Below are 125,501 nucleotides of genomic sequence, written 5' to 3'. Positions count from 1 at the left end.
ATTAAAAAATTGTGAATTTTGTGGGAAAAAATTGGGATTTTTTGGGTTAAAAATGTGAATTTTGGGGGTAAAAACCGGCCAATTTTGGGGTAAAAAAAGCGAATTTTGGGTACAAAAAATTCGAATTTTGGTGTCAAAAATTGGGATTTTTTGGGGTTAAAAAAATGTGAATTTTGGGGGGAAAAATTCCAATTTTGGGGGAAAAAAATTGGGAATTTTGGGGGAAAAAATTGGGATTTTTTTGGGTTAAAAAATGTGAATTTTGGGGACAAAAAAGGGAATTTTTAGGTGAAAAAAAAGCGAATTTTGGGGGCAAAAAAGGGGAATTTTTGGGGCAAAAAAAGCGAATTTTGGGTAAAAAAATTTCGAATTTTGGGTAAAAAAAATCGAATTTTGGTGTCAAAAATTGGGATTTTTTGGGTTAAAAAATGTGAATTTTGAGTTTAAAAATGTGAATTTTGGGGCAAAAACAGTGAATTTTGGGGGTAAAAAATTCGAATTTTTGGGTGAAAAAAATGGGATTTTTTGGGTTAAAAAATGGGAATTTTGGGGGAAAAAATTGGGATTTTTTGGGGTTAAAAAAAATGTGAATTTTGGGGGGGAAAATTCCAATTTTGGGGGAAAAAAATTGGGAATTTTGGGGGAAAAAATTGGGATTTTTTGGGTTAAAAAATGTGAATTTTGGGGACAAAAAAGGGAATTTTTAGGTGAAAAAAAAGCGAATTTTGGGGGCAAAAAAAGGGAATTTTTTGGGGCAAAAAAAGCGAATTTTGGGTAAAACAATTTCGAATTTTGGGTGAAAAAAATCGAATTTTGGTGTCAAAAATTGGGATTTTTTTGGTTAAAAAAATGTGAATTTTGGGGGAAAAAAAGGAATTTTTTGGGGCAAAAAAAGGAGATTTTTGGGTGAAAAAAAAGCGAATTTTGGGGCCAAAAAAAAGGGAATTTTGGGGTAAAAAAATTTCGAATTTTGGTGCAAAAATTGGGATTTTTTGGGTTAAAAAAATGTGAATTTTGGGGCAAAAAAAGGGGAATTTTTTGGGGCAAAAAAGGGAGATTTTTGGGTAAAAAAAGAGGGATTTTTTGGGCTAAAAATTGTGAATTTTGGGGCAAAAATTTGGGATTTTTTGGGTTAAAAATGTGAATTTTGGGGTAAAAAAATCGCGAATTTTGGGGACCAAAAAAAGGGAATTTTGGGGTAAAAAAAATGTGAATTTTGGGGACAAAAAAAAGGGAATTTTGGGTGAAAAAAAGGAGATTTTTGGGTGAAAAAAATGGGAATTTTTGGGTTAAAAAATGAGAATTTTGGTGTCAAAAAATCCGATTTTTTTTGGGATAAATTCAGCAAATTTTTTCTATAAAAATTGAGGTTTTTTCTATAAATTTTTAATAATTTTTTGATTTTTTTTCAGCCCAAAGGGGGAATTTCTTTCATCAGGAGTTTCCAAAGGCAGGAGGAAGATCAGGCCATAAATTTACCCCAAAATTTGGATCAACTCGTTCACAATTTGACTTTTCCTCAATCTCCCGATGGCCAAAAGTGGAAATTCTTTTATGATTTGCCAGGTAAGAAAATTCAAATTATTTATCTTTTTTTTCCTGATTTTTTTCTGATTTTTTCCCCCATTTTTTCCCAATTTTTTGTGATTTTTTTCCCAATTTTTTCCCCATTTTTTCCCTTTTTTTTCCCCATTTTTTCTCATTTTTTTCTGATTTTTTTCTGATTTTTTTTTATTTTTTTCTGATTTTTTTCCCATTTTTCCCCGACTTTTCCCAATTTTTTCCCAATTTTTTTTCCCTTTTTTTTTCCATTTTTTTCTGGGTTTTTTTCCTGATTTTTTTCTAATTTTTTTTCATTTTTTCCCAAATTTTCCCCATTTTTTTCTGATTTTTTGGGGATTTTTCCCAATTTTTTCTGATTTTTTTCTGATTTTTTTTCCCAATTTTTTCTCATTTTTTTCTCTTTTTTTTTCCCAATTTTTTCTGATTTTTTCCCATTTTTTTTCTCAATTTTTTCTCTATTTTTTCCCAATTTTTTTCCCAATTTTTTTCCCAATTTTTTCTGATTTTTTCCCATTTTTTTTCTCAATTTTTTCTCCAATTTTTTCTAATTTTTTTCCAATTTTTTCTCCAATTTTTTCCCAATTTTTTCCCAATTTTCCCCCAATTTTTCCCCATTTTTTTCCATTTTTTCCCATTTTTTCCCCCCATTTTTTCCCCATTTTTCCCCAATTTTTCTCATTTTTTCCCCAATTTTTTCCCAATTTTTTTTTCAAAAATTTCTGATTTTTTTTCTCAATTTTTTCTCAATTTTTTCTGATTTTTTTCGGATTTTTTTTCTAATTTTTTTTTTCATTTTTTCCCAATTTTTTCCCCATTTTTTTCTGGTTTTTTCCCCATTTTTTCCCCATTTTTTTTCAATTTTCTCCCAATTTTTCCCCAATTTTTCTGATTTTTTTCCCAATTTTTTCCCAAATTTTCCCAAATTTTTCCCAATTTTTTCTAATTTTTTCCCAAATTTTCCCAAATTTTTCCCAATTTTTTCTAATTTTTTCCCAAATTTTCCCAAATTTTTCCCAATTTTTTCTAATTTTTTCCCAAATTTTTCCCAAATTTTTCTCCCATTTTTCCCCCATTTTTTTCCCAATTTTTCCCCAATTTTTTCCCAATTTTTCCCAAAAATTTGGATCAACTCGTTCACAATTTGAGTTTTCCTCAATCTCCCGATGGCCAAAAGTGGAAATTCTTTTATGATTTACCAGGTAAGAAAATTCAAATTATTTATCTTTTTTTTCCTGATTTTTTTCTGATTTTTTTCTGATTTTTTTCAGATTTTTTTCTGATTTTTTTCTGATTTTTTTTCTGATTTTTTAGTGATTTTTTTTCAATTTTTTCCCAATTTTTTTTCAAAAATTTCTGATTTTTTTCCAAATTTTTTCTCAATTTTTTCTGATTTTTTTTTCGGATTTTTTTTTCTGATTTTTTTTTCTGATTTTTTTCTGATTTTTTCAGATTTTTTTCCAGATTTTTTTTCTGATTTTTTTCTTGTTTTTTTCTGATTTTTCTCCAATTTTTTCTTTTTTTTTTCAGATTTTTTTCTGATTTTTTTCCGATTTTTTCCCTTTTTTTTCTGATTTTTTCTCAATTTTTTCCCCATTTTTTCCCAATTTTTTTCCCTTTTTTTCCCAATTTTTTCTGATTTTTTCCCATTTTTTTTCTCAATTTTTTCTCTATTTTTTTCCCAATTTTTCCCATTTTTTCCCCATTTTTTCCCAATTTTTTTCCCAATTTTTTACCATTTTTTCCCCATTTTTTTCCCCATTTTTCTCCCATTTTTTCTCATTATTCCTCCAATTTTTCCCAATTTTTCCCCATTTTTTCCCCAATTTTTTCCCAATTTTTTCCCAATTTTTCCCCAATTTTTTCTGATTTTTTTCCCATTTTTTTTTCAGTTTTTTTTCCATTTTTTCTGATTTTTTCTCAATTTTTTCCCCATTTTTTCTCAATTTTTTTCCCTTTTTTCCCCATTTTTTCCCCATTTTTTTCCCATTTTTCTCCAATTTTTTTCCCAATTTTTTCCCATTTTTTCCCCAATTTTTTCTATTTTTTTCCAATTTTTTCTCCTTTTTTTTCTCCAATTTTTTCCCAATTTTTCCCCATTTTTTCTCTCAATTTTTCCCCCATTTTTTCCCAATTTTTTTCCCATTTTTCTCCCATTTTTTCTCATTTTTTTTCTCCCGTTTTTTATGAAAATAATCGAGGAAAAAAAAGGGGGAAAAGACTGGGAAAAAAATTGAGAAAAAAATCAGAAAAAATGGAGAAAATTCGGGGGAAAAAAATCAGAAAAAAATCAGAAAAAAATCCAAAAAAAAAAATCCACCAAAAATCTCCAAAAAAATCCGAAAAAAATGGAAAAAAAAATGGGAAAAAAATCAGAAAAAAAAATCAGAAAAAATCAGAAAAAAAATTGGGAAAAAAATGGGAAAAATTTGGGAAAAAAATCAGAAAAAAATCAGAAAAAAATCAGAAAAAAATCAGAAAAAAATGAGAAAAAATTGGGAAAAAAATCAGAAAAAAATCAGAAAAAAATCAGAAAAAAAATCAGAAAAAAATCAGAAAAAAAATCAGAAAAAAATTGGGAAAAAAATCAGAAAAAAATCAGAAAAAAATCAGAAAAAAATCAGAAAAAAATCAGAAAAAATGGGGAAAAAAATCGGGAAAAAATCAGAAAAAAATTGGGAAAAAATCAGAAAAAAATCAGAAAAAAAATGGGAAAAAATGGGAAAAATTTGGAAAAAAAAATCAGAAAAAAATCAGAAAAAAATCAGAAAAAAATGGGGAAAAAATTGGGGAAAATTGGGGAAAAAGTGGGAAAATTTGGGAAAAAATCAGAAAAAAATCAGAAAAAAATCAGAAAAAACCAGAAAAAAATTGGGAAAAAAATCAGAAAAAAATCAGAAAAAATCAGAAAAAAATGGGGAAAAAATGGGAAAATTTGGGAAAAAAAATCAGAAAAAAATCAGAAAAAAAATCAGAAAAAATGGGGGAAAAATGGGGAAAAAATCAGAAAAAAATGGGGAAAAATTGGGAAAAAAATCAGAAAAAATAAGAAAAAAATCAGAAAAAAAAATCAGAAAAAATCAGAAAAAAAATCAGAAAAAAATCAGAAAAAAATTGGGGAAAAAATTGGGGAAAAAGTGGGGAAAATTTGGGAAAAAATCAGAAAAAAATCAGAAAAAAATCAGAAAAAAATCAGAAAAAATGGGGAAAAAATGGGGAAAAAATCAGAAAAAAATCTGAAAAAATCAGAAAAAAATTGGGAAAAAATGGGAAAAAAATCAGAAAAAAATCAGGAAAAAAATCAGAAAAAAAATCAGAAAAAAATGGGAAAAAATGAAAAAAAAAAAGAGAAAAAAATGAGAAAAAATCAGAAAAAAATGGGGAAAAAATGGGAATTTTTTATTTTGAAAATTTAAATTTAAATTTAAATTTTAATTTTATTTTTATTTTATTTTTCAGCTTCAGCCAAATTCCCTTTTCCAGGGGGGGTTTTTCAATGGGCGAGATTCAGGAAAAACGGGACGGGATTGACGGAAAATCAACAGATTTACAGTAAATCCATCAATGAGGTGAGAAAATTGAATTAAAAATGGGGAAAAATGGGGAAAAATGGGGAAAAAATGGGGAAAAAATGGGGAAAAAATTGGGGAAAAATTGGGAAAAAATTGGGGAGAAATTGGGAAAAAATTGGGGAAAAATTGGGGAAAAATTGGGGAAAAATGGGGAAAAATTGGGGAAAAAATTGGGGAAAAATTGGGGAAAAATTGGGGAAAAATTGGGGAAAAAATGGAGAAAAATTGGGAAAAATTGGGGAAAAAATTGAGAAAATAATGGGGAAAAAATTGGGAAAAAAAAAAGAGAAAAACTTTGAGGAAAAATTGGGGAAAAATTGGGAAAAAATCAGAAAAAAATCAGAAAAAAAATCTAAAAAATCAGAAAAAAATATCGAAAAAATCAGAAAAAAAATGAGGGAAAAATTGGGAAAAAATTGGGGAAAAAATCAGAAAAAAATCAGAAAAAATCAGAAAAAATGGAGAAAAAATGGGAAAAAATGGGGAAAAAAATCCGAAAAAAATCAGAAAAAAAACAGAAAAAAAATCAGAAAAAAAATCCGAAAAAAATCAGAAAAAATCCGAAAAAAATCTGGAAAAAATCTGAAAAAAAAGAGAAAAAAATTAGAAAAAAATCTGGAAAAAATCTGAAAAAATGGGAAAAAAACGGGAAAAATATCAGAAAAAAGAGAAAAAATAGGAAAAAATTGGAGAAAAAATCAGAAAAAAATCTGAAAAAAATCTGGAAAAAATCAGAAAAAAATCAGAAAAAATGGAGAAAAAATGGGAAAAAATTGGAGAAAAAATTGGGAAAAAATGGGGAAAAAATGGGGAAAAAATCAGAAAAAATCAGAAAAAAAAAAATGAGAAAAAAATCAGAAAAAAATCCCCAAAAAATCAGAAAAAAATCAGAAAAAAATCCGAAAAAATGGAGAAAAAATTGGGAAAAAATGGAGAAAAAATGGGGAAAAAAACAGAAAAAAATCAGAAAATAATCAGAAAAAAAATCAGAAAAAATGGAGAAAAAATGGGAAAAAATTGGAGAAAAAATTGGGAAAAAATGGGGAAAAAATCAGAAAAAAAATCAGAAAAAATCAGAAAAAAATCAGAAAAAATCCCCAAAAAATCAGAAAAAAATCAGAAAAAATCAGAAAAAAAAAAGGGAAAATTTGGAAAAAATCAGAAAAAAAATCAGAAAAAATTTGGAAAAATTGGGGAAAAAAATGGAGAAAAATTGGGGAAAAAACCAGAAAAAAATCCGAAAAAAATCCAAAAAAATCAGAAAAAAATCCGAAAAAAATCAGAAAAAAATCCCCAAAATTCCCCAATTTTTTTTCCTTTTCTAATTTAACTTTTCCTCCATTTAAATTTCATTTATTTTTATTTTTTTTAGCACGAAAACACCTTGACTTTGGCCACCCTGAGGATCTTCAAGAACCAACTTGGGCTTCCCCCATTTCCACTTCAACGCCCACGAGATGGGGGTGGTGATCGAAGGCTGTGGATTGGTAAAAAAATAATTAAAATTAATTAAAAATTTATTAAAAATTAATTAGAATTAATTAAAAAGCGATTTGGGGTTTTTTACCCCAAAAAAATCCGATTTTTTTACGATTTTTTAGAATTTTTTGAGGATTTTTTGAGGATTTTTTTCCCATTTTTTCCCATTTTTTTCCAAATTTTTTCCCCATTTTTTCCCCCATTTTTTCTCAATTTTTCCCAATTTTTTTTCCATTTTTTTTTCTGATTTTTTTTCATAATTTTTTCTGATTTTTTCCTGATTTTTTTCATAATTTTTTCTGATTTTTTTCCCCAATTTTTTCCCATTTTTTCCCCATTTTATTCTGATTTTTTCCCCCAATTTTTTCCCAATTTTTCCCAAATTTTCCCCAATTTTTTTCCCATTTTTTTCCCCAATTTTTCCCAATTTTCCTCCAATTTTTCCCTTTTTTTCCCAATTTTTTCCCCAATTTTTTCCCCATTTTTCCCATTTTTTCTCCAATTTTCCTCATTTTTCCCCCATTTTTTCTGACTTTTTTCATAATTTTTTCTGATTTTTTCCTGATTTTTTCCCCCATTTTTTCCCCCATTTTTTCTCAATTTTTTCCCAAATTTCCCCCATTTTTTCTGATTTTTTTTCTTAATTTTTTCCCAATTTTTCCCCATTTCTTCCCCATTTTTTTCTGAATTTTTTTGATTTTTTTTTCTGATTTTTTCCTGATTTTTCATCATTTTTTCCCCAAATTTTTCCCCATTTTTTCCCAATTTTTCCCCAATTTTTTCCCAATTTTTCCCAATTTTTTTCTGTTTTTTCCCCATTTTTCCAATTTTTTCTCCATTTTTTCCCCATTTTTCCCCCAATTTTCCCCAATTTTTCCTCAATTTTTCCCCAATTTTTCCCCATTTTCCCCCCATTTTTTCCGCAATTTTTCCCTTTTTTTCCCCAATTTTCCCCCAATTTTTTCCCAATTTTCCCCAATTTTTTCCCCATTTTTTCCCCATTTTTCCCCAATTTTTCCCCAATTTTTTTCCCAATTTTCCCCCAATTTTTTTCCCAATTTTCCCCCGTTTTTCTCCCAATTTTTCCCAATTTTTTCCCAATTTTTTCTCTAATTTTTCACAATTTTTTCCTGATTTTTTCTGATTTTTTTTCCCAAATTTTTCCCAATTTTTCCCAATTTTCCCCCAATTTTTTCCCAATTTTCCCCCATTTTTCCCCCAATTTTTCCCCAATTTTTCCCCAATTTTTCTCAATTTTCCCCCATTTTTTCCCTCATTTTTTCCCAATTTTTCCACAATTTTTTTCCCCAATTTTCCCCAATTTTTTCCAATTTTTCCCCAATTTTTTCCCAATTTTCCCCCGTTTTTCTCCCAATTTTTCCCAATTTTTTTTCCAATTTTTTCTCTAATTTTTCACAATTTTTTCCTGATTTTTTCTGATTTTTTTTCCCCAATTTTTCCCCAATTTTTCCCCAATTTTTCTCCAATTTTTCCCCAATTTTTCCCCAATTTTTCCCCAATTTTTCCCCATTTTTTCCCCATTTTTTCCTCTCTAAATCCCATTTTTTTCCCCATTTTTTCCCCAGGTCGGAGTCATCACCTCCGGAGGAAAATCCGAATTTCTGGTTCACGTCGGGGACGTTGTTTTTTTCCCTGTGGGTTCCCAGCATTTTATTCAGAGTTTCTGTCAAGAGGATTTATTGCTTGTTCTCGCCTACAGCACCGGAAATGAGGTAAAAAATAATTCAAATTTAATTAAAATTATTAATTAAAAAAATTCCCAATTTTTTTTTATTTTTTCCCGATTTTTTCCCGATTTTTTCCTGATTTTTTTGGATTTTTTCCTGATTTTTTTCTGATTTTTTTCTGATTTTTTTCCTGATTTTTTGGGGATTTTTTTGGATTTTTTTTCGATTTTTTTCTGATTTTTTTCTGATTTCTTTCTGATTTTTTTCTGATTTCTTTCTGATTTTTTTCTGATTTTTTTCTGATTTTTTCTGATTTTTTGGGGGATTTTTTTCCGATTTAATTCTTGTTCTCGCCTACAGCACCGGAAATGAGGTAAAAAATAATTCAAATTTAATTAAAAATTTTATCTAAAAAAATTCCCATTTTTTTCCTATTTTTTCCCGATTTTTTCCTGATTTTTTTCTGAATTTTTTCGGATTTTTTTCTGATTTTTTTCCGATTTTTTTCTGATTTTTTTCTGATTTTTTTCGGATTTTTTTCTGATTTTTTTTGGATTTTTTTTCTGATTTTTTCTGATTTTTTTTCTGATTTTTTTCTGATTTTTTTCCGATTTTTTCTGATTTTTCCAGATTTTTTCCCGATTTTTTTTCTGATTTTTTTGGATTTTTTTCTGATTTTTTTTCTGATTTTTCTCCAATTTTTTTCTGATTTTTTTCTGATTTTTTCTGATTTTTTTTCTGATTTTTTCCTGATTTTTTTCTGATTTTTTTTCTGATTTTTTTCCCAAATTTTTCCCAATTTTTTTCCCTTTTTTTTCCATTTTTTCTGATTTTTTTCTGTTTTTTTTTCCAACTTTTCTCCAATTTTTTCTGATTTTTTTTCAGATTTTTTTCCGATTTTTTTCTGATTTTTTCTCCATTTTTTCTGATTTTTTTTACAAATTTTTTTCCATTTTTTTCTAATTTTTTGTGATTTTTTTCCCACATTTTCCCCCCATTTTTTCTAATTTTTAGCGGATTTTTTTGAGTAAAAAATGGGAAAATTTTGGGTTAAAAATTGGGAAAAAATGGGGGAAAAATTGGGGAAAAAATGGGAAAAATGGGGGGAAAATTGGGGAAAAAAATATGGGATTTTTGGGATAAAAAATCGGGAATTTTTTAGGTAAAAACTGGGATTTTTTGGGTAAAAAAATGGGGAAAATTTGGGAAAAAAATTGGGGAATTTTGGGGGTAAAAAAGGGAAAAAATTGGGAAAAAATGGGGAAAAATTGGGAATTTTTTGGGTAAAAAAATCAGGATTTTTTCATAAAAATGGGGAATTTTGGGGAAAAAATTGGGATTTTTTGGGGTGAAAAAATGGGATTTTTTGGGATAAAAAATTGGGATTTTTTTTGGGGAAAAATTGGGAAAATAGGGAAAATGTGGGGAATTTTTTGGTAAAAAAATGGGATTTTTTTGGTTAAAAACTGGGATTTTTTGGGTAAAAAATTGGGATTTTTTTGGAGAACATTTGGGATTTTTTGGGGATTTTTTGGGATTTTTTTGGGGATTTTTTGGGGATTTTTTTTGGGATTTTTTTGGGATTTTTTGGGGGATTTTTTTTGGGATTTTTTTGGGATTTTTTGGGGATTTTTTTTGGGATTTTTTTGGGGATTTTTTGGGGGATTTTTTTGCTTTAATTTTAATTTTTTTTGTGGTTTTTTCCCTGTTTTTTCAGCTGGAGACCCTGAGGATGCCTCAATATTTCCGGGGAACGGCCGATCATATCCTGGCTCAGCTTTTCCACAAGGAGCAGGAGGAATTCCAGAAAATTCCCTAAAAAATTCCAAAAAAAATCCCCAAAAAATCAGAAAAAAATTCCCAAAAAATCCCCCCAAAATTCCCAAAAAATCCCCAAAAATATCAGAAAAAAATCCCCCCAAAATTCCCAAAAAATTCCCCAAAAAATCAGAAAAAAATCCCAAAAAATTCCCAAAAAATTCCCAAAAAATTCTCAAAAAAAAAAAAATCAGAAAAAAATCCCCCAAAAAATCCCAAAAAATCAGAAAAAATCCCCCCCAAAATTTCAATTTTTTCCCCAAAAAAGTTCCCAAAAAATTCCCAAAAAAGCTCCCAAAAAATTCCAAGAAAATTCCCCAAAAAAATCAAAAAAAAAAATCCCCAAAAAATCAGAAAAAAATCCCAAAAAAATCAGAAAAAAATTCCCCAAAAATCCCAAAAAAATTCCCAAAAAATTCCAAAAAATTCCCAAAAAAATCCCTAAAAATTTCAAGAAATTCTCAAAAAAATCCCCCAAAAATTCCCATTAAAATTCCCTAAAAAATCCAAAAAAAATCCCAGAATAAATAAAAAAAAAAATCCCTCAAAATTGAAATAAAAAATTCTCAAAAAAATCCCTAAAAAAATTCCCCCAAAATTTCCCAAAAAAATTCCCGAAAAAAAATTTAAAAAAATTCCAAAAAAAAAAATCCCAAAAAATGCCCCAAAAATTCCCATTAAAAATTCAAAAAAATTCCCCAAAAAATCCCAAAAAATCCCCAAAAAATTCTCAAAAAACCCCCCCCAAAAATCCCAAAAAATTCCCAAAAAATCAGAAAAAATCCCCCCAAAAATCTCAATTTTTTCCCCAAAAAAATTCCAAAAAAATTCCCAAAAAATCCCAAAAAAATCACCCAAAAATCCCCAAAAACCCAAAAAAAAATCCAAAAAAATTCCCCAAAAAATCCCCAAAAAATCAGAAAAAAAATTCCCAAAAAATCCCCAAAAATTCCACAAAAAATCCCATAAATTCGCAAAAATCCCCAAAAAAATCAGAAAAAAATTCCCAAAAAAATCCCCCCAAAATCCCCCAAAAATTCCCAAAAAATCCCAAAAAATTCCACAAAAAATCCCATTAAAATTCCCCAAAAATCCCCAAAAACCCCCAAAAATTCCAAAAAAAATCCCAGAAATTCGCAAAAATCCCCAAAAAAATCAGAAAAAAATTCCCAAAAAATCCCAAAAAAAATTCCCAAAAAAATCCCCCAAAAATCCCCCAAAATTCCCAAAAAATTCCCCAAAAAATCCCAAAAAATTCTCAAAAAAATCCCGAAAAAATCCCCCCAAAAATCTCAATTTTTTCCCCAAAAAAGTTCCCAAAAAATCCCAAAAAAATCCCCAAAAAATCAGAAAAAAATCCCAAAAAATCCCCCAAAAATTCCCCAAAAAATCCCCAAAAAATCCCCAAAAAATCCCAAAAAATCCCCCAAAAAATTCCCCAAAAATTCCTCAAAAATCCCAAAAAATTCCCCCCAAAAATTCCCCAAAAATTCCCAAAAAATCTTTAAAAAAAAATTCCAAAAAAATCCCCAAAATAAAGAAAAAATTTTCCCCCAAATTCCAAAAAAATTCCCTGACAAAATCCCCAAATTTTCCCTCAAAATTAAAAAAAAAAAAAAATCCCAAAAAAAATCTTCCAAAATGACAAAAAAATTCTCAAAAAAATCCCTTAAAAATTAAAAAAAAAAAAATCTAAAAAAATTCCCTCAAAAAATCCCCAAAAAATTCCCAAAAAATTCTCCAAAAGTCCCAAAAAATTCCCCCAAAATTTCCTCAAAAAGTTCCAAAAGAGTTTTTTTTTTTAATACCTTGAAATAAATAAATAATAATCAAAATAAAAATTAAAAACCTGGAAAAAATACTTTCTGTAAAGAGAAAAAAACGATTTTATTCCGACACCTTTTAGAGCTTTTTTTTTTTTTCATGTGGGGAGGAAACAGCAAAAAATCCGGAGAAAACCGCGCTTTATTAATTAATTATTGATTAATTATTAATTATTTATAATTATTAATTAATGGATTTCCCCGAGACCGAAATTCCCGCGGCGCCGCCATTGGGATCTGAGGGGGCGTTTTCCGCCCTTTTTCTCTGAGGGGCAGCGCGTCTTGTCCAATCAGCGCTCAGCAAACGCCGCTTTTTCCCGCCTCTCCTGTGATTGACGGCACCTTATCCAATCAGCGCTCAGCTCGCCGCCTCCTCAGCCAATAGCGAGCTGGCAAAGGGTTTCATTGAGACTTGAAGGGGAGAGACGTGAGGCAGCGTTTTCCCGCCCTTCTACTTTGATTGACAGCGCGTTTTGTCCAATCAGCGCTCAGCTCACCGCCCCCTCAGCCAATAACGAGCCGGTCGCGGTTTCCATTGAGATCTGAGGGAAGGGGGGGAGACGCCGCGTTTTCCCGCCCTTTTTCTCTGAGGGGCAGCGCGTTTTGTCCAATCAGCGCTCAGCAAACTCCGCGGTTTCCCGCCCTTTTCTCTGAGGGGCAGCGCCTTATCCAATCAACGCTCAGCTCGCGTCGCCTCAGCCAATAAGGAGCCGGCAGAGGTTTTAAAAAGGGCGGGCGCTGAGGGGAAGCGGCTCATTCGCTCCGAGCGGCGCCGGAGCCGCTTCGGGGGGGGGGATTTTTATGAGGTAAAAACGGCGTTAAATTGATTTATTTCGATTTATTTTTAATATAAAATAATAAAGATGTGATGAAGTGAAAGCGGAGTCGGATTTTTTCCTGATTTTTCCCCATTTTTCCCCATTTTCCCCCAATTTTTCCCCATTTCCCCCCAATTTTCCCCCATTTTTCTCAATTTTTTTTCCCCAATTTTTTTCCCATTTTTCCCCAATTTCTCCCCAATTTTTCCCCTGATTTTTTTCCTGATTTCCCCCCCTTTTTTTCCCCCAATTTTCCTCATTTTTCCTCATTTTTTCCCTGATTTTTTTTTCCAATTTTATCCCAATTTTTTCCCATTTTTTCCTCATTTTTTCCCCCATTTTTTTTCCATTTTCCCCCATTTTTTCCCAAAATTTTCCCAATTTTTTCTGATTTTTTTTTTTCTGATTTTTTTCCCAATTTTTTCCCAATTTTTTCCCCCATTTTCCTCATCTTTTCTCCATTTTAAAATGATTTTTTTTTCTGATTTTTAAAATTTTTTTTCCCGTTTTTTAAAATTTTTTTTTTCGGATTTTTTGTTGATTTTTTTTCCATATTTTTCTCAATTTTCCCCAATTTTTCCCAATTTTTCCCAATTTTGGGGAGTTTCCAATTTTTCCTCAATTTTCCCCAATTTTTCCCAATTTTTTCCCAATTTTTTTCTCAATTTTTTCCCAATTTTTTCCCAATTTTTTCTTCATTTTTCCCCAATTTTTCTCAATTTTTTCCCAATTTTTTTCCCAATTTTTTCTTCATTTTTCCCCAATTTTTTCTCAATTTTTCCCAAATTTTTCCAAATTTTTCCCCAAATTTTTCGGTATTTTTTCTCAATTTTTTTCCAAATTTTTTCCAATTTTTTCCCCATTTTTTTCCCCAATTTTTCCTCAATTTTTCCCCAATTTTTTCTCAAAATTTTTCTCAATTTTTCCCCAATTTTTTCCCAATTTTTTCCTCAATTTTTCCCCAATTTTTTCCCAATTTTTTCCTCAATTTTTTTCCCAATTTTTTCCCTTTTTTTCCCCAATTTTTTCCCAATTTTTTTCTCAATTTTTTCCAAATTTTTTCCAAATTTTTTCCCAATTTTTTCTCAATTTTTTTCCTAAATTTTTCCCCAATTTTTCCTCAATTTTTTCCCAATTTTTTCCCAATTTTTCCCAATTTTTTCCCAATTTTTTCCCATTTTTTTTCCTAAATTTTTCCCCAATTTTTTCTCAATTTTTCCCAATTTTTTCCAAATTTTTCCCCAAATTTTTCCGTATTTTTTCTCAATTTTTTTCCAAATTTTTTTCCAATTTTTTCCAAATTTTTTCTCATCAAATTTTTTCCAAATTTTTTCCCAATTTTTTCTCAATTTTTTCCTCAATTTTTCCCAATTTTTTTCCTTTTTTTCCCAATTTTTTTCCAATTTTCCCCCAATTTTTCCCCAATTTTTCCCAAATTTTTCCTCAATTTTTCCCCAATTTTTCCTCAATTTTTTCCCAATTTTTCCCAATTTTTTCCCAATTTTTTCTCAATTTTTTCCCAATTTTTTCTCCATTTTTTCCCCATTTTTTCCCAATTTTTCCTCAATTTTTCCCCATTTTTTTCTCCATTTTTTCTCAATTTTTCCCCAATTTTTTCCCAATTTTTCTCAATTTTTTCACAATTTTTTCTCCATTTTTCCCCAATTTTTCTCAATTTTTCCCAATTTTTTCCAAATTTTTCCCCAAATTTTTCCGTATTTTTTCTCAATTTTTTTCCAAATTTTTTTCCAATTTTTTCCAATTTTTTCCCCCATTTTTTTCCCCCCAATTTTTCCTCAATTTTTTCCAAATTTTTTTCCAATTTTTCCCCAATTTTCCTCATTTTTTTCCCTGATTTTTTTCCCAATTTTTCCCCAATTTTTTCTCAATTTTTTCCCAATTTTTTCCCATTTTTTCCCAATTTTTTCCTGATTTTTTTAACACTAAAAATGTGAATTTTTGGGGGGATTTTTTGCGGGAATTTTAATCTAAAAATATGAAAAAAAAATCAGATTTTTGACCTAAAAAATGGGAAAAAATTCAAATTTTTTTTAATTTTTTCCCTCCCTTTTTTTCCTTCCCCAAAATTTCCCAAAAAAACCACAAAATTTACACAAATTTTTTTATAAAATCACATTTATTGCTACAAGAAATTCAGTTTTTTTATCATTTACATCAAAAGGAGGAAAAAATAATAAAGAGGAAAAAAATTGGGGAAAAAAAAGGGGAAAAATTCAAAAAAATCAAATTAAAAAATTGGAAAAAAATTGGAAAAAATTGGAAAAAAAAAGAGAAAAAAATTGGGAAAAAATTGGGAAAAAATTGGAAAAAAATGGAAAAAAAATTAGAAAAAAATTGGAAAAAAATTGGGAAAAAAATTGGAAAAAAATTGGGAAAAAATTGGGAAAAAATTGGAAAAAAATGGAAAAAAAATTAGAAAAAAATTGGAAAAAAAAGGAAAAAAATTGAGAAAAAATTGAGAAAAATTGGGAAAAAATTGGAAAAAAATTCGAAAAAATTGAGAAAAAATTGATAAAAAAATTGGAAAAAATTGGAAAAAATAGGAAAAAAATTGAGAAAAAATTGAGAAAAAATTGGAAAAAATTGGAAAAAAATTGGGAAAAAATTGAGAAAAAATTGAGAAAAAAATTGGAAAAAATTGAGAAAAAAATTGGAAAAAATTGAGAAAAAATTGAAAAAAATCGGAAAAAAATTGGGAAAAATTGAGAAAAAATTGGAAAAAAAATTGAGAAAAAAATTGGGAAAAAACCGGAAAAAAAAATCGAAAAAAAATGGAAAAAAAAAATTTTAAAAAATCAGAAAAAAATCAGAAAAAAATCGTAAAAAATTCAAATTTTTTTTTTACATTTTTAATTTATTTTTTCTTGACAATTGAGGGGAAAAAAGGGATTAAAAATGAATTAAAAAATAGAAAATAAAATGAAATTTTAAAGGGATTTTGAGGCACGTCAAGGAAAGACCAAGTTGAGCTTTTTGTCAAAAATCCTTTTTTTTTAATTTTTATTTTTAAATAATTTTTAAACTTTATTTTTAATTTTTTTTGAAATTTATTTTTGAAATTTTTAATTTTTTTTGTTATTTTTATTTTTTAAATTTTTTTTCCCCTTTTTAAAATTTTTTTTTTTAATTAGTTTTTCTTCTTTTTTCTCCTTTTTAAATTTTTAAATTTATTTAAAATTTATTTTTTACTTTTAAATTTTTTTTCGTTTCTTTTTTTTTTTTGTATTTTTATTCTTTTTATTCCTTTTATTCTCTTTAAATTCTTTTTATTCTTTTTAAATTTTTATTCTTTTTAATTTTATTTTTTTATTTTTTTATCCCTTTTAACTTTTTATTATTTTTTAAATTTTTATTACTTTTTACACTTTTAAAATTATTTTAAAATTTTTGTCATTTTTATAAATTTTTAAATTTTTTTTACATTTTTCTCGCTGTTTTTTCTCTTTTTTTAATCTTTTTTTTCCCCATTTTTTCCCCAATTTTTCCTCAATTTTCCCCCATTTTTTCCTCATTTTTTTTCCCTTTTTTCCCAAATTTTTTCCCAAATTTCCCCCAATTTTCTCAATTTTTTCCTAAATTTTTTCTCCATTTTTTCTCCCAATTTTCCCCTTATTTTTCCTGATTTTTTTTCCCCAATTTTTCCTCATTTTTTCCCAATTTTTCTCATTTTTTCCCCATTTTTTCCTTTTTTATTTCCCCCTATTTTTCCTCAATTTTTTTCCCCATTTTTTACCCAATTTCCCCCCTAATTTTTCCCAAATTTTCCACAAATTTTCCTGAATTTTTTCCCAAATTTTTTTGCATTTTTTTCCCCAATTTTTTTTCAAATTTTTCCCGAATTTTTCCTCATTTTTTTCCCGAATTTTTCCCATTTTTTCCCAATTTTTTCTTGAATTTTCCCCCAAATTTTTCCCCATTTTTTCCCAAATTTTCCCCATTTTTCCCCAATTTTTTTTTCCAGTTCTCTCCCAATTTTTCCCCAACTTTTTCCCGAATTTTCCCCATTTTTTCCCCAATTTTCCTCCAATTTTTCCCCATTTTTTCCCCATTTTTTTTCCCAATTTTTTCCCAATTTTCTTGGATTTTTTTTCTAATTTTTTTTCCCAATTTTTTCTGATTTTTTGGGGAATTTTTTCGAATTTTTCCCCAATTTTTTCCCAATTTTTTTGTATTTTTTTCCCCAATTTTCCTCCAATTTTTCCCCAATTTTCCCCCATTTTTTCCCCCTTTTTTCCCAAATTTTCCTCCAATTTTTCCCAATTTTTTCCCCATTTTTCCCCCAATTTTTCCCATTTTTTTCCCAATTTTTCCCCAATTTTCCCCCATTTTTTCCCCCATTTTTTCCCCATTTCCCCCCATTAAAATCCACCTTTATTTAAAAATTATTTCTCATTTATTTTTCTTTTATTTCATCATAAAAATTCCACCGGGACGGACAAAAACCAGGCACTGAAAACATGGAAAAAATTCCCATTTTTTAATCATTTTTTTTCCCTTTTTTTTTTCCCATTTTTTATTTTTTTTTTCGATTTTTTTGTCATTTTTTTATTTTTTTAATTTGATTTTTATTTATTTTTATTTATTTTATTTTTATTTATTTTATTTTTATTTATTTTATTTTATTTTTTATTTTATTTTTTATTCACAAGGAACGAGAAGGAAAAAAAGGCCACAAAGTTTTTATTTTTTATTTTTATTTTATTTTCTATTTTTATTTTTATTTTCATTTATTTTTTATTATTTTATTTATTTTATTTTTTTTTAATTTTCTATTTTTATTTTCTATTTTTATTTTATTTTTATTTTTATTATTTTTTATTATTTTTATTTTTATTATTTTTAATTTTTATTTTATTTTTATTTTATTTTCATTTTTTATTTTCATTTTTTGTTTTCTATTTTTATTTTATTTTTATTTTAATTGTTTTTTTATTTTTATTTTATTTTTATTTTTATCTTTTCACCCCCTGGGACAGAAAAAAAGTGAATTTTATTTTTTATTTTTATTTTTATTTTATTTAATTTCGTTTTATTTTAATTTAATTTTCCTTTTATTTTATTTTATTTAATTTTATTTTATTTTGTTTCATTTTATTTTATTTTATTTTAATTCTAATTTTCCTTTTATTATTTTATTTTCTTTCATTTTATTTTAATTTAATTTTGTTTAATTTCAATTTATTTTATTTTAATTTAATTTTATTTAATTTTACACAATTTTATTTTATTTTCATTTTATTTTGTTTCATTTTATTTTATTTTATTCAATTTTATTTCATTTTAATTTAATTTTATTTCCTTTTATTTAAATTTAATTTCTTTTAATTCAATTTTAATTTCTTTAATTTAATTTAATTTTAATTTAATTCAATTTATTTTAATTTTAATTTCCTTTCGTTTTATTTTATTTTAATTTAATTTAATTTATTTTCATTTTATTTTATTTTATTTCACTTTAATTTCCTTTTATTTAATTTCTTTTATTGTATTTCAATTTATTTTAATTTAATTTTAATTTCATTTTAATTTTAATTCATTTCATTTCAATTTTAATTAAATTCCTTTAATTTAAATTTATTAAATTTATTTTAATTTATTTTTATTTCATTTTTATTTTAATTTTTTACACCCAAAAATACCCAAAACATTAAAAAAAATCACCAAAATTGCCCCAAAAAATCCCCAAATTTTTTAAAAAAATCCCCCAAAAAATTCCCAAAATTGACCCAAAAATCCCAAAAAATTTCCAAAAAATTCCAAAAAAATTTTCGAAAAATCCCCCAAAATTCTCAAAAAAAAAATCCCCCAAAAATCCACAAAAAATCCCAAAAAATCCCAAAAAATTCCCCAAAAATTCCCAAAAAATCACCTGAAAATCCCAATTTTTTCCCCCCAAAAATTTCCCAAAAATCCCCAAAAAATCCTCCAAAAAATATCCAAAAAATCCCAAAAAATCCCCAAAAAATCCCCCCAAAAAATCCCAAAAAATTCCCAAAAAATTTCGCAAAAAATCCCAAAAAAATCCCCAAAAAATCCCCAAAAAAATTCCCAAAAAATCCCAAAAAAATCCCAAAAAAATTCCCAAAAAATCCCAAAAAATCCCAAAAAATCCCCAAAAAATCCCCAAAAAATTCCCAAAAAATCCCCAAAAAATTCCCAAAAAATCCCCAAAAAAATCCCAAAAAAATTCCCAAAAAATCCCAAAAAAATCCCAAAAAAATCCCAAAAAATCCTTAAAAAATTCCAAAAAATCCCCAAAAAATTCCCAAAAAATCCCAAAAAAATCCGCAAAAAATCCCAAAAAAATCCCCAAAAAAATCCCAAAAAAATCCCCAAAGAATTCCAAAAAAATCCCAAAAAATCCCAAAAAATCCGCAAAAAAATCCCCAAAAAATCCCAAAAAATCCCAAAAAATCCCCCAAAAATTCCCAAAATTTTTTCAAAAATTCCCTAAAAAATCCCCAAAAAATCCCCAAAAATTTCAATTTTTTTCTTATTTTTTTTGGTAAATTTTTCCTTCTTTTTTATTTTAATTTTTAATTTGATTTATTTTTTTTTGCTTCAAATAGGAATTAAAAAAGAATTAAAATTAAAATTAAAATTAAAATTATTTATTAAAAAAGCCTTTTTGGAGAATTTTTTATTTATTTTTATTTTAATTTATTTAAAATTTTTTTTTAATTTTTTCATTAATTTTTGGGGATTTTTTTTTCAAAATTATTTTTAATTTTTTTTATTTTCAGGAATTTTTTTTCTTTTTAAATTTATTTTTATTTATTTTATTTTAATTTAATTTTTATTAAATTTTTTTTTATTAATTTTTTATTAATTTTTTATTTTTAAAAAATTTTTTATTTGTAATTTTTTTGTTTTAATTTTTTATTTATTTTATTTTAATTTTTTATTTAATTTTAAATTTAATTTAATTGAAATTTTTATTTTTTTATTATTTTTATTATTTTGATTTTTATTCTTTTTAATTCGATTTTTATTATTTTTATTTTTATTTTTTAATTTGATTTTTATTTTTATTTTTATTTTTATTTTTTTAAATTTTAATTATTTTTCCCCAATTTTATTTTTATTCTTTATTTTAATTTTAATTTTAATTTTATTTTATTTTAATTTTAATTTAATTTTAATTTTATTTTAATTTTAATTTAATTTTAATTTAATTTTAATTTAAATTTAATTTAATTTTAATTTAATTCTATTTTATTTCATTTTATTTTAAAATTTTTAAAATTAATTTTTCATTTTTTTTCCTCCCTAAAAATCCAAAAAAAATTAAAATTTAATTTTTATTTTAATTTTTACCAAGAAAAATTTTTAGAAAAATTTTTAATTTAATTTTTAAAGGAAAAAAAATTAAATTTTTCCAGAATTTTTTAACCTTTTTCCACAAAAATTTAAATTATAATTTTTTTTTCCATTTTCAAAGAAAATTTTCAATTTTTAAAGGAAATTTTTCCATTTTTTAAAGGAAAATTTTAATTTTTTTGGGAAAAATTTTAATTTTTTTCACAAAAATCTCAAATTTTTCCCTCAAAAATTCAAATTTTTCACCAAAATTTTTCCTTTTTTTTGTGAAAATTTTAATTTTTTTAATGAAAATTTTTATTTTTTAATAAAAATTCCAATTTTTTTCAGGAAAATTTTATTTTAAATGAAAATTTTAATTTTTTTCACAAAAATTTCAATTTTTTCACCAAAATTTCCCTTTTTTTCCCCCAAAAATTCCCTTTTTTTTCCCCTTTTTTTTCCCCTTTTTTTTTTTCCATCCAAAAAAACCCCAAAAATTTTTCAAATTTTTTTTTTTCCAGGAAAATTTTTATTTATTTTTTATTTTTTATTTTTTTTATTTTTCGAGGCACAAAAGTGGAAAAAGGAAGAAAAAAAAAAAAAAAAAAAATAAAAAATTAAAATAAAAAAAGACACAAAAAAAACCACCAAAAAAACACCAAAAAATAAATTTTTTTTTTTAAATTTTTTTTTTTTTTAAAATTCAAAATTCCCAAAAAAATTTTTTTTTATTTTTTAAATTTTTAAATTTTTTATTTTTTAAATTTTTTATTTTTAAAATTTTTTAATTTTTAAATTTTTTAATTTTTATTTTTTTTATTTTTGGGAATTTTGAATTTTTTTTATTAAAAAAAAAACAAAGAAATTTTTTATTTATTTTTATTTTTCCGGAATTTTTTTTTTTCTCTTTTTTTTTTTTCCGTCGTCGTCGACCTGGAGGAGAAAAAAAATATTAATAATTAATTAATAATTAATTAATAATTAATAATCAATTAATAATTAATAATAAATAAAGTTAAATTAATAATTTTCATTTAATAATTAAACATTGATTATTATTAATAATAAATTCATCACGAATTGTAATGGAATTAAAATTAATCATTAATAAATAATAAATTAATGATTAATAATTATTCAATAAATCAATTATTATTAAATAATAATCATTAATGAACCATTAATCATTAATAATTAATGAACTGGTTGGTCACTAATTTTAATAAAATCGAAAATACAATAATTAATAATAAATTAATGATAAATAATGAATCAATAAATAATAAATGATTAATAATTAATAATCAATTAATAAATAAAAATAAATTAGTAATTTTCAATCAATTAATAATTAACCATTCATCATTAATAATAATAAACTGGTCGATCACTAATTTTAAATTAAAATTTAAATAATTATTAATAAATAATAACTCGATAATTAATTATTTGATAAATGATTAATAAATAATAGTACATTAATTAATAATGAATTGATTGAATCATTAATAATTAATGAACTGGTTGGTCACTAATTTTAATAGAATTAGACAATAGTTAATAATAAATTAATAACAATGAATCAGTAATAATAAATGATTAATAATTAATAATCAATCAATAAAAATAAAGTAATAATTTTTACTCAATTAATAATTAACCATTCATCATTAATAATAAATGAGTTGATTTTTTAGGCTTCTTTTTTTGTAATTTTTTTTGGGATTTTTTTGAGATTTTCTGGGGATTTTTGGGAATTTTTTTAGGAATTTTTTGGATTTTTTTAGGGATTTTTTGGATTTTTTTAGAGATTTTTTGGGATTTTTTTTTTTGATTTTTTAAGGATTTTTTGGGGATTTTTTTTTATTTTTTAGGAATTTCTTGGGGATTTTTTTTGGGATTTTTGGGAATTTTTTTAGATTTTTTTGGATTTTTTTTGGGATTTTTTTGGGGAATTTTTGGGATTTTTTTCTGGATTTTTTAGGAATTTTTTTTTTATTTTTTTGGGATTTTTTTAGCGATTTTTGGAATTTTTTAGGAATATTTTTTGGGATTTTTTAGGGATTTTTCTAGGATTTTTTGGGGGATTTTTTTGGGAATTTTTTTGGGATTTTTTGGAATTTTTCAGGGATTTTTTAGAGATTTTTTGGCATTTTTTTTTTGGAATTTTTTAAGGATTTTTTGGGGATTTTTGTTTTATTTTTTAGGAATTTTTTGGGGATTTTTTTGGGATTTTTGGGAATTTTTTTAGATTTTTTGGGATTTTTTTAGGGATTTTTTGGGGATTTTTTGGATTTTTTTACGGATTTTTTTGGATTTTTTTAGGGATTTTTTGCGGATTTTTACTGAATTTTTGGGGGGATTTTTTAGGGATTTTTTAGGGAATTTTTTAGAGATTTTTTGGGATTTTTTGAGATATTTTTTAGTGATTTTTGGATTTTTTTTTTATTTTTTTAGGGTTTTTTTTTGGATTTTTAGTGAATTTTTTGGGGGATTTTTTGGGGATCTTTTGGGGATTTTTTGGGAATTTTTTAGGGATTTTTTGGGGAATTTTTTAGGGATTTCTTTTGTAATTTTTTAGGGACTTTTTTGGGATTTTTTGGGGATTTTTTGTGGATTTTTAATGGATTTTTTACTGATTTTTTAGGCATTTTTTGGTAATTTTTTTTGGGATTTTTTTGAGATTTTCTGGGGATTTTTGGGGATTTTTTGGATTTTTTTACGGATTTTTTTGAATTTTTTTTTTTTTTTTGGATTTTTTTAGAATTTTTTTAGCGATTTTTTGGAATTTTTTAAGAATATTTTTAGGGATTTTTAATGGATTTTTTTAGGGATTTTGGGGGGATTTTTTAGGATTTTTTGAGGATTTTTTGGGGATTTTTTTAGGGATTTTTGGGGATCTTTAAAGGGATTTTTAAAATTATTTTTTAGCGATTTTTTGGAATTTTTTTAGGGATTTTTAAGGGATTTTTTTGGCGATTTTTTAGAGATTTTTAAAAATTTTTTTAGGGATTTTTTGGAGATTTTTTGGGGGATTTTTTTTTTTGGATTTTTTGGGATTTTTTTGGGATTTTTTGGGGGATTTTTTTGGAATTTTTAAGGATTTTTTGTGGAATTTTTAGGGATTTTTTAGAGATTTTTTAAGGAATTTTTGGGAATTTTTTTAGGGATTTTTGGGGCATTTTTTTTGGATTTTTTTAGGGATTTTTTTGGGATTTTTAAGGGATTTTTTGGAGATTTTTGGGAATTTTTACTGAATTTTTGGGGGGATTTTTTAGGGATTTTTTAGGGAATTTTTTAGAGATTTTTTGGGATTTTTTGGGATATTTTTTAGTGATTTTTGGATATTTTTTGGATTTTTTCAGGATTTTTGGGGGATTTTTTGTGGATTTTTTGGGGGATTTTTTGGGGATCTTTTGGGGATTTTTTAGGGAATTTTTTTGGGATTTTTAGGGATTTTTTGGGAATTTTTAAGGGATTTTTTGGAGATTTTTGGGAATTTTTACTGAATTTTTGGGGGGATTTTTTAGGGAATTTTTTTGGATTTTTTTAGGGATTTTTGGGGGATTTTTTGGGGATTTTTTGAGGGAGTTTTTGGGGATCTTTAAAGGGATTTTTTTTTGAAATTTTTTAGGGATTTTTTTAGAGGTTTTTGTGGGATTTTTTTTGGATTTTTGGGGATTTTTTTGCGATTTTTAAGGATTTTTTGTGGAATTTTTTTGGATTTTTTAGGATTTTTTTTGGGAATTTTTTTGGAATTTTTTTAGGACTTTTTTTCCCCATTTCCTCACCTATTTTTCTTTATTATTCCCCTTTTTTGGGGTCACATCTGGCCCATGTGGTTGGGCCCGTCCCCGATTCCCCCGTGAGCTCCGGCCAAGGCCAACGGGGCGGCTCCGACGGCACCTTCTCCTCCTCCCGACGCTTCAGACACGCCGCCTTCGGGTTCAGATTCCGCTCTGGGGGGAGAAAAAATCAAATATTTGGAATAAGGGGAAGTTGTAGAAAAAATTTGGCGCAAAAACGACGAAATTCCGACGAAAAACGGCGAAATTACGATAAAAAACGGTGGAAAAATCGCGAATTTTCGGTGGAAAAAATGGAGAATTTTGGTGGAGAAATTGGAGAAATTTAATGGAAAATTTAATGATTTTAATGGAAAATTACGGGGGAATTTGGGTGGAGAAAATGGAGAAATTTGGTGGAAAAAATTTGGGGAAAAAACGAAGGATTTTGGTGGAAAAACGAAAAAATTTGGGGGAAAAAATTGGAAAATTTTGGTGGAAAAAACAGGGTTGATTTTGGTGGTGAAATTTCATGGAAAAAATGGAGAATTTTGATTAAAAAAAAAAAAAAAGGAATTTTAATGGAAAAATCGGAGAAATTTAATGGGAAAAACGAAGGATTTTCATGGAAAAAAACGGGAAAGTTTCATGGAAAAAACGGAGAAATTTTGGTGGGAAAAAAAAAAAAAAATTCCAAGAAATTTCATGGAAAAAAAATGGAAAAATTTCATGGAAAAAATTGAGAAAAATTCCAGAAAAAAGAGGAAAAAATTCCACAAAAAAGAGACAAAAATCCAAGAAAAAAAAGGAAAAAAACAGAAAAAAAAGAGACAAAGTTCCAGAAAAAATGAGAAAAAATCCCATTAAAAAAAGAGCAAAAAAATTCCAGAAAAAAAAGAGAAAAAAATTTGGAATAAAGGGATTTTTTGGGAAAAATCCGGAGAAATTTGGCGCAAAAACGACGAAATTACGACGAAAACCGACGAAATTACGGCGAAATTACGACAAAAAATCGTCAATTTTTGTTGGAAAAATGGTGAATTTTGGCGGGAAAAAGGGAAGGATTTGATGGAAAAACTGAGAATTTTTTGGTGGAAAAAATGGAGAAATTTCATGGAAAAAAACGGAGAAGTTTTGGTGGAAAAATCACGGAATTTTTCGGGGAAAAAATGCAGAATTTTCATGGAAAAAAATGGAAAAAACGGAGAAATTTCGTGGGGAAAAAAAGGAGAAATAATCAAGAAAAAAATGAAAAAATTTAATGGAAAAAAATGAAGGAATTTGGTGGAAAACATGGAAAAATTTCATGAAAAAAAAACCCGAAAAAATCCATGATAAAAATAAGGAAAAATTCCATAAATTTTTGGTGGGAAAAAGGAGAAATTTAATAGGAAAAAAGGGTCGATTTTGGTGGAGAAATGGAGAAATTTTAGTGGAAAATAAAGAGAGAATTTGGATGGAGGAAATGGAAAAATTAAATGGAAAAAAACTGGGAAATTTTGGTGAAAAAACGACAAAATTACGACGAAAAACGGGGAAATTACGCGGAAAAAACGAAGGATTTTCGTCAAAAAAATGAGAATTTTTGGTTGGGAAATAAAGGGAGAATTTTGGGGGGAAAAATGGAGAAATTTCATGGAAAAAGGGGAAAATTCGTAGGAAAAAATAAACGGAGAAATTTTGGTGGGAAAATCGTGAATTTTTGGGGGAAAAAATGGAGAAATTTCATGGAAAAATGGAGAAATTTTGGTAGAAAAATCATGGAATTTTTGGGGGGAAAATGGAGAAATTTAATAGAAAAACTGGAGAAATTTTGGTGGAAAATAAAGTGGATTTTTAATGGAGAAAATGAAAAAATTCTATGGAGAAAAGGGAGAAATTTTGGTGTAAAAATCGCCAATTTTTGGTGGATAAAAGGGACAATTTTGGCGGGAAAAATGGAAGAATTTGATGGAAAAAAATGGAGAAATTTAATGGAGAAAATGGAGAAATTTCATGGAAAAAAAATGGAGAATTTTGGTGGAAAAGTCGGGAATTTTGGGGGTGAAAAAGGGAGAAAATTTTGTGGGAAAATCACAAATTTTTGTAGGAGAAAAGGGAGAAATTTCAGTGGAAAAATGAAGGATTTTGGTGGAAAAATGGGACAAATTTTGGTGGAAAAAAAAATGGAAAAAAATGGAGAAATTTGGTGGAAAAAACGAAGAAATTTAATGGAAAAATAAAGGAAAAAATTCCAAGAAAAAAACAGGAAAAATTCAAGAAAAAACCAGGAAAAAATTCCATTAAAAAGAAGCAAAAATTCAACAAAAAATAGGAAAAAAATCCCAGAAAAAAGGAACAAAAATCCCATTAAAAAAAGAGACAAAAATCCAAGAAAAAAAAGAAAAAAATCGCATTAAAAACCCCAAAAAATCCCATTAAAAATCCCAAAAAATCCCATTTAAAAACCCCCAAAGAGGAGAAAAGGCCCTTCGGGTTCGAATTCCTCTCTGAGGAAATAAAAATTCAAAAATTTGGATTAAAGGGAAGTTATAGAAAAAATTTGGTGAAAAAACGACGAAATTTGGCGCAAAAACGACGAAATTACGACGAGAAACGGGGAAATTACGCGGAAAAAACGAAGAAATTACGTGGAAAAAATGGAGAAATCTAATGGAAAAAATCGAGAAATTTTGGTGGAAAATAAAGTGGATTTTTAATGGAAAAAAATGGAGAAATTTGGTGGAAAAAAAATTGGAGAAATTTCGCGAAAAATTTGGTGGAAAAACGAAAGATTTTTGGTGGAAAAATCACGAATTTTTGGTGGAAATTCGAGGGAGAAATTTTGGTGGAAAAAATGGAGAAAATTTGGTGGGAAAATTCAGAAATCTTGGTGGAAAAAATGGAGAAAGTTTGGAGAAATTTTATGGAAATTTTAGGGAAAAAATGGAGAAATTTTGGCGCAAAAAACGGCGAAATTACGACAAAAAAATCGTCAATTTTTGTTGGAAAAAAATGGTGAATTTTGGTGGAGAAATGGAAGAATTTGATGGGAAAACTGAGAATTTTTTGGTGGAAAAAATGGAGAAATTTCATGGAAAAAACGGAGAAGTTTTGGTGGAAAAATCACGGAATTTTTCGGGGAAAAAAATGGAGAATTTTTCATGGAAAAAAATGGAAAAAACGGAGAAATTTCGTGGGGAAAAAAAGGAGAAATAATCAAGAAAAAAATGAAAAAATTAATGGAAAAAATGAAGGAATTTGGTGGAAAACATGGAAAAATTTCATGAAAAAAAACCCGAAAAAAATCCATGATAAAAAAAAGGAAAAATTCCATAAATTTTTGGTGGGAAAAAGGAGAAATTTAATAGGAAAAAAGGGTCGATTTTGGTGGAGAAATGGAGAAATTTTAGTGGAAAATAAAGAGAGAATTTGGATGGAGGAAATGGAAAAACTAAATGGAAAAAAACTGGGAAATTTTGGTGAAAAAACGACGAAATTACGACGAAAAACGGGGAAATTACGCGGAAAAACGAAGATTTTTGTGTCAAAAAACGGAGAATTTTGGCGGGAAAAATGGAAGAATTTGATGGAAAAAAATGGAGAAATTTAATGGAGAAAATGGAGAAATTTCATGGAAAAAAAATGGAGAATTTTGGTGGAAAAGTCGGGAGTTTTGGGGGTGAAAAAGGGAGAAAATTTTGTGGGAAAATCACAAATTTTTGTAGGAGAAAAGGGAGAAATTTCAGTGGAAAAATGAAGGATTTTGGTGGAAAAAATGGGACAAATTTTGGTGGAAAAAAAATGGAAAAAAATGGAGAAATTTGGTGGAAAAAACGAAGAAATTTAATGGAAAAATAAAGGAAAAAATTTCAAGAAAAAACAGGAAAAATTCAAGAAAAAACCAGAAAAAAATTCCATTAAAAAGAAGCAAAAAATTCAACAAAAAATAGGGAAAAAAATCCCAGAAAAAAGGGACAAAAATCCCATTAAAAACCCCAAAAAATCCCATTAAAAATCTCCAAAATTCCCATTAAAAACCCCAAAAATCCCCCAAAAAATTCCCAAAAAATTCTGGAAAAATTCCCAAAAAATTCCCAAAAATCCATGAAAAAATTGGCAGAAAATCATGAGAAACTGACGTGAAATCGACACGAAATTGATGGAAAATTCTGGAAAAAATCACTAAAAAATTCTCAAAAAAATCTCAAAAAATCACTAAAAAATGACTAAAAAATGGCAAAAAATCACTAAAAAATTACCTAAAAATGACTAAAAAATCATTAAAAATTAGGAAAAAAATCGGGAAAAAAAGTCAGAAAAAAGACGTGAAAATGACCAAAAAGTCCCAAAAAATACCAAAAAAATTTGGTAAAAAATGGTAAAAAACACCCAAAAAATCCAAAAAAATTCTCAAAAAATCACTAAAAAATGGCAAAAAAATCCCTAAAAAATGTGAAAAAATTGGGGAAAAAATGGGGAAAAAATGGGGAAAAATTTGCAAAAAATTGGCAAAAAATCACAAAAAAAGTCCGTAAAAAATCCTAAAAAAAACCCATAAAAAATTCCGGAAAAATTCCTAAAAAATTCCTAAAAAACAGCAAAAAAATCACTAAAAAAATCATGAAAAAATCACTAAAAAACAGGAAAAAAACTGGGAAAAAAAGTTGGAAAAAAGACGCGAAACCGACGAAAAATCGCGACGAAGTCGCGACAAAATCGCGCAAAAAATACGTAAAAAATACGTAAAAAATCGTAAAAAATTCCAAAAAATTCTCAAAAAATTCTCAAAAAATCACCAAAAACTACTAAAAAATAATCAAAAAATCCCCAAAAATTCTCTAAAAAATGACAAAAAAATTGGGAAAAAAACGACAAAAAATTACGAAAAAATTCGTGAAAAAGACGCGAAAAATTGCGACGAAATCGCGAAAAATCGGCAAAAAATCGCGACGAAGTCGCGAAAAATTCTCAAAAAATCACCAAAAAATTCTCAAAAAATTCTCAAAAAATCACTAAAAAATCCCTAAAAAATGACAAAAAAAATCCCTAAAAAATGGGAAAAAATTGGGGAAAAAATGGGGAAAAAATGGGGAAAAATTGGCAAAAAATCGCGAAAAATTGGCGAAAAAAATCGTGAAAAATTCCTAAAAAATGGCAAAAGATATGGGGAAAAATGGGGAAAAAATGGGGAAAAATTAGGAAAAAATTGGGAAAAATTGGGAAAAAATGGGGAAAATGGGGAAAAATTGGGGAAAAATTGGGGAAAAATTGGAGAAAAAATGGGGAAAAAATGGGGAAAAGTCGCAAAAAAATTGGCAAAAAATCGCACAAAAAATACGAAAAAAATCCGTAAAAAATGGTAAAAAATCAAAAAAAATTCTCAAAAAAACACCAAAAAATGACTAAAAAATGACTAAAAAAATGACAAAAAAATGACTAAAAAATGACCAAATAAGGCCAAAAAATTGGCAAAAATTGGCAAAAAATTGGGGAAAAGTCGCGACGAAGTCGCGAAAAATCGGCAAAAAATCGCACAAAAAACACGAAAAAAATCCGTAAAAAAAGGTAAAAAATCCCAAAAAATTCTCAAAAAATCAGTAAAAAATGACTAAAAAATGCAAAAAATCACTAAAATATGACTAAAAAATGACCAAATAAGGACAAAAAATTGGCAAAAAATTGGCAAAAAATCGCGAAAAATTGCGACGAAATCGCGAAAAATCGGCAAAAAATCGCGACGAAGTCGCGACAAAATGGCGAAAAATTCTCAAAAAATCACCAAAAAAATCTCAAAAAATTCTCAAAAAATCACTAAAAATTCTCTAAAAAATGACTAAAAAATCACTAAAAAATGGCAAAAAATGCCAAAAAATTACGAAAAAATCACCAAAAATTCACTTAAAAATTTGCAAAAAATCAACAAAAAACGATAGAAAGACGCGGTTTTTTGCCCCAAATTCCCATTTTTCCCCCCGAATCTCCACCCACCTCGGACCTGCTGCTCCAGGCTGAGGATGACGGCCACGGCCTGGTGGAGGATGAGCAGTTTGGTCTGGGCTTGTCGCTCTTGAGGTGCAGCTGCACCATCCGGGACCCCAAAAATTCCCAAAAAATTCCCAAAAAATTTCCCAAAAATTCCCCAAAAAATTCTAGAAAAATTGTGGAAAAATTCCCAAAAAATTCTCAAAAATTCATGAAAAAATTGGTGAAAAATTCGGAAAAATGACAGAAAATCATGAGAAATTGACGTGAAATTGACACAGAATTGACAGAAAATTCTGTTAAAAAAATCCCTAAAAATTCCTAAAAATCGTAAAAAATCCCAGAAAAATTCTCAAAAAATTAGAAAAAAATCACTAAAAAATCCCTAAAAAATGGCAAAAAAATCCCTAAAAAATGTGAAAAAATTGGGGAAAAAATGGGGAAAAATTCGCAAAAAAATTGGCAAAAAATCACGAAAAAAATCCGTAAAAAATCCTAAAAAACCATAAAAAATTCGGGAAAAATTCCTAAAAAATTCCTAAAAAACAGCAAAAAAATCACTAAAAATCATGAAAAAATCACTAAAAAACAGGAAAAAAACTGGGAAAAAAAGTCGGAAAAAAGACGCGAAAACGACCAAAAAGTCGCGACGAAGTCGCGACAAAATCGCACAAAAAATACGTAAAAATTACGTAAAAAATACGTAAAAAATCGTAAAAAATTCTAAAAAATTCTCAAAAAATTCTCAAAAAATCACCAAAAAATTACTAAAAAATGACTAAAAAAATCACGAAAAATTACCAAAAAATCATCAAAAAACCACCAAAAATTGACCAAAAAATACGGAAAAAATACGCGAAAAATCACCAAAAAATTCATAAAAAATCGGTAAAAAGTGATAAAAACTCGCGGTTTTTTACCCAAAATTTCTAATTTTTTCCCCAAAACCCACCTCGGACCTGCTGCTCCAGGCTGAGGATGACGGCCACGGCCTGGTGGAGGATGAGCAGTTTGGTCTGGGGCTTGTCGCTCTTGAGGTGCAGCTGCACCATCCGGGACCCCAAAAATCCCCCAAAAAATTCCCCCCAAAAAATTCCCAAAAATTCCCCAAAAATTCTGGAAAAATTCCCAAAAAATTCTCAAAAATTCATTAAAAAATTGGTGAAAATTTGGCAGAAAATCATGAGAAATTGACGTGAAATTGACACGAAATTGATGGAAAATTCTGGAAAAAATCACTAAAAAATTCTCAAAAAAATCTCAAAAAATTCCTAAAAAATCACTAAAAAATGACTAAAAAATAGCAAAAAACCCACTAAAAAATCACTAAAAAATCACTAAAAAACAGGAAAAAATTTGGAAAAAAAGTCGGAAAAAAGACGCGAAAACGACCAAAAATTGGCAAAAAAATCGTGGAAAAAATACGGAAAAAATCTGTAAAAAATCGTAAAAAATCCAAAAAAATCCTCAAAAAATTCCTAAAAAATCACTAAAAAATGACTAAAAAATGGCAAAAAAATCACTAAAAAATGACTGAAAAATCACTAAAAAATCACCAAAAAATTCATGAAAAAGATGCAAAAAGTCGCGACGAAATTGCGAAAAATCGGCAAAAAATCGCGACGAAGTCGCGACAAAATCGCACAAAAAATACGTAAAAAATGGTAAAAAATCCCAAAAAATTCTCAAAAAATTCTCAAAAAATTCTCAAAAAATCCCTAATTAATGACAAAAAAAACACTAAAAAATCACCAAAAAATCACCAAAAAATCATCAAAAAATCACCAAAAATCGACCAAAAAATACGGAAAAAATACGCGAAAAATCACCAAAAAATTGATAAAAAATCGGTAAAAAGTGATAAAAAGACGCGGTTTTTTGCCCCAAAACCCCCAATTTTCCACCCACCTCGGACCTGCTGCTCCAGGCTGAGGATGACGGCCACGGCCTGGTGGAGGATGAGCAGTTTGGTCTGGGGCTTGTCGCTCTTGAGGTGCAGCTGCACCATCCGGCCCAGCTCCTTGAAGGCCTCGTTGATGTCTCGCACTCTCAACCTCTCGCGGGCGTTGTTGGCCATTCGTCGTTCTTTCTCCCGTTCGGCTTTTTGTTCGGGGGTCAGGTCCTCGTCGTCGTTATTGCTGTGGGGAGGAAAAAATGAAAAAATGGTTTTTGTTGTTATGGAAAAAAATTGGAGTTTTTTAGGGGTTTTTTTGGATTTTTTTTTGGATTTTTTAAGTGATTTTTAGTGATTTTTTTGGATTTTTTTACAATTTTTTTCAATTTTTTTTCGATTTTTTTCCCCCATTTTTCCCCCATTTTCCCCCAAATTTTTCCCATTTTTTCCCCAATTTTTTCCCAATTTTCCTCCAAAATTTTCCCAATTTTTCCCAATTTTTTCTCAATTTTTCCCAAATTTTCCCCAATTTTTTCTCAATTTTTCCCCAATTTTTCCCCAATTTTTTGCCCAATTTTTCCCCATTTTTCTCCCATTTTTCCCCAATTTTCCCCAATTTTTTAATTTTTTCCCCAATTTTTTCCTGATTTTTTCTCAATTTTTCTCCAATTTTTTCACCATTTTTTCCCCAATTTTTTTAAACTTTTCCTCCATTTTTTATCTCATTTTTCTCCCAATTTTTCCCCATTTTTTTCCCGATTTTTTCCCGCATTTTTCCCCAAATTTTTCCCATTTTTTCTCCCAATTTTTTCCCAATTTTTCCCCCATTTTTCCCCAAATTTTCCCCAATTTTTTCTCAATTTTTCCCCAATTTCTTCCCCATTTTTCCCCAATTTTTCCCTCATTTTTCCCCATTTTTTCCCCTTCTTTTCCCAATTTTTTCCCCAATTTTTTCCCAATTTTTCCCCATTTTTTCCCCAATTTTTCCCCCATTTTTCCTCAATTTTTTTCCCATTTTTTCCAATTTTTTCTCTCATTTCCCCCCATTTTTTTCCCAATTTATTTTAATTTTCCCCCAATTTTTTCCCAATTTTTTTCCCCATTTTTTCCCCAATTTTCCCCAATTTTTTCTCAATTTTTCCTCAATTTTTTTCTCAATTTTTCCCCATTTTTTCCCCATTTTTTCGCCCATTTTTTCCCCAATTTTCCCCCATTTTTTTCTCAATTTTTCCTCAAATTTTCCCCAATTTTTTCTCAATTTTCGCCCAATTTTTCCCCATTTTTTCCCCATTTTTCCCCAAATTTTCCTCAATTTTTTTCTCAATTTTTCCCCATTTTTTCCCCAATTTTTCGCCCAATTTTTCCCCAATTTTCCCCCAATTGTTCCCCATTTTTTCCCCATATTTTCCCCATTTTTTTTTCAATTTTCTCCATTTTTTTTTTCACTTTTTCCCCAATTTTTCCCCAATTTTCCCCAATTTTCCTCCAAAATTTTCCCAATTTTCCCCAATTTTTTCTCAAAATTTTCCCAATTTTTTCCCCATTTTTTCCCCATTTTTTTCCTATTTTTTCCCTTTTTTTTCTCAAATTTTTCCCCAATTCCTTCTCCAATTTTTTCCCATTTTTTCCTTCATATTTTCCCAATTTTTTCCCAATTTTTTCCCCAATTTTTCCCAATTTTTCCCCATTTTTTCCCCAATTTTTTCCAATTTTTTCCCAATCTTTTCACCATTTTTCCCCAATTTTTTTCTGCCTTTTTTTGTCCCAATTTTTCCCCAATTTTCCCCCAATTTTTCCCAATTTTTTCTCCATTTTTTCCCCAATTTCCCCCCATTTTTCCTCAATTTTTCTCCATTTTTTCCCCAATTTTTTCCCAATTTTCCCCAATTTTCCTCCAAAATTTTCCCAATTTTCCCCCAATTTTTTCTCAATTTTCCCCATTTTTTCCCCAATTTTTTCCCCAATTTTTTCCCCATTTTCCCCCATATTTTCCCCATTTTTTTTCCAATTTTCTCCATTTTTTTTCCATTTTTTCCCCATTTTTCCCCCCCGTTACCTAGATCTTGACCTAGTTATGGATTTGATCTCCTTCTTCTCCTCTTCCAACTTTTTCTCCTCCAGAATTTTCGGGTCCTGGAGATTCTCGTCGCCCTCGTCGTCGGATTTGATTTCGGAACTCCCCGAGGAGACGCTCTGACCTTGGAGAGTTGAGGGAATTCCTAAAAAAAAAAAATAAAATTTTTAATGGAATTTTGGTGTCCAGGAGTTTTTCCCGATTTTTCCCATTTTTTTCTGATTTTTTTCCGATTTTTTCTGATTTTTTTTGTATTTTTCGAATTTTTTCTGATTTTTTTCCCATTTTTTTCCCATTATTTCTGATTTTTTTCTGATTTTTTTTCCGATTTTTTTTCTGATTTTTTTCTGATTTTTTTCTGATTTTTTTCTGTTTTTTTCTGATTTTTTTCTGATTTTTTTCCGAATTTTTTTCTAATTTTTTTCTGATTTTTTTCTGATTTTTTTCTATTTTTTTCCAGATTTTTTTCTGATTTTTTTCTGATTTTTTCTGATTTTTTTCGAATTTTTTTCTGATTTTTTAAAGATTTTTTTCTGATTTTTTCTGATTCTTTTCTGTTTTTTTCTGATTTTTTTTCCAATTTTTTTCCTATTTTTTTCGAATTTTTTTCTGATTTTTTTCGAATTTTTTTCTAATTTTTTTCTGATATTTTTCTGATTTTTTTCTAATTTTTTTCTGATTTTTTTCCGATTTTTTTCCGATTTTTTTCCGATTTTTTTGATTTTTTTCTGATTTTTTTCTGATTTTTTTCTAATTTTTTCCAGATTTTTTTCTGATTTTTTTCTGATTTTTTTTCTGATTTTTTTCTGAATTTTTTCCGATTTTTTAAAGATTTTTTTCTGATTTTTTTCTGATTTTTTTCCTATTTTTTTCGAATTTTTTTCTGATTTTTTTCCGATTTTTTTCCAATTTTTTTCTGATTTTTTTCTGCTTTTTCTCTGATTCTTCCAGATTTTTTTCTGATTTTTTCTGAATTTTTTCCCATTTTTTTCTGATTTTTTTCCCATTTTTTTCTGATTTTTTCCCCTTTTTTTTTCCATTTTTTTTCCAATTTTTCCACAATTTTTTTTTAGTTTTGTTTCATCATTTTTTACTAATTTTCCCCGTTTTTTCTCATTTTTTCCCATTTTTTTCTTATTTTTTCCCATTTTTTTCTGATTTTTCCTGAGGTTTTTTCCCAAATTTTTTTGAATTTTTTCTGCTTTTTTCCCCGTTTTTTCTGATTTTTTCCCCAATTTTTTTCCCATTTTTTCCCAATTTTTTCCTATTTTTAAGGATCTTTTGGCGATTTTTTTTGGAATTTTTGGAGAATTTTTGGCGATTTTTTAAAGGATTTTTTGGAGAATTTTTTGGGGGATTTTTTGGGGATTTTTGAGAATTTTTTTGAGAATTTTAGGGGATTTTTTGGTGATTTTTTTGGAATTTTTTTGGGATTTTTTGAGGATTTTTTGGGGAATTTTTAGGGATTTTTTGAGAATTTTTCTGTTATTTTTTGGGGATTTTTTTGAGAATTTTTGAGGATTTTTTGGGGATTTTTTTGGGGATTTTTTGAGAATTTTTCGGGATTTTTTGAGGATTTTTTCGGAATTTTTTGGGGATTTTTTGGGGATTTTTTGTGGGATTTTTTTGGGATTTTTTGGGGAACTTTTGGGGATTTTTTGAGAATTTTTTGCAGAATTTTTTGGAATTTTTTTTTGATTTTTTTTTGATTTTTGGGGTATTTTTTGGGAATTTTTTGGGGAATTTTTTAAGGATTTTTTAGGAAATTTTTTGGGAATTTTTTTGAGAATTTTTGCGGGATTTTTTGGGGAATTTTTGGGGATTTTTTGAGGATTTTTTGGAGAATTTTTGAGGATTTTTTGGGGGAATTTTTGGGGGATTTTTTTTGGGAATTTTTTGAGAATTTTTTTCGATTTTTTTTTTTATTTTTTGGGGAATTTCTTTGGATTTTTTTGGGATTTTTTGGGGAATTTTTTGACTATTTTTTGCGATTTTTTTTGGCAATTTTTCTCGCGATATTTTGAGGATATTTTTTTTGGCATTTTTGGGTCTATTTCGGCCATTTTTGGGCCGATTTTTTCGCGGTTTTTTTTGACAACTTCGGAATTTTTCTCTCATTTTAGAAATCCTCACCTCTGTAGTGCTCCTGGGCCGAGCCGACGTCGGGCGAAGTCGCCGAGGGCACCGGCAGCGTCGGCACCGGGATTTGATTTGGGGCCATTGGGGCCTTTTTTGGGGGGACTTTTTGGCGATTTTTAGGGATTTTTTTTGAAGATTTTTTGGGGATTTTTTGGGGATTTTTTGGGGATTTTTTTTGGGATTTTTTTGAGGATTTTTGGGGATTTTTTGAGGATTTTTTGGGGATTTTTGAGGGATTTTTTGAGGATTTTTTTTTGGATTTTTTGGGGAATTTTTTGTGAGATTTTTGGGGATTTTTTGGGGGATTTTTTGAGGATTTTTTGGGGATTTTTTCGGGGATTTTTTGAGGATTTTTTGGGAATTTTTGAGGAATTTTTGAGGATTTTTTCGGAATTTTTTGGGAATTTTTTTGGGATTTTTTGGGGATTTTTTGAGGATTTTTTGGGGATTTTTTTGGGGATTTTTGAGGATTTTTTTGGGGAATTTTTTTTGGATTTTTGGGGGATTTTTTTGAGGATTTTTTCGGAATTTTTGTGGATTTTTTTTTTGATTTTTAGGGATTTTTTGGAGATTTTTTGGAATTATTTTTTGATTTTTCTAGAACTTTTGGGGGATTTTTTGGGAATTTTTTTGGGAATTTTTTGGGGATTTTTTGAGGATTTTTTGGGGATTTTTTTGAGGATTTTTTTGGGGGGATTTTTTTTAGGATTTTTTTGGGAATTTTTAGGGATTTTTTTTGGGAATTTTTAGGGATTTTTTTGGGATTTTTTGAGAATTTTTGGGGATTTTTTGGGGAATTTTTAAGTATTTTTTTGCGATTTTTTTGGCAATTTTTTCGCGGAATTTTAAGGATTTTTTTGCATTTTTGGTGTCTATTTTGGTCATTTTGGGCCGATTTTTTCGCGTTTTTTTTTTGACAAATTCAGAATTTTTCTCTCATTTTAGAAATCCTCACCTCTGTAGTGCTCCTGGGCCGAGCCGACGTCGGGCGAAGTCGCCGAGGGCACCGGCAGCGTCGGCACCGGGATTTGATTTGGCAGCACCGAGTGAGACCCGCGGAGCCCGACCGGCTCCTCCCGGTGACTTCCCACCTGGAAACGGCAAAAAAACACCCCAAAAAAAGTAAATTCTCAGTGATTTTAAAACTTGGGTTGATTAGAATTATTCCACAAAAAAATCCGAAAAAAATCCGAAAAAAATCACCCAAAAAATCGCAAAAAAAAGCCCCAAAAATCCTCAAAAAATCACTAGAAATTCTCTAAAAATCCCCCCCAAAAAAAATCTCTAAAAAAATCCCTAAAAAAAAACCCCCAAAAAATCCCCAAAAAATCCCAAGAAAATCCTCAAAAAATCGCAAAAAAAAATTCACTAAAAAATCCTAAAAAAAATTCATAAAAAATCCCTAAAAATACTCTTTAAAAATCCCCCAAAAAATCAAAAAAAAAAATCCTAAAAAAACCCCTAAAAATGGCCAAAAATTCCCTAAAAAATCCTCAAAAAATCCTAAAAAATTCTCAAAAAATCACCAAAAATTCCCCAAAAAATCCCTAAAAAATCCCCCAAAAAATCCTCAAAAATTCCATAAATTAGAGTCGCCCCCTTGTGGCCAATGGCGAAATTACAACTAAAAAAATCCCCAAAAAATCCCTAAAATCCCTAAAAAATCCCTAAAAAATCCCTAATAATTCCCTTAAACATCCCTAAAAAATCACCAAAAAATTGGGAAAAAATCCCCCAAAAAATCCCCAAAAAATCCCTAAAAAATCCCCAAAAAATCCCTAAAAAAATCCCCAAAAATTCTCCAAAAAATCCGAAAAAAATCCCCAAAAAATTCCTAAAAATTTTCTAAAAAATCCTCTAAAAATCCCCTAAAAAAATCACTAAAAATTCACTAAAAATTCTCTAAAAATCACCAAAAAATCCCTAAAAAATTCCCTAAAAATCCTCAAAAAATCCCTAAAAAATCCCTAAAAAATCCTCAAAAAATCCCTAAAAATTCTCTAAAAAATTCCCTAAAAAATCCCCAAAAAATCCCCTAAAAAATCCCTAAAAAATCCTCAAAAATTCCATAAATTAGAGTCGCCCCCTTGTGGCCAATGGCGAAATTACAAGTAAAAAAATCCCCAAAAAATCCCCAAAAATCCCAAAAAAATCCCTAAAAAATCCCCCAAAAAATCCTCAAAAATTCCATAAATTCGAGTCGCCCCCTTGTGGCCAATGGCGAAATTACAACAAAAAAATCCCCAAAAAATCCCGAAAAAATCCCTAAAAAAATCCCCAAAAATTCCTAAAAAATCCCTAATAATTCCCTTAAACATCCCTAAAAAATCACCAAAAAATTGGGAAAAAATCTCAAAAAAATCCCCAAAAAATCCTTAAAAAATCCTCAAAAAATCCCTAAAAAATCCCTAAAAAATCTCTAAAAAATTCCTCAAAAAATCCCCTAAAAAATCCCTAAAAAATCCTCAAAAATTCCATAAATTCGAGTCGCCCCCTTGTGGCCAATGGCGAAATTACAACTAAAAAAATCCCCGAAAAATCCCTTAAAAATCCCCCAAAAAATCCCTAAAAAAATCCCATTTTTTCCCAATTTTTTCCCCAAAAAATTCCCAATTTTTTTACCATTAAGGAATGTCGATTTGCCAATATTTGGGACCCATAAGAGGCCGCCAAACCCGCCATGGCTCCGTTATGGGCACCCAGAATTCCGTGGATTTCGGCGTTGGCACCCATGGGTGCCGTGCCCACGGCGTGGTTCCGCAGGACGTGGATGGCGTCGTCCAGGCGCTCCACTCTGCTGGGAGAGAAAAAATGACAAATAAATGTGAAAAAAATGGGAAAAAATTGGGGAAAAATTGGGGAAAAATTGGGGAAAAATTGGGAAAAAATTGGGAATTTTTGGGGATTTTTTTTGGATTTTTTTGAAGATTTTTTGGGATTTTTTGGGGATTTTTTAGGGATTTTTTGGGGATTTTTTTAGGATTTTTTTGCAGATTTTTTGGGATTTTTTTGGATTTTTTAGGAATTTTTTGGGGAATTTTTGGGAATTTTTATGGATTTTTTGGGGTTTTTTAAGGAATTTTTAGGGGATTTTTTGGGGATTTTTTATGGATTTTTGGGGATTTTTTTGGGAGTTTTTTGGGGATTTTTTGGAATTTTTTTTGGGAATTTTTAAACGATTTTTTGGGGATTTTTAGGAAATTTTTGAGGATTTTTTAGGAATTTTTCGGGATTTTTTTCGGGATTTTTTGGGATTTTTTTAGAGATTTTTGGGATTTTTTGGGATTTTTTAGGATTTTTTTGAGGATTTTTTAGGGATTTTTTCTGAATTTTTTGGGGATTTTTTAGGATTTTTTTGAGGATTTTTTAGGGATTTTTTCTGAAATTTTTGAGGATTTTTTTAGGGATTTTTTGGGATTTTTTTGGGGATTTCTTCGGGATTTTTTAGGAATTTTTGGGGGGATTTTTGGGAATTTTTTAAGGATTTTTTTAGGGATTTTTTTGGGATTTTTTTGGGGATTTTTTGGTGAATTTTTATGGATTTTTTAGGGATTTTTAAAGGAATTTTTATGGATTTTTTTGGGGATTTTTTTAGGGATTTTTTGGAATTTTTTTGGGAATTTTTAAACGATTTTTTGGGGATTTTTAGGAAATTTTTGAGGATTTTTTAGGGATTTTTTGGGATTTTTTTTGGGATTTCTTTGGGATTTTTTAGGAATTTTTGGGGGGATTTTTGGGAATTTTTAAGGATTTTTTTAGGGATTTTTTTGGGATTTTTTAGGGATTTTTGGGGATTTTTTAGGATTTTTTTGGGGATTTTTTGGGATTTTTTAGGGATTTTTTGGGATTTTTTTGCGGATTTTTTGGGATTTTTTGGGGATTTTTTCTGCATTTTTTTTTGGATTTTTAGGAGTTTTTAAAGGATTTTCAGGGATTTTTTAGGAATTTTTTAGGGATTTTTTGAGAATTTTTTTAGGGGTTTTTTTGGGGATTTTTTGGGATTTTTTGGGGATTTTTTTAGGATTTTTTTGAGATTTTTTTAGGGATATTTTGGGGGGATTTTTTGGGAATTTTTTGGGGATTTTTTAGGAATTTTTAGGAATTTTTCGGGATTTTTTTCGGGATTTTTTGGGGATTTTTTTGGGATTTTTAAGGATTTTTTGGAATTTTTTAAAGGGAAATTTTGGGATATTTTTGGGGATTTCTTAGGGATTTTTTGGAAAAAAATTGGGGATTTTAAAGGGTTTTTTTGGGAATTTTTCGAGGATTTTTAAAGGATTTTTTAGGAATTTTTGGGGGATTTTTTCTGGAATTTTTGGAGATTTTTTGGGATTTTTGGGGGGAATTTTTGGGGATTTTTTGGGATTTTTTAAGGGATTTTAAAGAGTTTTTGGGGGATTTTTTTGGGATTTTTTGGGGATTTTTTTTGCGGATTTTTTGGGGAATTTTTTGGGGATTTTTTGTGATTTTTTGGGGAATTTTTCAGGATTTTTAAAGGATTTTTTTTTTTCAAACTTTATTTTTTTTTTTTCCTGAAAAATCAATGAAAAAATAACAAAAAAAAAAAAAAAAAAAAAAAAAAAAAAAAAAAAAAATCAGGAAAAAAAAATTTCAAAAAAAAAAAATCACAAAAATAAACATTTAATTAATAATTAATAATTAATAATTAATTAATGATTAATGAATCCAATCCCATCATCACAAAAAATAAAATAAAAAAAAATCATTTAAAAAATCCAGAAAAAAACCCTCCAAAATTAACATAAAAAAAATCAACCAAAAAAATAAACAAAAATTATTAATTAACGGGTAATTAATACATTAATCATTAATAAATGATTAATAATTAATTCACACCATCGTGGACTCCAAAAAAAAAAAAAAAAAAAAAAAATTAAAAAAAAAAATCAGAAAAAATTCCAGAAAATTCAGAAAATTCAGAAAAAAAAAATCAACCAAAAATTTTGAATTATTAATAATTATTAATTAATAATTAATGAGCTATTAATGACACCAAATCCCATCATCGACTCCAGTCACAAAAAATAATAAAAAATTCCCAAAAAATTCCAAAAAAAGTGACAAAAATTCACAAAAAATTCACAAAAAACCCCCGAAAATTAAAAACATTAATAATTAATAATTAATTAATAATTAATAATTAATGACTCCAGGCCGTCCAATTTTATCGACTCCCTGATCGAAAAATAATAAATAAAAAAGTCATTTAAAAATCCGGAAAAAAAACCCCCAAATTCACTAAAAAACCCACAAAAATTGAAATTATTAATTACTAATTATTAATTATTAATTAATAAGTAACAAGCAATTAATGACTCCAGACCAATCGATTCCGTGACCAAAAATTAATAATTAAAAAAAAAAATCATTTAAAAATCCGGAAAAAAAAGGGGACAAAAATCACCAAAAAAATTCACCAAAAAATTTGGAATTTATTAATTATTAATTAATGATTAATAATAATTAATTAATAATTAATGACTCCACACCAACCAAATCCCATCATCAACTCCAGTCACAAAAAATCATAAAAAAATCTCAAAAAAACTCCAAAAATTTACAAAAAAAAAATCAAAAATGGAATTTATTAATAATTAATAATTAATTTATTAGTAATTAATTAATAACTAATGAAGGACCTACCAAGGAGTGCAGGGGCCCCTCATAATTGGGCGATGAAGACGCTCCCCCTCCTCCTCCTCCTCCTCCATTTCTAGACCAAGACCCTGCTGGCGATAATTAATAATTAATAATTAATAATTAATAAAAAAATTCTAATTAATTGGAAAAAAATTCGAATAATAAAAAAATATTTAACATTAAAAAATTTGATTTTTTTTTCCCCTTTTTTTGTTTTTCTCGATTTTTTTGGGGGATTTTTATTTCCTAATTAAAAGTTAATTATTAATAAAATAATTAATAAAATCAATTAATAGAAATTAATAATTAAAAAAAAATTTCTAATTTTTTTTCTGATTTTTTTTTTCTTTTTTTTTCCCCAATTTTTTTCCTCAATTTTTGGAGATTTTTCCGAAATTAATTTTCGATATTTTGTCTCTGATAAATAATTAATAAAAACAATTAATAAAATTAATAATTAATTTAAAAAATCGCTTTTTTCCCCTAATTTTTAAAATTTATTTTCTCCACATTTTTTTTTGGATTTTTTTAATAAAAAATTAATTTTGATTTTATTTCTTCTAATTAAAGATTCAATAATTAATAAAATTAATTGATAAATTAATTAATAATTAATAATTAATTAAAATCCGGATTTTTTTCCTAATTTTTTTTTTTTTATTTTTTTTTTTTTTTATTTTTTAAAAATTTTCCTTTTTTTTTTTCTCATTTTTTTGGTAGGTTTTTTTTTATTATTTTAGGAATTTTTATAATTTTTATTTAATTAATTAATGATAATTAATGAAATTAATTGGCAAAACTAAGAATTATTTTTGACCATTTTTAACTCGATTTTTTCCCCATTTTTTCCCATTTTTTCCCCCAATTTTTCCCTTTAAAAAATCAATTTTTTCCCCATTTTTCCCCAATTTTTTCCCCATTTTTTCCCTTTAAAAAATCGAATTTTTTGTCAATTTTTTCCCATTTTTTCCCCATTTTTTCCCTTTAAAAATTCAAAATTTTCCCCATTTTTTTCCCCTTAAAAATCCAATTTTTTTGCCAATTTTTTTCCCATTTTTTCCTCATTTTTTCCCATTTTTTTCCCATTTTAAACTCAATTTTTTCCCTTTAAAAATCCAATTTTTTCCCCATTTTTTCCCCATTTTTTCCCCATTTTTCCCCCATTTTTCCCCCTTTTCCCCTCAAATTTTCTGCCTTTTTTTCCTCCACTTAAATTTTATTATTTTTAATTAAAAAAATCATTAAAAATTCATATTTTTAATTAAAAAACGAATAAAAAATACCTGGGAGAGAAGGGGGAGAAGCGACTGGAGTCGAAGGGTTGGAGGAGAAACTGGTGTTGGTGTGATCTGGAGAATAAATCTTTCAATAAAAATAAAAATAAAATTAATAGAAAAATATGAAATTAAATTAATTAAAAAATTGGGGAAAAAAATTGGGGGAAAAATAAAAAAAATTTGGGGGAAATTTGGGTTTTTTTGGGGAATAAATTGAATTTTTGGGGGATTTTTTGGGGATTTTTAAAGGGTTTTTTTGGAAAAAAATCGGGATTTTTTTGGGATTTTAAAGGAATTTTTTAAGGATTTTTTGGGATTTTTTTGTGGAATTTTTAAAGAATTTTTTAGGGATTTTTTAGGGATTTTTTAGGGATTTTTTGAAGATTTTTAAAGGATTTTTTGGGGATTTTTTTAGGAATTTTTGGGGATTTTTTAGGGATTTTTGGGGGATTTTTTAAGGAAAAATTTGGGATTTTTGAGGGATTTTTTTGGGGATTTTTTGGGGATTTTTTAAGGAATTTTTTGAGGAGTTTTTGAGGATTTTTTAGGAATTTTTTTGGGGATTTTTGGGGATTTTTTAGGAATTTTTGGGGGATTTTTTGGGAATTTTTTGAGGAATTTTTGGGGATTTTTTTGGGATTTTTAAAGAATTTTTGGGGGATTTTTTTGGGGATTTTTTTGGGATCTTTTTGGGATTTTTAAAGGAATTTTTGAGGAATTTTTCAGGATTTTTTGAGGATTTTTAAAGGATTTTTTGGGATTTTTTAAGGAATTTTTTGAGGATTTTTTGAGGATTTTTTGGGGAATTTTTTGAGAATTTTTGAGGATTTTTTGGGGATTTTTTTGGGATCTTTTTGAGATTTTTAAAGGAATTTTTTGAGGAATTTTTCAGGATTTTTTGAGGATTTTTAAAGGATTTTTTGGGATTTTTTAAGGAATTTTTTGAGGATTTTTTGAGGATTTTTTGGGGATTTTTTTGGGGATTTTTTTGGAATTTTCAGGATTTTTTGAGGGTTTTTAAAGGATTTTTTGGGGATTTTTTTGGGATTTTTTAGGGATTTTTTTTAGGAATTTTTTGAGGATTTTTAAAGGATTTTTTGGGGATTTTTTTGGGAATTTTTTTGGGAATTTTTTGGGAATTTTTGAGAATTTTTTTGGGATTTTTTGGGATTTTTTTGGGATTTTTCGGAGATTTTTTTGGGAATTTTTTGGGGAAATTTGAGGAATTTTTTGAGGATTTTTCGGGAATTTTTTGAGAAATTTTTTGGGATTTTTTAGGGAATTTTTGGGGGATTTTTAAAGAATTTTTGGGGGATTTTTTGGGAAATTTTTTGGGATTTTTAAGGGAATTTTTAAGGAATTTTTTGGGGAATTTTGGGGATTTTTTTGGGGATTTTTTGAGGAGTTTTTGAGGATTTTTTAGGGATTTTTTTGGGATTTTTTAGGGAATTTTTGAGAATTTTTTGGGGATTTTTTTGGATTTTTTTCGGATTTTTTGGGGATTTTTTAAGGAATTTTTGAGGAATTTTTAGGGATTTTTTTGGGAATTTTTAAGGGATTTTTTGAGGATTTTTTGGGGATTTTTTTGGAATTTTTCAGGATTTTTTTGAGGATTTTTAAAGGGTTTTTTGGGGATTTTTTTGGGATTTTTAAGGGAATTTTTAAGGAATTTTTTGGGGAATTTTGGGGATTTTTTTGGGGATTTTTTTGGGATTTTTAAGGGAATTTTTAAGGAATTTTTTGAGGAATTTTGGAGATTTTTTGGGGATTTTTTTGGGAATTTTTGAGGATTTTTTAAGGAATTTTTTGAGGACTTTTTAGGGATTTTTTTGGGATTTTTTGGAAAAAAAAATGGGATTTTTTTGGGATTTTTTAGGGAATTTTTAAGGGATTTTTTGAGGATTTTTTGGGAATTTTTTGGGAATTTTTGAGAATTTTTTGGGGATTTTTTGGGATTTTTAAGGAATTTTTTGAGGACTTTTTGGGGATTTTTTGGGAAAAAAATTGGGATTTTTTGGACTTTTTGGGGAATTTTTAAGGAATTTTTTTGAGGAATTTTTGGGGATTTTTTAGGGATTTTTTGGGGGATTTTTCTAAAGAAAAATTTGGGATTTTTGAGGGAATTTTTTAGGGATTTTTTAGGAATTTTTTGAGGATTTTTTGGGGATTTTTTTGGGGATTTTTTTGAAAATTTTCAGGATTTTTTGAGGATTTTTAAAGGATTTTTTTGGGATTTTTTAGGAATTTTTTTTGGATTTTCTGGGATTTTTTAGGGATTTTTTTGGGGATTTTTTGAGAATTTTTAGGGATTTTTTTGGGGATTTTTTTGGGATTTTTTAAGGGATTTTTTGGGATTTTTTTGGGATTTTTTGGGGATTTTTTAAGGAATTTTTTGAGGACTTTTTAGGGATTTTTTGAGGATTTTTGGAAAAAAAATTGGGATTTTTTTGGGATTTTTTAGGGAATTTTTAAGGGATTTTTTGAGAATTTTTTGGGGATTTTTGGAGATTTTTTTTGGGAATTTTTGAGGATTTTTTGGGAATTTTTTGCGATTTTTTTGGAAATTTTTTGATTTTTGGGGGATTTTTTTGGGGAATTTTGAGGATTTTTTTTAGGATTTTTTGGAGAATTTTTTGTGGATTTTTTGAGGATTTTCAGGAATTTTTTGGGGGAATTTTTTGGGCTTTTTTTTTTTTCCCTGATTTTTTTTTTTTAATTTTTCGAGGAATTTTTTTTCAAATTCCGTGAAATTTCGGTTAATTTTTCTTCACATTTTTTAGTACAAAAAAATTTCAAATTTTTTTTCATTTTTGGAACAAAAAAATCGAATTTTTTTTCTATTTTTTCACCAAAAAAACTCCAAAATTTCCCCTCAAACCCCGATTTTTTTACCTCAATTTTTTCCCCATAAAAATTCCAAATAAAAATCGAGATTTTTGATATAAAAAACCAGAAAATAAATGGAATTTTTTGTTCCTTACAGAGGCCAAAGCTTTTCCCAGCGCGTCCCCCGTCTGTGAACTGCCCCCGGCGCCTCCTCGAGTGGCTGAAAAAACAGAGAAAAATCAGATTAAAAATCAAAATATTCGGGGAAAAAATGGGAATTTTGGGGGGAAAATTCTTTGGGAATTTTGGGGATTTTTTGGGAGTTTTTTGGGATTTTTTTGGATTTTTTTTTGGAATTTTTTTGGAATTTTTTTTGGAATTTTTTGGGAATTTTTTGGGGAATTTTTGAGGATTTTTTTGGGGATTTTTTTAGGGTTTTTTTGGGAATTTTTAGGGATTTTTTTGGGATTTTTTGGGGAATTTTTTGGGATTTTTTGGGGAAATTTTGGGGATTTTTTGAGAATTTTTTGCAGAATTTTTTGGAATTTTTTTGGGATTTTTGGGGAATTTTTGGGATTTTTTTTGGGATTTTTTTTGGAATTTTTTTGGATTTTTTTTGGAATTTTTTGGGAATTTTTTGGGATTTTTTTCAGAATTTTTTTGGATTTTTTTGGAATTTTTTCAGATTTTTTTCTGGATTTTTTTCAGATTTTTTTTTGGAATTTTTTCGGGTTTTTTTCAGAATTTTTTTGGTAGTTTTTCAGAATTTTTTCAGCATTTTTTTTTGTTTTTTCCAGAATTCTTTCAGATTTTTTCTGGAATTTTTTTGGAATTTTTTTGGATTTTTTCTGGAATTTTTTCAAGTTTTTTCGGGGAATTTTTCAGAATTTTTTTGGAATTTTTTTAGATTTTTTTCTGGAATTTTTTTGGATTTTTTCTGGAATTTTTTCGGATTTTTGGGGATTTTTTTCAGATTTTTTTGGAATTTTTTGGGATTTTTTTCAGAATTTTTTTGGATTTTTTTGGAATTTTTTCAGATTTTTTCTGGATTTTTTTTCAGATTTTTTTTTTGGAATTTTTTCGGGGTTTTTTCAGATTTTTTTTGGTAATTTTTCCAGAATTTTTTCAGATTTTTTTTTGGAATTTTTTGGGAATTTTTTGGGATTTTTTCTGGAATTTTTTCAGGTTTTTTTGGGCGAATTTTTCAGGATTTTTTTCAGAATTGGTTTTGGATTTTTTTTCTGGAATTTTTTCAGGTTTTTTCGGGGAATTTTTCAGAATTTTTTGGAATTTTTCAGAATTTTTTTGGAATTTTTTTGGATTTTGTTTTTTGGATTTTTTCAGATTTTTTTGGAAATTTTTTGGAATTTTTTGGGAATTTTTCAGAATTTTTTCCAGAATTTTTTTTGGATTTTTTCTGGAATTTTTTTGGATTTTTGGGAATTTTTCAGAATTTTTTCCAGAATTTTTTTTGGATTTTTTTCTGGAATTTTTTTGGAATTTTTTCAGGAATTTTTTCAGAATTTTTTTCAGAATTTTTTTTTATTTTTTCCAGAATTTTTTCAGATTTTTTTAGGAATTTTTTGGAATTTTTTGGGAATTTTTTTGGAATTTTTTCAGAATTTTTTTGAGGATTTTCTTTGGATTTTTTCAGATTTTTTTGGAAATTTTTTGGGAATTTTTTGGGAATTTTTTCAGAATTTTTTCCAGAATTTTTTTGGATTTTTTCTGGAATTTTTTCGGATTTTTTTGGGATTTTTTTTCAGATTTTTTTTGGAATTTTTTTCAGATTTTTTAAAGGAATTTTTTGGGGTTTTTTTTTGATTTTTTAGGAATTTTTTTGGGATTTTTTAGGAATTTTTGGAGAATTTTTGGGGATTTTTTGGGGGATTTTTTGGGGAGTTTTTGGTGAACTGCCCCCGGCGCCTCCTCGAGTGGCTGAAAATAAAGAGAAAAATCAGATTAAAAATCAAAATATTTGGAGAAAAAAAATCCTCAAAAAATCCTCAAAAAAATCCTCCAAAAATCGTCAAAAAATCCCTAAAAATCCGTTAAAAAATCCCCAAAAAATCACAAAAAATTCCCAAAAAATCCCAAAAAACCCTCAGAAATTTCCCAAAAATCCCCCCAAAAAAAATCCCCAAAAATCCCAAAAATTAAAAAAAAAAATAAAAAAAATTCCCAATAAATTCAGATAATATTCTAAAAAAATCCTCAAAAATCGCCAAAAAAAATCTAAAAAAATCCCCAAAAAATCTCAAAAAATTCCCAAAAAAATCCTAAAAATCTCTAAAAATCCTCAAAAAGTCCTCAAAAAATCCCCAAAAAATCTCCAAAAAAACCTTCAAAATTCCCTCAAAAATTCTCTAAAAATCCCAAAAAATTCCTCAAAAAATCCCTAAAAAATTACAATAAAACCCCCAAAAACCCTTTAAAAATTCCCCAAAAAAATTCAAAAAAAATCACAAAAATCCCCAAAAAAATCCCCCAAAAATCCCCCAAAAAATCTCCAAAAAAATCCCAAAAAATCCCCAAAAAATTCCCAATAAATCCCTAAAAAAATCCCAAAAAATCCCAAAAAAAATCCTCAAAACATATGCCAAAATTCCCAAAAAATCCTCCAAAAAATTCCAAAAAATTCCCTAAAAAATCCCCAAAAAATTCCCAAAAAATCCCCAAAAAATTCCTCAAAAATTCCCTAAAAAATCCTCAAAAAAAATCAAAAAAAAAACCCCCCAAAAAATCCCAAAATTCCAAAAAAATCCTTAAAAAAATCCCCAAAAAATCCTCAAAAAATCCCAAAAAATCCTTTAAAAATTCCCAAAAAATCCCCAAAAAATCCTCAAAAAAATCCCCCAAAAAATCCCAAAAAATTCTCAAAAAATTCCTCAAAAAATTCCCTAAAAAATCCTCAAAAAAATCCAAAAAAAATCCCCAAAATTCCTCAAAAAAATCCCAAAAATCCCAAAAAATCCCAAAAAATCCCAATAAATCCCCAAAAATCCCAAAAAATTCCTCAAAAAATTTCCCAAAAAATCCAAAAAATCCTCAAAAAAATCCCAAAAAATCCCCAAAAATCCTCAAAAATCCCCCAAAAAAATCCAAAAAAAAATCCCCAAAAAATCCCCAAAAAATTCCAAAAAAATCCTTAAAAAATCCCAAAAAATCCCCAAAAAATCCCTAAAAATCCTCAAAAAAATCCCAAAAATAATCCCCAAAAAATCCTCCAAAAAATCCAAAAAAAATCAGAAAAAAATCCAAAAAATTCCCCAAAAAATCCCCAAAAATCCCCAAAAAATCCCAAGAAATCCTCAAAAAATCCCCAAAAATCCTCAGAAAATCCCAAAAAAATCCCAAAAAATTCCTCAAAAAATCCCCAAAAAATTATTAAAATCCCAAAAAAATCCCAAAAAAATGCCACAAAAAAATCCCAAAAATTTCTCAAAAAAATCCCCAAAAAACCCACAAAAAATCCCCAAAAAAATCCCAAAAAAATCCTCAAAAAATCCTCAAAAAATCCAAAAATTTCTCAAAAAATCCCCAAAAAACCCACAAAAAATCCCCAAAAAAATCCCAAAAAAATCCCCAAAAAATCACAATAAAACCCCCAAAAATCCTTTAAAAATTCCCAAAAATCCCCAAAAAAATCCCCCAAAAAATCCCCAAAAAATCCTCAAAAAATCCTCAAAAAATCCCCAAAAAATCCCCAAAAAAATCTTCAAAAATCCTTTAAAAATTCTCTAAAAATCCCCAAAAAATTCCCAAAAAATCCCCAAAAATCCCCCAAAAATTCCCAAAAAATCCCCTAAAAAATCCAAAAAAATCCTTAAAAAATCCCCAAAAAATACCCAAAAAATTCCAAAAAAATCCCCAAAAAATCTCAAAAAAATCCTCAAAAAAATCCCCAAAAAATCCCCAAAAAATCCTCAAAAAATTCCCAAAAAATCCCAAAAAATTCCCTAAAAATCTTCAATTATTTTTCCATAAATTTAAATATTTTTTATTCTATTTTGGACTCACCCAGGATGTTTTCAGCTCCGTTTGCCGGGGGGGTGAAATTGGAATTTCTGTGGAACGACGACATCGGGGGGAGGCCCGAGCTCAGCTCGGCCGACGAGTGCGACGGGTAGGGCTGAAAAAAAACACACAAAATTCACTTTTTTTTGGGCTTAAAAAGTGCCTAAAATATAAAAAAAAAATCACCAAAAAATCCCCAAAAAAATCCCCCAAAAAATCCCCAAAAAATAAAAAAAAAATTCAAAAAAAGAGCAGAAAAATAGACTTAAAAATCAAAAAAAAAAAAGGTAAAAAAAATAAATATAAAAATCATCAAAATATTAAAAAAAAAACCCCAAAAAAATCTTCCTTAAAATCATCTAAAAATCATTTAAAAATATTCAAAGATTCCCCAAAAGTGCCACGAAAAGAAAATAAAGCAAAAAAAAACTCACTAAAACTTCGTGAAAAAAAATCGTAAAAAATCAAAAAAGACTTTAAAAACCCCCCCCCAAAAAATTCCTAAAAAATTCCAAAAAATCCCCAAAAAACAACCAAAAAACTTTGCAATTTTTCTTTAAAATTCATCAAAATTGCTTTAAAATTTTCTCTAAAAAATCTCTAATAAATAATTTAAATATCTCAAAAAATTCACCCAAAAAAAATCCGAAAAAAATCCCCCCAAAATTCCCAAAAAATTCCCTAAAAAATTCTAAAAAATTCCTCAAAAATTCCCCCAAAAAATTCCTAAAGTTTCTTTCAATTCCCTTTAAAAATCTCCAAAAAATCATTAAAAAACCTCACAAAAATCCAACAAAATCCTCATAAAAAAACAGCAAAAAAAACTCGAAAAAAACCGTAAAAATTCCTAAAAATTCCAAAAAAATTCCTAAAAAATTCCTAAAAACCCCCTAAAAATTCCTTTAACATCTCCTAAAAGTATCCAAAAAATCATCAAAAAATCCTTAAAAAATAATAAAAAAAAACCGCAAAAAAACCTCAAAAATTTGTAAAAGGTCGTGAAAAACTGCAAAAAAATCTGTAAAAATTCAGTTTAAAAATCGTGAAAAAATCTCAAAAAATCCTTTAAAAAATCGCAAATATTTCCTCTAAAATCCCTTTAAAAAACCCCAAAAACATCCCTAAAAAACTCTCTAAAAATTCCCTAAAAAATCCCCAAAAAAACCCCCAAAAATATCCTGAAAAATTCTCAAAAAAATCCCTAAAAAATCTCTAAAAATTCCCTAAAAAATTCCCTAAAAATTCCCTAAAAAATCCCTAAAAATCCCTAAAAACTTCCCCAAAAAATCCCTAAAAAAATCCTAAAAAAAATCCCCAAAAATCCTTTGAAAATCCCAAAAAAATTCACGAAAAATTGTGAAAAAAATCGCGAAAAAATTCCAAAAAAAATCCTAAAAATTCCCCAAAAATCCCCAAAATTCTCTAAAAAATCCTCTAAAATCCCTCTAAAAATCACCTAAAATCTTTAAAAATTCCCAAAAATTCCCCCAAAAAAATCCTCAAAAAATTCCCAAAAAAATCGCGAAAAAAAATCGCGAAAAAATCCATAAAAAATCCAAAAAAAATCCTAAAAATTCCCAAAAAATCCCTAAAAAGTCACAAAAAAAATCCCTAAAATTCTCCTTTAAAAAACACTAAAAAATCCTATAAAATTGGAAAAAAAAATCAAAAAAATCCTGTAAAAATCCTAAAAAAAAATCGCGAAAAAATTCACAAAAAATACCAAAAAAAATTCATAAAAAATCCAAAAAAAATCGTAAAAACCCCCGAAACCCACCAAATTAATCCTGAAAAAATTCCCGATTTTTTTTAGGAATCAACTCACCAATCTTTCATGAGGCCACCTCAAAAAATCCCCAAAAAACTCCCAAAAAATCCCTAAAAAATCCCTAAAAATTCCAAAAAAATCCCAAAAAATTCTCCAAAAAATCCCTAAAAAATCCCAAAAAATCCCCAAAAAATTCCCTAAAAAATCCCTAAAAAATTCCCAAAAAATTCCTAAGAAATTCCCAAAAAAATTCCTCAAAAATCCCTTAAAAATCCCTTAAAAATCCCTTAAAAATTCCCTAAAAATCACTAAAAACTCCCTAAAAAATCCCTAAAAAAATCCTAAAAATTCCAAAAAAATCCCAAAAAAATTCCTCAAAAATTCCCCAAAAAATCCCTAAAAAATCACAAAAAAATCTTTTAAAATTCCCAAAAAATGCCACAAAAACACAAAAAAAATCACGAAAAATTAGCAAAAAATCGCAAAAAAAATTCATAAAAAATTAAAAAAAAAATCCTAAAAATTCCCAAAAAAATTCCCAAATAATTCCGTAAAATTGTCGAAAAAACTCCTAAAATTCTCCTAAAAAACCACTAAAAAATCCTTTAAAATTGGAAAAAAAAATGGGAAAAAAATCTCAAAAAAATCCGAAAAAAATTCGAAAAAAATCATTAAAAATCCAAAAAAATCCAAAAAATTCCCAAAAAATTCCCAAAAAATTCCCAAAAAATCCTCAAAATTTCCTCTAAAATCCCTCGTAAAAATCTCCTAAAATCATTAAAAAATCTCCAAAAATCCTAAAAAATCCCCCAAAAAATCCCCCAAAAAATCGCGAAAATTCGCCAAAAAAAATCCCGAAAAAATTCCTGAAAAATCCTAAAAATTCCCTAAAAAATTCCCCAAAATTCTCAAAAACTTTATCTAAAATCCCTCTAAAAATAATCTAAAATTCATTGAAAAATCCCCCCAAAATCCTGTAAAAATTCAAAAAATCTTCAAAAATTAGTGAAAAATCACAAAAAAATCGCAAAAAAATTCACAAAAAAAATTCATAAAAAATCCGTAAAAATCCTAAAATTCCCAAAAAATTCCCCAAAATTTATCTAAAATCCCTAAAAAAATCTCCAAAAAATCATTAAAAAATCCCCCCAAAATCCTGTAAAAATTCAAAAAAAAATCTTCAAAAAAATAAGCGAAAAATCACGAAAAAATCGTGAAAAAATTCACAAAAAAATTCATAAAAATCCAAAAAAAATCGTAAAAACCCCCAAAAACCACCAAAATAATCCTGAAAATCTGAATTTTTCACTCACCAATCTTTCATGAGGGTGGAGACTACAATAAGTGGCGGAATTTGAAATGTGAGAAGAATTTCCCAACATTCCCCCGTAGGCGCTTTGGCCGCTCCAGGGGTCCCGTGGTGCCCGTCTGGAAACACAAAAGACACAAAAAACACTTAAAATCGATAAAAAATTAAAATATTTTAATGAAATTTTGGTGGGGGAAGAGGAGGAGAAGGAGTTGAGAAAAAAATTGGAGGAGTTTGGGTGGAAATTTGGGATTTTTAAGTGAAAATTTGGGGAATTTTGGAGCAAAAATTCCGATTTTTTGGGGCAAAATTTGGGATTTTTTGGGGAGTTTTTGGCTCAAAAATTGGGATTTTTTTGGGCCAAAATTTGGGATTTTTTGGGGGTTTTTGGCTCAGAAATTGGGGATTTTTTTGGGCCAAAATTTGGGATTTTTTTGGGAGTTTTTCGACCAAAATTTGGGATTCTTTTTAGGGAGTTTTTGGTCCAAAAATTGGGATTTTTAAAGAGGTTTTTTGGCCCCAGATTTGGGATTTTTTGGGGAGATTTTGGTCCAAAAATTGGGATTTTTTGGACGAAAAATTGGGAATTTTTTGGACGAAAATTTGGGATTTTTTAGGGAGTTTTGGGTCCAAAAATTGGAGTTTTTATGAGCCAAAAATTGCGAATTTTTTTGCCCAAAAATTGGGATTTTCCCACCCAACTTCCCTGAATTTTTCTGGATTTTTTTTCCCAAATTTTCCCGGAATTTTCCCATTTTTTCCCCCAAATTTTCTCCCAAATTAATTTTCTTCCAGAATTTTCTTGGATTTGATCCCAGTTTTTTCCTGAATTTTTCTGGATTTTTTTGGGATTTTTTGGGCAATTTTTAGGATTTTTTTTTGAATTTTTTGGGAATTTTTGGAGGATTTTTTGCGAAATTTTTAAAATTTTTTTCTGAAATTTTTGGAGATTTTTTTGGAATTTTACGGGGAATTTTGGGAGAATTTTTTTGGGAATTTTTTTAGAATATTGTGGGAATTTTTTAGGATTTTTTTTTATTTTTTGGGGAATTTTTTGGAATTTTTTGAGAATTTTTAAAGAATTTTTGGGGATTTTTTTTTTTTGGATTTTTTAGGATTTTTTTTTTAATTTTGGGCGAATTTTTTTAGAATTTTTTGGGAATTTTTGGGGGAATTTTTTAGGGATTTTTTTTGGGAATTTTTTTGGAATTTTTTGGGGAATTTTTTTGGATTTTTTTCAGATTTTTTGGGGGAATTTTTGGGGGATTTTTTTGGGAATTTTTTTGGGAATTTATTTTAATTATTTTTTTATTTTTTGGGATTTTTTTTTTTTAATTTTGGGGGGATTTATTTCAAATTTTTTGGCAAATTTTTTGGGATTTTTTTTTGCCAATTTTTTAGGAATTTTTTGGGAATTTTTTGGGAATTTTTTAGGATTTTTTTTTATTTTTGGGGGAATTTTTGGGGATTTTTTCAGGAATTTTTTTGGAATTTTTTTGGAATTTTTTGGGAATTTTTGGGGGGATTTTTTGCGAAATTTTTTAGAATTCTTTTGGAAAATTTTTTGAAATTTTTGGGGATTTTTGGGGGGATTTTTTTGAGAATTTTTTCTGAATTTTTGGGGAATTTTTGGGGGATTTTTTGAGAATTTTTTAGGAAATTTTTTGGGGAATTTTTTTGGGGAATTTTTTAGGATTTTTTTTGCATTTTGGGCGATTTTTTTCTGATTTTTTTGAGAATTTTTTAGGAATTTTTGGGGGATTTTTTCGGGAATTTTTTTGGAAATTTTTTTTGGGAATTTTTTGGGAAATTTTTTGGGATTTTTTGGGAATTTTTTGGGAACTTTTTGAGAATTTTTTAGGGAATTTTTTTTAGAATTTTTTGAGAATTTTTTAGGAATTTTTGGGGGATTTTTTGGGGATTTTTTCGGGAATTTTTTGGGAATTTTTTTTTAAATTTTTGGGGATTTTTTGGGGGATTTTTTTGGAATTTTTGGGGAATTTTTTTTATTTTTTTGGGACTTTTTTTGTAATTTTTTGGGAGAATTTTTTTAGAATTTTTTTAGAATTTTTTGGTCAATTTTTTGGGGATTTTTTTCTATTTTTTTGGAACTTCTTGGATTCTTTTTTTCGGCATTTTTTGCCTTTTTTTTGCTATTTTTTTCCCAATTTTTTTGGATTTTTTTGGGGAATTTTTTAGGAATTTTTGGGGAATTTTTTAGAAATTTTTTTTATTATTTTTTTGGGAATTTTTGTGGATTTTTTGGGATTTTTTTTTATTTTTTAGGGAATTTTTTAGGATTTTTTTCGGAATTTTTTTTTTTAATTTTTGGGGATTTTTGGAATTTTTTTTTGGAATTTTTTGGGGAATTTTTTAGGATTTTTTTTGAGAATTTTTTAGGAATTTTTGGGGAATTTTTTAGGAATTTTTTTTTTTTGAATTTTGGGCGAATTTTTTTCTGAATTTTTTGGGGAATTTTTTGGAGAATTTTTTTGGAATTTTTTGAGATTTTTTTGGGATTTTTTTGGAATTTTTTTTTAATTTTTGGGGGGATTTTTTTGGGATTTTTTGGGAATTTTTTTTTATTTTTTAGGGAATTTTTTGTGGATTTTTTGTGGATTTTTTCGGGAATTTTTTTTTTTTTAATTTTTGGAATTTTTTTGAAATTTTTTTGGGAATTTTTTGCGAAATTTTTTCGGAATTTTTTTGGAATTTTTTAGGATTTTTTGGGGTTTTTTATTATTTTTGGGGGATTTTTTGGGGGATTTTTTTTGAGAATTTCTTAGGAATTTTTTGGGAATTTTTTGAAAATTTTTTTGGGATTTTTTAGGGAATTTTTGGGGAATTTTTTAGGAATTTTTTGGGGAATTTTTTTGGATTTTTTTGAGAATTTTTTTGGGAATTTTTGGGGGATTTTTTTGGAATTTTTTGGGGTAATTTTTTAAATATTTTTTAAAATTTTTTTAAATATTTTTTTTATTTTTTTGGAGGAATTTTTTAGAATTTTTTTTAAAATTTTTTCATGATTTTTTTTTAATTTTTTCGCCATTTTTTCTCATTTTTTTTCTCAATTTTTTGACAATTTTTTTAAATTTTTTTTTTAATTTTTTGGAGAATATTTTCGGATGTTTTTAGGAATATTTTAGGATGTTTTTCTCTCACTTTGCATGAAGAAGGAGCTGGGAAAGGCCCCTCCAGGATTGGCAGATTTGGAACAATAAAAATTCCACATTTTGGGGATTTTTTGGGGATTTTTTTAGGGGTTTTTTTTTGACAATTTATTTTAATTATTTTTTTATTTTTTGGGATTTTTTTTGGAATTTTGGGGTGATTTTTTTCCAATTTTTGGCAAATTTTTTGGGATTTTTTTGCCAATTTTTTAGGAATTTTTTGGGAATTTTTTGGCAATTTTTTGGGAATTTTTTGGGATTTTTTTTTTATTTTTTGGGGAATTTTTTGGGATTTTTTCGGGAATTTTTTTGGAATTTTTTGGGAATTTTTGAGGGGATTTTTTTGCGAAATTTTTTTGAATTCTTTTGGAAATTTTTTTGAAATTTTTGGGGATTTTTTGGGGGATTTTTTTGAGAATTTTTTCGGAATTTTTTAGGATTTTTTTTGAGAATTTTTTGGGAATTTTTTTAAGAATTTTTTTGGAATTTTTTGAGAATTTTTAGGAATTTTTGGGGAATTTTTGGGGAATTTTTTGAGAATTTTTTGGGGAATTTTTTGGGAATTTTTTGGGATTTTTTTAGTTTTTGGAATTTTTTGGAATTTTTTTTTGGAATTTTTTGGGAAATTTTTTGAGATTTTTTTGGGGACTTTTTTGGGAATTTTCTTGGAATTTTTTGAGAATTTTTGGGAAACGTTTTTAGGAATTTTTTCAGAATTTTTTAGGATTTTTTTTCAATTTTTCGCAATTTTTGGGGGATTTTTTAGGAAATTTTTTGTCAATTTTTTTATCACTATTTTTTGAATTTTTGGGCACTTTTTTGGCAATTTTTTTCTGATTTTTTTGGCAATTTTTTTCTGATTTTTTGGCAATTTCTTCACGATTCTTTTGGAATTTTTTTAAATTCTTGGCAATTTCTTCACCATTTTCTTGGATTTTTTTTTTCTGAATTTTTTTGACAATTTTTTTAAATTTTTTTTTTAAATTTTTATTTATTTTTTGGGAACATTTTTAGCATTTTTTAACAATTTTAAATCTCACCTTGCATGAAGAAGGAGCTGGGAAAGGCCCCTCCAGGATTGGCAGATTTGGAACTGGGAAATCCCGGCGAGTCTCGATTGAAATCGGCTCCACCGGAGGACGGGGCGTAAACCTGGGGCAAAAAATAGAAAATTTTATTCGTTTTTATACATTTTATAAATTATTTAGAGTTTTAAAAGGGTGGGGAAGGGGCTGGGCAAAAAAAACCGGGAGTTTTTAGGGGGTTTGGGAGCGAAATTGGAGCAAAAATTGGATTTTTTTGGGGGGAAAAACAGTGAAAAAATTGGATTTTTTGGCACTAAAATTGTCCCAAAAATTGGATTTTTTTGGCACTAAAATTGTCCAAAAAAAAAAAGGGATTTTTGGTCCTGAAATGACAAAAAAATTTGGGATTTTTAGGAAAAAAAATTGGATTTTTGGGGTGAAAATTGGCAAAAAAATCGAGACAATTCCTCGAAAAATCTCAAAAAAAACCAGAAAAAAAATTGGAAAAAAATTCCCTAAAAATCCCTAAAAAATCCACAAAAATTCCCCCCCAAAAATCAGAAAAAAATTCAGAAAAAAATCCCCAAAAATCCCTAAAAAATCCCTCCTAAAAATCCTTTAAAATCTCCAAAAAAACCACGAAAAATTTCTTAAAAATCTCTAAAAAATCCTCCAAAAATTCCCAAAAAATCCTCAAAAATTCCGCAAAAAAATCCCAAAAAATTCTAAAAAAAATCCCCCAAAAATCTCCAAAAAATTCAGAAAAAATTCCCAAAAAATCCTTAAAAATTCCCTAAAAAATTCCCCCAAAAATCACAAAAAAATCCTCAAAAAATTCCTAAAAAATCCCCCCCCAAAATCCTTTTAAAATCCCTAAAAATTCCCTAAAAATTCACTAAAAATCACCTAAAAAAATCACGAAAAATCACGAAAAAAATCCTAAAAAAATCCTTTAAAAATTCCTAAAAAATCTCCAAAAAATCTCAAAAAAATCCCCAAAAAATCATCAAAAAATCTCCAAAAAATCCCCCCAAAAATCTCCAAAAATCCCCAAAAAATCAGAAAAAAAACCCCAAAAAATCCCCCAAAAAATCATTAAAAATAATTAAAAATCTAAAAAAATTCCCAAAAAATCCCCAAAAAATCCTCAAAAAATCCCAAAAAATCTCAAAAAAATCCCCAAAAAATCCCAAAAATTCCCCAAAAATCCCTAAAAAATCCTCCAAAAATTCCTAAAAAATCCCAAAAAATTTCCAAAAAAAATCCCCAAAAAATCCCAAAAAGTCCCAAAAAATCTCCAAAAAATCCCCCAAAAATTCCCCAAAAAATTCCCTAAAAATTCCAAAAAAAATCCCCAAAAAAATTCCCCAAAAAATCCCCAAAAATCTCAAAAAAATCCAAAAAATCAGAAAAAATCCCCCAAATAATCAGAAAAAATTCGGAAAAAATTCGGAAAAAATTCCCAAAAAATCCTCAAAAAATTCCTAAAAAATCCCCAAAAAATCTCCAAAAATTCCCCAAAAAAGCTCCAAAAATCCCCCAAAAATCAGAAAAAAATCCCAAAAAATCCCCCAAAAATCCCCAAAAAAATCATTAAAAAAATCAAAAAAAAATTCTAAAAAAATTCCCAAAAATTCCCAAAAAAATCCCCAAAAATTCCCAAAAAAATCCCCAAAAAATCAGAAAAAATCCCCCCAAAAATCAGAAAAAATTCGGAAAAAATTCGGGAAAAAAATCCAAAAAAATCCCAAAAAAATTCTCAAAAAATCCCCCCAAAAAACTCAAAAAAATCACCAAAAAATCCCCAAAAAATCCCCAAAAAATCCTCAAAAAATCCCAAAAAATCCCCAAAAATCCAAAAAAAAAATCCTCAAAAAAATCCTCAAAAAAAATCTCAAAAAAATCTCAAAAAAATCCCAAAAAAATCCCAAAAAATCCCTCAAAAATCCCAAAAAATCCCCCAAAAATTCCCCACAAAATTCCCAAAAAATCCCCCCAAAAAAATTCCCCAAAAAATCCCCAAAAATCTCCAAAAAATCCAAAAAATCAGAAAAAATCCCCCAAAAAATCTGAAATAATTCAGAAAAAATGCGGAAAAAATCCCCAAAAAATTCTCAAAAAATCCCCAAAAAAATCCCCCAAAAAATTCCCCAAAAAATCCCTAAATCTCAAAAAAATCCAAAAAATCAGAAAAAATCCCCCAAATAATCAGAAAAAATTCGGAAAAAATTCGGAAAAAATTCCCAAAAAATCCTCAAAAAATTCCTAAAAAATCCCCAAAAAATCCCTAAAAATCCCCCAAAAAATCTCCAAAAATCCCCCAAAAATCAGAAAAAAATCCCAAAAAATCCCCAAAAATCCCCAAAAAAATCATTAAAAATCAAAAAAAAATTCTAAAAAAATTCCCAAAAAATCCTCAAAAAATTCCCAAAAAATCCCCAAAAAAATCCCCAAAAATTCCCCAAAAAATCCCAAAAAATCCCCAAAAATCCAAAAAAAATCCTCAAAAAATCCTCAAAAAAATCTCAAAAAAATCTCAAAAAAATCCCTAAAAAATCCCAAAAAAATCCCTAAAAAATCCCCAAAAAACCCCAAAAAATTGGAATTTTCAGGTACTTACTGAGGAGGGCAAACCCGGAGGGACTTTTCGGACTTTCTTTGTTTGAACTTCTGGAAGAAAAATGAAAATAAAAGACAAAAAAAAAAAAAAAACAGAAAAAATGGATTAAAAAATTGGGAATTTTTTAGGATTTTTTGGGGATTTTTTGGGGATTTTTTTGGGATTTTTTGGGGATTTTTTGGGGATTTTTTTTGATTTTTAATGAATTTTTTGGGGATTTTTTGGGGAATTTTTGGGGAATTTTTGAAGATTTTTAATGAATTTTTTGGGGATTTTTTAGAGATTTTTGGGGGATTTTTTTGTGGAATTTTGGGGGATTTTTTTCGGGATTTTTTGGGGATTTTTTCGGGAATTTTTTAGGATTTTTATGGGAATTTTTGGGGGATTTTTTGGAGATTTTTTGAGGATTTTTTTACTTATTTTTTTCTGATTTTTAGGGGATTTTTTAGGATTTTTAATGGATTTTTTTGGATTTTTTGGTGGGTTTTTGAGGATTTTTTGGAGGATTTTTTGGGGATTTTTTGGAGATTTTTTTGGGTTTTTGGGGATTTTTTTTTTAGGACTTTTTGGGGATTTTTAATTAATTTTTTGGGGATTTTCTGGGGATTTTTTGGGGATTTTTTTGGGGATTTTTTGAGGATTTTTTGGGGATTTTTAATGAAATTTTTTGAAGATTTTTTTGGGAAGTTTTGGAGGATTTTTTGGGATTTTTTATGGATTTTTGGGGAATTTTTTAGGACTTTTTGGGGATTTTTAATTAATTTTTTGAGGATTTTTTGGGGATTTTTTTGGAATTTTTTGGGGATTTTTTATGGATTTTTGGGGAATTTTTGGGAATTTTTTTGGGAATTTTTGGTGATTTTTTGGAGATTTTTTGAGGATTTTTTTACTTCTTTTTTTCTGATTTTTAGGGGATTTTTTTAGGATTTTTAATGGAATTTTTGGGATTTTTCGGTGGGTTTTTTTTGTTTTTGACAGATTTTTTGGAGGATTTTTTGGGGATTTTTAATGAAATTTTTTGAGATTTTTTTGGGATTTTTTGGGAGTTTTTGGGGAATTTTTTGAGGATTTTTTGGGCGATTTTTTGGAGATTTTTGAGGATTTTTTGTAGGACTTTTGGAAATTATTTTTTTAATTTTTGGGGGATTTTTAGGGAATTTTTGGGGATTTTTTTGGGGACTTTTTGGGGATTTTTTTAAAGACTTTTTGGGGATTTTTTTTGAATTTTTTTGGATTTTTTTTTGGATCTTTTGGGGGATTTTTTTGGGGGGATTTTTTAGGGGTTATTTGGCTAATTGGGATTATTGGGATAATTTGGGTTATTGGGATTTTTTGGGGTTATTTGGAGAATTGGGATTATTTGGGTTATTTGGAAAATTGGAATTTTTGGGGTTATTGGAATTATTTGGGTTATTGGGATTTCTTGGATTATTGGAATTATTTGGATAATTGTGATTATTTGGATTATTTGGATTATTGTGATTATTTGGATTATTGGAATTATTTGGGTTATTTGGGCTAATTGGGATCATTGGGATTATTGGGATAATTGGGATAATTGGGATTATTTGGGTTATTGGGATTAATGGGATTATTTGGGTTATTGAGATTTCTTGGATTAATGGAATTCTTTTATTTGGATTATTTGGATTTTTGGGACTATTGGAATAATTTGGATTATTGGGGCTATTGGGATAATTTGGATTATTCGGGTTATTGGGATTTCTTGGATTATTGGGATTTCTTGGATTATTGGGATTATTGGGATAATTTGGATTTTTTGGGTTATTGGGCCTACTTGGATTATTTGTAATATTTGGTTTATTTGGATTATTGGCACCATTGGGATCACTGGGACCATTAGAATCACTGGAATTTTTTGGGATTTTTGGGAATTTCTGGATTATTCTGTCGTTACTCACCCATGGAGGCGGCGTGCAGGGCTCTCCGCCGCGCGCCGGCCCCGAATTGATAAAACTGTGCCCCCCCTTTGGTCGGGGACAGCGCCGAGGCCGCGCCCAGCTCCAGCTCCCCGCCCAGGAGACTCTGCTGTGGGGACACAAAAATTGCACTAAAAACCTCAATCCCCACCCTAAAAACAGCCCCCAAAGGGATTCGGGGCTTTGGGAAAAAAATGGGGGAGATTCGGAATAAATCGGATCAATAAATTGGGGTTTGTATGGGATCGAACCAATGGGGATCAATAATTGGGGTTTGTATGGGATCGAACCAATGGGGATCAATAATTGGGGTTTGTATGGGATCGAACCAATGGGGATCAATAATTGGGGTTTGTATGGGATCGAACCAATGGGGATCAATAATTGGGTTTTGTATGGGATTGGCCTAATTGGGATCAATGGATTGGGATTGGCCCAATAGGGATCAATAATTGGGTTTTGTATGGGATCGAACCAATGGGGATCAATAAATTGAGTTTTATATGGGATCGAACCAATGGGGATCAATAATTGGGTTTTGTATGGGATCGAACCAATGGGGATCAATAATTGGGTTTGATATGGGATTGACCTAATTGGGATCAATGGATTGGGATTGGCCCAATAGAGATCAATAATTGGGTTTTGTATGGGATCGAACCAGTGGGGATCAATAATTGGGTTTGATATGGGATTGACCTAATTGGGATCAATGGATTGGGTTTTATATGGGATTTTCCAATAGGGATCAATAAACTGAGTTTTATATGGGATCGAACCAATGCGGATCAATAATTGGGTTTTGTATGGGATCGAACCAATGGGGATCAATAAAATCGGTTTTATATGGGATTGACACAATGGGGATCAATAGATTGGGATTGGCCCAATGCGGATCAATAATTGGGTTTGATATGGGATTTTCCAATAGAGATCAATGGATTGGGATTGGCCAATAGGGATCAATGGATTGGGTTTGATATGGGATTGACACAATTGGGATCAATAAATTGAGTTTTCTATGGGATTTTCCAATAGGGATCAATAGATTGGGTTTTATATGGGATTTTCCAATAGGGATCAATAGATTGGGTTTTATATGGGATTGAACCAATGGGGATCAATAATTGGGTTTTATATGGGATTGACACAATTGGGATCAATAGATTGAGTTTTCTATGGGATTTTAGATGGGATTTTCCAATAGGGATCAATAGACGGGATTTTCCAATAGGGATTCCAATAGGGATCAATGGGTTGGGTTTGATACGGGATTTTCCAATAGGGATCAATGGATTGGGTTTGATACGGGATTTTCCAATAGGTATCAATGGGTTGGGTTTGATACGGGATTTTCCAATAGGGATCAATGGATTGGGTTTTCTATGGGATTTTCCAATAGGGATCAATAGATTGGGTTTTCTATGGGATTTTCCAATAGGGATCAATAGATTGGGTTTGATATGGGATTTTCCAATAGGGATCAATGGATTGGGTTTTCTATGGGATTTTCCAATAGGGATCAATAGATTGGGTTTGATATGGGATTTTCCAATAGGGATCAATGGATTGGGATTTTCCAATAGGGATCAATGGATTGGGTTTGATATGGGATTTTCCAATAGGGATCAATGGATTGGGATTAGCCAATAAGGATCAATGGATTGGATTTGATATGGGATTGGCCAATAGGGATCAATGGATTGGGATTGGCCAATAGGGATCAATGGATTGGGTTTGATACGGGATTTTCCAATAGGGATCAATGGATTGGGATTAGCCAATAAGGATCAATGGATTGGGTTTGATATGGGATTTTCCAATAGGGATCAATGGATTGGGATTTTCCAATAGGGATCAATAGATTGGGTTTGATATGGGATTGGCCAATAGAGATTCCAATAGGGATCAATATATGGGATTTTATACGGGACTTTCCAATAGAAATTCCAATAGGGATCAATGCATTGAGTTTTATATGGGATTTTCCAATAGGGATCAATAGATTTGGTTTGATATGGGATTTTCCAATAGGGATCAATAGATGGAGTTTTGTATGGGATTGGTCCAATAGGGATCAATAGATTGGGTTTTATATGGGATTGACACAATTGGGATCAATAGATTGAGTTTTCTATGGGATTTTAGATGGGATTTTCCAATAGGGATCAATAGACGGGATTTTCCAATAGGGATTCCAATAGGGATCAATGGGTTGGGTTTGGCCCAATAGGGATCAATGGATTGGGTTTGATACGGGATTTTCCAATAGGGATCAATGGATTGGGTTTTCTATGGGATTTTCCAATAGGGATCAATAGATTGGGTTTGATATGGGATTTTCCAATAGGGATCAATGGATTGGGATTAGCCAATAAGGATCAATGGATTGGGTTTGATATGGGATTTTCCAATAGGGATCAATGGATTGGGTTTGATATGGGATTTTCCCATAGATTCCAATAGGGATCAATGGGTTTGATTTTATATGGGATTGGCCCATTTTTGGGGTCCTTTTTTAGGCTCTTTTTTGGATCCTTTTTTGGATCCTTTTTGGGCTCTTTTTGGGATAATTTTTGGGGTTTTTGGGCTTTTTTTGGCTCTTTTTGGGCTCTTTTTGGCTTTTTTTGGGATCCTTTTTCGCCTCTTTTTGGGCTCTTTTTTGATCTTTTTTGGGCTCCTTTTGGCCTCTTTTTGGGCTCTTTTTGGGATCTTTTTTGGCTCTTTTTGGGGTCCTTTTTGGGATCCTTTTTAGGTCCTTTTTTTGATCCTTGTTTGGGTATTTTTGGGATAATTTTTGGGCTCTTTTTAGGCTCTTTTTGGCCTTTTTTGGGCTCCTTTTGGGATAATTTTTTGGGCTCTTTTTGGGTTTTTTTTGGGCTCTTTTTGGATCCTTTTTGGGATCATTTTTTTGCTCTTTTTGGACTCTTTTTGGGATCATTTTTTGGTCCTTTTTGGGCTCTTTTGGGGGTCCTTTTTAGGATCTTTTTGAACTCTTTTTTGGGCTCTTTTTTGGGGTTTTTTGGGCTCTTTTTAGGCTCTTTTTGGGATCTTTTTAAAGTCCTTTTCTTGATCCTTTTTTGGCTCTTTTTGGGCTCTTTTAGGGATTTTTTTGGCTCTTTTTGGGATAATTTTTGGGCTCTTTTGGGGATCCTTTTTTTGATCATTTTTGGGATTTTTTTTGGCTCTTTTTGGGATTATTTTGGGCCCTTTTTGGGATCCTTTTTGGGCTCTTTTTGAGTCCTTTTGGGATCCTTTTTTGGGCTCTTTTTGGGCTCTTTTTGGGTATTTTTTTCGTCCTTTTTGGGCCCTTTTTGGGTATTTTTTGGGATAATTTTTGGGCTCTTTTTGGGATCCTTTTTGGGCTCATTTTGTGCTCATTTTTTCGTGATTTTTGGGCCCTTTTTGGGCCCTTTTTGGGATCCTTTTTAGGCTCTTTTTGGGATAATTCTTGGGCTCTTTTTGGGATTTTTTTGGGGCTCTTTTTGGGCCCTTTTTGGGATCCTTTTTAGGCTCTTTTTGATCCTTTTTGGGCTCTTTTTGGGCTCTTTTTGGGATCCTTTTTAGGCTCTTTTTGGGATTTTTTTGGGCTCTTTTTGGGATCCTTTTTTCGTCCTTTTTGGGATAATTTTTGGGCTCTTTTGGGGATCCTTTTTGGTCTCTTTTTGGGATGTTTTTGGGATCTTTTTGCGCCCTTTTTGAGCCCTTTTTGGGCTCTTTTTTGGGCTCCTTTTGGGCTCTTTTTGGGATCCTTTTTTGCTCTTTTTGGGCTCACTTTGTGCTCATTTTTTCGTTATTTTTGGGTCCTTTTTGGGCTCTTTTTGGGCTATTTTGGGCTCTTTTTGGGATCCTTTTTGTGTCTTTTTTTTGGTCCTTTTTTGGCTCTTTTTGGGGTCCTTTTTGGGCTCTTTTTTGGCTCTTTTTGAGCTCCTTTTTTGGGCTCTTTTTGGGCTTTTTTGGGGGATTTTTGGGCTCTTTTTGAATCCTTTTTGGGCTCTTTTTGGGCTCCTTTTTAGGTCCTTTTTTGATCCTTTTTTGGCTCTTTTTGGGATCTTTTTGGGCTCATTTTGTGTTCATTTTTTCGTTATTTTTGGGCCCTTTTTGGGCTCTTTTTTGGGATCATTTTTGGGATTTTTTGGGCTCTTTTTGGGATCATTTTTGGGCTCCTTTTGGGCTCTTTTTGGGCTCCTTTTTAGGTCCATTTTTAATCCTTTTTGGGCCCTTTTTGGGCTCCTTTTTAGGTCCTTTTTTTGATCATTTTTTTGCTCTTTTTTGGCTCTTTTTGGGCTCTTCTTTGCCTCTTTTTTTGCCTCTTTTTGCCTCTTTTTCTCCTCTTTTTGTGCCCCTTTTTCAGGATTTTTTTTGGCCTCAAACCCAACCCCGCCCCAATTAACGGCACAAATTGAGATTTTTTTTCCTGCCCTAATTAAAATTCCAATCAGGCTCGGCTCGGGCTCGTTCATATGCAAATGAGGTTCCTTAATGAGACTAATTATGTTCCTGCAGCAGCTGCAGCTCCGGGGGGGGGGGTGGGATGGGGGTGGGTTAACTAACCTGGTTAACGGGGGTTGGTTAAATCCAACTGAGTTAAACCTGGGTGGGTTAAACCTGGGTGGGTTAAACTCAACTGGGTTAAATCCAACTGAGTTAAATTTGGGTGGGTTAAACCTGGGTGGGTTAAATTTGGGTGGGTTAAACTCAACTGGGTTAAAGCCAACTGAGTTAAATTTGGGTGGGTTAAATTTGGGTTAAAGTTAAATTTGGGTGGGTTAAACCTGGGTGGGTTAACCCTTAACTCGGTCACTTTGGGTGGGTTAAACTTGGCTGGTTAAACCTGGGTGGGTTAAACTTGGGTTGGTTAAATTTGGGTGGGTTAAACTCAACTGGGTTAAATCCAACTGAGTTAAATTTGGGTGGGTTAAATTTGGGTTAAAGTTAAATTTGGGTGGGTTAAACCTGGGTGGGTTAAACTCAACTGGGTTAACCCTTAACTCGGTCACTTTGGGTGGGTTAAACTTGGGTTAAAGTTAAATTTGGGTGGGTTAAACCCAACTGGGTTAAATCCAACTGAGTTAAATCTGGGTGGGTTAAACTTGGGTTGGTTAAATTTGGGTGGGTTAAACTTGGGTTAAACTTGGGTGGGTTAAACTCAACTTGGTTAAACCTGGGTGGGTTAAATTTGGGTTAAAGTTAAATTTGGGTGGGTTAAACCCAACTGAGTTAACCCTTAACTCGGTCACTTTGGGTGGGTTAAACTTGGGTTAAAGTTAAAGTTGGGTGGGTTAAACCCAACTGGGTTAAATCCAACTGAGTTAAATCTGGGTGGGTTAAACTTGGGTGGGTTAAATTTGGGTTAAAGTTAAACTTGGGTGGGTTAAATTTGGGTGGGTTAAACTCAACTGGGTTAAATCCAACTGAGTTAAACCTGGGTGGGTTAAACTTGGGTTAAAGTTAAACTTGGGTGGGTTAAACCCAACTTGGTTAAACCTGGGTGGGTTAAATTTGGGTTAAAGTTAAATTTGGGTGGGTTAAACCTGGGTGGGTTAAACCCAACTGGGTTAACCCTTAACTCGGTCACTTTGGGTGGGTTAAACTTGGGTTAAAGTTAAATTTGGGTGGGTTAAACCCAACTGGGTTAAATCCAACTGAGTTAAATCTGGATGGGTTAAACCTGGGGGGGTTAAACCTGGGTAGGTTAAACTTGGGTGGGTTAAACTTGGGTTAAAGTTAAATTTGGGTGGGTTAAACCCAACTGGGTTAACCCTTAACTCGGTCACTCTGGGTGGGTTAAACTTGGCTGGTTAAACCTGGGCTGGTTAAACTTTGGTTGGTCAAACTTGGGTTGGTTAAATTTGGGTTAAAGTTAAACTTGGGTGGGTTAAATTTGGGTGGGTTAAACCTGGGTGGGTTAAACCTGGGCTGGTTAAACCTGGGTGGGTTAAATTTGGGTTAAAGTTAAATTTGGGTGGGTTAAACCCAACTGGGTTAACCCTTAACTCGGTCATTTTGGGTGGGTTAAACTTGGGTTAAAGTTAAATTTGGGTGGGTTAAACTTGGGTTGGTTAAACTTGGGTGGGTTAAACTTGGGTGGGTTAAATTTGGGTGGGTTAAACCTGGGCTGGTTAAACTTGGGCTGGTTAAACCTGGGTGGGTTAAACTCAACTTGGTTAAACCTGGGTGGGTTAAATTTGGGTTAAAGTTAAATTTGGGTGGGTTAAACCCAACTGGGTCATCCCAAACTTGGGATAAAAATTTGGGATAAAAATTCGAGATTTTACGAGTAAAAATTTGGTATTTTAAGGATAAAAAATTTGGGATTTTAGAGAGAAAAATTTGGGGTTTTAAGGATAAAAATTTGGGATTTTAAGGGTAAAAATTTGGAGATTTTATGGATAAAAATTTGTGGTTTTAAGGATAAAAAAATTGGGATTTTACGGGGTAAAAAATTGTGATTTTAGAGATGAAAATTTGGGAGTTTAGGGATGAAAATTCGAGATTTTACGAATAAAAATTTGGGATTTTAAGGAAAAAAACCTTGGGATTTGAGAGGTAAAAATTTGGAAATTTTAGGGATGAAAATTTGGGATTTTATGAGTAAAAATTTGGGATTTTAAGGATGAAAATTTGGGATTTTAGGGATGAAAATTGGGAATTTTAGGGATGAAAATTTGGCGATTTTGGGGTAAAAATTTCCCTTTTTGTGCCTCAGTTTCCCCCCAGTTTGTGCCTCAGTTTCTCCCATTTTTGGGAATAATAAGAATTATTATTATTAATAATAATATTATTAATTAATAACTAATTAATTAATAAGGAAACCCACCTGGGGGCAGCTCAGGTTGGAGGAATCTCGGTAGGATTTACCTGGAGACAGAAAAAATTAAATAAAATTTAATTAAAATTTAATTAAATTCAATTAAAACGAAATTAAATTTAATTAAAATTTAAAAAAATCAAATAAAATTAAAGAAAATCAAATTAAAATGAAAGAAAATCAAATTAAAATGAAAGAAAACGAAATTAAAATGAAAAAAAAAATAAAATTAAATTTTTTTGGGGGATTTTGGAAGAAAAAAATCAAAAAATAAAAGAAAAAATTCAAAATTTCAAAGGAAATTATTGGGAAAAAAAGGCAAAAAAAATTAATTTAAAAAGGGGAATTTTCGAGGTTTTGGCTGAAAAATATTTGGGTTTTTTAAATAATTTTTTTCATTGTAAAGGGAATGGAATAATCAGTAATTGATAATCAATAATCGATAATCGATAATTAATAATTGATAACCAATAATCGATAATCAATATAATGGAAGGGATAATAAATAATGATAATTAATAACTGATGAAGGAGAATTATGTAATAAATGAGAATTAATAAAATCTAATAATCAATAATAATCAATAGTCGATAATTGATAATTGACAATCAATAGAATGGAATTAATAAATAATGAGAAATAATGATTGATAAATGAGAATTAAATAATAAATATGGACTGAAATCCAGCAATGAATAAATCAATAATCAATAATCAATAATCAATACAATGGAATGGATAAATAACCCAAAAATTCCCCCAAAAATCCCAAAATTCCCCCAAAAATCCCAAAAAATCACCAAAAAAATCCCAAAAAAATCCCAAAAATCCCCAAAAAAACCCCAAAAAACTCCCAAAAAATCTCTCAAAAAAATCCCCAAAAAATTCCCAAAATTCCCAAAAAATCCCCCAAAAAACTCCAAAAAATTTTCTCAAAAAAATCCAAAAATATTCCCAAAAATTCTCTCAAAAAAATCCCCAAAAAATTCCCAAAAAAATTCCCAAAAAATCCCGAAAAAATCCCCAAAATTCCCCAAAAATCCCCAAAATTCCTAATTAAACTAATTAATAACTTAATAATTAATAAATAAATTGAATTCAGTATTTTTGGGACCAAAACCTTGATTTTTGGGGTTTGTTAAAAATAAATATTTAATGGATTTTATTGAATTCCCATTTTTCTCCCATTTTCCCCAATATTTTATTTTATTTTATTTTATTTTATTTTATTTTATTTTATTTTTATTTTACTTTATTTTTATTTTATTTTATTTTATATTAAATTTTGGTTAGAAAGGAGTTACCAACATCCCTTTGATTTATATTCTATTTTATTTTAATATTTTATTTTCTTATTTTATTTTTTTATTTTAAATTTTTATTCTATATTATATTCTAATCTTAGTATTTTATTTTATTTTTGTTTTGGATTTTTATTTTAATATTTTGTCTTAATATCATATTTTATTTTAATGTTATAGTTTAATATTTTATTTTATTATATTTTATTTTACTATATTTCATTTTGGTAATTTTAATATTTTATTTTCTTTTATTTTATTATTTTATTTTACTTTAATATTTTATTTTAGTATTTTTTATTTTATTTTATTTTAATATTTTATTTCATCTTAATATTTTATTTTACTATTTCATTATATTGTATTTTATTTTATTTCAGCCAGAAAAGAGTTCAACTCTCTCTCCCTCCTCCCTTTTTATTCCCATTTTTTTTAACTTTAGTTTATTTGAATATTTTATTTGATTGGATTTCATTATTAGATTTGATTTGAATATTTAAATTATTTAAATATTTTATTTCAATATATTATATTATATTATATTATATTATATTATATTATATTATATTATACTGTATTGTATTATATTATATTGTATTATATTGTATTGTATATTATATTACATTGTATTGTATTGTATTATGTTATATTGTATTGTATAATATTGTATTACATTATGTTGTATTATATTATATTGTATTGTATTACATTATATTATATTGTATTATATTATATTCTATTATACGATATGATATGACATTATATTATACTATATTATATCATATTATATTACATTACACTATATTATATTATACTATATTTGATTATATTGTATTATATTACATTATATTATATGGTATTATACTGTATTGTATTATATTATATTGTATTGTATTATATTGTATTATATTATATTATATTGTATTATATATTGTATTATATCGTATTATATTATATATTGTATTATATTATATTATATTATATTATATTATATTATATTGTATAATATATTGTATTATATTGTATTATATTAAATTATATTGTATTGTATTATACTATATTATATTATATTATATTATATTACATTATATTATATATTGTATTATATTGTATTATATTATATTATATTGTATTATATTAAATTATATTGTATTGTATTATATTATATTATATTATATTATATTATATTATATTATATTATATATTGTATTATATTGTATTATATTATATTATATTATATTGTATTATATTATATATTGTATTATATTATATTATATTATATTGTATTATATATTGTATTATATTAAATTATATTGTATTGTATTATACTATATTATATTATATTATATTATATTATATTATATTATATATTGTATTATGTTGTATTATGTTATATTATATAATATTACATTATATTGTATTATATTATATTATACTACATTGTATTGTATTATATTATATTATATTACATTATATTATATTGTATTGTATTATGTTATACTATATTATATTATATTGTATTATATTATATAGTATTATATTATATTATATTATATTACATTACATTATATTATATTATATTGTATTATATTATATTGTATTATATTATATTTTATTATATTATATTGTATTATATCGTATTATATTATAGTATATTGTATTATATTATATTATATTATATTATATTATATTATATTATATTATATTACATTGTATTTTATTATATTACATTGTATTATATTTTGTATTATATTGTATTATATTGTATTATATTAGATTAGATTAGATTAGATTAGATTGTATTATATTGTATTGTATTATATTAGATTAGATTAGGTTAGATTAGATTATATATTGTATTATATTATATTAGATTAGATTATATTACATTGTATTGTATTGTACTGTATTATATTACATTACATTACATTACATTACATTCTATTTCAGGCAGACAAGAGTTAAGTCTCTCCCTGGTCCCTTTTATTCCGATGTTTTTCCCATTTTTTTCCATTCTATTCTATTCTATTCTATTCTATTCTATTCTATTCTATTCTATTCTATTCTATTCTATTCTATTCTATTCTATTTCAGGCAGACAAGAGTTAAAGTCTCTCCCTGGTACATTACATTACATTACATTGTATTGTATTGTATTGTATTGTATTGTATTGTATTGTATTGTATTATATTATACCATATTATGTTATGTTATATTATATTATATTATATTATATTATATTATATTATATTATATTGTATTATACTATATTGTATTATATTGTATATTATGTTGTATTCTATTATATTGTATTATATGATATATTGTATTATATTACATTACATTATATTATATATTGTATTATATTGTATTACATTATATTATATTGTATTGTATTATATTACATTATACTATATTATATTGTATTATACTGTATTGTATATTATATTACATTACATTATATTACATTATATTATATTGTATTATAGTATATTATATTATATTATATTATATTCTATTTTATTCTATTTCAGGCAGACAAGAGTTCAGTCTCCCCCTGGTCCTTTTATTCCCATTTTTCCCGGTTTCACATCTGGCGCTTTTCCCCCCCTTGTTGTGTTTATTTATTTCTGTCTCTCGATGCAAATCCCGCCTCACACTTGACTTTTGCACCAGCAAAAAACACCACAAAAAACCCCCCAAAAATAAAATAAAATAAAAATAATTAAAAATAATAAAAAAATAATTTAAAAACCACAAAAAAATTTATAAAAAACAGTAAAAAATACAAAAAAAAAATAAAAAAATTAAAAAGTAATAATAAAAAAACCCACAAAAAATACAAAAAATAATAAAAAAATAAAAAAATAAAAAATAAAAAAATAAAAAATAAAAATACAAAAAAATCCACAAAAAATAATAATAGAAAATCAATAATTTAAAAATAATTTTAAAATACGAAAAAATCCAAAATCCCCCAAAAAAGACAAAAAAACCCCAAAAAAATAAAAAAATCAAAAAAAACCACCAAAAAATACAAAAAAATAATAAAAATTAAAAAATAATAAACAAAATTTAAAAAATTTAAAATACAAAAAAATACCAAAAAAAACCCCAAACAAATAGAAAATACAAAAAAATACCCCAAAAATAATTTAAAAATACAAACAACGCACAAAAAAATTAATAAAAAAAAGCAAAAAAATACAAAAAAAAAAAATTTTAAAAAAATTTAAAAAATACAAAAAAACCCCCCAAAAAATACAAAAAAAATACAAAAAAAGTAATAAAAATTACAACCCCCCCAAAAAAAACCCCCAAAAAATACAAAAAAAATAATTAAAAAAGCAAAATAAAAAAACGAAGAAAAATACAAAAATCACCTTATTTTTTTTTTAATTTTTAATTAATTAATTTTTATATTTTATTTTATTTTTAGATCTTATTTTTTTCCCCTTCTGAGAATTTAAACTGAAACGGATCCAATCTTTTATTTTTGTTTTTTTTTTCCCCATTAATTCCAAGCTTGAGGTGCAGAAATGCAAATTTGGCTCCTTCATTTGCATCGTTGCCTTTGTGGAAATGTCGTTAATTGTGGCGGTTGATGATGATGAATCGCAGCTGGAACGGCCCAAAAATCCAGCGGAGGGTTTGGAGTTGGTTTAGTTTTTGGGAAGGAAAAAATGATGAAATTCTAAATAATATCCTAAAAAAAAATCCTAAAAAAAATCACAGAAAAATCCCCAAAAAATCCCCCAAAAAATCCCTAAAAACCCCCCCAAAAAATCCCCAAAAGTATCACAAAAAATCCCAAAAAAATCCCCAAAAAATCCCCCCAAAAATCCAAAAAAACCCCGCAAAAATCCCTAAAAAAATCCTAAAAAAATCCCCCCAAAATCCCCAAAAAAATCCCCCCAAAAATAAAATAAAAACTAAAAAAATCCCCCCCAAAAAATCCCCAAAAATCCCCAAAAAAAATCCCCAAAAAATCGCAAAAAAATCCCCCAAAAAATCCCCCAAAAATCTCAAAAAAAAACTCCGAAAAAATACCAAAAAATCCCAAAAAATCCCCCTCAAAATCCCCCCCAAAAAATCCCCCAAAAATCGCCAAAAAAATCTCCCAAAAAAAATCCCAAAAAATCCCCCCAAAAAATCCCTAAAAAATCCCAAAAAAATTTAAAAAATCCCCCCAAAAATCCCCCAAAAAATCACAAAAAAATCCCAAAAAATAATCCCAAAAAAATACCAAAAAAATCCCAAAAAAATCCACAAAAAATCCCCCAAAAATCCCAAAAAAAAATCCCAAAAAATCCCCAAAAAAATCCTAAAAAACCCCAAAAATCCCAAAAAATCTCCCCAAAAAATCCCAAAAAATCCCCAAAAAAATCCCTAAAAATCCCCCCAAAAAATCCCGAAAAAATCCCCAAAAAAATACCAAAAAAAATCCCCAAAAAATTCCCCAAAAATTTCCAAAAATCCTCAAAAAAACCCTTATTTTTTCTCGCTGTTTTTTCCTTATTCCCCATAATAAAAATCTTTATTTTTCTATTCACGACTCGTCTTAAATGATATTTTTTTTTTCTCTTTTTAGTGACAAATAATTTGGTTTTTCTGGGGTTTTAATTAATGCCACGGTTAATTAGAATGGAATGACGGCGGCGGCTTTAATTAAGCTTTGGCTCCGGGACAGGAAAGGGAATTGCTGGCCAAAAATGGGAAAAAAATGGGGGAAAAATGAGAATAAAATGGGAAAAAATGGGGGGAAAAAAGGGGGGAAAATGGGGAAAAAATGGGGGGAAAAAAGGGGAAAAAAAGGGGGGAAAATGGGGAATAAAAGGAGGGAAAAAAGGGGAAAAAAAGGGGGGAAAATGGGGAATAAAAGGAGGGAAAAAAGGGAAAAGTGGGGGGAAAAGGAGAAGGAAAAGGGAAAAGAGAAAAGGGAAAAAAGGGAAAAGGGAAAAAGGGGGAAAAAAGGGAAAAAAAGGGGAAAAAAGGGGGGAAAATGGGAAAAGGGAAAAGGGAAAAGGGGAAAAAAGGGATAAAGGGGGAAAAAAGGGTAGAAGGGAAAAAAGGGGGAAAAGGGAGAAAAGGGGAAAAAGGGAAAAAAAGCAGAAAAGGGAAAAAGGAAAAAGGGGGAGAAAAGGGGGGAAAAGGGAAAAAGGGGAAAAAAGGGAAAAAGGAAAAGGGGAAAAGGGAAAAGGGAGGAAAAAAGGGGAAAATGAGAAAAGGGAAAATGGGGAAAAAGGGGAGAAGGGGAAAAAAAGGAGGGGAAAAAAGGGGGAAAGGGAAAAAGGAGAAAAGGGAAAAAAAGGGAAAAAAAGGAAAAGGGGAAAAGGGGAAAAAAGGGAGAAGGGAGAAGGGAAAAAGGGAAAAGGGAAAAGGGAAAAAGAAAAAGGGGAAAAGGGGAAAAAAAGGGGAAAAGGAAAAAAGGGAAAATGGGAAAAAAAGGGGAGAAGGAAAAAAAGGAGGGAAAAAAGGGGGAAGGGGAGAAAAGGAGGGAAAAAAGGGGGAAAGGGAAAAAAGGAAAAGGGGAAAAGGGAAAAAAAAGGGAAAAAAGTGAGAAGGGAGACGGGAAAAAGGGGAAAAAAGGGATAAAGGGAAAAGGGAAAAGGGGAAAAGGGAGAAGGGGAAAAGGGAGAAGGGAGAAGGGAAAGTGGAAAAGGGAACAGGGAAAAGGGAACAGGGAAAAGGGAACTGGGGAGGGAGAAGGGAATGAGGGAAAGGGAAAGAAGGGAAAGGAGAAGGGAAAAGGGAAAAGGGGAAAAGGACAAGGAAAAGGGAACCAAGGAGGGAAAAGGGAACTGAGAAGGGAACAGGAAAAAGGGAAAAGGGAAAAGGGAAAGAAGGGGAAGGGGAAAGGAGAAAAGGGGAAAGGGAAGGGAAGAGGGAATAGGGAAGGGAAAGGGCAAGAGGGAAAGGGGAACAAGGAAAAGGGAACAGTGAAGGGAGAAGGGAACAGGGAAAAGGGAAAAGGGAACAGGGAAAAGGGAGAAGGGAATAGGGGAGGAAAAAAGGAACAGGGAGAAAAGAACTGGGGAGGGGGAAGGGAAAAGGGAACAAGGAAAAGGGAACAGGGAAAGGGAAGAGAGGAGGGAGAAGGGAAGGGAACAGAGAGAAGGGAACAGGGAACAAGAAGAAGGGAACAGGGGAGGGAGAAGGGAACTGGGAACGGAGAAGGAACAAGGAAAAGGGAAAAGGGAACAAGGAAAAAGGAAGAGAAAAGGGAACAGGGAGAAGGGAAACGGGAAGAAGGGAAAAGGGAAAAAGGAGAAGGGAGAACGGAAGGGAAAAGGGAACAAGGGAGGGAAAGGGAGAAGGGAGAAGGGAAAAGGGAACAAGAAAAAGGGAACAGGGAAAAGGGAACAGCAAAGGGAGAAGGGAGGAGGGGAGGGAGAAGAGAACAGAGAGAAGGGGAGGGAGAAAAGGGAACAGAGAAGGGAGAAGGGGAGGGAGAGGGAGCAGGGGAGGGAGCCCGGAGCAGGGAAATGAGCAGGAACAGCAGTGGCAGCACCAGATGGGCCCATTCCACACGAGCAGCTCCATCAATCACAGCTGAAGGGCCCAGGTGCGGCGCAGCCGCGCGGCAACGCCCAGATCTCTGCTGGCACACACGGCACGGCTCGGCACGGCACGGCACGGGAATCCAGGGGTGGACACGGGGAATGGGCACTCAGGGGTGGACACAGGGAATGGGCACTCAGGGGTGGACACGGGGAATGGGCACTCAGGGGTGGACACGGGGAATGGTCACTCAGGGGTGGACACGGGGAATGGGCACTCAGGGATGGACACAGGGAATGGGCACTCAGGGGTGGACACGGGGAATGGTCACTCAGGGGTGATCCCAAATCTCTGCTGGCACACACGGCATGGCTCGGCACGGGAATCCAGGGATGGACATGGGGAATGGTCACTCAGGGATGGACACGGGGATTGGGCTGGCAGGGAATGGTCAGTCAGTGTTGACCCATCACTGTTGACCCCATCACTGTTGGCGTGGATTGGTCTGGCATGGATTGGAATGGTCAGTGTTGACCCCATAGATTGGTCTGGCACGGCATGGCACAGCACGGCACGGCACGGCAGGGATGGCCACAGGGATTGGCCTGGCATGGATTGGATTGGTCAGTCACTGTTGACCCCATGGCTGTTGGCATTAATTGGTCTGGCATGGATTGGAATGGTCAGTGTTGACCCAATGGCTCTTGACATTAATTGGTCTGGCTTGGCATGGTCAGTCAGGGATGACCCATCACTGTTGACATGGGTTGGTCAGTCAGTGGTGACCCCATGGATGTTGACATGGATTGGTCTGGCATGGCACGACACGGCAGGGATGACCACAGGACTTGGGCTGGCAGGGAATGGTCAGTCAGGGATGACCCGTAAGTGTTGGCATGGATTGGTCACTCAGCGTTGATCCCATAGCTGTTGGCATTAATTGGCCTGGCATGGATTGGTCTGGCAGGGAATGGCCAGTCAGTGCTGACCCATCACTGTTGACCCCATGGGTTGGTCTGGCATGGATTGGCCTGGATTGGTCAGTCAGGGATGACCCATCACTTATGGCATGGGTTGGTCAGTGTTGACCCCATCACTGTTGGCATTAATTGGTCTGGCATGGGTTGGTCAGTCAGTGGTGACCCCATTGGTCTGGCATGGGTTGGTCAGTCAGTGGTGACCCCATTGGTCTGGCATGGGTTGGTCAGTCAGTGGTGACCCCATTGGTCTGGCATGGGTTGGTCAGTCAGTGGTGACCCCATTGGTCTGGCATGGGTTGGTCAGTCAGTGTTGACCCCATTGGTCTGGCATGGCATGGACAGCCAGGAGTGGCCACAGGGATTGGGCTGGCAGGGAATGGTCAGTCAGGGATGACCCCATGGATGTTGACATGGATTGGTCAGTCAGTGTTGACCCCATGGCTGTTGGAATGGATTGGTCAGGCATGGATTGGTCTGGCCTGGCTTGGCCTGGATTGGTCAGTGGTGACGCCATCACTGCTGGCCTGGATTGGTCAGGCATGGATTGGTCTGGCATGGATTGGTCAGGCATGGATTGGTCAGTCAGAGATGACCCATCACTGTTGACCCCATGGCTGTTGACATGGATTGGTCTGGCCTGGATTGGTCAGGCATGGATTGTCCACCATGGATTGGTCAGTCAGGGATGACCCATCACTGTTGACCCCATGGCTGTTGACATGGATTGGCCTGGCCTGGCTTGGCCTGGATTGGTCAGTGGTGACCCCATGGATTGGTCTGGCATGGATTGGTCAGTCAGTGTTGACCCCATGGCTGTTGGAATGGATTGGTCTGGCATGGATTGGCATGGATTGGTCACTCACAGATGACCCATCACTGCTGGTGTGGATTGGTCAGTCAGGGATGACCCCATGGATTGGTCTGGCCTGGCTTGGCCTGGATTGGTCAGTGTTGACCCCATGGATTAGTCAGTCATGGATTGGTCAGGCCTGGATTGGTCAGTGGTGACCCCATGGATTGGTCAGTGGTGACCCCATGGATTTGTCAGTGGTGACCCCATGGATTGGTCTGGCATGGATTGGTCTGGCCTGGATTGGTCAGTGGTGACCCCATGGATTGGTCAGTCATGGATTGGTCTGGCCTGGATTGGTCAGTGGTGACCCCATGGATTTGTCAGTGTTGACCCCATGGATTGGTCAGTCATGGATTGGTCTGGCCTGGATTGGTCAGTGGTGACCCCATGGATTGGTCAGTGGTGACCCCATGGATTTGTCAGTGGTGACCCCATGGATTGGTCTGGCATGGATTGGTCTGGCCTGGATTGGTCAGTGGTGACCCCATGGATTGGTCAGTCATGGATTGGTCTGGCCTGGATTGGTCAGTGGTGACCCCATGGATTGGTCAGTGGTGACCCCATGGATTGGTCTGGCATGGATTGGTCTGGCCTGGATTGGTCAGTGGTGACCCCATGGATTGGTCTGGCATGGATTGGTCTGGCCTGGATTGGTCAGTGGTGACCCCATGGATTGGTCAGTCATGGATTGGTCTGGCCTGGATTGGTCAGTGGTGACCCCATGGATTGGTCAGTCATGGATTGGTCTGGCCTGGATTGGTCAGTGGTGACCCCATGGATTGGTCAGGCCTGGATTGGTCAGTGGTGACCCCATGGATTGGTCTGGCCTGGCTTGGCCTGGATTGGTCAGTGGTGACCCCATGGATTGGTCAGGCATGGATTGGTCTGGCCTGGCTTGGCCTGGATTGGTCAGTGGTGACCCCATGGATTGGTCAGGCATGGATTGGTCTGGCCTGGATTGGTCAGTGGTGACCCCATGGATTGGTCAGTCATGGATTGGTCTGGCCTGGATTGGCCTGGATTGGTCAGTGGTGACCCCATGGATTGGTCAGGCATGGATTGGTCTGGCCTGGCTTGGCCTGGATTGGTCAGTGGTGACCCCATGGATTGGTCTGGCATGGATTGGTCTGGCCTGGATTGGTCAGTGGTGACCCCATGGATTGGTCAGTCATGGATTGGTCAGGCCTGGATTGGCCTGGATTGGTCAGTGGTGACCCCATGGATTGGTCAGTCATGGATTGGTCAGGCCTGGCTTGGCCTGGATTGGTCAGTGGTGACCCCATGGATTGGTCAGGCCTGGATTGGTCAGGCCTGGATTGGTCAGTGGTGACCCCATGGATTGGTCTGGCATGGATTGGTCTGGCCTGGATTGGTCAGTGGTGACCCCATGGATTGGTCAGGCATGGATTGGTCAGGCCTGGATTGGCCTGGATTGGTCAGTGGTGACCCCATGGATTGGTCAGTCATGGATTGGTCAGGCCTGGATTGGTCAGTGGTGACCCCATGGATTGGTCAGGCCTGGATTGGTCAGGCCTGGATTGGTCAGTGGTGACCCCATGGATTGGTCTGGCATGGATTGGTCAGGCCTGGATTGGTCAGTGGTGACCCCATCACTTCACTTCTCCTTAAAGGAGTTTTTGCTTTTTTCCTAAAGGATTTTTTGCTTCTTTCCTTAAAAATTTTCTTCTTTTCCCTAAAAAAAAAATCTGATCTTTCCTAAAAGATTTTCTGCTTTTTCCTAAAAAATTTTCTCTCATTTCCTAAAAGATTTTTTGCTTCTTTCTAAAAGATTTTTTGCTTTTTCCTAAAAGATTTTTCCCTAAAAAAAAAATCAAAACCTCCCTTTTCTCCTGCCTTTTGCACAGAGAAAAAAAACCTGCAAAAAATCCACTTTCTCCACCCCAAACTCTTTTTCTTTCTATTTCCCCCATTGAATTGATAAAAAATTGGGATTTTTAAGGGGCATTTTCCCCCATTGAATTGATAAAAAATTGGGATTTTTAAGGGGGATTTCATCCCAATTTTTTTTTTTTAAACTTCACTAATTTGTTAAAAAATCCTGGTTTTTCTCTGAAGGAAAATTTCATTAAAAATCTTATTAATGATGGGCACAAGTGAAAATCACTGGAAATAAAAATTGAAATATTCCTGCTGGATAAAGTCAAGGAGGGATGGGAAGAATTTGGGAAAACAATTTGTTGTTCCGATGTTCCTGGAGGTTTTTTCTGGCAGGAAAATGTTTTACAGAAAAAATTCTACAAGGGTTTTAAAGGAGTTTTTTCCTCGATGGGAGGTGGTTTAAATAGGGGAAAGTGGTTCACAGAGGGGAGATCTGGGAATGGGAGTGGGGGTGACAATGAGGGGACGCAGTGGGGTTGGTGGTGGTGTCATTGTCATTGTCACTGTCATTCCCATTGTCATTGTCATGGCCACTGTCATTGTCACTGCCATCATCATTTTCCTTTCCCATTGCCAGTGCCATTCCCATTGCCAGTGCCACTGCCATTCCCGTTGCCGTTGCCATTGTCGTTGCCATTGTCATGGCTATTGTCACTGTCATGGCCGTTGTCATTGCCACTGCCTCTGGAACTGTCATTGTCACTGCCACTGCCATTCCCATTGCCACTGCCATTGCCAATGTCATGGCCATTTCCATTGTTAATCCCACTGCCATTGCTATTCCCACTGCCATTCCCTTTACCATTGCCACATCCAATCCCATTGCCACTGCCACTGTCACTGCCACTGTCACTGTCACTGTCACTGTCACTGCCACTGCCATTCCCACTGTCACTGCCATTGCCACTGTCACGGCCATTTCCATTGTTAATCCCACTGCCATTGCTATTTCCATTGCCATTCCCTTTACCATTGCCACATCCAATCCCATTGCCACTGCCACTGTCACTGTCACTGTCACTGCCACTGTCACTGTCACTGTCATTCCTATTCCTATTGCCACTGCCATGGCCACAGCCACTGTCATTCTCATTGCCATTGTCACTGCCATTGTCATTCTCATTGCCAACCCCATTGCCACTGCCATTGTCACTGCCATTCCCATTGTCCTTGCTATTCCCACTGCCATTGCCACTGCAATTCTCACTGCATTCTCATTGTCATGGCCATTGTCATTGCCATTGTCACTGCCACTGTCATTGCCGCTGCCATGGTCATTGTCATTGCCATGGTCACTGCCATTCTCATTGCCACTGTCATTGCCGCTGCCATGGTCATTGTCATTGCCATTGCCATTGTCATTGTCACTGCCATTCTCATTGCCACTGTCATTGCCGCTGCCATGGTCATTGTCATTGCCATTGCCATTGCCATTGTCATTGTCACTGCCATTCTCATTGCCACTGTCATTGCCGCTGCCATGGTCATTGTCATTGCCATTGCCATTGCCATGGCCACAGCCACTGTCATTCTCATTGCCATTGTCACTGCCATTGTCATTCTCATTGCCATCCCCATTGCCACTGCCATTGTCACTGCCATTCCCATTGTCCTTGCTATTCCCACTGCCATTGCCACTGCAATTCCCACTGCCATTCTCACTGTCATGGCCATTGTCATTGCCATTGTCACTGCCACTGTCATTGCCGCTGCCATGGTCATTGCCATCCCCATTGCCACTGCCATTGTCACTGCCATTCCCATTGTCATTGCTATTCCCACTGCCATTGCCACTGCAATTCCCACTGCATTCTCATTGTCATGGCCATTGTCATTGCCATTGTCACTGTCACTGTCACTGTCATTGCCGCTGCCATGGTCACTGCCATTGCCATTGTCACTGCCATTGTCACTGCCATTCCCATTGTCATTGCTATTCCCACTGCCATTGCCACTGCAATTCCCACTGCCATTCTCACTGTCATGGCCATTGTCATTGCCATTGTCACTGTCACTGTCACTGTCATTGCCGCTGCCATGGTCACTGCCATTGCCATTGTCACTGCCATTGTCACTGCCATTCCCATTGTCATTGCTATTCCCACTGCCATTGCCACTGCAATTCCCACTGCCATTCTCACTGTCATGGCCATTGTCATTGCCATTGTCACTGCCACTGTCATTGCCGCTGCCATGGTCATTGCCATCCCCATTGCCACTGCCATTGTCACTGCCATTCCCATTGTCATTGCTATTCCCACTGCCATTGCCACTGCAATTCCCACTGCATTCTCATTGTCATGGCCATTGTCATTGCCATTGTCACTGTCACTGTCACTGTCATTGCCGCTGCCATGGTCACTGCCATTGCCATTGTCATTTCCATTGCCATGGTCACAGCCACTGCCATTCTCATTGCTATTCCCATTGCCATTCTCATTGTCAATGCCATTGTCACTGCCACTGCCATTCCCTTTGTCAACGCTATTGTCACTGTCATTGCCATTGCCATGGTCACAGCCACTGCCATTCTCATTGCTATTCCCATTGCCATTGTCATTGCCATTGCCATTCTTACTGTCATTCCCATTGTCATTGCCTCTGCCACTGTCAGTGCCATAGCCATTGCCATTGCCACATCTATTCCCATTGCCACTGCCATTGTCATGGTCATTGCCATTGTCACTGCCATTGCCACTGCCATGGCCATTGCCATTGCCACTGTCATTGCCATTGGTCATTGCCATTGTCACTGCCACTGTCACTGTCATTGTCACTGCCACTGCCATTCTCATTGCTATTCCCATTACCATTGCTATCGTCACTGCCATTGCCATTGCCATTACTACTGTCATAGCCACTGTCATTCTCATTGCTATTCCCATTGCCATTGCCCTTACCATTGTCACTGCCACTGCCATTCTCATTGTCATTGCCATTGCCATTGCCGTTACCATTGTCACTGCCACGGCCATTCTCATTGTCACTGCCTTTGACACTGCCATTCTCATTGCTATTGCCATCGCCATAGCCACTGCCACTGTCATTCCCATTGCCACTGCCATTGTCACTGCCACTGTCATTCCCATTGTCAATGCCACTGTCACTGCCACTGCCGCAACAGCAATGGCCGTGGGAATGGCAATGTCAATGGCAGTTGTCACAGCCACTGTCATTCTCATTGCTATTCCCATGGCCATTCTCATTGCCATTGCCATTGGCATTCCCATTGCCACTGTCATAGCCATTGCTATTGCCACTGCCATTGCCATTCTCATTGCCATTTCCATTTCCATGGCCATTGCCATTGTTGCTGTCTTGTCATTCCCATTGCCATTGCCATTCCCGTTGTCATTGCCACTGCCATTGCCATTGTCATTCCCATTGCCACATCTATTCCCATTGCCACTACCATTCTCATGGCCATTGCCATTGTCACTGCCACGGCCATTCTCATTGTCACTGCCTTTGTCACTGCCATTCTCATTCCCATTGCCATCACCATAGCCACTGCCACTGTCATTCCCATTGTCAATGCCACTGTCATTGCCACTGCCGCAACAGCAACAGCCATGGGAATGGCAATGTCAATGGCAGTTGTCACAGCCACTGTCATCCTCATTGCTATTCCCATGGCCATTCTCATTGCCATTGCCATTGCCATTCCCATTGCCACTGCCATGGCCATTCCCATTGTCACTGCCATTGCCATTCTCATTGCTATTCCCATGGCCATTCTCATTGCCATTGCCATTGGCATTCCCATTGCCACTGTCATAGCCATTGCTATTGCCACTGCCATTGCCATTCTCATTGCCATTTCCATTTCCATGGCCATTGCCATTGTTGCTGTCTTGTCATTCCCATTGCCATTGCCATTCCCGTTGTCATTGCCACTGCCATTGCCATTGTCATTCCCATTGCCACATCTATTCCCATTGCCACTACCATTCTCATGGCCATTGCCATTGTCACTGCCACGGCCATTCTCATTGTCACTGCCTTTGTCACTGCCATTCTCATTCCCATTGCCATCACCATAGCCACTGCCACTGTCATTCCCATTGTCAATGCCACTGTCATTGCCACTGCCGCAACAGCAACAGCCATGGGAATGGCAATGTCAATGGCAGTTGTCACAGCCACTGTCATCCTCATTGCTATTCCCATGGCCATTCTCATTGCCATTGCCATTGCCATTCCCATTGCCACTGCCATGGCCATTCCCATTGTCACTGCCATTGCCATTCTCATTGCTATTCCCATTGCCATTCTCATTGCCATTGCCACTGCCATTCCCATTGCCACTGTCATGGCCACTGTCATTGCCATCTCCATTGTCATTGGCACTGCCATTGCCACTGTCATGGTCATTGCTGTTGTCACAGCCACTGCCATTCTCATTGCTATTACCACTGCCATTGCCATTGTCACTGCCATTGTCACTGTCACCGCCATTCTCATTGCCATTGCCACAGCCACTGCCATCGTCATTATCATTGTCATTGCCATTCCCATTCCCATTGCCACTGCCATTGTCATTGCCATTGCCACTGTCATTGTCATTGCTATTACCATTGCCATTGCCATTGTCACATCCAATCCCATTGTCATTGTCATTGCTATTCCCATTGCCATTCCTATTGCCACTGCCATTGTCATTGCCATTGCCACTGTCATTGTCATTGTCTTTGCCATTGTCATTGTCATTGCTATTGCCATTGCCATTGCCATTGTCACATCCAATCCCATTGTCATTGTCATTCCCATTGCAATTCCCATTGCCACCGCCATTGCCACTGTCACTGTCACTGTCATTGCCATTCCTACTGCCACTGCCATCATCATTTCCATTCCCATTCCCATCCCCATTCCTGACCATTGTCACACTCCCAGATATAAAATATGGAATAAAAATAAATATAAAATCCTCACCGTTGTCACACTCACAGATATAAAATATGGTATAAAATAAATATAAAATCCTCACCGTTGTCACACTCACAGATATAAAATACGGGTATAAAATAAATATAAAATCCTCATCATTGTCACACTCACAGATATAAAATATGGAATAAAAATAAATATAAAATCCTCACCATTGTCACACTCACAGATATAAAATACGGGAATAAAATAAATATAAAATCCTCACCATTGTCACACTCACAGATATAAAATATGGAATAAAAATAAATATAAAATCCTCACCGTTGTCACACTCACAGACATAAAATACGAGAAAAAATATTTGCTATTTTACCAAATTAATTTGATAAAAAATCCCGACCATTGAAGAAATAAAAGATGGAAAACAAATCCCACCAAAAAAAATAAAAATGAGATTTTATTTCCTGCCCCATTTTTTCCTCCCAACCCCAAAGATAAAAGGAAATTTCCTTACTTTGTATTCTGGAATTGACAAAAGGAGGAGAAAGATTGTCGTGAGAGCTGAGCTCTCGGCCGGCCACGTGCTCGTAGTGAGGCCCATCTCCGAAATTCTGCCAAAAAACGGGAGAAAAAGGGAAAAAAATTACATTTTACACTTTGGGAACGACACAGAAAAATCCAGCTTGAAGGGAAAGTAATTGGGTTGGAATGAGAAATTACAGAGAATTTTTTTTTTGATATTTGGGGGATGAGAAAGGGAATTTTTGTTGGGATGATGTTCCTCAGAAATTGCCAAAAAAATCCCCCAAAAAATCAAAAAAAAATCCCCCCAAAAATACCCCAAAAAAATCCAGAAAAAATCCCCAAAAAATCCCCAAAAATCCTTTAAAAATCCCCTAAAATTCGCCAAAAAATCCTCCAAAAAATCCTCAAAAAATCCCCAAAAAAATTCTCAAAAAAATCCGAAAAAAATCCCCAAAAATCCCCCAAAAATCCCCCAAAAAATTCCCCCAAAAAGCCCAAAAAACTCTTTAAAAATCCAAAAAAAATCCTCCAAAAATCCCTAAAAAATTCCAAAAAAATCCTCCAAAAATCCCCCAAAAATTCCCAAAAAATTCCTCAAAAAATCCCCAAAAAATCCCCCAAAAAATCCCGAAAAATCCCCCAAAAAATTCCCCAAAAAAATCCCCAAAAATCCCCCAAAAAATTCCCAAAAAAATCCAAAAATTCCCGAAAATTCCCCCCCAAAAAACCCACATTTTTTTGGATTTTTTGGGGGATTTTTTGGGGGGAATTTTTGGGGATTTTTTGGGATTTTTGGGGGGAAGTTTGGGGGATTTTTTGGGGATTTTTTTGGGATTTTTAGGGATTTTTTGGTGAATTTTTGAGGATTTTTTTGAGGATTTTTGGGGGATTTTTAAAGGATTTTTTAGGGATTTTTGGGGGATTTTTTAGGGATTTTTTGAGGATTTTTAAAGGATTTTTTTGGGAATTTCTTTAAGATTTTTTGAGGATTTTTTGGGGATTTTTGGGGGGATTTTTAAGGATTTTTAAGGATTTTTTGAGGATTTTTTGGGATTTTCGGGGGGGATTTTTTTGGGATTTTTGGGAGATTTTTTGGGGATTTTTTTTTTTTTTTTGGGATTTTTTGGGATATTTTGAGGATTTTTTTGGGATTTTTAAAGGATTTTTTGGGGATTTTTTGAGGATTTTTTTGGGATTTTTGGGGGATTTTCGGGGGGATTTTTTGGGGGGATTTTTTTGCAATTTTTGAGGACTTTTTTGGGGATTTTTTAAGGATTTTTTTGGGAATTTTTTTGGGGATTTTTTTTTTTGATTTTTTGGGATTTTTGGGGGGATTTTTAAAGGATTTTTTGGGGATTTTTTTGTGAATTTTTGGGGGATTTTTTTGTGGATTTTGGGTAATTTTTTGAGGATTTTTTTACAATTTTTTGGGGGATTTTTTGATCTATAAAAATGTGATTTTTTAATGAGAAAAAGAGGACAATAAACTGATTTTTACTCACCCGGGATGGGCTGGGATGTCCCGCGCTCCCCCAGGACCCTGAGCTGCTTCTTTCTTCTACAGCTGAACAAAAAAAAGAATATTTTCTTTAGGATTTTGTGGTGGAAATTAAAATTATTTCATTTATTTTTGATTTTTATTTTTGTCAGGGAATGAATTAATTTAATTGGGAAAAAAAAATGGGATTTTTTGGGATTTTTTATTGTATTTTTAGGAATTAAATTCTGATTTTGTTGCTGTTTTTACCCCACAAAGTTTTTACAAAACTTTAAATTTTCCAGAGTTTTTTTCTCTTTTTTTTGGGGGGAGGAATTTTCTCTTCAGGAAATGTGGGATCAAGACCATGAAAACAAATCAAAATCAAATAAAAATAATAGAAATAAAACTAAAAAATTAAAATTTAAATTAAAAAAATTAAAAAAAATAAAAACAAAAAATAAAAAATTAAAAAAAATAATAATAATTAAAATAAAAATAAAAATAAAAATCGAAATAAAAAAATAAAAATAATTAAAAATAAAAATAAAAATAAATAAATAAATGAAATAAACCTAAATAAAAATAAAATAAAATAAAATAAAAATAAATAAAAAAATAAAAATTAAAATTAAAATTAAAAAAGAAATAAATAAAAAATAAAATTAAAATTAAAATAATAAAAATAATAAATAAATAAATAAATAAATAAAATAAACCTAAATAAAAATAAAATAAAATAAAATAAAAATAGAAATAAATAAAAATAAATAAAAATAAAAATAAAGATAAAAATAAAAATAAAAATAAAAAATAAAAGTAATAAAAAATAAAAATAAAAATTAAATAAAAATAAAACAAAAATAAAACTGAAGGACTGGAAAAAAACCATTTAAAAACACACCAAAATCTTAATTATTTTTTATTTTCTGAATCATTTTTTTGCCTCCAAAGCAAAAAATGACTCTGGGGAAGCTCCAAATCCAATTGGGGATCCCAAACCCCAAATCAAACTGGGGATCCCAAAGCTCCAAATCAAATTTGGGATCCCAAAGCTCCAAATCAAATTTGGGATCCCACAGACCCAAAACCCCAAATCAAACTGGGGATCTCACAGTTCCCAAAGCCCCAAATCCAATTGGGATCTCACAGTTCCCAAAGCCCCAAATGCATTTGGGATGTCACAGTTCCCAAAGCCCCAAATGCATTTGGGATCTCACAGTTCCCAAAGCCCCAAATCCAATTGGGATCTCACAGTTCCCAAAGCCCCAAATGCATTTGGGATCTCACAGTTCCCAAAGCCCCAAATGCAATTGGGATCTCACAGTTCCCAAAGCCCCAAATGCATTTGGGATCTCACAGTTCCCAAAGCCCCAAATGCATTTGGGATCTCACAGTTCCCAAAGCCCCAAATGCATTTGGGATCTCACAGTTCCCAAAGCCCCAAATGCATTTGGGATCTCACAGTTCCCAAAGCCCCAAATCCAATTGGGATCTCACAGTCCCAAAGCCCCAAATCCAATTGGGATCTCACAGTTCCCAAAGCCCCAAATGCATTTGGGATCTCACAGTTCCCAAAGCCCCAAATGCATTTGGGATCTCACAGTTCCCAAAGCCCCAAATGCATTTGGGATCTCACAGTTCCCAAAGCCCCAAATCCAATTGGGATCTCACAGTTCCCAAAGCCCCAAATGCAATTGGGATCTCACAGTTCCCAAAGCCCCAAATCCAATTGGGATCTCACAGTTCCCAAAGCCCCAAATCCAATTGGGATCTCACAGTTCCCAAAGCCCCAAATGCATTTGGGATCTCACAGTTCCCAAAGCCCCAAATGCATTTGGGATCTCACAGTTCCCAAAGCCCCAAATCCAATTGGGATCTCACAGTTCCCAAAGCCCCAAATGCATTTGGGATGTCACAGTTCCCAAAGCCCCAAATGCATTTGGGATCTCACAGTTCCCAAAGCCCCAAATCCAATTGGGATCTCACAGTTCCCAAAGCCCCAAATCCAATTGGGATCTCACAGTTCCCAAAGCCCCAAATGCATTTGGGATCTCACAGTTCCCAAAGCCCCAAATGCATTTGGGATCTCACAGTTCCCAAAGCCCCAAATCCAATTGGGATCTCACAGTTCCCAAAGCCCCAAATGCATTTGGGATGTCACAGTTCCCAAAGCCCCAAATCCAATTGGGATCTCACAGTTCCCAAAGCCCCAAATCCAATTGGGATCTCACAGTTCCCAAAGCCCCAAATGCATTTGGGATCTCACAGTTCCCAAAGCCCCAAATCCAATTGGGATCTCACAGTTCCCAAAGCCCCAAATCCAATTGGGATCTCACAGTTCCCAAAGCCCCAAATGCATTTGGGATCTCACAGTTCCCAAAGCCCCAAATGCATTTGGGATCTCACAGTTCCCAAAGCCCCAAATGCATTTGGGATCTCACAGTTCCCAAAGCCCCAAATGCATTTGGGATCTCACAGTTCCCAAAGCCCCAAATGCATTTGGGATGTCACAGTTCCCAAAGCCCCAAATGCATTTGGGATCTCACAGTTCCCAAAGCCCCAAATCCAATTGGGATCTCACAGTTCCCAAAGCCCCAAATGCATTTGGGATGTCACAGTTCCCAAAGCCCCAAATGCATTTGGGATCTCACAGTTCCCAAAGCCCCAAATGCATTTGGGATCTCACAGTTCCCAAAGCCCCAAATGCATTTGGGATCTCACAGTTCCCAAAGCCCCAAATCCAATTGGGATCTCACAGTTCCCAAAGCCCCAAATGCATTTGGGATGTCACAGTTCCCAAAGCCCCAAATGCATTTGGGATCTCACAGTTCCCAAAGCCCCAAATGCATTTGGGATCTCACAGTTCCCAAAGCCCCAAATGCATTTGGGATCTCACAGTTCCCAAAGCCCCAAATGCATTTGGGATCTCACAGTTCCCAAAGCCCCAAATCCAATTGGGATCTCACAGTTCCCAAAGCCCCAAATGCATTTGGGATCTCACAGTTCCCAAAGCCCCAAATGCATTTGGGATCTCACAGTTCCCAAAGCCCCAAATCCAATTGGGATCTCACAGTTCCCAAAGCCCCAAATGCATTTGGGATGTCACAGTTCCCAAAGCCCCAAATGCATTTGGGATCTCACAGTTCCCAAAGCCCCAAATGCATTTGGGATCTCACAGTTCCCAAAGCCCCAAATGCATTTGGGATCTCACAGTCCCAAAGCCTCCCCAGCCTCTCCCAGCTCCAAATCAAATTGGGATCTCACAGTCCCAAAGTCTCCAAAACTCTCCATCCTTTCCCAGCTCCAAATAAAATTTGGGATCTCACAGTTCCCAAATCACATTGGGGATCTCACAGATCCAAAGTCCTCAAATCAAATTTGGGATCTCACAGAGCCCAAAGTCCCCAAAGCCTCTCCAACCTCTCCCAATCCTAAATCAAATTTGGGATCTCACGGTGCTCAAATCCCCAAATCCAATTTGGGATCTCACAGTGCCCAAAGCCCCAAATCAAACTGGGGATCCCAAAGCTCCAAATCCAATTGGGGATCTCAGAGTTCCCAAAACCCCAAATGGAATTGGGGATCTCACAGTCCCCAAAGTTCCAAATCAAATTGAGGATCTCACACTCTCCAACCTCTCCCAGCCCCAAATGTATTTGGGATCTCACAGTGCCCAAAGTCCCCAAAGCTCAGCAGCTTCTCCCAACTCCAAATTAAATTGGGGATCTCACAGAGCCCAAATCAAATTGGGATCTCACAGTGCCCAAAACCCCAAATCCAATTGGGGATCCCAAACCCCAAATCCAATTGGGGATCCCAAACCCCAAATCAAATTCCCAAACCCCAAATCCAATTGGGGATCCCAAACCCCAAATCCAATTCCCAAACCCCAAATCCAATTGGGGATCCCAAACCCCAAATCCAATTCCCAAACCCCAAATCCAATTGGGGATCCCAAACCCCAAATCCAACTGGGGATCCCAAACCCCAAATCCAATTGGGGATCCCAAACCCCAAATCCAATTGGAGATCCCAAACCCCAAATCAAACTGGGGATCCCAAACCCCAAATCCAATTGGGGATCCCAAACCCCAAATCCAATTGGGGATCCCAAACCCCAAATCCAATTCCCAAACCCCAAATCCAACTGGGGATCCCAAACCCCAAATCCAATTGGGGATCCCAAACCCCAAATCCAATTCCCAAACCCCAAATCCAATTGGGGATCCCAAACCCCAAATCCAATTCCCAAACCCCAAATCCAACTGGGGATCCCAAACCCCAAATCCAATTCCCAAACCCCAAATCCAATTGGAGATCCCAAACCCCAAATCAAATTCCCAAACCCCAAATCCAATTGGGGATCCCAAACCCCAAATCCAATTGGGGATCCCAAACCCCAAATCCAATTCCCAAACCCCAAATCCAATTCCCAAACCCCAAATCCAGTTGGGGATCCCAAACCCCAAATCCAATTGGGGATCCCAAACCCCAAATCCAATTCCCAAACCCCAAATCCAACTGGGGATCCCAAACCCCAAATCCAATTCCCAAACCCCAAATCCAATTGGGGATCCCAAACCCCAAATCAAATTCCCAAACCCCAAATCCAATTGGGGATCCCAAACCCCAAATCCAATTGGGGATCCCAAACCCCAAATCCAATTCCCAAACCCCAAATCCAATTGGGGATCCCAAACCCCAAATCCAATTCCCAAACCCCAAATCAAATTTGGGATCCCAAACCCCAAATCCAATTGGGGATCCCAAACCCCAAATCCAATTCCCAAACCCCAAATCCAATTGGGGATCCCAAACCCCAAATCCAATTGGGGATCCCAAACCCCAAATCCAATTCCCAAACCCCAAATCAAATTCCCAAACCCCAAATCCAATTGGGGATCCCAAACCCCAAATCCAATTCCCAAACCCCAAATCAAACTGGGGATCCCAAACCCCAAATCCAATTCCCAAACCCCAAATCCAATTCCCAAACCCCAAATCCAACTGGGGATCCCAAACCCCAAATCCAATTGGGGATCCCAAACCCCAAATCCAATTCCCAAACCCCAAATCAAACTGGGGATCCCAAACCCCAAATCCAATTCCCAAACCCCAAATCCAATTGGGGATCCCAAACCCCAAATCCAATTCCCAAACCCCAAATCCAATTCCCAAACCCCAAATCCAACTGGGGATCCCAAACCCCAAATCCAATTCCCAAACCCCAAATCCAATTCCCAAACCCCTAATCCAATTGGGATCTCACAGAGCCCAAACCCCAAATCATTTTTAACCCGTTTTTTGCCATGGAAAATTCATTTTTCGCCCGTTTTTGCCAACAAGGTTCTCCAGGGTGGTGGAACCTCATTCGACAAAGACAACAACGACAATTTCTCACAATTCCAAACCAAAACATTCCCAAATCCGAGATCGAGCCACGAATTTTTTTTTTTTTTTGACAATTTCCAAGAAATTTTTCCTTCAGGAAAACTATAAATGGTAAAAAAATGGGATAAAGCCAGAAATAAAAAGGGAAAATGGTTCAAGTGGGTTCCTAAAATGGTTTGGGGTGTAAAAACAGAATTAAATTTGCCCAAAAATGAGATTTTTTTAGTTGTTATTTGGGTTTTTTGAGTCTTTTTTCCGATCAAATTCAGGTTATTTATTTGGTTTAAAGCAGCGAAATGTTATTAATAATATTAATATTAAATTAATAATATTAATATATTTCTGATCCCTCATAATTCCCCCATCCTGAGCTTGAAATGTTATTAATAATATTAATATTAAATTAATAATATTAATCCACTACTCCACAAGTTGATTTTTTTTAGATAAATAAGAGCAAACAACTTTTTCTTTTAAATAATAATAATAATAAATAATAGAAAAGGACAATAAATAATAATAATAAAATAAATAAAAATAATAAATAATAAGTAATAATAATAAATTAAAAATAAATAATAATAATAAATATTACATAATAAATAAAAATAATAAATAATAAGTAATAATAATAAATTAAAAATAAATAATAATAATATTACATAATAAATAATAAAATAAAAAATAAATAATAATAAATCGTAACAAATAATAATGAATAATAATAAATAAAAATAAAAGTAAAAATAAAAATTTCCTTCCTTTCACTTCCTTCCTTTTTTCATCTTTTAAATAGTAAAAAAAAAATCACTTTTTTTGTACTTTAAATAAGACAAGAGAAAGTTGAGGAATTAAAAAAAAATAAACTCAATTTTATCTCCAAAATCCTCATTTTTGTCCCCAAAATCTTTAATTTTGTCCCCAAAATCCTCATTTTTGCCTCTAAAATCCTCAATTTTGCCCAATCTAGAATAGAAATAAAATAAAAAAAAAATGAATTTATGGGGTGTCAGTGAGGGCATTAATTTGGTTTGTGAATTAAATTTTAAATCTAAAAAATTAATTTTTTTTTAATTGAAATTTTTAATTTTTTTAAAATTAGATTAAATTTTAAATCTAAAAAAATTAAAAGGGTTAATTTTAAGACAGGAGAATTTTCCTCTGTTTATTCAAGATTTCCGAATTAAATTTAATTTCCAAAAAAATATAAAATCAACAAAGGGATTTTAAGGGGCAGAAAAAAAAAATCCCAAAAAAAATCCCCCAAAAAAATCCCCAAAAAATCCCAAAAAAAATCCCTAAAAAATCCCCAAAAAAATTCTCAAAAAAACCCAAAAAAATCCCCCAAAAATTCTCAAAAAATCCCAAAAAATCCCCCAAAAATCCCAAAAAAATCTCCAAAAAAATCCCCAAAATCCCGAAAATTCCCCAAAAAAAAAATCTCATGTTTTTTGGTGATTTTTTGGGGATTTTATTTTTATTTTTGTGGATTTTTTAGGGAATTTTTAGGGATTTTTGGGGGGATTTTTTAGGGATTTTTGGGGGGATTTTTAAAGGATTTTTTAGGGATTTTTGGGGGGATTTTTAAGGGAATTTTTAAGGGATTTTTGGGGATTTTTGGGGGGAATTTTTTGGGATTTTTGGGGGATTTTTAAAGGATTTTTTAGGGATTTTTTGGGGGATTTTTTAGGGAATTTTTAAGGGATTTTTGGGGATTTTTGGGGGAATTTTTTGGGATTTTTGGGGGATTTTTAAAGGATTTTTTAGGGATTTTTTGGGGGATTTTTAGGGATTTTTTGGGGGATTTTTTTTGGAATTTTTAGGGATTTTTTAGGGATTTTTTTGGGGAATTTTTTGGGGACTTTTTGGGGAATTTTTTTTTATTTTTGTGGATTTTTGTTTTAATTAAAAAAACTAAAAATAAATATGGCAAAAAATAAATAAATATGGCAAAAAATAAATAGGGCAAAAAAATAAATATTGTAAAAAAAAATAAATAAATATCACAAAAAAAAAATAAATATGGCAAAATTAAATAAATATGGCAAAAATAAATATGGCAAAAAATAAATAAATACGGCAAAAATAAATATCCCAAAAATATCATTTATCTCTTAAATAAAAATTTATAATAAATCTATAATAAATTTATATAAAATTTCAATAAATAAATATGGCAATAAATAAATAAATATGGCAAAAAAATAAATATGGCAAAAAATAAATATCACAATAAATAAATAAAAAATAGCAAAAATAAATATGGCAATAAATAAATAAATATCACAAAAAAATAAATATCTCAAAAATATCATTTATCCTTTAAATAAAAATGAGGAAAATGAAGATTATTGAAGTTTTCCAAAAGGGTTTTTTCCTGTTTTTTGTCGCCGAAATCGCGATTTTTATTTCAATCTCAAAAAGAAACACCTTGAGGAGGTAAAAAAGGGAGAAATCCAAGGATTTCTTTGAATTTATGAGGTTTAAAATTTGTATTTTTAGCCATAAAACCTCCCTGGAAACGCTCCCACCGTTCAAACCCCGTAATTCAATCAAAGCTTTTCAGAGCTGACGTCAAGAAGGAAAATAAAAAAACATCCCGACGGGTCCAGAAAGGGCCAAAATTGAATTAAAGGCTGGATATTCCACAGGGAATCTTGTTTAGTGGGAATTTAGGATTTAATGGGGGGAAAGATGGGCAGAGGTGATTTAGCAAATGGAGGGAGATGGAAAAAGAGACGGGAGAAGACCAAAAAATCCGGATTTTTTACGGTGGGGGAAATGGTGGGGTTGGTTTTGAGATGATGCAGCACAAAAAAAAAATCCCTATTTTTTTTTTATTATATTTGAACCTATAAAATGAACCCAATTCCTGTTTTATTTGGGATTTTAGATCCGAAGCTACAAGAGGAACCCAATGATTTGTGTGTTTTGCCCTAAAGTTGCCCCAATTCACGGCCTGGATGTCACAGAGGGGTTTGGGGTTTGATGTGCATTTGGGTGGGGCCGTGGGGTGACACATGAACATCTGTAGGGTGGGGATACACACACATATGACACAGCAGTGCCATGTATGACCAAGCTGAGCGTGTCACACACACATGACACAGCAGTGCCATGTACACACATATGACCAAGCTGAGTGTGTCACACACACACATGACACAGCAGTGCCATGTACACACATATGACCAAGCTGAGCGTGTCACACACACACATGACACAGCAGTGCCATGTACACACATATGACCAAGCTGAGCGTGTCACACACACATGACAAAGCAGTGCCATATAAACACCCGACAAAGCCGCGTATCACACACATATACACAGTGTGCCCCATACACATATATGACCAAGCTGAGTGTGTCACACACACATATATGCAAAGCAATGCCCTATAAATACCCAACCAAGCTGAGCGTCACACACACGAGTGTGCCCTATACACATCTATATGACCAAGCTGAGCGTGTCACACACACACGACAAAGCAGTGCCATATAGACACCCGACAAAGCCGCGTATCACACCCATACACAGTGTGCCCCATATACCTATATGACCACTCTGAGTGTGTCGCACACACATATACGACCAAGCTGAGTGTCACACACACACATGACAATGTGCCCTATACAGATATATGACCACGCTGAGTGTGTCACACACACCCGACAGTGTGCCCTATACAGATATATGACCAAGCTGAGTGTCACACACACATGACACAGCAGTGCCATATAAATACCCAACAAAGCCGCGTATCACACACACACACGACAGTGTGCCCTATACAGATATAGGACCACGCTGAGTGTGTCACACACACACATGACAGCGTGCCCTATACAGATATATGACCACGCTGAGTGTGTCACACACACACATGACGCTGTGCCCTATACAGATATAGGACCAAGCAATGCCATATACACATATATGACCGAGCTGAGTGTGTCACACACGCATATGAGAAAGCAATGCCATATATGACCAAGCCAGTGTCACACACATATGTAACAGTGTGCCCTATAACTACCCGACAAAGCCGCGTATCAAACCCATATACAGTGTGCCCTATACACATATGTGACCACGCTGAGTGTGTCACACACACACATCTGACAGTGTGCCCTATACACATATATGACCAAGCTGAGTGTGTCACACACACACATGACACAGCAGTGCCGTATAAACACCCGACAAAGCCGCCTATCAAACCCATATACACAGTGTGCCCCATACACACATATGACCAAGCTGAGTGTGTCACACACAGATCTGACACAGCAGTGCCATATAAACACCCGACAAAGCCGAGTGTCACACACACATATACACAGTGTGCCCTATACACACATATGACCAATCTGAGTGCGTCACACACACATATGACAGTGTGCCCTATACACACATATGACCAAGCTGAGTGTGTCACACACACACACATGACAGTGTGCCCTATACATCTATATGACCAACCTGAGTGTCACACACACACATGACACAGCAGTGCCATATAAACACCCGACAAAGCCGCGTGTCACACACACATACAGTGTGCCCTATACACATCTATATGACCAATCTGAGTGCATCACACACACATATGACAAAGCAGTGCCCTATATATATATATATATGACCAAGCCAGTGTCACACATATGACAGTGTGCCCTATATATCTATATGACCAAGCTGAGTGTGTCACACACGCATCTGATAAAGCAATGCCACATAAATACCCAACAAAGCCGCGTATCACACACACACACACACAACGTACCTTATACACACACGTATGCCCACTCTGAGTGTGTCACACACACATGACAAAGCAGTGCCATCTCAATACCCAACAAAGCCGCGTATCACACACATACACAGTGTGCCCTATACGCCTATATGTCCAAGCTGAGTGTGTCACGCACACATATGACAGTGTGCCCTAGACATACATATGACCAAGCTGTGTCACACACACACATATGACAAAGCCAGTGTCACACATGCATCTGACACAGCAGTGCCACATAAACACCCGACAAAGCCGCGTATCACACACACACACACAACGTACCCTACACACCCATCTGCCCACTGTGAGCGTGTCACACACACATCTGACACAGCAGTGCCATACACATCTCTATGATCGAGCTGAGTGTGTCACACGCTCACAGCCATGACAAAGAGCCCCCTGCACACGCCCATCCCCACGCAGCAGTGCCAGCAGCGCAGGCCCGGCGCGGGCAGGCTGGCAGAGCCGGGAACGGCGCCAGGAGCGCCGCGTGCACCTGCCAGCCCCTCTCCTGGGAGCCCATCCCTTGTCTGTGAGTGTGTAAAGCCGTGTGAGCCCCCCGTGCCGCTCACACCGCGAGTAAACCCGGAGTAACGACACCCCGAACCCCCAAAGCGCTGCAGACAACAACGGCGCTGCCACGGGGAGCAGAGACGGGAAAACGCCGCCACCGCGCAAAGCTCCGGCACCAAAAATCACCCTTTTTTCCTTCTCTCCACCTGCCTGGATGGAGCCTTGGAGGAAAGAATAAACACTCCAAGCTTTTCCTTCATCTAAAAAAATAAAATTAAAAATAAATCAAGAATTTTGAGCATCGTCGCAAAGTTTTTTCCCCAACTCGCGGCTCCTGAAATGAGAATTTCAATTAATTTCCACCAAAAGATCAAGAGAATCAAGTCCAAAAATCACCGTTTTTTCCCTCTCTCCACCTGCTTGGATTGAGATTAAACACTCCAAAATCTCATCAGGTTATTCCTTAATCTAAAAAAATAAAATTAAAAATAAAATTAAAATTAAATCAAGAATTTGGGGCATCGTCGTGAAGTTTTTTCCCCGTTCGCGGCTCCTGAAATGAGAATTTCAATTAATTTCAACTAAAAATCAACAGAAAAATTCAGGTTTTTTGCCCGAATTTCCATTAAAAAATCAATAAAATTCCCTCCAGTCTCGTTGTCATCGAGAGGAAACCAAAATTTTTCTTTAAAAGAATATTAAAAAAATGTTTTAAATGGAAATTTTTCTTTATAAAAGTTAGAAAGTGAAATTAAAATTCGGTTTTGTGTGTGTTTGGGTTGTTTTTGTGAGTTATTTTCTTTTAAAATAAAAAATAAATACAAATATAAATATAAATATAAATATAAATATAAATATAAATGTAAATATAAATATGAATATAAAGAGAAATATAAATATAACATAAATGTAAAATAAAAATAAAAATAAATATGAATATAATATAAACATAAATATAATAAAATTATAAACATAAACGTAATATAAAATAAAAGTAAAAATAAATATAAAAACAAATAGAAATATAAAATAAAAATAAAATATTTTATTGAGATAAAATACGAGATTTGCTGATCCAAAAAAAAAAAAAAAAAATTTCACTCCCTGTATGAGAAAAATATCTGAAAAAATTTAAATTCTTTTTAAATAATAAAAAGAGGGGGGAATAAATCAATTAAATATAAAAATAAATATTAAATATTTCATATTTTTTCCCTCTTTTCTCCAGAAAAATCCCATAAAAATGGGAATTAAATCAGATTTTTAATCCAAAATTCTCCTTTTCAAGGTGAGTTTTTTCCACCTATTTTTTATTTATTTTATTTTATTTTATTTTATTTTATTTTATTTTATTTTTTCTGGGCCACAGGGAATAAAAAATCTGCTTTTTATTTTATTTTATTTTATTTTATTTTATTTTATTTTATTTTTTCTGGGCCACAGGGAATAAAAAAATCTGCTTTTTATTTTATTTTATTTTATTTTATTTTATTTTATTTTAATTTATTTCTTTTATTTTATTTTATTCCAACCTTTAAATAGAAAAAGATCGAGATCAGGAAGATTTGAGGTTTGATTTAAAAATTAAAAAGTGAAATTTGTCAAAAGTGGATAAATTTGGAATAAATTTTGGATCAATTTCGGATAAATTTTGAATAATTTTTGAATAAATTTTGAATAAATTCTGGATAAATTCTGAATAAAATTTGAATAAATTTTGGATAAATTTTGGAATAAATTTTGGAATAAATTTTGAATCAATTCTGGATAAATTTTGAATAAATTTTGAATAAATTTTGAATAAAATTTGAATAAATTTTGGATAAATTTTGGATAAATTTTGGATAAATTCTGGATAAATTCTGAATAAAATTTGAATAAATTTTGGATAAATTTTGGATAAATTTTGAATAAATTCTGGATAAATTTTGGATAAATTTTGGATAAATTCTGAATAAAATTTGAATAAATTTTGGATAAATTTTGGATAAAATTTGAATAAATTTTGGATAAATTTCAAATAAATTTCGAATAAATTTTGGACAAATTTTGAATAAATTTTGGAAAAATTTTGGATAAAATTTGAATAAATTTTGGACAAATTTCGGATCAATTTTTGAATAAATTTTGGATCAATTTTGGATAAATTTCAGATAAATTTCGGATAATTTTTGGACAAATTTTGGATAAATTTCAGATAAATTTTTGAATAAATTCTGGATAAATTTTGAATAAATTTTGAATAAATTTTAGATAAATTTCAGATAAATTCTGGATAAATTTTGAATAAAATTTGAATAAATTTTCGATAAATTTTGAATAAATTTTTGAATAAATTTTAGATAAATTTCAGATAAATTCTGGATAAATTTTGTATAAATTCTGAATAAATTTTGAATAAATTTTGAATAAATTCTGGATAAACTTTTGATAAACCAACTAAAGTCTAATGTCAAACTCACCCAAATTTTTAAGCAATAAAATTAATTTCATTTTGACAAATATTTAAAAAAAAAGGCCAAAACAAAGCGGGAAAAAATAAATAAAATAAATAAAAAACCCCCCAGTTGAGCCCATTGCTCCAATTGAAATCCCACCCATTAAATCACTTTTTAAATAAGATTTAAATTAAAAAAAGGAGGAAAAGCAGCGTTGGGAATTTCCATCAACAGGAGAATAAACTGGATTTGATTCAATTTGATTCAATTTGATTCAATTTTATTCAATTTTCATTTGATTTTCCCACTAGATTGTTTCATAAAATAAATTTGGAATAAATCTCACCTTAATTTAGGTGGAAAATTGTCGATTTTATTAATAAAAATCCAGATATTCCATCGATTTCCATCCTCAATTCACCCCCAATTTAATTTATTTATTTATTTCATTGCAAAATTCCGCTTGAAAATGGCAAATTTCACCGGATTTTTCCCGTTTTTGCTTCTCCATCAACTTCCAGAGGGATTTTTTTTTTTGGAATTTTGGTCCTTTCTGGAATAATTTTAAGTATTTTTTGGTATTTTTCTTTTAAAACTTGGCGCAGCTGGTGAGGACGCGGCGAAATTTCGACGCTAAAACGCGATTTAATTGAGTTAAAAGACCTTTAAAATGAGTTTTAAGATGAATTCTTATTAAATTATTAAATTATTAAATTATTAAATTATTAAATTATTAAATTATTAAATCTGGTGGGTTTTAAACTCTGAGTGTCACAAATTGATTTGTCTGGTACAAAATAAATAAATTTTTAAGATTCTGTCTCGTTGCTTTAGAAAAATTACGGCAGGAAAAGGAGTTTTAAACTTTGAGGTTTTGTTTAAAAAGGAATTCTTATTAAATTATTAAATTATTAAATCTGGTGGGTTTTAAACTCTGAGTGTCACAAATTGATTTGTCTGGTACAAAACCAAATCAAGAGATTTATTTTTTTTAAGATCCGGTTTCGTCGCTTTAGAAAAATTACGGCAGGAAAAGGAGTTTTAAACTTGGAGGTTTTGTTTAAAAAGTTATTTCGACACAAATAGCAGAGAGTTTGTGAAGGTCAAATAAATCCAGGTTGAAATAAAGAGAATCTCCTGAAGAGAATCAAAGGGACGACAAAACCCCGTCGAGGTCCGAGCGCAAATCGCCGTCTGGGAATAAAAACCGACTAAACAAAATAAAATAAAATAAAATAAAATAAAATCAAGAGTGATGTGAAATAATCCACAGAGAGATGAGAGTGAGGGAAGGTCAAATAAATCCATTATTTTTAAAAAGTCTAAAAGAGAATCAAAGCGACGACAAAACCCGATCGAGGTCGGAGCGCAAATCGCGATTTGGGAATAAAAAGCGACCAAACAAAACAACTAAAATTCAATCAAATGAAATCAAATCAATAATCCAGAGGGAGGAGAGTGAGGGAATGCTGGGTGGAATCCCCAATCCCTGCGGTGGCATTCGGAGCCGGAACGTTCCGGGGGATTTGGGGAACTCTCATCACTCCAAGGCTCCGATGGGAAGTCGGAGTTGCCGGATTAATTATTGGCCACAAACACGTCGGCGGCACCGAGACGCCTTTTGTCATCCCCCAGACTTTGTTTTGAGTAAATCGACCTCTTCAATCTCACCAAACTCTAAAAGCTCTTAATGAACGGCACCAGAAGATTTGAATGAACGAACGGCGCTGGAAGATTTTAAAAGCTTTGAATATTTTAATTTCCCTCAAAGCTTTGAATATTTTAATTTCTCTCAAAGCTTTGAATATTTTAATTTCCCTCCTCCCCCCCCCCAAAAAAAATAATAAATAAATAAATGAGGTTTGTTCTCAGCTATTTGAATGTCACAGTTTTGCTTTTAATTCTAAATGCACAAAAAAAAAAGGAATAAAGTCGCCCCGACAGACAAAGAAAAGCTTTGGGATTGGAAATTAAAAAATACTTTAGTGATTAAAAGGAGTGAAATTAGAATAATGGATAAAACAGAGGGTTTTTTTATATAAAATCAGAAATGTGTGGTAAAGCTGTAAAACCCTCCCAAGCTTGTGGAAATCACAATAATAATAATAAAAATAATAAAAATAAAAAAGGAATGAGAGCTCAGGAATAAATCTGAACGGATCCGCTTTTCCCCCCCACGAGAGATTAAAGCATCACAACAACGTGGAGGAAAATAAATCCCCAAATGTTTTTCACAATAAATAAAAAAAAAAAAAAAAACTTGGAATAAATCCCAAACATTTTCATAATTAAAAAAAAAGGACCTATTTGGAATAAATCTCAATGTTTTTATTATTAAAAAAGTAGCTTATTGGAATAAATCTCAATGTTTTTATTATTAAAAAAGTATCTATTTGGAATAAATCTCAATGTTTTTAGAATTAAAAAAAAGTATCTAATTGGAATAAATCTCAATGTTTTTACAATTAATAAAAAAGTATTTAATTGGAATAAATCTCTATGTTTTTATTATTAAAAAAGTAGCTAATTGGAATAAATCTCAATGTTTTTATAATTAAAAAAGTATCTATTTGGAATAAATCTCAATGTTTTTATAATTAAAAAAAAGTATCTAATTGGAATAAATCTCAATGTTTTTAGAATTAATAAAAAAGTAGCTAATTGGAATAAATCTCAATGTTTTTAGAATTAAAAAAAAGTATCTAATTGGAATAAATCTCAATGTTTTTACAATTAATAAAAAAGTATCTAATTGGAATAAATCTCAATGTTTTTCACAAGAAATAAAACAAAATTGGACTAAATCTCAATGTACTTACTTGGAATAAATCTCAATGTTTTCAGAATTAATAAAAGGGATAAATCTCAGTGTTTTCACAATTAAAAAATGGTCCTTGGAATAAATGTCAACGTTTTTAGAATTAAAAGAAGGCACCTACTTGAGGCAGTGAAATGTCCACTGGCCAAGGAAGTTGGTCCGTTCTTGCCGCTGCTCACGGGAGGTGAAAACATCTAAAAAATCAAAAAATAAAACCAAAATCAAACTCAAATTACTGGTGAGGAAGAGGCAAATCCCCAACGACGCCGACGCCGACGACGATGCAAAGTTCCTGGCGCATTCCTCGGGATGTTCCTCTCCCTCCCTTTAAACCATAAAAAAAAAGGGTTTTTTGGGTTTATCCGCGAGATTTTGGGGGAGGATTGAGAAGGAAATGGGGTTTTTTTTCTCCCCTCTGGTTTTGTAAAAATAAAAAAGTTGGGGCACCTTGGTGATGGAGGAGGCGACGACGTCCAGTTGTGTCCCTCGGTGGGGTTTGTTTGCCATGTGGGGAGAGGGAAAACCCCAATAATGACAATAATAATAATAATAATAATAATGATAATATTAATTGAGGGGCACCTGGCCTAAGCTGTCATTGTGTGAGAGTGAGGGATGGAAGGCAGGCGGCTCTGCCCCCTCTCCTCCCTCTCCCTCTCTGCCTCTAATTGGCTTCCCCGGCGCAATCCGCACCTTCCCTGAGTCACAGCCTGCCAAACCGGGGACAAATGGGAGACGAGAGGAGGAGAGGAGAGGAGAGGACAAACTTCCCTCATGGAGCACCGGGGACCAGCAGAAAAGGGAAAAAATAGGAGGAAAAAGGGAAAAAAAGGGGAAAAAAAGGAAAAAAAGGAGACATCGGGGCTCCTGAAGCAGCAGCGGGAAGGAAAAAGGGGAAAAAAAGGAAAAAAAAGGAGAAAAAAGGAGAAAAAAGGAACAGCAGCAGCAGTAGAGGAAAGGAAAAAAGGATTAAAAAAAAGAAAAAAAAGGGAAAAAAAGGAAAAAAAAGGAAAGAAAAGGAAAGAAAAGGGAAAAAAAAGGAAAAAAAAGGAAAAAAAAAGGAGAAAAAAGGAACAGCAGCAGCAGCAGGGGAAAGGAAAGAAAAGGAAAGAAAAGGAAAGAAAAGGAAAGAAAAGGAAAGAAAAGGAAAAAAAAGGGAAAAAAAAGGAAAAAAGGAAAAAAAAGGAAAAAAAAAGGAAAAAAAGGAGAAAAAAGGAACAGCAGCAGCAGTAGAGGAAAGGAAAAAAGGGAAAAAAAAAGGAAAAAAAAAGAAAAATAAAGGAAAAAAAGGAGAGGCTTTGAAGAGCAAAGATCTAAATACCAGCAGGGGAAAGGAAAAAAGGAAAAAAAGGAAAAAAAAGGAAAAAGAAAAAAAAAAAAAGAAAAAAAATTAAAAGAAAAGAAAAAAAAAGAAAAAAAAAGGGAAAAAAAGGGAAAAAAAAGGAACAAAAAGGAAAAAAAATTTAAAAAATTCAAAAAAAGAAAAAAAAAGGAAAAAAAAGAAAAAAAATTTAAAAAATTTTTAAAAAAAGGAAAAAAAAGGAAGAAAAAAAAAGGGGAGGGCTCAAAGAGCAAAGACCTAAATACCAACAGAGGAAAGGAAAAAAGAAGGAAAAAAAAGGCAAAAAAAAAGGGGAGGGTTTGAAGAGTTCTTTATTTAATAAAATAAATAAGTAAGTGGAAGAGAAAAGCTGCTCCTGAGGGGGAAGGGAGGGGACGGGAGAGGAAGGAAGGAAGAGGATGGAGAGAGGGGGAGGACAAGGGGGAGCTCCACAAAACTAAAGTGAAACGATCCAACCTCTCCAACAAACCCCAAAAAATCCACTTTTTGCCCCCCCAAAAATCAGCCCGGGAAAGGGTGGAGCAGCAAAAAGACAGAGAGGGGAAAAAAACAACTTTAGTCGTGGATTTCTTTGCTGCTTTTTTGTTATTTCGGAGAGAAATTAATGAATTTGGTGAAGTGCCAAAATGAGCTCACGACGCAGAGAAATCAGAAAAAAAAGCTTGGATTTTTTGGGTTTTTTTTTTAAAAAAAAGCCAAAAATCTCTTTATTTTTGTGCTTGTTAGGAATGACCCAACGTAGTTAAAGCACAATTTTGATGGGTTTTTTTAAAAAAAGAAAAAGGGGTTTTTATTTTGATTTTTTTTTGGGTTGTTTTTGTTTTTTTGGTTTTTTACTAATTTCTTACCGCGCTGAAATCCAGTAAATCACTGAGTTCTTTGTCCGTCCCTAAGGCAGCCATTCGCTGTTGGTGATGCATTTTTTTGTTTTGATTTTGTTTTTTTTTGTTTTTTAAGCAAAATCACACACACCTAGAAACACGGAAATAAGCGCAATGAGAAATCCCCAGGAAGGAAAACACACTTGGAATTTTTTTTTTATGCTTTTCTAGAGAAAAGGGAGGTTGAGAAGAAGAAGGAGAAAGGAGGGAAGGGGGAAAAAATAAAATAAAATAAAATAAAACAAAATAAAATAACATAATAAAATAAAATAAAATAAAATAAAATAAAATAAAATAATGGAGGGGCAGCAAAAAAAAAATAAACAAAATAAGAAAAAGAAGGAAAAAAAATAAATAAAAAAGAGGATTTTTTGTTTCCAAACCTGGCAATGATCCACTTTTTAAAGGAGGAGAAAAAATAAATTAAAAAAAGCTCCAGGAGCATCATTTATGCAACAGGAGGTTCAGCTCAGCCAAAAGGGGGGGGAAGGAAAAAATGAATGAGGAAATCTCAGAGAAGAAAAAAACTACAACTTTTTCCTTTTTTTTTTTTTTTTTTTTTTTTTTTCTTTCTTTTTTTTTTTCTTTTTGGAAGCGTTCTTAAAAATAAATAAATAATGAATAATGAATAATCAATAATCAATAAAAAAAGAGGGTGAATCGCAGGTTTTGAGAGGACAATTAGAGGAAAAGGGAGGGATGGATGGAAGGAAAAGGGGGGGGGAAATTAAATGAGGAATCTCAGAGAAGAAAACTACAACTTTTTTCTTTTTTTTTTTTCTTTTTGGGAGGGCAAAAATAAATAAATAAATAATGAATAATAAATAATAAATTAAATAAAGAGGGTGAATTGCAGGTTTTGGGAGGACAATCAGAGGAAAAGGGAGGGAGGGATGGAAGGAAAAGGGGAGGGAGGGAGGGGAGGGGGGGAAAAGGCCAAAAACAAACCCTGTGAGCGGAGGGGGAGGGGAAGGCAGCAAAGGGCCAAAGGAAAGGGAAAAAAGCAAAGAATCGAAGGAGGAAGAGGAGGAAAGCCCAGCCCAGTCCGTACCCGCACTTTTGCCGAGGGTTCCCAGCTCGGATCCGACACACACACATGGCCCAAAGCGCGTTTAATACGGGCCCGCGGACGGACGTGACGAAAGAAATCCGATTTTTTTTTTTTTACTCTCTTTTTTTTTTTTTTTTTAAATATATTTTTTTAATTTAGAATTTTGCTTTGTTTTTGGTTTCCCCCCTGAAAGCTCCGTCCATCTCTCCCCATTTTTTCTCTTTCCTCATTTATTTTTCTCTCTCCCCATTTTTCTCTTTTTCTCCCCCCATTATTTTTCATCGCGGCAAAGTTTTCCCAAATAAGTTTTTTTTTTTGGGGGGGGGAGGGGATAATTCCCCTCTCCTTTCCTTCTCTCCTTTCCTTTCCTTCTCTCCTTTCCTTTCCTTCTCTCCCTCAGCCACTTTTATTAAAATAAAACAACAAAACAACTCTTGGCCAAGTTAATTATTTTCCTATAGAAAATAAATCACTTTTTTTAGTGTATCCCCCCCCCACCCCAAACCGTGTATATACAATGTATAAGATTTACACACTGTTTTTCTTTTTTTTTTTTTTTAAATAACACAGCGGGATCGACACATTTTCAATTAAAAAATGAAAATAGTTTTAAAAATGAAAGTAAAAAAAGAAAAATTAAAAAAAAAAAAAAAAAAAACACAGACAAGTTAGTCTAACAGCAAATCGGAACTTTACCTTCAATGGTCACAAATTTGTTCACAATATTCCAAAGAGGGGAAAAAAAAAAAAAAAAAAGAATCGAAATAATAATAAAAAAAAGAGAGGAATCTTCTGCCAAAAAAGTGCTTTATTGTCTCACACGTGTGTGACCCTCCGAAAGAAGCAACAAAAAAAACCAAAAAAAAAGTAGGGAAAAAGTGTCAAGTCCTGCTCCGGGTTATTCCACTACACAAAAACCTTGGCTTTGTTGGGATTTTAGGGAAAATCAAAACCAAAAAAAAAAAAAAAATTATATATATATACATATATATATATAAGTTAGATTAAAAAAAAATTAAAAAATAATAAAAAATTAAAAAAAAAAACTTTTTTGTTGTTTTTTACAGACACATGGTGACGGGGCTTGTAGAGTGGCCGGATCTCCTCGTCGTTCTTAAAGAAAAAGCAACAAAAAAAAATCCAAAATGAGGAAAAAAAACCCAAAAAGCCAAACAAACCAGGCGGTGACTCCCCCTTTTGAGGGAGCGCGCACAGGGGGGGCCGCCCTTTTTTTGTTGTTGTTGTTGTTGCTGTTTTTTGTTGTAACTTGGTTCCAAGTTTTGTTTTGTTTTTTAGAGCAGCGCCCGCCGCCTCCTCCGGCTCAGCAGAAAGAGCAGAAGCGGCAGAAGCAGCGCGGCCTCCCCCGGAGAGCCCCGGCCGATCGCATCCCGCCCGGGCAGCCGCATCGCCCGCCGTTCACATCCGGGCAATGCCCGCCGCTTTATAAAGCGCCGCCGCCGCCTCCAACACAATGACGAGGAGGAGGAGGAGGAGGAGGAGGAGGAGTTGACAAGATGGAGGGAGACAGGGGCGCCCCTCACGGAGCTCCCCCTCAAGGGCGGGTGGGTTTCCGCCTTTGGCTCCCCTCACACTGAGGGCATTGCGGGGCTCCCCCTCAGGGCGGGTTGTGTTTCCGCCTTTGGCTCCCCTCACACTGAGGGCATTGCGGGGCTCCCCCTCAGGGCGGGTTGTGTTTCCGCCTTTGGCTCCCCTCACACTGAGGGTGTTGTGGGGCTCCCCCTCAAGGGCGGGTTGTGTTCCCGCCTTTGGCTCCCCTCACACTGAGGGTGTTGTGGGGCTCCCCCTCAGGGCGGGTTGTGTTCCCGCCTTTGGCTCCCCACACTGAGGGTGTTGCGGGGCTCCCCCTCAGGGCGGGTTGTGTTCCCGCCTTTGGCTCCCCACACTGAGGGTGTTGCGGGTTGTGTTCCCGCGTTTGGAACACCCTGAGGGTGTTGCGGGTCTCTCTCAGAGGGGAGAAAGGGAGGGATGGGCTGTCTCGGGATAGATGGGATGGGGGTACGGGACAGACGGGAGGGGGTTCAGCAGCTTCAGGACATCCGGGATGGGGGTCACAGAAAAGCTGGGAGAGGCCTCAGGACACCCAGGAGAAGCTCCAGTACACCCGGGAGGGGTTTCAGCACCCTCAACACACCCAGGAAGGGCCTCAGCACACCCAGGAGGGGTCCCAGCATCCTCAGCAACCCATGACAGGTTGCAGTACACCCGGGAGAGGTTCCAGCACACCCGTGAGGGGTCCCAGCACACTCGGGAGGGGTTTCAGTACCCTCAGCACACCCATGAGGGGCCCCAGCACACTCGAGAGGGGTCCCAGCACACCCAGGAGAGGTTTCAGTACACCCGAGAGAGGTTTCAGCACCCTGAGCACACCCATGAGAGGTTCCAGTGCACCCGTGAGGGGTTTCAGCACAGCCGGGAAAGGCCTCAATACCCTCAGCACACCCAAGAGGGGTCCCAGCATACCCGGGAGAGATTTCAGCACCCTGAGCACACCCGGGAGGGGTCCCAGTACACCCATGAGGTGTCTCAGCACACCCATGAGGGGTCTCAACACCCTCAACAATACCCAGGACGGCTCTCAGCCCCCTCAGCAAACCCTGTGAGGGGTTTTGCATGCCCCCAAACCACGAGCAGAAGCCATTTCTCATCCCGGCCCCCTCAGCAGTTACCTGGAGGGTTTCGGCTCCCGCCGACTCTCGATGGGTTTCGCCACCATCAGACGCCCTGAGGGGGTTTCGGCTCCCGTAAATCCTTCGAGGATTCCTCGAGTTCGCAGCCCGTTGAGGGGGCTCGGGACTTGTTCCCGCCATGAGGCGTTCGCGCCATTCCTCCCTGAGGGGCCTCCTCAGGAATTCCCGCCTCGTCCCGCTGAGGAAGCGCCATTTAGTCCTGAGGGGGCTCGGGCCACTCCGCCCTGAGGAGTTCCCGCCTCGTTCCCCTCAGGGAGCGCCACTCCGCCCTGAAGGGGCTCTGCCCTGAGGAATTCCCGCCTCGTCCCTCTCAGGGAGCGCCATTTCGTCGTGAGGAGTCTCGGGCCACTCCGCCCTGAGGAGTTCCCGCCTCGTTCCCCTCAGGGAGCGTCATTTCGGCCTGAGGGGTCTCCGCCCTGAGAAATTCCCGCCTCGTCCCCCTCTGGGAGCGCCATTTCATCCTCAGGGGGCTCGGGCCACTCCGCCCTGAGGCAGCTCCGCCCTGACGAGTTCCCGCCTCGTCCCCTGAGGGAGCATCACTTCGTCCTGAGGGGGCTCCGTCCTCAGGAATTCCCGCCTTGTCCCGCTGAGGAAGCGCCATTTTGTCCTGAGGGGGCTCGGGCCACTCCGCCCTGAGGCGTTCCCGCCTCGTCCCTCTCAGGGAGCGCCATTTAGTCCTGAGGGGGCTTGGGCCACTCCGCCCTGAGGCAGCTCCGCCCTGACGAGTTCCCGCCTCGTCCCCCTGAGGGAGCGTCACTTTGTCCTGAGGGGGCTCCGTCCGCAGGAGTTCCCGCCTTGTCCCCCTGAGGCAGCGCCATTTAGTCCTGAGGGGGCTCGGGCCACTCTGCCCTGAGGCGTTCCCGCCTCGTTCCCCTGAGGCGTTCGCGCCACTTCGCCCTGAGGGGTCTCCGCCCTGAGGAATTCCCGCCTCGTCCCCCTGAGGCGTTCGCGCCACTCAGCCCTGAGGGGGCTCCGCCCTGAGGAATTCCCACCTCTTCCCCCTGAGGAAGCGCCATTTAGTCCTGAGGGGTCTCGGGTCTGACGAGTTCCCGCCTCGTTCCCCTGAGGAATTGGCGCCATTTCGTCCTGAGGGGCTCCCGCCATTCCGCCCTCAGAGTGTCCATGAAGTTTCCCGCCTTCACCTTCACTGCTGAGGCGCCATGAGGGGCTCCATCCCCCTCAGCTCCCTCAGCGTTCACCAAACCCTGTGAGGGGATTCTCAGATTGGAATTATTCCTTTTTCAATTAGGTTTTTTTTTTTTTTGAGTGGGGAAATGAAAATCAAGAATAGAATGGGGGAAAACAGAGGGAATAGGAATGATGTAAAATCATGGGATGGTTTTGGGTTGGAAGGGTGTGAATGCTCCAAGCTCAATCCAACCCAGCCTTGAACATTTCAGTGATGCCTTCAAATAAATTAATGATGGATTTGGTTAATAACGGGCCTGCGAGGTTTTATTTGGAAATTAAGTAGGGAAAGGGGTTAACCCAACTGCCACCCTGTTGCTGGTATTATTAATTTTCCATTTTTTAATCCTTTGGATTAAAAATGTCCTGTTTTCAGCACACCACAGGAATTCCATGTGGACAATTGGGGACCTCAGAATTCACATTTTATCAGATTTTTCTTCTCTAAAAGTGCCCAAAACCATTCCAATGATGGTGAAAAAAATCATTCCATGAATGATCCGGAGCTGCCACGTTGAATTTTGTGACAAAACAGAACCTGAGCAAAGTTTCGCTTGATAAATTTTACAGGATGAACCCCCCAATTCACTCTGCAAAAAAAAAATCTTATTTTCTCCTTTTGAGTTTCCTTGTTGTGGTGTCAACATGTTTGGGTTAGAGAGAGAAACATAAACTTGATCATTTCAGAAATACACTGAATTTCAGTGGAAATTTCCTGGAGGTGGGAGATTATTCTTCCCTCCTCGTCTGAATCCTGATGAAAAATATTTTGGTTTTTTTTTTTTTCTAATCCCCGAACGAGATGGGCTGTGGGGATTTCAATTAAAATAAAATGTCATCGGGTTTTTTTTCAGTCCATTTAGGGGGAGAAAAGGGTGGATTTGGGGAAAGGCCAGGAGGGGCAGGGAAAAAAAGATGTATTTTCAATTTTTGTAATGGCCATATGTAGGTCATTATGGAAATCCACAGAAGCACAGAAAAATACAATAAAGGGAATCTCTCATCGAGTTGTTTGTATTTTCCTAAATCTGGGAAAAAAAAAAAAAATCCTCTCTCACTCCAAAAACTTCCATTTTCTGCCTTATTTTGTGTTTTATTTCTATTTGTTATTGAGCCTGGCCCCCCGAGGCCGGCGGGGGAACCCCTTGGGCTGCTCGTCCTCGTAATTGAATTAAAAAAAAAAACCACCAAAAAACCACATGGGAATAAGAGCAGGGGAGGGGATGAAGGAGGAAATAATTGGGGGAATCCACGGCTGGATTAGTTATTGTCCCAATTAGCTGCCTGAATTAGCTCCTTGTCGAGGAGGAATAAAGGGCTATCGGTGACAAGGCCGGTTTTTTAGGGAAGCTGCTCCTCTAAGTGCATTACGATGGCAGCATAAAGAGCTGCAGGTTTCACTTAAATGGATTTTCATTCTGCTTATTTCATTTTTTTCTTTTCACTTCTCATAATAATCTCCTTTTATTAAACCATCAAAATCCCAACCTTTTGTTGTTGTTGTCGTTCTGGGGAGCAGCCTGGGACATAAAAAAAAAAATAATAAATTAAAAATACAAGTATTTGGTGTTCGGTAATTGTGATTTGTGGACAACACACAATTATGGCACTTCCAGCTCTGGGAGGAGAAGTTGATTATTTAGAAGGAAACTCTGGTTTTAAGGAAGGAAATTCCACTCGAACTCATTTTCCTTCTGCATTTAAGGAAGGAAATTCTACTTTGGTTTTAAGGAAGGAAATTCTACTCAAACTCATTTTCCTTCTGGTTTTAAGGAAGGAAATTCTACTCGAAGTCATTTTCCTTCTGGTTTTAAGGAAGGAAATTCCACTCAAACTCATTTTCCTTCTGGTTTTAAGGAAGGAAATTCCACTCAAACTCATTTTAATGTCTCAGAGGGGGAAAAAAAATTCCTTTTTAAAGTAAAAGGTTGTCCTGGCCTGTTCAGTAAAGAGATTTGGGGTCAGATTTGTGAACTGGACACACAATTCTGGCACTTCCAGCTCTTGGGAGGAGAAGTTGATTATTGGGAAGGAAACTCATTTTCCTTCTGGTTTTAAGGAAGGAAATTCTACTCGAACTCATTTTCCTTCTGGTTTTAAGGAAGGAAATTCCACTCGAACTCATTTTCCTTCTGGTTTTAAGGAAGGAAATTCCACTCAAACTCATTTTCCTTCTGGTTTTAAGGACGGAAATTCTACTCAAACTCATTTTCCTTCTGGTTTTAAGGAAGGAAATTCTACTCAAACTCATTTTCCTTCTGGTTTTAAGGAAGGAAATTCCACTCAAACTCATTTTCCTTCTGGTTTTAAGGAAGGAAATTCTACTCGAACTCATTTTAATGTCTCGGAGGAGGAAAAAATGAATTTTTAAAGGAAAGGCTTGTCCTGTCCTGGGCTGGGGAAGGTGCAGCAGCTCCATGGGATGAACCTTTCCAGAATAAACTCCCAGCACAGGGAAAGGAGGAGGAGCGAGGCAAAGAGGAAAAATAAACCCCCCCGGGAGGAGGGATTTGATCCCCTCCCCTTCCCCGGCAGCCCCGCTGCCTTTGCCAAGCACCTGCGAGAAGAATGCAGCTGCGAGGCCCTGGGAAAAAAGGCAAAAACAATGGGGGAGCTGTGACACTTCATTAATATCGGCCACGGCCTGAGATTTATTTGGGAAAGGCGGCGGTGCAGAATTCCACCGCAGGGATCGGTGGCGTTCCCGGCACACTCGGCCTGGGGTGACAGCGGGAAAACCCCTGGCTGTTTGATTGGTTTTATTGATTTTATTTTATTTTATTTTATTTTAATTTATTTATTTATTTTATTTTTATTTTATTTCTTTTTTTTTTAATTTTTATTTTTTATTTTTTATTTTTATTTTATTTTATTTTTTACTTTTATTATTTAATTTAATTTTATTTTATTTTATTTATTTTTGTTTTATTTTACTTATTTTATTTTATTTTAATATTTTATTTTATTTTATTTTTATTTTATTTCATTTATTTTATTTTATTTTATTTATTTTTTACTTATTTTATTTATTTTATTTTTATTTTATTTTTTACTTTTATTATTTTTTTATTTTTTATTTTTATTATTTTATTTTATTTTTGTTTTATTTTATTTTATTTATTTTAGTTTTATTTTATTTTATTTTTTACTTTTATTATTTTATTTTATTTTATTTTTGTTTTGTTTTATTTTACTTTTATTTTATTTTATTTTATTTATTTCTATTTTTTTATTTTTTAATTTATTTTATTTTTATTTTATTTTATTTTTTATTTTATTTTTTATTTTATTTTTTTTACTTTTATTATTTTATTTTATTTTATTTTAGTTTTATTTTATTTTATTTATTTTATTTTTATTTTTATTTTATTTTATTAATTTTATTTTTTAAATTTTTTTATTTTATTTTTTATTTTATTATTTTATTTTATTATTTTTATTTTATTTTAATTTATTATTTTTATTTCATTTCATTTCATTTCATTTATTTTATTTTATTTTATTTTATTTTATTTATTTATTTTTCCTCTGTTGGAAGCAGAGCAGGCAGCGTTTCAAAGCCTGCTCTGCACAGATGGGAAAAGAAGGGAACGATTTTCTCCAGGCAAAAAAAAAATCCTTCTCGGGAAGAGACATTTGGCTGGAGAAAAGGGATTTGATTTGTGCCCATTTTCCAGCAGATCCAGAGGATCCAACTCAACATAATCCAGGGAAAGGTCGATCCCTCAGAGATTCCAAATTGCCAGAGAAAAAAAAAATAAAAATTAAAAATAAAAAAATAAATTTAAAAAAATCCAACTCCATCCTCCTCCTTATGGGTTATAAAACACACGACCAGCTCGCCTCATCAAATTTTTAAAGCTCAGGATGCACAAAGGGAAAAAAAAAAAACCTCCAGAGCTCCTCGTTTTCATCATTTTATTCTGCAAAAAAAAATGAAATTTGCGGAGTTTAATTCCCCCTCCTCTCCTGGAAACGGCCAGGGGAATATTCGCCCTTAAGTAATAGTCAATAAAGGAGAATTACCTTCCATCAAACCAGCTTTATCCCATTGAGACAACAGGAAACGGAGAGGAAATCAAACTCAATGAAATGCAAACCGGAGGATTCTTCCAGAAATAATTGGAGGAGTCCAGAACTTGGAGGATTCCAGAATCAATTTGGAGGATTCCAGAATTGATTTGAGAATTCCAGAACTAATTTTGAGGATTCCAGAATTAATTTGGAGGATTCCAGAATTAATTTGGAGGATCCCAAAACTGATTTGAGGATTCCAGAACTAATTTGAGGATTCCAGAACTTGGAGGATTCCAGAATCAATTTGAGGATCCCAGAACTAATTTGAGGATTCCAGAATTAATTTGAGGATTCCAGAATTAATTTGAGGATTCCAGAATTAATTTGAGGATTCCAGAACTTGGAGAATTCCAGAACCAATTTTGAGGATTCCAGAATCAATTTGAGGATTCCAGGATTAATTTGAGGATTCCAGAATTAATTTGGAGGATCCCAGAACTTGGAGGATTCCAGAATTAATTTGAGGATTCCAGAATTAATTTTGAGGATTCCAGAATTAATTTGAGGATCTCAGAATTAATTTGGAGGATTCCAGAATTAATTTGAGGATTCCAGAATTAATTTAGAGGATTCCAGAATCAATTTGAGGATTCCAGAATCAATTTGAGGATTCCAGAACTTGGAGGATTCCGGAATTAATTTGGAGTATTCCAGAATTAATTTGGAGGATCCCAAAACTGATTTGAGGATTCCAGAACTTGGAGGATTCCAGAATCAATTTGAGGATTCCATAATCAATTTGAGGATTCCAGAATTGATTTGAGAATTCCAGAATCAATTTGGAGGATCCCAAAACTGATTTGAGGATTCCAGAACATGGAGAATTCCAGAATTAATTTGAGGATCCCAGAACTTGGAGAATTCCAGAACCAATTTTGAGGATTCCAGAATTAATTTGAGGCTTCCAGAATTAATTTGAGAATCCCAGAACTTGGAGGATTCCAGAATTAATTTGAGGATTCCAACACAACTCTTCCCATTCCTCCCTCTCTCTCAGTGTCCCCACAAAACCCTGAAGGTGATTTCAAGGTTAAAACCAACCAAAGTCACAAAAACCTTTGGGGCTTTTTGAGGCTTCGTTTGAGGAGAAGGAAAATCAGGAAATCAGAGAGAAAAGTGAATCAGAGAGAGTTAAATCCCACATAAAAAATGGGGGAAAAAAAAATCCAAATTTCCCCAAATATTTTTTTTTCTATTTTGACGGGGTTTAACAACGCGGCAGAGGTGAAACGAAACATGAAAAAAAAAAAATAAAAATGAAAATGAAAACGGAGCTAAGAAACTCTTTCCCCCGGTGAAGTGGAACCCAGCAGATGTAGCCGCGCGCCGTAATTGCCGCCTGTTTCCTGTCGCTCTGATTAAGTCGCATTGTCCCCGCTCCGAGTGCGGGAATCGGCGGCTTCCCATCGGGCACAGCGTGGGGAAACAGCTCCTGGAATTGCTGCAGAGACACAAAACCCTGGTGGTTTCTCCTCCTCATTCCCAGCCCTGAAAATCCCAAAATCATGGGCTGGGGTGGGTTGGAAATCCCAAAACCTGAAAATCCCAATATCATGGGATGGGCTGGGTTGGAAATCCCAACCCTGAAAATCCCAATATCATGGGATGGGCTGGGTTGGAAATCCCAGCCCTGAAAATCCCAAAATCATGGGCTGGGCTGGGTTGGAAATCCCAACCCTGAAAATCCCAATATCATGGGCTGGGGTGGGTTGGAAATCCCAACCCTGAAAATCCCAAAATCATGGGATGGGCTGGGTTGGAAATCCCAACCCTGAAAATCCCAAAATCATGGGCTGGGCTGGGTTGGAAATCCCAACCCTGAAAATCCCAAAATCATGGGATGGGCTGGGTTGGAAATCCCAACCCTGAAAATCCCAATATCATGGGATGGGCTGGGTTGGAAATCCCAGCCCTGAAAATCCCAAAATCATGGGATGGGCTGGGTTGGAAATCCCAACCCTGAAAATCCCAATATCATGGGATGGGCTGGGTTGGCCCCTCTGGGTTAATTCTCCTTTTCAGGGCTCGCTCGGAACCTTCTCCTGGTGTTTCCTCCTCATTCTCAACTCTGAAAATCCCAATTTCTTGTCCCCGAGAAGAAAATCCCACAATTTTGGGATGGGGAATTTAAGCCCCAAACCTTTGCCACCTTCCACTTCTCCTGGTGTTTCCTCCTCATCCTCAACTCTGAAAATCCCATTTTCTCGTCCCCAAGAAGAAAATCCCACAATCCTGGGATGGGATGGGGTGGGTTGGAAATCCCAAACCTGAAAATCCCACAATTATGGGATGGGGAATTTAAACACCAAACCTTTTCCACCTTCCACCAGACCAGCCCCTTCTGCACCTTCTCCTGGTGTTTTTCTCCTCATTCCCAACCCTGAAAATCCCACAATTATGGGGTGGGGTGGGTTGGAAATCCCAACCCTGAAAATCCCACAATTATGGGATGAGGAATTTAAACACCAAACTTTTCCTCCTCTGGGTTAATTTTCCTTTTCAGGGGTCGCTCGGCACCTTCTCCTGGTGTTTCCTCCTCATTCCCAACCCTGAAAATCCCATTTTCTCGTCCCCAAGAATAAAATCCCACAATCCTGGGATGGAGAACAAATCCCATTGTGAAAAAACCTCTAAAAATCCCCTTTTGTGCTGTTTAATCCCCAATTAGATCTAAAAAAATATAAAAACTCATTTCTTAACACTTGTTTATTTTTTTTTTTTTAATTTATAGGCCTTGATTATAATGATTATCAGATGTATTTATTTTTATTTTTATTTTTATTTTTATTTTTATTTTTATTTTTATTTTTTTTCCAAGGCACTCATCGCCATCATATCAAATGTCATTAGAGAAATTAAATTAAATTAAATTAAATTAAATTTTTTTCTGCCACTTTTGTTTTAGAGACAAAAACAAACCCCAAAACTCTTCCCTGGGTGAAAATTCTTCTTTTTAAAGCAAAAAATCTCCATTTTTTCCTGATGAAAATTTCTTCTTTTTGGAGCAAAAATCTCCATTTTTCAGGGGAGAAAAAGGGGGAAAAAAAGGAGAGAAAAAGGGGGGAAAAAGGAGAGAAAAAAGGAGAGAAAAAGGAGAGAAAAAGGGGAAAAAAGGAGAAAAAAAGGGGAAAAAAGAAGAGAAAAAAGGGGGAAAAAAAGAAGAGAAAAAGGGAAAAAAAGGAGAGAAAAAGGGGAAAAATGGAGAGAAAAATGGGGAAAAAGGAGAGAAAAAAGGGAAAAAAAGGAGAGAAAAAAGGGAAAAAAAGGAGAAAAAAAAGGGGAAAAAAAAGAAGAAAAAAAGGGAAAAAAGGAGAGAAAAAGGAGGAAAAAAGGAGAGAAAAAGGGGAAAAATGGAGAGAAAAATGGGAAAAATGGAGAGAAAAAAGGGAAAAAAAGGAGAGAAAAAAGGGAAAAAAAGGAGAGAAAAAGGGGAAAAAAGGAGAAAAAAAGGGAAAAAAAAGAAGAAAAAAAAGGGAAAAAAGGAGAGAAAAAGGGGAAAAAATGAGAGAAAAAAAAATCGCTTTTTTTCTTTAGAGGAAAAAAAGGAGAGAAAAAATAAAAAAAGAAAAAATCTCTTTTTTTTTCTTTAATATTTTTGCTTTGTCAAGAAGGGGAGGGAAATAAAAAGGAGATTTTTTTTTTATTTTGCAAAGATTTATTTCTCTGGTAGGAAGAGAACAGAGTGTTCCTCCTGCTCTGGCAGAGATTCCTCTTCTTCCTCCAGGGAAAAAAAAAAAGGATTTAAAAGACCCAAAATGGGAGGAAAAAAAGGGATTTTTTGGGTCTCTTGGATCATCTCAAACTCTTGGAAAAAAAGCTTTTTTAAACCTCATTCATTTTTGGGGTCAAAACCTTCATTTTTTGGGGTTGGGTCCTTCCTGAGGGGCTTTTTGGGGTCAAAAATCTTCATTTTTGGGGTTGGATCCTTCCTGAGGGGTTGTCCCGGTGGTTTTTGGGGTCAAATCTCTCATTTTTGGTGCTCCAAACCTCATCCAACCTTTCTGGACCTTAAAGATCATCTCAATCCAACTCCTTCCACCATCCCAAGGTGCTCCATCATCTCATCTCATTCCAGTTCCTTCTCAAGGTGCTCCAAACCTCATCCAACCCTTCTGGACCTTCTTAAAGATCATCTCATGTCGTTCCGATTCCTTCCACCATCCCAAGGTGTTTCAAACTTCATCCAACCGGCCTGGACCTTAAAAATCATCTCATCTCCTTCCATTTCCTTCCAAGGTGCTCCAAACCTTGTCCAACCTTTCTGGACCTTCTTAAAGATCATCTCATCTCATTCCAGTTCCATCCCAAGGTGCTCCAAACTTCATTCAACCTGCCTGGACCTTAAACATCATCTTATCTTATCTCATCTCATCTCATCTCATCTCATCTCATCTCATCTCATCTCATCTCATCTCATCTCATTCCAGTTCCTTCCACCATCTCAAGGTGCTCCAAACCCCATCCAACCCTTCTGGACCTTAAAAATCATCTCAATCCAACTCCTTCCACCATCTCAAGGTGTTTCAAACCCCATCCAACCTGGGCTGGACCTTAAAGATCATCTCATCTCATTCTAATTCTTTCCAGACCCCATCCAACCTGGGCTGGACCTTCTTAAAGATCATCTCATGTCGTTCCAATTCCTTCCACCATCCCAAGGTGCTCCAAACCTCATCCAACCTGGGCTGGACCTTCAAGACGATCTCATCTCGTTCCAGTTCCTTCCAAACCTCATCCAACCTCCTGGACCTTAAAGATCTTCTCAATCCAACTCCTTCCACCATCTCAAGGTGCTCCATCATCTCATCTCATTCCAGTTCCTTCTCAAGGTGCTCCAAATCTCATCCAGCCTGGGCTGGACCTTAAACATCATCTCGTCTCGTCTCGTCTCGTCTCATTCCAGTTCCATCCCAAGGTGCTCCAAACCCCATCCAACCTTCCCTGTGGACCTTCAAGATGATCTCATCTCGTTCCAATTCTTTCCAAACCTCATCCAACCTGGGCTGGACCTTAAACATCATCTCAATCCAACTCCTTCCACCATCTCAAGATGCTCCAAACCCCATCCAACCCTCCTGGACCTTCTTAAAGATCTTCTCATCTCGTTCCAGTTCCTTCCAGGGTGCTCCAAACCTTGTCCAGCCCTTCTGGACCTTCTTAAAGATCATCTCATCTCATCTCGTTCCAGTTCCATCCCAAGATGCTCCAAACCTCATCCAACCTGCCCTGTGGACCTTAAAGATCTTCTCATCTCATTCCAATTTCTTCCAGGATGCTCCAAACCCCATCCAACCTTTCTGGACCTTCAAGATCATCTCAATCCAACTCCTTCCACCTTCTCAAGATGCTCCAAACCTGATCCAACCCTCCTGGACCTTAAAGATCTTCTCATCTCGTTCCAGTTCCTTCTCGAGGTGCTCCAAACCTTGTCCAACCTGCCCTGTGGACCTTCAAGATGATCTCATCTCATCCCAGTTCCTTCCAAACCCCGTCCCACCCTCCCTGTGGCCACTTTGGATCTCCCGGCACATCCTGAGCCCAAAATCTCCCCCCAAAATCCCATCCTGGATTTCCACAGGAAATAAATCCACATTTATACCCAAAAAATCAATAATTACACCAACAAACGCGACGTTAACGACTCGTGATTTACTCCCCCAAGCCGAGTTGTTTTTTTTTTTTTTAAATTATTTGAGAAAAAAAAAATAAAAATTTCAAGTGCAACCATCCAGAACCCCCAGAGAATTATAAAAATAGATTTTTGGAGCTCAGGGATTGATGGATGTTTGGCAGGAAAATCCTTTCCTTCCTTCTGTTCGTCGCTTTCCTGCAAAGACGCTCAGGCTGATTTTTTATTTCATTTCTTTAAATTCGAATCTTCCTGATTTTTTATGGCTGTTAAATATTTAAACTGGTTTTTTTTTTTTTTTTTTTTTTTTTTCCTGGGGGAAACGTCGACGAGAATTAAAATTTCATTTATTTTTTCTGACAAGAATTAAAATTTCATTTATTTTATTTTTTTTCGACGAGAATTAAAATTTCATTTATTTTTTCGACAAGAATTAAAATTTCATTTCATTTATTTTTTTCGACGAGAATTAAAATTTCCTTTTTTTTTGTTCGACGAGAATTAAAATTTCATTTATTTTTTTCGACGAGAATTAAAATTTCATTTATTTTTTCGACGAGAATTAAAATTTCATTTCATTTATTTTTTTCGACAAGAATTAAAATTTCTTTATTTTTTTTCAACGAGAATTAAAATTTCCTTTATTTTTTTTCAGCAAGAATTAAAATTTCATTTATTTTTTTTTTTTTTTGTGACGAGAACGAGAAATTCCTTGGGAGGAAAAGAGAGAAAAAAAATTATTATTTTTATGATTATTAATTATATTAAGAGTCAAATAATAGTGGGACCCAATTAATTATGACCCAAAAAAACCCTAATTATGACCCAAAAAAACCCAATTAATTATGACCCAAAAAGACCCAATTATGACCCAATAAAACCCAAATAATTATGACCCAATAAAACCCAATTTTGACCCAAAAAACCCCAATTAATTCTGATTATTTCTGAATTTTTTTCCCTTCATTTCCCCACCTTGGCTGGTCCAAAACCATCTCCTGATTTGTCTCTTTTTATTCCCCAAAAAACGAGTTTGGATCAACTTTCCTTCCTCAAATAAATCTTCAAATAAAAAGAAAAACCATCCCAAAAGGACAAAGGAAAAATTTCCCAAAATTTGTCGCAGAAAAGGCGAAACCAACACCAAAAAAATGAGGAAAAATTTCCCAAAATTTATTAATTTTTTTCTGAATTTCCCCCATCTCTGGGCTGGAGTTTCCTCGGTGCAAAAATCAGAATAAACCCCCAGGAGTTTCTTGTGGATCAAATTGCAAAGGAGGAAAATCCCAGCAAATAGAAAAATAAAAATCTCTAATTATTTGTTTTTGCCATAAAATATCTCCAAAAAAAAAAAAAAAAAAAAAATCCCAGCAAATAGAAAATAAAAATCTCTCATTGTCCATTTTACCAAAAAATCTCTCATTGTTCATTTTGCCATAAAATTTCTCATTGTTCATTTTTACAAAAAAATCTTTCATTGTTCATTAAATTAAATTAAATTAAATTGAATTAAATCACCTTAAAGCTCCAAAAATCCAATCCCAAATTGATTTTCTTCCTTGGTTTTCCACCCTGGGGGAGCCACGAGTGTTATTGTTTATTAGGTACAGGTATTTTCCTCTTTAATTAGGTGGCAAATAAGGATTATTATATTATATTATATTGTATTGTATTATATTATATTATATTATATTATATTATATTATATTATATTATATTATATTATATTATCTTGTATTATCTTATATTATATTATATTATATTATCTTGTATTATATTGTATTATATTTATTATATTATATTGTATTGTATTGTATTGTATTGTATTGTATCATATTATATTTTATATATTGTATTGTATTGTATTATATGATATGATATGATATGATATGATATGATATGATATGATATTATATTGTATTGTATTATATTTATTATATCATATCATATTGCATTGTATTGTATCATATTATATTATATTGTATTGTATTGTATTGTATTATATGATATTATATTATATTTATTATATTGTATTGTATTATATTATATTATATTAGATTATTTCATATTGTATTATATTATATTTATTATATCATATCATATCATGTATCATATAATTATATTATTATTATATTATATTATATTATATTATATTATATTATAGTGTATTGTATTGTATTATATTATATCATATCATATTATATTATATCATATTATATTTATTATATTATGTTATGTTATATTATATTACATTACATTACATTATATTATATTATATTATACTATATTATATTATATTATACTGTATTATATTATATTATATTATATTGCATTATCTTATCTTATATTATATCATATCATTTATATTATATTATATTATATTGTATTGTATTGTATTATATTATATTATATTATATTATATCATATCATATTATATTTATTATATTATGTTATGTTATATTATATTATATTGTATTGTATTATGTTATATTATATTATATTATATTATATTATATTATACTGTATTATATTATATTATACTGTATTATATTATATTATATTATATTGCATTATATTATCTTATATTATATCATATCATATTATATCATATATTTATTATATTATGTTATGTTATATTATATTGTATTGTATTGTATTGCATTATATTGTATTGTGTTATATTGTATTATATTATATTATATTTATTATATTATGTTATATTATATTACATTACATCACATCACATCACATCACATCACATTACATTACATTATATTATATTGTATTATATTACATTACGTTACATTACATTACATTATTGTATTGTATTGTATTGTATTGTATTGTATTGTATTTTGTATTGTATTGTATTGTATTGTATTGTATTGTACTGTACTGTACTGTACTGTATTGTATTGTATTGTATTGTATTGTATTGTATTGTATTGTACTGTACTGTACTGTATTGTATTGTACTGTACTGTATTGTATTGTATTGTATTGTATTGTATTGTACTGTACTGTACTGTACTGTATTGTATTGTATTGTATTGTATTGTATTGTATTGTATTGTATTGTACTGTACTGTATTGTATTGTACTGTACTGTATTGTATTGTATTGTATTGTATTGTATTGTACTGTACTGTACTGTACTGTATTGTATTGTATTGTATTGTATTGTATTGTACTGTATTGTATTGTACTGTACTGTATTGTATTGTATTGTATTGTATTGTATTGTATTGTATTGTACTGTACTGTACTGTATTGTATTGTACTGTACTGTATTGTATTGTATTGTATTGTATTGTATTGTACTGTACTGTACTGTACTGTATTGTATTGTATTGTATTGTATTGTATTGTATTGTATTGTATTGTACTGTACTGTATTGTATTGTACTGTACTGTATTGTATTGTATTGTATTGTATTGTATTGTACTGTACTGTACTGTACTGTATTGTATTGTATTGTATTGTATTGTATTGTATTGTATTGTACTGTACTGTACTGTATTGTATTGTACTGTACTGTATTGTATTGTATTGTATTGTATTGTATTGTATTGTATTGTACTGTACTGTACTGTACTGTATTGTATTGTATTGTATTGTATTGTATTGTATTGTATTGTATTGTATTGTACTGTATTGTACTGTATTGTACTGTATTGTATTGTATTGTACTGTATTGTATTGTATTGTATTGTATTGTATTGTACTGTACTGTACTGTACTGTATTGTATTGTATTGTATTGTATTGTATTGTATTGTATTGTACTGTACTGTACTGTACTGTATTGTATTGTATTGTATTGTATTGTATTGTATTGTATTGTATTGTACTGTACTGTATTGTATTGTACTGTACTGTATTGTATTGTATTGTATTGTATTGTATTGTACTGTACTGTACTGTACTGTATTGTATTGTATTGTATTGTATTGTATTGTATTGTATTGTACTGTACTGTACTGTATTGTATTGTACTGTACTGTATTGTATTGTATTGTATTGTATTGTATTGTATTGTATTGTACTGTACTGTACTGTACTGTATTGTATTGTATTGTATTGTATTGTATTGTATTGTATTGTATTGTATTGTACTGTACTGTACTGTACTGTATTGTATTGTATTGTATTGTATTGTATTGTATTGTATTGTATTGTACTGTACTGTATTGTATTGTATTGTACTGTATTGTACTGTATTGTACTGTATTGTATTGTATTGTATTGTACTGTATTGTATTGTATTGTATTGTATTGTATTGTATTGTACTGTACTGTATTGTATTGTATTGTACTGTATTGTACTGTATTGTACTGTATTGTATTGTACTGTATTGTACTGTATTGTATTGTATTGTATTGTATTGTATTGTATTGTAGTGTAGTGTATTGTAGTGTATTGTACTGTACTGTATTGTATTGTATTGTACTGTATTGTACTGTATTGTACTGTATTGTATTGTACTGTATTGTACTGTATTGTATTGTATTGTATTGTATTGTATTGTATTGTAGTGTAGTGTATTGTAGTGTATTGTAGTGTATTGTATTTCATATCTGGAGCACTCTGGGCATTAATCGCCACCTCAGCTCCCACCCCCAAACCCAATCATCAAACTCATTAAAAGTGTTAAAGACGAGAGCGCTGCAAATAAATTAATTCATTAAATTATTGCAGATTCGCTGATTGAACCAAATATTGGGAATTCCTTAAAAACCCTCCCGAGGAACTGGGACCGTTGGGGAATTCTGGGATCCCTGAAGGGTTTGGGATTGAAAAACCCCAAATCTCATGGGATGGAGACCCCAAATCTCATGGGATGGGACCCCAAATCTCATGGGGTGAGACCCCAAATCTCATGGGACCCCAAATCTCATGGAGTGAGACCCCAAATCTCATGGGACCCCAAATCTCATGGGATGGAGACCCCAAATCTCATGGGATGGGACCCCAAATCTCATGGGGTGAGACCCCAAATCTCATGGGACCCCAAATCTCATGGAGTGAGACCCCAAATCTCATGGGACCCCAAATCTCATGGGATGGGACCCCAAATCTCATGGGGTGAGACCCCAAATCTCATGGGATGGGAGCCCAAATCTCATGGGGTGAGACCCCAAATCTCATGGGGTGAGACCCCAAATCTCATGGGACCCCAAATCTCATGGGGTGAGACCCCAAATCTCATGGGACCCCAAATCTCATGGGGAGGAGACCCCAAATCTCATGGGACCCCAAATCTCATGGGATGGGAGCCCAAATCTCATGGGGTGAGACCCCAAATCTCATGGGTGAGACCCCAAATCTCATGGGGTGAGACCCCAAATCTCATGGGACCCCAAATCTCATGGAGTGAGACCCCAAATCTCATGGGACCCCAAATCTCATGGGATGGGAGCCCAAATCTCATGGGGTGGGACCCCAAATCTCATGGGATGGGACCCCAAATCTCATGGGGTGAGACCCCAAATCTCATGGATGGAGACCCCAAATCTCATGGGGTGAGACCCCAAATCTCATGGATGGAGACCCCAAATCTCATGGGGTGAGACCCCAAATCTCATGGATGGAGACCCCAAATCTCATGGGGTGAGACCCCAAATCTCATGGGATGGGACCCCAAATCTCATGGGGTGGGACCCCAAATCTCATGGTGGGAATTTTTTTGGGGGAGTAAAAAAAGGATGGAATTTGTGGGTTTTGTTTTTTTGGGATAAAAAGGGTGGTCGGAATTTGTGGGGGGTTTTTTTGGGAGTCAAAAATGATGGTTGACCCAATGGGTGCCCAGGAGATGTCCCCAACCCCAATGGGTGCCCTCAATGCCCCAATGGGTGTCCCCAA

At 32.7% G+C, this 125,501-nt stretch overlaps 1 protein-coding gene across 1 annotated transcript; it reads right to left on the bottom strand.

Annotated features, from left to right (window-relative positions):
- Positions 1-22,057: 22,057 nt before the first annotated feature.
- LOC310922065 (transcription factor 4-like) lies at positions 22,058-107,248 on the bottom strand. The gene is given in 19 exon segments (XM_083882385.1): positions 22,058-24,040; positions 29,837-31,968; positions 33,781-33,943; positions 36,893-37,028; positions 38,560-38,734; positions 41,587-41,595; positions 41,597-41,687; positions 42,882-42,960; positions 45,857-45,921; positions 49,722-49,833; positions 52,800-52,914; positions 57,006-57,117; positions 61,533-61,659; positions 68,371-68,411; positions 85,305-85,401; positions 86,818-86,879; positions 102,884-102,956; positions 104,953-105,076; positions 106,037-107,248. Coding segments are annotated over 17 exon segments (1,842 nt in total). The 5' UTR covers positions 105,025-105,076; positions 106,037-107,248; the 3' UTR covers positions 22,058-24,040; positions 29,837-31,655.
- Between the last annotated feature and the right edge of the window lie 18,253 nt (positions 107,249-125,501).

Source organism: Zosterops lateralis (assembly GCF_965231275.1).
Source record: "Zosterops lateralis genome assembly, chromosome: W".
Lineage (NCBI taxonomy): Eukaryota > Metazoa > Chordata > Aves > Passeriformes > Zosteropidae > Zosterops > Zosterops lateralis.
The sequence above is the reverse complement of the archived record's forward strand: the minus strand, read 5'-3'. Positions and strand labels throughout refer to the sequence as shown.